The sequence below is a fragment of the Berghia stephanieae genome, chromosome 11 (genome assembly GCF_034508935.2).
Source record: "Berghia stephanieae isolate SIO BIC M18660-M18661 chromosome 11, UCSD_Bste_1.3, whole genome shotgun sequence".
Taxonomy (NCBI): domain Eukaryota; kingdom Metazoa; phylum Mollusca; class Gastropoda; order Nudibranchia; family Aeolidiidae; genus Berghia; species Berghia stephanieae.
The window spans coordinates 23,725,844-23,870,022 of NC_088370.1; the positions used below are offsets into that span (position 1 = coordinate 23,725,844).

A 144,179-nucleotide genomic window follows, 5' to 3' on the forward strand; every position below is an offset into this window, starting at 1 on the left:
CGAATGGTCTGTCTTAGTGGGTTGTCTATTAATTTAGAGGATGAATTCCTCCTGTTTTTTTAAATTTATCTTTTGCTCAAGTGACTATTTGTCTCAGAGTTTCCCCAAGTCTACATTTTAAAAGAAAAATAATAAAATGAATTCAATTCCCTAGGGGAAATTTGGGTCTATTCCAAGGGAAGACTGGAATTTCCCAGGCATCAGCCGCAGTGCAGCGCCACAAACTGAGCTAGGGCAAATTGACTTGTTTAAGGTCACTGTACATGGTAGGGAGTTGAACTTAGTAACTTTTGGGTATAAAGAAAAGACCATACTGCTGTGCCATACAGCAGCAGAAGATCAGTTTGATGAGAAAAAAAAAACCCACTTCATCATTCATTTGTGTCAAATTCCTCAGTTGTGCTTGTTTTCTTATTTAATTTTTGTTATCAATTCCTCTTCTAGCTGGAGTGGAAATGGGGGAGTTGATGATGATACGAAGAGCAGATCCCATTATTTTTATTTTTATTTTCTTTTTACATTCTAGATTGGTGCTTTATGTTGCAGATATCATGTTCTGGTTTTGTTTTTTGGGGGGTTTTTTCTTCTTCTTTATTTCCTTATTCTTTTTGTTTTTTAATATCCACAATGAGAGTAATACTCAATCTGACTAGAGTTAATTGGTTTTGAATAAAGCTGAACTCTTTAGCCAATCGTCGGCTTGCTTTTAAAAAGACAAAACATAATTGAGCAATCCCATCGTAAAATAGTTTGGCCAATATTGCATTTATTGTGAGGGTGTCTAGTTGAAAGCAGGACCGATATCATGTTATAATAAAATAATTTTTAAACAGAAAGTGGATTGCACATTCAGAAAAATTAACTGATGATAACGACTTAAAAATGTGTTGTTTTTTTTTTTGTTTTAAGAAAAGGGGTCAAAAGTGTTTTGTTAATCCATTGAAAGTTATGACAGGTCTTTTAAAGTTCTTTGCTCGATTCATTAAAAAAAATTTTTGTCAGAAGTGAAAACGAAGATTACCAAACTTTGTTTTTAATGATATTTTGAAGACTCATTCATCGAAGCATTACAGCTTTTAGAGAGTGACCATTTTACTTAAGGCGATGTTCGAAGTGTGTATGAGAATCTCAACACTATTGAAGAAAAACACACCAGAAAATGATTAAAATTTTGGATTTTTTAAATACTGTAAAAGTTTGTCAAAGTATTTTTAATTAAAACAAGAGTTGAGTTTTTTCTTAGTCAGTTTTTATATTTTAAACTCTTTAATTTTTTTAAATTTCGGGCTGGTTTTAGATATCTTACAATGTTTATTTTAGGTACTCAAAACAGCAGAGTGAAGATAGAGAAAAGAGGTGGGGGGAGGGTAATTGGGGAAAATGCTTTTAGATCTGATTGTGTATGAAGAAAAAAAAATATTACAAATACAGACCTGCTAATTTAAACGAAAAATTTGAACTTCATCTGCAGAATTAAATAAGCATCCAAATAGGAGCACCAACATTTAGGACTCTATAATGTGTCATTCAGACGTCCTTAGGGCAAATGGATCATCTATAAGGATAATAAAAAATAAAAAATAGTAGTCTTTCAGAGCCATTGGCCCATGGAGCCAGACTTTATCCTGGTGTCTATAGCATGAAATAGACACTATCAATTACTTGTTATCCCTTAACTAGGACGCTAATCTATTGCAAAATACTTTCCTCCAGATCACCAACCCAGCTACCCAATCACTGCTGGGTGGACAGGCAGGTCATTAAAAAAAATCTCGACAGCACCCAGGATCGATCTCGATCCCTTTGCTTGTGAAACAAGTGCTCTACCAACTGAGCTATTAGGACCCCCCCCCCCCTCCTACGAGGATATATATGTGGATTTGTTTTCCCTTTTCTACGGATTTTAAAAATTTAAAGGGAAACACAACAGAATTTATCTGAATGAAACTGTTTTTAATGATCTTTTTCTAATGTCTGAGAGAAATTATTTCAATAGACGACAATCCAGATCTGAGCATCATTAGAGTTACAGTCAGTCTTGTCTCTCTAATCTGGAACTCCACACAATCTGGGTGTCACCCATTATCTATAAAAGGTTGCCTGAAGATGGATTTTTAAAAAAATTATTTCGGTACTGTTTCCTTGACCCCGATGTCTCTGTAATCTGGACGAAATGCTGGGAATGGAGGTGTTCGGATTGGGGACACATGACTATACTTTCATTTGCTTAAATTTTTTTTTTTAATGAAGAAATTAAATAATCATAAGCATGTGTGTAGCGTATTTCCACAGATGCTCATGCTCATTTTTAATTAAGGGTATAGATCTGAGTGAGCTATTTACAGAGTATCACCACCATTATATATTGTATGTCATGTTTTTTTTCATATATTTTAAATATTATGTAGATACCAACACCTAACTCCCGAGTGTGACTGCCAACTAACTATCATTTTTGTAACTTCTCTGGGTAGGGGGAGGTAATTTACAATGTCTCCTCCTCCTTTTCCCCCACTCCCCCCTCTCCTTTTTCCCACCACTTACCGCTACTTGAGTATTATGTTGTGTCCTTTACATCCTGGTGACTCACCATAGAAGTGAAATATAGCCTACAGTGACTACTAATTCAGATTTGAAGCTGGCAGCTCTCTCAATTGATTCGCACAAGCGTCCAACTATGCTATGTATGTAATTTCTGAATTTGAAATGAAAGTTAAACCGTTGGGTTATGGCAATGGTTCATGTAAACCATTGGGTTATGGCAATGGCTCATGTAAACAATTGGGTTATGGCAATGGCTCAGGTTGGGTGGGGTTCCTGACCTCCCATGGTGGGCAGGGAGGCACTTGACTGTGTCTTCTATCCTCCTATATCTGTTTTCTAACTTGCTGTCTGTCTATGTCTTGGAATGAGATTACTTGGTTTTGTCCTTGCCTAGGCCAGAATCCTTGACTTGGAGGGAAACAGTCTAATGTATAGCTATAGTTCTGGGAGATATTTTTTTTCATTGTAAATCATCTCTCTATTATGTACTATTTCATTTTTTTTGTTGGAAATATTTATACATCGGCTTATTAACATTTAAGTGTATTAGTGGGGACCTGTGTTTGTGTTTTGATGAGACTTTTAGGTGATCTCTAAGTACACTGATAGTGTGCTCTTGGAATCTACATCTGTTCCTTACTTGAACCAATTCCCCTCTGTCTTTCTTTTCCTTGGGTGCTCTAACTGTAATTCCAGAATTCTTTGACTATAACATTTCTTCCTTTTTACTGGCGCTGATATGACCTAAATGTGTTGCAAGAGCCGTAAAACCCATTAAAAAAACAACAACAAAAACAGCAATGGCTCATGATTCATGCTATATTGTTAATAAACATTCAAGGTTGAAAAAATGTTATTTATTATTCTGTTGTGGAACAGTCTATATTCTTATTTAACATTGGAGCTAGAAAAATACCATTAATATTAATGCGTTGTCAAACACTAAAAATATGAATACAGACAGGCTGTCTGGATTTTATGTGATGTATTCATATTTTTACTATATTCTTTATTGGCCGAGGAAGGGTTTTGATCCCAAAACGTTCTGTGTTTTGTTTTTTTGTTTTTCTTTTTCAAAGCTGTTATATTGACCTCCCATAGCGGGCAGGGAGGTACATACTGTGTCTTCTATTCCCTTATGTCTGTTTTCCAACATGCTTTCTGTCTTTGTTTTGGAATGAGATTACTTGGTTTTTTTCCTGGCCCTGGTCGGAGTCCTGCCTGGGAGGGAAACAGTCAAATGCACAGTTATTGTCTTGGGAGATGATATTTTTTTTCCTTGTAAATCATCTCTCTGTTATGTATGATTATATGTGTTATTTTTAATGTATAATGTTAGCATTTGAGTGTGTTCCTCTTTGTTGGATTTTGTTCTTGTATCCGGATGAGACTTATAGGTGATCTCAAACTAAGTACATGGGTGGTATGCTCTTGGAATCTACATCTGATCCCTATTTGTTCCCAGTTCCCCTTTGTTTTACTTTCTCTTGGGTGCTTTGATTGTAATTCTAGAACTTTTTACTATCCCATTTTCTTCCTTTTTACTGGCGCTGATATAACCTAAATGTGTTGCAAGCGTCGTAAAACCCTTAAAAACAAACAAACAAAAGCTGTTATATTCATTTTTGTTTATTACCATTTACTTTATTATGATTATTATTATTATTATTATTATTATTATTATTATTATTATTATTATTATTATTATTATTATTATTATTATTATTATTGTTAATTATTTTTTAAAATTAAAACTATCTATTGTCATGAAACGATGGATTATTAACCTTTTTTGACCCTTTATTATTTAAAAAAATTATTTGTTTGCCTTGCAACCAAAATAGATTTTATGATCAAAGACATTTTCACATTTTCAAGATTATATCAACACAGTCTGGAGTGTTTTGACTTTTTTTGTTTTGTTTTTTTTTTCCCCATTGAAGTGCTTTCTCTACATTTTACAGACATACTTTTATCTTCACCCCAAAGTTTGTTTGTTTTTTTTAAACCTTGCCAATCCCACCCTTAATAATAATTCAGTTTTACCCAGCATAATTTTGGACAACATGGGTGATCCCTGTTGGCATCAGAAGTTTACTGGATGGATTATCTATAATTCATTCTGCTTCACAGAAGCTGATTAGGGGACAAATAAAGAAAAAAAAAGGCAGTTGGCAAATTGCTTCATGGAAAGACTATGCGATGACATCTTACTGTGACAACAATGATGATTCCTGTTGACATTAGATGTTTGTTTGATGGATTATCTCCATTCCTTCATGGAATGCTTAGGCAATGGCGCCTAATGATGATCTGTGGAAGTGGAAGGGCGTTTTGTTTTTTTTCTTCTTACCCACGTTTGGTGGTTGTAGTTCAGTAGAATTGTCACTACACAAGAGAATAAATAAATAAAATTCCCTTTATTCAACCCATAGGGAAAATTTGTCTGTAGGGTCATTTCCAAGGGAAGACTGGAATAAATCAAGCGTCAGCTGCAGTGCAGTGCCACAAATTGAGCAAGGGCGAGGTGACTTGCTCAAGGCCGCACAGAGCTGCGGCGGGTGGTCGAACTCGGTACCTTTCGGGTACAAAGCAAAAACTCTACCACTGAGACACATTGCCCCCTAAGGAGCTAATGACTTTGTTCAAATGCTTGGCAGAGTGAAGTTTGGTTTTGGTTTTTTCTGATCATTTTATCCATCAAGCAGAAAGGTCTGTCTCTATTAGATCTGACTGAAAGTACTTTGCATAGGCAATGGGAAGTAGCAATTGTCACTGCCTGCTTATAATTGCTACAAAAAAGTTGAAAGATTACCTCCCACCCCCCCCCCCCCCCCACCCATAATGGCAGTTTCTAAGTGCAAGCTATTGTTGGACATTATAAATATATGCATAAAATATTCATTGTTGTAATCGTAAGTTCATTTGGTTATCTTTACCAGTAAGTTATGATTATTATTATTATTATTATTAATATTTCAAAATTTGTGACAATACTTTTGCATTATTGACACGTGTTAAATTCCTAACTGTGAAAGTTTGTTTTTTTATTTCTCATCTCAGTCTAAAGCAACATTTTTCTGGTCATTTAAAAAAGAATGAGTATCATTTCTATCTGACTTTCATTTTCATTAACCTTTAAGACGAACACGCTGCAGTGATTGGGTAGGGTTCCTGACCTCCTATAGTGGGCAGGGAGGTACTTGTTGTGTCTTCTATCCACCTGTATCTGTTTTTCAATTTGCTTTCTGTCTTTGTCTTGGAATGAGATTACTTGGTTTTGTCCTGGCCTTGGCCGGAGACCCTGGCTGGGAGGGAAACAGCCAAATGTATAGTTAGAATTTTGGGAGATGATATTTTTTTGTCTTGTAAATCATCTCTCTGTTATGCACTGTATTATGTTTTGTTTACATATATATGATTTGAGTGTGTTTCTTTTAGTGGGAACTTGTGCTTGTGTCTGGATGAGACTTAGGTGATCTCAAAGTACTTTGATAGTGTGCTTTTCTGAATCTACATCTGATTCCTATTTGAACTAATTCCCCTTTGTTTCACCTTTTCTTCGATGCTTTAATTGTAATTCTGGAACTTTGTATTATCTCATTTTCCCTTTTTACTGGCGCTGCTATGACCTAAATGTGTTGCAAGCGCCATAAAACACTTCAATACAAATAAAACAAACAATCCCGCATTAAATGATAATCAGCGAGTCGACATTCACTGGTTCTTCAATCAAAAGTAGATTTCCCCTTTATATGAATAGAAGAGACTTTTTTATCATTCATTTTATCTATTTTGAGACTCCTTCAGTTTAGAAGTCCAGTTCTTCTTTCATAAGAGCCTCATGGCTGAGGATTTTGTGTGCTTTATAAGAGTTCACTATTATTCTTCTTCTTATTATTATTCTTATTTTTATTATTGGTATCATTATTATTATAGTACTTGCACGCCAAAGATGTGCAATGTGGCGCGCTGGTGACTGAGCGGGTGGTTGGATGGGAGCATCACCCTTGAATCATATACCTATGATGTTCGCATGGGTGTACGATCCGATAGTGATGTCGTTTCTTCTTCTCTTTACTAGCCTATCCTGCTTCTTTGGTTTGTGATTGTATTTTTGACAGGGGATATTTTTTTTTCTGTAAATCTTCTGCCTGTTTGTTCTTGGTTATTTATAATTTAGCTTATGATATCTTTAGGTTATGATTTTGATTTACATTTGTACTATTTTTGTTAGATTGCTTGTTTTTTTGTTTCAGCAGTCTCTCATATAACCTCAATTGTGTTGGAAGAGACCTAAAGGAACAAACAAAAGCTGGTGACTGAATTTTTTCTATACAAAAAGTCATAATTCTTGCAGGCTTATTGGGGGGGGGGGGTCAGAAGAAAAGAAAATCTCCACTGCATCTGGGATTGACCTTGGTTCCTTTGCATTTGAAGTGAATGGCCTACCAACTATGCGAACTATCGGTACCCCCCAGACTGGGTATAGAAGTTCATATATTTTTAATCATCATTCACCTCGATTCCCCCTTTTTATCCAAGCCTACGGCCTTTTATTTTGATGGCCTAGGAATGTCCCAAGAGTTGCCAGACTTCTCAAAAAAAAAAAACAACCAAACAAAAAAAGACCCAAAGAATGTTTCATGTGTTGCTGTGAAATTCACATAGATCAGACCTGCCTAGTACTAATGAACAATTCGTAAAAATACGAATTTTTTGCCCCAGCTACAGAACAATATTCACTTCTTTAACTCAATAAATCTTGTTGAAAAGGAAAGTTTAGTTCCTTAGAGTCAGAGCCTAATTCAGGACTTTGGAGCTTTTTTTTGTTCATGCTAAGGGCAAATTATTTATTTCTAAAGCTATTTAAAATGACTTTTTCTTTTTTCCCTTGGAAACTTCGAATTTTTTAAATTTCAACTAGGCAGCTCTGACATAGATATAATATACCAACAAAACTGAAAATTGCCATTCATGAAAATGGTGTCATTTGACGACATCCAATTCGGTCGAGAAAACAAGTTCACAAATGACGTAAAAGTTGTTTTTGCTTGCAGTCGACATCATTTATATGAAAAACAAATTTTATTTTGTTTCCAATATTCACCTCTTGTTGGGAGAGGAGACTGATAGGAGGGGGGGGGGGGGGGGGGGGGGGGGGGGGGGAGGAGGTTGGTGGACTTATTAACATAAAATTTAGAGATGTTTGCCGTTTTTCTGCTTGCACTGTATATAAATGTTTGATATAATTTAATGAAACTGTTGCTGCTTAAAGTTTGAAGGAAAAATTAATGATAAGTATGGAATTGTAAGCTTCAATTTATTAAACGAAGACAGACACTGTGGACGTTTCGGATTTCCCCTTTTTCAACAAAACAGGATGAATGAAACACTACCATTCGTCTGCAGTGTTTCATTCATCCTGTTTTGTTTATAAAGAGGAAACCCGAAACGTTCACAGTATCTGTCTTTGTCTAATAATTTGAATCTTACAAGTCCATACTTATCGATATAACTGAACTATCTTGATAATGTTTGAAGTGTTTGCTTGCCAAAATTATGTTGCACTGGTATTCGAAAAATAATTTGGTGCTTATAAGTTATATTCCCAGCTTTCAAAAGTGGCCATTAGGGAAGTGAGTGGAGCAGGCACTTATGTTGATAATAACAATAAATGAAGTGAGTAGGAAAGTCGGGGGTCGTGGATAGCTCATACGGTAGAATCACGATCTCCCCGGCCAGGCGGAGTTGTCATACCAGTAAGGGTTCGAGCCCCCATTGCGGTTGCAAAGTTTTTATTCTCTGTTGTCTTCTGGCACTTTCCTACACACTTCATTTCTTGTTATTATGGCCATTAGTGTAAACGTTGCTGCTCGAAGCTCGAAGAAATAAATAATAACGTGAAGTTGAATGTAAGCTTTAATTTAATTACAAAAACAGATCAAATGAACGTTTCGGGTTTCCCCTTTATCAACAAAACAGGATGATTGAAACACCACAGATGAATGAGATGATGAGGTAGTGGCGTAGTTAAGATGAATAAACAAAACATTGGTTGGCAGGAAATATTATCCTCCTTTGTAAGGAAGCACGAATTAAAATAGAATACTAGATATTTCTAAAAAGTGTGCAATTAATTAAGTGAAAAGAGGGGAGGCGGGGAGGAACTGTGTAAGTGTAATGCAGTTTAGAAAGTGAAATATAAAATGAAATATAAAAACGTGTAGACTATTGTTGGAAAATAAATATAATGGAATTGAAAATAAATACAAAAAATATAAAAAATAATAATCCGAATGAGATGTACAACCAAAGCAAATCAATCTATATATACATTATGACCTACTTTCTCAATCTGGTCATACATCACGGTGGACCAAATAAATGTGGAAAATTGAATGTCATGAGGTCAAAATATGGCCAGAATTATGACATTTTTTCTCTTCAGTTAAAACAAATTTTCATTCGAGTACGTTTTCCTCAAACTCATTTGAATGTTCCGAATCTTTTCCTTATCACTCTTTGTACACACAAATTCCTCAAACTGTTCTACATGTCCCAAGGAGTTTGAGGAAACCGGGCCTAATTGAGTGTAACTATTTATTTCTCCTCGTTGAAAGTTGCATATTTTAACATTTTCAACTTCCGTCCACGTGATTTTATGATTGGATTGAGATGGTAGACCACATTTTTATGACGGTGCTTTTGTATTTTGTATTGTTTACCTGCTCTCTACACGCTGATATGTATTGTTAATTGTATTATTGTGTTGTATATTATAATTATTCAAAGTTTATTTAATCTTAGGCTTTCGCCAATAATTCATACAATTTGATGACAACATACATGAAAGTGAGAAGAAAAAAAAAAGGTAAATGGAACCAAAAAACAAATTGATACCATTACTAACCACAAAAAATACAGCTGTAACTGTAATACCACCAATACTTACAATAATAATAATAATAATGATAATAATAATAGTAATAATAATAATAAAGACATTGTCGTCTAAGTGGCAAATCAAAGGCCGAGTGAAATGTTGTCTGTCGATTAGCGCATACCGTACTTTCCTTTTCTATGGGTGGGGTTCCTGGCCTCCCATAGTGGGCAGGGAGGTACATACTGTCTCTTCTATCCCCCTATATCTGTTTTCCAACACGCTTTCTGTCTTTGTCTTGGAATGAGATTACTTGGTTTTGTCCTGGCCCTGGCCGGAGTCCTGGCTGGGAGGGAAACAGTCAAATGCATAGTTATTGTTTTGGGAGATGATATTTTTTTCCTTGTAAATCATCTCTCTGTGATATGTATTGTTATATTTGTTATTTTTGTTTTATGTATAATGTAAGCATTTGAGTGTATTCCTCTTTGTTGAATTCTGTGCTTGTGCCCGGATGAGACTTATAGGTGATCTCAAACTAAGTACATTGGTGGTATGCTCTTGGAATCTACAATCTATTTGTTCCCAGTTCCCCTTTGTCTTACTTTCTCTTGGGTGCTTTAATTTTATTTCTAGAACTTTTTACTATCCCATTTTCTTCCTTTTTACTGGCGCTGATAAAACCCTTAAAAACAAACAAAAACAAACTTTCCTTTTCTAATAGTTCTACTACTATACACAAGGGCAGTAGTTGCCGAGATTGGATGTTATCTTTATTTGAAGGACGAGTACAGAATTACCATATTATCTACTTATTGTTGTTCGTAAAAAAAAAAATTGTATTCTCTGAGTCAAGTGAAAACTGTTACCATTATAATTGGACAATGGCTGGACCAAGGCATACAATAGTCAGGGATGCTCTTCTGCCAGTTTTACTACTTATCTAATCACAACTCATACAACATTATTTTATCAATGCAGTTATAAGTAGGACAAGGTACATCTCACAATACAAAATCAAGTATTTGGTGCTGGATGGGATTCCTGTGTCTCTACCCCCCTAAATCTGTTTTCCAACATGCTTTCTGTCTTTGTCTTGGAATGAGATTATTTGGGTTTTGTCCAGGCCGGATACCCTAGCTGGGAGGGAAACAGTCAAATTAAATGTATAGTTAGAGTTTTGGGAGATGATATTTTTTGTATTATAATTATACATTTTCTCTGTTATGCACTGAATTGTTTTGTCTACATTTTAGTGTATCCCTCTTAGTTGGGACCTGCGCTGAAGTCTAGATGAGACATTTAAGTTCTTTGATAGTGTGCTCTTGGAATCTACATCTGTTTCCTATTTGAACAAATTCCCCTTTGTCTTACCTTTTCTTGGGTGCTTATAATTCTAGAACTTTTGACTATCCCATTTTCTTCCCTTTTTACTGGTGCTGATATGATGTGTTGCAAGCGCTGTAAAACCTTTAAAAACAAAGCAAAACAAACCATGGGTGGTTGTGATATTGTAACATCAGAAACTAAACCCAGTCGACTTCAAATGAAGGAACTATAATAGGCCTTGAACATGGTGAATTAGGGAACTATAATAGACCTTGAGTTAAACAAGAAACAAATTTAAAAATTGGTAAACTAAAAACATTTCGAAATGTTGTCCTTTACTTTATATTGTTCCTTTTAACAAGACTCGCAGCAATCCAAATTCAAAAGTGCAATGAACTCCCTCAAATCTAGACTAGCTCCGTGTTGACTGCTCTCCCCTGAGATTGTTTTTCAATTGATCCGTACATATAAACAAAAATGACTATAACAGTCTTCAAAAAAGAACAAAATACCAAACACACGACGTTTTGGGCTCAAAATCCTTCTTCAGCCAACAACAAAAAAAAACAATGAAACATAAAGTCATTACTAAAAAAACAGATCGATTGCCCGAACCGTTGTGTTTGTTTTTTTGGGGGTTTTTTTTTAAGCTGTTCTATTCATTTTTGTTTAATTATTTAGTCAGTTCTTTATTACAATCAGATGAATTATGTAAGAAATCATGTTTTAAAATCTGGGTGGGGTTCCTACCTCCCATAGCAGGCAGGGAGGTACTTGCTGTGTCTTCTATCCCCTCTTATCTGTTTTCCAATTGCTTTCTGTCTTTGTCTTGGAGTGAGATTGCTTGGTTTTGTCCTGACCTTGGTCGGAGTCCTCCTTGGCTGAGAGGGAAACAGTCGAATGTGTAGTTATAGTTTTGGGAGATGATATTTTTTTCCTTGTAAATCATCTCTCTGTTATGTACTGTTACTCTTTTCATTTTTAACATATGATTTGTAAACATTTGAGTGTGTTCCTCTTAGTGGGGATCTGTGCTTGTGTCTGGATGAGCTGTCCCCGCGGAAAATTGCAAATGAAAACCCCAAAAATTGCACCCGAAATTCAAAAAATTGCATGCAAAAAATGCAAAAATTGCAAATTTAAGACATTGTTTTCAATAAACAGCGCACGATAATTTATTCTTGCTTTAATTCTATGACAAGCACAGTCAACCAATTTTAGTTGGCATTATACAGTATTGTGTCCATAAATTACATTAAATTACATTGAGATTGGTATACACAGAAAAGAAATAATATGCCAGGTATATACAGGGGATGCCACCAGGAGATTTTGAAAAAAAAACTAACAACACTTTTACACAAATGCATGGATTCCTAACAATTATGTGGTAGAAAAGCTCATAAATTATTTTAAAATATTATTATTATTATTATTATTATTATTATTATTATTATTATATTATTATTATTATTATTATTATTATTATTATTATTATATTTTCCAAGTATATCTATACATCATAATAATACAGTGGAACTCGGGAGTAACGAGATCGAGGGGACCGGCCATAAAAAACTTTCTATTTCCAAGTTAAATGAATCTATGTTTATGATAGTATATTAAACACCCATAATAAAAATTTAAAAAAATATATATATTATATATATATATATATATATATATATATATATATATATATATATATATATATATATATATATATATATATATATATATATATATATATATATATATATATATATATATATATATATATATATTATAATATATAGCTGTCATCTGCATTTCTTGCCAAATCGGGACCTAAAATTTGCCAAAATGACCAAAATTTGCACAAAAAATTGCAGAGGAGAACTAAGCGTTTCAGTAAAAATTAACACGCGATACAGAAAAATATATATATAAAAGACAATTTATTACATTTAAGGAGGCTACATTTTTTAATTTACACAATGTAAAGCGATTTATGCGCCCAAACTTCCAGACAATCACACACAAACGTACACTTTCAGTCAGACTCATCAAAGGCCTAGTTTTCTTTTACTACTCAAAAAAAGAGGCATCGATACTTATTGTAGTAAAGGAAAACTAGTCCTTTGATGTTGTTTTCTGTGAGTCTACGCCTTCTAGAAGACAAGACAAGATTGTAAAGAGAAAAACTTCGCTCAGCATCAGCTGACGAGCATGTTGAGAAGGCATACCGGGACGCCAATGCAGCGAGAGCTGGAACATAATCTGCCACAGACTTCCAAAATAGGGTCAGATCTATAATTCCAGTATCAGACTCTCTCACAGCACTGGGCCCCAGTTTCTCAATATACCTCGTGAACTCATGCTGAGGAATATCACAAAAATTGGGAATTGCAGTGTATGCAGATACACTGCATGGTTTGGGCCCAGGCAAAGCTGCACCATTTCTCAAGTTTCACACTTTTTTTTTTTCTCGTTATTTTGTTTTTCGCTTCTTTTTTTCCCCAAAAAATTTGCCACGCGATTTGCCAATTTTCCCTAAATTTGCCACAATTTGCCAATTTTGGGAAATTTACCAAAATTTGCGGATCGCCCTGATATTTGCGGCCGCAAAAAATGCAGATGACAGATATATATGTAATAGAAAACAATGAATTATCTACTTCCTGTGTTGTCAAGGGAAGCTACTCACGAAATCTTAGTTTTGTGTGACGGTGGCAGTAGTATTTTCCTATGTTTAGCATTATATGATTATATGTGACTCCAGAACATGGAAAATTGCGGTCACGTTGCAGTAATGGCGAAAAATCGCAGCCGCGATTTCCTGAAGGGACAGGATGAGACTTTTAGGTGATCTCAAACTAAGTACTTTGATAGTGTGCTCTTGGAATTTACATCGGTTTCCAATTTGAACCAATTCCCCTTTGTCTTACCTTTTCTTGTGTGCTTTTTAAATTGTAATTCTAGAACTTTTTACTAGGTATCCCGTTTTCTTCCTTTTTACTGGCGCTGATATGACCTTATTTGTTGTGAGCGCCGTAAAAACCCTAAAAAACAAACAAAACAACATGTTTTAAAATCAGCTTTTAAAGCTTAAAGAGATAATTTTAGCACAATTGTAATCCGATTTTGTTTCTTTGATTTTATAGAGGCGATGGAAGGATGGAGAGAGAGAGAGAGAGAGAGAGAGAGAGAGAGAGAGAGAGAGAGAGAGAGAGAGAGATACTAATAGTAATAGTAATAGCATTGATTCCTATACACAAACCCCTTACCATGATAGGCTTCAGGTGTTTTTCACGTGCAACGGAATGCTATTTTTTTGTTTCTGTTTTGTCTTTTAAGATTACTTTTTAAACAACAACTTTTGACCTTTAAATAAATCACCTTTGCCCTCTCCACTTTATCTTTATCTCACACACATGCATATAATTTATTATACACACACACACACATTATTCGCACACTCGTGCACTGGTTCGTTGTTTTTCATACTAATGATATTTATTTATTGACGTCAAAGCTCATGAAATGGAATCGGTATTGTAAAATTGTAATGTATTGTACACTGGTGATGAATAAAAGTTGAATAAAAGTGTATTTTCACATGTTACAATTGAATTAATGTGGACGGTGATTTGGATTTTGATACATCTTAATCTTAGTTTTTACTGTCTCTGCTCCAGGTCAATAAGTGATGTGTCATGACTTTGCTTGTCTGCCATGGAGTATACTTGCTATAGAATAAGACTGGGGGGGGGTTCCTGGCCTCCCATAGTGGAACTTACTGTGTCTTTTATCATAGCCATCGTTAACTTATAGCCTGACCCTGACCAAAAAAATTATGTCAAAAGACATAAAAGAACACAAAAGAAAACAAATCGTGAGTTGTATTCAATAGTTCAACCAATAGGATCCCTTATTTCCTTGAGCTCTATTAACAACAACTCACTTGGCGCGGCACAAACCTAAACATGACGATAAAAAGACAAGTCCAAGTTGGTCCGAGTGTCAGGCTATAAGTTAACGATGGCGATGCTTCTATCCCCTTATAGCTGTTTTCCAATTTGCTTTCTCTCTTCGTCTTGGAATGAGATTACTTGGTTTTGTCCCGGGCCTGGCCGGATACCCTGGCTGGGAGGTAAACAGTCAAATGCATAGTTATTGTTTTGGGAGATGATATTTTTTTTCCTTGTTAATCATCTCTCTGTTTTGTACAAAACCCAACGAAGCCTGACATTATCTGACAAAGTTATGGGAAGTGGGGAGTGAACCTGAGACTCAGGAAAGAGTACACTGGTAGGGAGTAAACCTGAGACTATGGTTATCGGCGGCTGACAATATCCGATAAAGTTATGGGAAGTAGGCAAGAGTGGGGAGTAAACCTGAGAATTAGGGAAGTGTACACCAGTGGGGAGTGAACCTGAGACTATAGTTATCGGCAGGTTTCGTAAAAAAGCAATAATTACTTTTTTACGAAACACAACGAAACCTGACAATATCCGACAAAGTTATGGGAAGTAGGCAACAGTGGGGAGTGAACCTGAGACTCAGGGAAGTGTACACTAGTCAGGAGTGAACCTGAGACTGGTTATCGGCGGGTTTCATAAAAAAGCAATAATTAGTTTTATGAAACCCGACAATATCCGGCAAAGTGTGGGAAGTAGGCAACAGTGGGGAGTGAACCTGAGACTCAGGGAAGTGTACATCTGTGGTGAGTGAAACTGAGACCATGATTATCAGCAGGTTTCGTAAAAAAGCAATTACTTTTTTACGAAACCTGTCTAAACTCGACGAAACCTGACAATATCCGACAAAGTTATGGGAAGTAGGCAACAGTAGGGAGTGAACCTGAGACTCAGGGAAGTGTACACTAGTCAGGAGTGAACCTGAGACTATGGTTATCGGCGGGTTTCATAAAAAAGCAATTACTGTTTTATGAAACCCGACAATATCCGGCAAAGTTATGGGAAGTAGGCAACAGTGGGGAGTGAACCTGAGACTCAGGGACGTGTACATCTGTGGGGAGTGAAACTGAGACTATGATTATCAGCAGGTTTCGTAAAAAAGCAATTACCTTTTTACGAAACCCGCCTAAACTCGACGAAACCTGACAATATCCGACAAAGTTATGGGAAGGAGGCAACAGTTGGGAGTGAACCTGAGACCAGGGAAGTGCACATCTGTGGGGAGTTATTTTTTTATTTGTTTTTGAGGGTTTTACGGCGCCTGCAACACATTAAGGTCATATCAGCGGCAGTAAAAAGGAAGAAAATGGGATAGTAAAAAGTTCTAGAATTACAATTTAAGCACAAAAGAAAAGGTAAGACAAAGGGGAATTGGTTCAAATAGGGAACAGATGTAGATTCCAAGAGCACACTATCAAAGTACTTAGTTTGAGATCACATAAAAGTCTCATTCAAACACAAGCACAGGTCCCAACTAAGAGGAATACACTCAAATGTTTACCAATCATATAATATAATATGTAAACTCAACATAATACAATGCATAAGGGAGAGATGATTTACAAGGAAAAAAATATCATCTCCCAAAACCATTACTATACATTCGACTGTTTCCCTTCCAGCCAAGGACTCAGAACAAGGTCAGGACAAAACCAAGCAATCTCATTCCAAGACAAAGACAGAAAGCAAGTTGGAAAACAGATATAGGGGAATAGAAGACACAGTAAGCACCTCCCTGCCCACTATGGGAAGTCAGGAACCCCACCCAGTGTGGGGAGTTAAATTGGGACTGTGGGAAATGGATATCATTGGGAGTTGAAGCCGGACTATGGGAGTTGGGTACCAGAGAAGAAAGAACCTGACACAATCAGCGGTGCACACCAGTGGGGAGTGAACTTGGAGTGAACTTTGGACTATGTAAAGAGGACATCAGTGGGAAATAACCCTGGGACAATGAGAGATGGATGCAATTGGGAGTTGAAGCCAGAATATGGGAGTTGGGTACCAGAGGAGAATGAACCTGACACTATAGGAGGTGGTCACCAATGGGGATTGAACCTCGGACTCAGGGAAGTGCACACCAGTGGGGAGTTAGCCTGGGACTGTGGGAGATGGATACCATTGGGAGTTGAAGCCGGACTATGGGAGTTGGGTACCAGAGGCAAATGAACCTGACACTATAGGAGGTGGGCACCAATGGGGAGACTATGATTTTGAACCTGGGGCTGCGAGAGGTAGATACCAGTGGACAGTGAGACCAGAAAGTACTTCTCTTTTTACAAACCTACCGAAATCATCAAAGGTTATGGGAAGTTGGCACCAATGGTCAATGAACTGGGGGTTCAGGGAAGTGCACAACAGTGAGGAGTGAACCTGGGATTATGGGAGATGGATACCAGTGGGAATTGAAGCTGGCCTATAGGGTTTGGGTACCGAGGAGTATGAACCTGAGACTACACGAGGTGGGCCCCAATGGGGATTGAACCTGGGACATATGAGAGGTGGAGAGTGAGCTCAGAAAGGTACTTATCTTTATCGAAACCTACCGAGGGGATTGAACCTGGGGCCAAAGAAAGTGCCTACCAGTGGGGAGGGAACAAGGGACTAAGGGAAGAGGATATCAGAAGGAAATGAACCTGGGACTATGGGAGATGGATACCTGTGGGAATTGAAGCCGGACTATGGGAGTTGGGTACCCCGTGGAGAAAGTACCTGAGACTATAGGCCACCAATGGGGATTGAACCTGGTATCTACCTCTTGTAGTCCCAATGATGTCTCGATTTGAGGCTAAACGGGACTTGGCGATGCTGTCTTGACTTGAGCTCTGTACAGTATCGTCAAACCGATTCAATTTTAAAATATTGAAAATGTACCAAAAAAACAAACAAACCCAAAACAAAACATAACATACAAAAAGGAAAGGAATAGAAAAATAAATTTTTCCTTTATGAATGTATTTATTTGCAAAAACAACAATTATGATATTTACACATGATGAAACGATTTCCCACTTTGGAAAATGTGTAGTCACTAGGTCAATGGTAATGCTGAGCTTGCCGCTATGGTGGTGGGTGTTGATGATGATGATGAAAACATCCTGAAAGCTAAAATGATGAAAAAAAAGGGGTGACTCTCCCATCATCTGCCGTCAAAGACAATGACTGTGTGACAGTTAAGGAATTGTTGACAAATCCTATTGAAAAGATCTAATCCAATTCAAATGGCCTGATTTACCCCTTTGTGCCCTGTTGTGAAGCAAGCAAAATTTTATACACATGCATGAAGTACCTGTACAATGGCTGTGCAGCTTGCTTTTTCTTATAAAGTTTCTATCTCTGCAGTAAAATTGTTATCTCTGCATTAATAACAATAATAATAATAATAATAGATTAATTATAACAATCTCCATTTTTTAAAAATTAATATTGAAACTGCTCTCACTTTTCAGATAAGCAAAAATGCTCCAATTATAAGGCCATGTCTATTTCAGAATGAAATTAATTTCTTTTGACTCTATGGTAATGACCAAAAACCTGTATTGATCAGTGCTGATGGTGACTAAAAGTGAACATTAGTCACAATTTTACTGCACTTAGCCCCCCCCCCCCCCCCCCCCCCCTTTTTTTTTTTAAAGAGCAATTGAGATGACAAACAATTTGATTGGGAGAAATGCAATTCTTTAAAAGGAGGGATGATTCCAAAATTCCGTATTTCCGAAGACCCGAGGAAAAAACCCATCAGCAATGCTTTATGGTAATGACCTAACATATGTATTGATAACCAACCCATTACTGTCTTTTGGAATCCAATTCCTCCCCATGGACTGACAATTCCGGCAAAACCCCATTGCTTTAGGTACTTCTTCAAAATACCTGCTTCAAAGACAAATTTAAAATCTTTGTGAGTCTGAGATAACAGGCTAGCAAATGAAACTGAACCTCAAACAATTTCCCTTTGAGTTTGTGAGGCTATGTGGTCTTGTGCTATGACACTCGCCTTTGGATCAGAAAGTCCTGAGTTCGAGTCCTACTCTGAGAGGCACATAGTTGAGTCATTGGAAAAGGCTCTTTACTCACAATCTCTCACTGTATTCAGGTGTAAAAAGAGTAACTGGCCGTTAACAGGATTGTATATATTGGAAAAAAATTATAATATAGCCAAACAGGCATCATGTCTCATCCTACATATTAAGTGTTGCTGTTGTAAAGCGCTTTGAGCATGTTTATGGATATTGTACTATATAAATGCTGTGGTAGTGTGCGTGTAAATAAAACATTCATTATCAAATGAGATAAAAAAGGATACGCCTCCTTGTCCTCTTCTTGTACATGATTCTATAGCCACACTCCCGACAACGAATCGGATCTCTGGCTTTTATCTCATTCTCAGCATGACATTCTGAAAAAAAGAAAAGTTCCATTAATTTCATTGAAATGAAAGAATCTAAAAAGTATTTTTACTTTTCCCTTAAATTTAAATACACAGACCTTCCTACCTCGTACCACAACTTTGAGGAATCAAAAAGGGAAAATGAGGGACTTGACATCAACATAAGAAATCAACTTGCAGTAATTAGGTTTTATACGAGGCATTGGATCCTTTTCCCACTGCATCGGTAAAATAAAAGGTCTTCTCACTCTTCCTCACTTATTCAAACTATATTCCAACAGCATGTATACAACAGTTGTTTGATCTACCGTGATGGCTTCATGCTCTGTTTTGTTATTTGTTTTTAAGGGTTTTACGGCGCTAGCAACACATTAAGGTCATATCAACGCTAGTAAAAAGGAAGAATTACAATTAAAGCACCCAAGAAAAAGCAAGACAAAAGAAAATTGGATCAAATAGGGAACAGATGTAGATTCCAAGAGCACACTATCAAAGTAATTAGATTGAGATCACCTAAAAGTCTCATCCAGTCACAAGCACAGATTCCCACTGAGAGGAATACACTCAAACTGTTTACAAACCATATATAATATGTAAACAAAACTTAATACATTACATAAAAGAGCAATGATTTACAAGGAAAAAAATATCATCTCCCAAAATTAACTATACATTTGACTTTGACTGTTTCCCTCTCAGCAAGGGTATCCGGTCAGGGCCACGACAAAACCAAGTAATCTCATTCCAAGATAAAGACAGAAAGCTAGTTGGAAAACAGATATAGGGGGATAGAAGACACAGTAAGTACCTCCCTGCCCACTATGGGAGGTCAGGAACCCCACTCTGGCTTCATGCTCTCATTGTAGGCACATTTAGTCTTTGCTACAAGAGCTTTAATGAATTTGTGGGTTTTTAAAAATAATCCTCCAGTGACTGGAATGCAGAAGTTTCAGTAGTGAGTGCAGAATGGCTGAAAGAGAGCAGCTGTTTTGGAGAAAGATTCCGCAAAATCTAGAATGGTAGGAAGCTCATAATATAATAAAACCCTATTATACAACCCTGTGTAGAACAACAAAGGCATATGAGGTAGTATAATAAGTTGACTTAGTGTATGCCCATAACTAAATTGGTTATAATCAAGTTCATGGCATATTGAGGTTTTACTGTACATTCCTTCCAAAACAGAATGAATTATCCTAAACCTCAAAAGTTATCAAGTGTAAGAATTTCTATCTGTAAACCCAAAGTTTCTTGACAATGCCCATCTGGAGAACTAGTAACTGGAGAAACTTTGCATCTAACTGCTTCCCTCTCAGTTAAGGATCGCTGCCAGGTACAGGAAAATCCAAGATGTCATTCCAGAACAAAGATTGAGAGCAATATAGAAAGGAAAAAATTAGATATGGGGATAGCAGGCACAGCAAAAGTAACCTCTTTGCCCATCATAGCAGAGGTGGTCAAAAGATCCCACCCAGCTGAATGGGGTTAAAAGTGATTTTTTTTTTTTAAATTAAAATAAAATTTAAAAAACAACTCTTGAGCAATACAATGCAATATCCACTAAACGTGGTCAAAGCGCATTACAATTGCTCTCTAGCCAACAGCAACACATAACATGTAGGACCTGTTAGATGATATTACAGGATTATTTTTTTTTGACAGAGACAACGCTGTTAATACCCAGGTACTCATTTTCCACCTGAATACGGCGACTGGCTGAATCAAGAGCTTTTCCACGGACTCAACTGTGCGCCGGGCAAGGCTCGAACCAAGGGCATTCCGATCCAAAAACAGGACTACAAAGCCGCATATTTTTATATATATAGTGCCCTGAGTACCTTTGAGAGGAAGTGTGCTCTTTATAAATGCTTCATTTATTATCATGATTATTATTATTAATATAAATAAATAAAATTTAAAAATTCCCTTTATTCATCCCATAGGGGAAATTTGTCTCTAGGGTCTATTCCAAGGGAAAACTGGAATAACTCAGGCATCAGCCGCAGTGCAGCGCCGCAAATTGAGCTAGGGTGAGGTGACTTGCTCAAGGCCACACAGCGCAGCGGCAGGTGATCGAACTTGGTACCTTTCGGGTATGAAGCAAAGACCATACTGCTGTGCCACGCTGCCCCCTTAACTATTATGATTATTATTATAATTATTCTATGGACAGGGATATTAGTTTTCCCCTCTTCAATCCATTACCTCCACAGATGTAGATCATCGTCTGTTGTTTGGGTGGACCTGATGCATTGTCCTTGCTGGAATCTATTGTAGGCGTCGTTGACATGCTCAACCTTGATACTAAGTAATAATTTTAAAAATGAATATATACTTAAAACACCTTAAAATAAGAACAAAACACCAAACATGTTTCTGTTTTCTGCCGCATCTTAACAGACCCAGCTATCCAATCAGTGTTGGGTGGTCAGCAGGGTCAGAAAAATATTTCGACTGCAACCGATCTATCAACCATGGTCATTTTGCGTGTGAAGCTAGTGCTCTACCAACTGAGCAATTTGGAGTAGAGATGTAGCCTTGGGCTTTTTGTTTTGATGATCATCTTATGTTTGTTTTAAGTGTGTCATTTGATATCATTTTTTTTTTTCAATCTAAATAAAATTTAATATAAAGAAAACAGGAAGAGAAACAGTGGAATACTACACCGACAAAAACACACTTTCGTTTTTTAAAAAACACAAAAACAAACAACAACAAAAACACATGATCATTGATTTAGTGCAAGGTCCACTAAACTTGCTCAATGCTTTACAAAGGGTTGCTAGCTAAAAGGAGCAATTAAAATGTATATACATGACATAACACCTGTTAAACGACATTATCATTTTTTATTTTTTTTTGCAACAGAGACAAAGCTATTAACAGCCAGATACTTATTTTACAGTTGGCATGGTGAGAGAATATGAGTAAAGAGCCTTGTCCAAGGACTCAACAATGTGCCACTGAAAGCAGGACTTCAACCTTGGACCTTCCTTCTTGTCAGACCACAAGACCACTAAAATTATCCAACCCCAACTACAATCTATTTCCATGAAATCTTTAGCTATACATTGAAATTTTTGAACTTGGTAACTTAGATCTGACTTAAACTTAGTGCAATTGTTGATGATTTTTAACAGTACACAGCCGTTTATTACACTAGAAATCTTTCACTTTAGTTTACTACCGCCTCACCCCCAATGGGAACGACCCACCGTCAATGACGGGGAGACCACCGTGTGGTTACCTCATAACAGATGTCCAGAACATGAAAACTGGCCTATATTGATCCCTGCAGGTAGAATGCACCGCTTGGATTTCATTGTCAGTCAGGCTATAGGACAGATTTCGTAAAATCGACATTTTTACACTGCAATTGCTGACCAAACACTTCTATATTTTTCTATTTTATATCGATATAACGGCCATATTTTCATCTTTAAGACGCAATTATTTCCATTAATATCAAGAAATGGTGAGTATACTTTATTCTCTCTTGAAAAATGTATATTTTTCTATTTAAAATTAACCTAAAAAAATATTTTTAATTGTTTAAAAAATTCAAATTGATGTTATCTGAGTTTTGTTACCCTAACACATGGTAGTAAATATAAGAGTAATAATCTACTATAATATAATATTTATTTCAATGATTTGTAATGACCAGTTTCTGCACAATGAATGTGTAAACACATCTTGTCTAATTCTTTGTTGGCTAACAAAATAGTCCCGTATTCAGAAAAACTCCTGAGACATAAGAACACGAGTCCAATTGTGATGATAACGTTATTGTTGTTGTTGTTTTATGGTGATGATGATGATGATGATGATGATGATGACGATGATGATGACGATGACGATGATGATGATGATGATAGCGCAGTAATAGTAGTAATCATAGTAGTAGTAGTAGTAGTAGTAGTAGTAGTAGTAGTAGTAGTGGTAGTAGTAGTAGTAGTAGTAGTAGTAGTAGTAGTAGTAGTACACACACACACACTCAGAGAGAGAGAGAGAGAGAGAGAGAGAGGGGGGGGGGGGGGGGGGGGGGGGGGGGGGGGGGGGGTGGGCGTGTGTGTGTGTGTAAAACTCGTGTACGTACATTTTAAGCATGGAACGATTTTTATTGCTTGTTCAGTCAAGTTCTCATGATTTCTCTGTGAAAATTGAACTTGAAACCTATAATTTTCACACCAATTTGCCATTCCGTCTTCAATTCACGTGTATCACGTTGATACAGTCAACGGGCGTGAGAAAAGAGGGTAGATAGATATATTATAACATCAAAAAGCGATGTGATCAAAGGTGGCGGATGATTGTGTAACATCAAAAGCCCGGTGGACTGCGCTACAAGGCCGAAGTTTCGAGGGGATATGTGATTTGAGTGGGAGGGCTTATTTGACTTTGCCGATGACCGACTGGTGGACGATTGAAATTATAATTGTCCTTTTTCAGCAGCCAATTGGAAATGTGTAATTGTAAACATCTGATTGGCGCTCCATGGATAGAAAGCAGTTTGGAGGTCATGGGATGAAATTGCTGGAGAGGTGGATTAAATTTGAAATGAATTGAAAGTAATTTGGGGCGTTGTCTAGGTGTCAAATAAGACTCTCACAGACCGGTGATAAATCCCTTTTTTTTTTGGCCGCAAATGATACAGTAAACTTCTTTCTCTATCTTATTTTTGCTAAAAATATTTCAGAGTGGGTATATAGGCGGATTCCATTTTGAATAACGGGCATTTAGAACTATATTTTAAAGGAAAATTATTACGTTATTATTATTAGCAGGCGTCTAGGCGATCACTATCGTATTATTACTGACAATCAATAATATTATTATAACTCTTATAATTACAATTATTATTATCATTATCATCATCATCATCATCATCATCATCATCATCATCAATATCAATAATAACTAATGATTTTTTTTCTTTACTCAGATGAATGGTCATACTGAAAACAAGCATTGTCTCAATGCAAATGTACTCTGCCGAATAAGCTGTGAAAGGGCTCAAATGAGATATGTGGTCAAAAAACATTTCATGCAAACTGCTCCAAAATTAGCAAGTGAAGTTCCACCAGTGAAAAAAAGAAAACAGAACGTTGGTTAATTAGAAGCTGTTTCTGTGAAATGTAACAATCAGCTGTTCCTTACAATAATCGTGAGGTTTTACGTATGTTAATAAAAAGTATTAATATATAAAATGTGTTAAGATCTAGACGTCTATACAAAGTTCAAAGGAATACTTATAACTTATCTTTACCTATGATTGTCAATTTATTTAAAGATAACAGTTCACTTTGATTATCTGATCATTAATCCTCCCCCCCCCCCCCCCCCCCTCCCATCTTTTTCAATGTATCACGATTTTTTATTGTCAAAAAATGGATATTATTTATTTTTCACTATTATCATTATTATTATTATTATTATTATTATTATTATTATTATTATTATTATTATTATTATTATTATTATTATTATTATTATTATTATTATTATTATTATTATTACAGTGGTTATCAAGAGTAAGATAAATACACTGATATTATATGATTATTACTAGTATTAGTATTACATCGATATCACGTGTTTCAACTGATTCACAATGATCATTTCTGTTATCCACGATGCTTCGGTTGATCAATAAGCAGACCATTTTCAACAAATTTCCATTTTCAATAGTATTAGCTATCTGGTAGGCGTCCTTTTTTTTTTGTCGCAGCACTGGAGAGAGAGAGAGAGAGAGAGAGAGAGAGAGAGAGAGAGAGAGAGGGAGAGAGAGAGAGTGTGTGTGTGTGTGTGTGTGTTTTGGTGTGTGTGTGTTGGTGTACATAAAACTAATTTATGCAACGTTTTACCACGAAATAATTTTCATATTACCACCTCAGTTTAATCTCTCATCAGTTCTCTCTGACAATTGAACTTTGAACCTATAACTTAAACACAGCTACGTCATTCCATCTTCACGATTCGCACCTCATCGCGATATTCTTTTATGTTGACTCGTGGTACAGTCAACGGGTTTGAGAGAAGATAGATATTGAGTGACATCATCAAAAGCGATGTGATCAAAGCTGGCGGATGGTTGTGTAACATCAAAGACCAGTGACTGGTCTACAAGGCCTATCATATTCGTGGGTATGTGTGATTTGAGTAGGAGGAGCTTTCTTGACTTTGCTGATGGCCGACTGGTGGATAATTGAAATTAGGATTGTCCTTTTTCAGCAGCCAATTGGAAATGGGCAATTGTAAAAAGCTGATTGGACGCTCATGGAAAGAAAGCAGTTTGAGGGACATGGAAGGAAATTGCCGGTGAGTGGGGAGGAGTAAATTATATTGAATGAATTGATAGTAATTTGGGGCGTTGGGAAGTTAAATAAAACTCTCGGAAACAGGTGATGAGTCAATTCTTCGGTCGCAAATGATTCAGTAAAATTCTTTATTCTTTCTTTCTTTCTTTTTTTTTTTTTATTTCCTTTCTGTCAGAGTGGACACATAAAGGCGAATTCCAATTTTTTTTAAACGGGCATTTAGAACGATATTTTAAAGAGAAATTATTGCGTTTACCAAAATTAGCAGGCGTTTAGGTGATAGCCACTATATTATTTTCATGAAAATGATCATTATCATCATCATCATCATCATCATTATTAATTATTATTATTATTATTATGATTATTATATAGTTTAGATCTATACAAACGTCAAAGGAATGCATATAACATATCTTTTCCTAAGAATTGTCAATTGCCATTACTAAAACCAGTTCGTTTTGATCATTTGATCAACAAACCCCTACAATTCGGTGATTACGCATTTTTTAAATTGCTGTCAAAAAATGATATTGCTGTACAGGTGAGCGGATATCTCAACAATGCTTCATTACAAAACGACTTTGATTATATATTTTTACTCTGTGAATATTGATGATTATTGCAGTATTTCTCATTTATTTGTATAAACTCAGATAACTATGTAATGTTTGATTATATCGTTTGAAGTAATTAAAATTTCGGACCCATTTTTATGGTTATTTCCTATAAAATCTAATCCCAAATGATCTACTAAAATTATATCAAATAAAAGTATGTACATCACTAGTTATAACTCTAAAATATCTTATTGCAACATCTAATAGCATCTTTACGCCACTTTGAACTTGAGAAAAAAATCATCAAAATAGGAAAAGTTGCTCAGTTGCCCTTTCGACACAGGCCGTGACTCGCCATCTGTTATGAACTAGCGTCCGGCAAAATTTACCTGTCGAACTAAAGTGAAAGCAGTAAACGGTTGTGAGTAATTAGTAGGTTCATTATGCCAGGACTTACATAGTTTCACATTTTTTATTATATTACTTAATCTTTTAGCGATTAAGGAATTGAACTTAATTGCAATGCCCACTAAATATTACTATTTAAGATAAGTGGTGTAATTTTGCTAATTTCAAAATAAATTTGCCGAGACAGATGTCGTTCACGACTCCAGCAGACGCCATCATTATTTACTGTGTTTCCCATCAGTTTCGATATTGCACATGACGGCAAACATTATGTTTCATCAGTTTACAGTATCTCTAGTTAGGGTTTAAATATTTTTTTTAATTTTTATTATTACTATCGAGCCTATTACTATTATGCGTTTTGTTGATGACAATGTGTCTGTTGTTGTGTAGTGATGGTGATAGTTGTAATTGTAGTGGTGGTGTTGACGATGTAGTAGTGGTAGTGATGATGACTATAAGGATAATGATGTAATGGTGGTAGCGGTTGCTGTAGTTTTGATAACGATGTAGTAGCTGTGGTAGTGGTAGTAATGACGATGATGCGATGGTTGTGGTTGTAGTGTCGGTGGTAGCGACGATGACAAGAATGACGATGATGTAAAGGTGGTGGTGGTTGCTATAGTTTTGATAACGAGAGAGAGGGAGAGAGAGAGAGAGAGAGAGAGAGAGAGAGAGAGAGAGAGAGAGAGAGAGAGAGAGATTCCTGGAACTTTATAATTATATTTAACTGTAAAAAAAATGCAATAAACGGGGATGGAACTATTCTCATTAAAGTAATCTGACAGATAAGCTGATGGATTTCAGGATGTGAACGAATGATGATCAAGTCGGAAAGGTGGGAACGTGGAAATTTTCATGGATTGAATTGGGGTATCAAAAACAAAGGGAGGCATTCCGAAAGCTCCTACATCCCCAATATTCTTTCAATTTGTATTTTCACTGTTGATCTTTTGTCAGGCGTTTATTTATTCAATTTGAACAATTCTAGAACAAACCTTGATAGATTTGTGAAAACTTAAAATTTCCTAATTTGACCATTGTTTTGATTCTCGGCCGCCATTTTGATTTGTGAAGTATTGAAAGGTAGTCCGAGGGTTGTTTTTTTCTGTTAGGGTTAGCTCGAGATCGGAGGATTTTTTTTCTATTAGGGTTAGTAGGGAGTTTAATAAAAATTCTCAATGTAACTCACACACTTGAAACCAATGTCATATGAAAGAGCTGGCAACACAGATTACAAAACAGTTTGAATTTTGTTTCTATCTTGATTAGAAATGTAATTAAGGCAGTTCAAAGTCTGAAATTTCAGGCCGATTTTTACCCCAAAATTACCATTGCAAAGTTGTGACTGAAATCGCGTGATGTTAATAAAAAATGGTTAAAACCGTCAATATGGAGTTCTTATCATATATTGTATACCAAAATGTTCGTCTTATCGAGGACAATGCATTTACATTAATAAAGAGGAAGATAAACACTTCAAATTAACACATTATTACATAATATGACGCAAATGTTACATAATTAAAAACTCGGCTAGACGTGAGAAACAATTGCTATTCACTTCTGGATTATCCAATTCTCACTGAAAATTTCAAATATACGCCTCTTTGATTTAATACTAGAGAATTAAAAAAGGTTTGAGGTATTTAAATGAAAGATATAACATGTTGGTAATGACATAATGAGTTTATTTTTACTCTGGCAATTTAATTGCATATAAATATAAAATTGGTAGATCGACAAAATTTTCAAATTATTGAAACGGATTATAATTAGAAGAAAGTTCGGCTTAATCTTAAAATTATGCTGACCACTTTGGGATAATATTGATTTAATATCATTTGAATGCAATTCTTTTAGGTTCATGCTGGTCAGCTTCGGATATGCATGAATTTTCCATCCGTCTCTTGCCTTAACAGTTGGATGTAGGTGAGCTTCTTGTCTATGAGTGTTTCTTTGTTCCGGCGCGTTACAGTTTTCAAATTCAGGTATCATTTTATTTCTCTATGGTCCAAGTTTGTGATCACTATAAGGCATTAGTTCTTGTGGTAGTTTGTTTTAGCACTTTTCGTTTTTATGTGCATATACGATTTTCTCTGCATCTTCTCAAGCACACTTTCAAGCTCATTTCTTTTGACAATTAATATAATGTTATTCCCCCCCCCCCCCCCCCCCCCCCCCTTCTCTCTCAATGTGTGGGGGTGTCAAAATTTATAACTAATAGAACTTCCTACCATAATAATTATTAAGGCTAAAGCCTTTAGAATATGGATACAAATGATAATAAACATCTAAACATATGGGAAAGAAGTTTGATGACTTGATGGCAAAATAAAATAAAATTAAAGAAATTGGTATTTTTTAAATATTGATATCATTAATATCGGATTTCACAAAGAGAAGAAATATACGAACTTTTAAAACAAAAACTATGAAATGCCCATAAATAAAGTTGGAAAGTATGTATTCAAAATAAAAACATAGTAAATAATAGTACTGAAAATGTTATGGACTAAATTTAAAATAGTACATACCTAAATTTAAAATATCGATATGAATATCGATATCGTCGGGCAGCCATGATGAGAAGAAAATTTAAACATGGCTTTTCGGCGTAGAGTTAAAAAGTGTCTACGCATAGATATAGAGCCCTGAAATTTGGCATGAATAAAGTTTAGATATTGTTCTAAAAACAAGCGTTTTTTATTTTAAAAACACATGCGGTAAATAAAAAAATAAATGCAATTGAAAATTGCCAAATTTTAACTTCATATAACTTCTGGAATTATTAATGGATTTTTACTTAATTGGCACCATTTAAAAGGAAATTGAAAGACGAAAATAATGATACCAAAATATCTGCGATATTCCTCTTTATAACGAAGTTATGCATCTTTAATTGAACCCCCCAAAACGTGAACGGAAATTTCCAGTCACAACTTTCCTATGGGCGAGTTGGGTCACAATTTGACTGCCACTGCTGCTGCTCACTAAACTGCCTAGGGTTAGTCATAAGTCTTAGCAAAGGTGCTAAGCCTACTAGGGTGTTTGTTTTTTCCTATTAGGGTTAGTTAAAGGTACTAGGTTTTATTATTTCTTGAGGTTAGTTGAGGGAATATTATTTGAGTTGTTTCCCTTTGTAGGAGCTTTCAAAACGAAACTAACATACTCTAACTCTAATTCAACTTCAATCCATTCGACAACACACTATTTTGAACATAAAATACAGTGTTGTGTTCAGTGCACAGCGACTAATTTCCAGAGACGGGAGAGCGCTTCTACTACTGCGAATAGTGATTCCGCCGTGAAATCACTATTCGCAGTACTAGAGCAGGTGTCTAGAAATAGTCTACTGCGAATATGAATAAGTATAAGTATAAGTGAAGCACTTCTTTCTTTTTATTTGTTTCTTTCAAATTCAACAAAGTTGTTAGGAAATGAGAACTGAGCGGCGCTATTGTGACACTTATACTTATATTATGGTAGAGGCTAGGGAGACCAAGATGTTGGCCCCCGGCGTAAAACTGTATTTTCGTTTATGGAACTGTGTTTAAGAGGCGAGTTTTTACTTCTGTTTATTCATTGCTTGCAAGTTTGTTTTTATTGCTGTTCTATCTTTCGTTTTTTTCTTTTTTTTTTTTTTTTTTGGGGGGGGGGGGGGGGGGGGGGGGGGGGGGAAGGGGGGTGTTGTTATTTTTTTAGGTAATAATCCTGCGCCCCCCTCCCCACCCACACGAAAAAAATGTCAGAGAAGAGATTGCAAGTTAACGGCCTGTCGCCCACACAAAATTTAACTTTTATTTTTTAACAATATTTTTAGATTTTTGCTAGGAAAACACGATTTTGGTCTTCAGACTCAAAACCATGGAACTGTTTCGATGTTGAGGGGGGCAGTTTTTGTTATTGTTTTTTTTGTTTTTGTTTGTTTGTTGTGTTTTTGTTTTGTTTTTGTTTGTTTGTTTGTTTTTTAGAGAGAGAGAGAGAGAGAGAGAGAGAGAGAGAGAGAGAGAGAGAGAGAGAGAGAGAGAGAGAGAGAGAGAGAGAGAGAGTTATCAGCCGCCCAACACAAAAAGTATGTGAATTTTAATTTTCTTTTTGTTCTTCAATTTTCTCAATGTAGTTCCAAAAATCCGGTTACTTTTCTGGTGAGGGGGCGGGGTACTTACTGTTGAGTACAATGCAGTACAATGACGAATACAAAGCTTTTGTTTGTAAAGAGTTTTATTGCGCTTGCAACACATTTAGGTCGCATCAGTGTCGGTAAAAAGTAAAAAGGAAGAAAATAGGAAGTTTTAAAAACACCATCCAAGTGCGACGGCTTTTTTTCTTTGATCTGGTATTATTGAAGCCTGCATATTTTTTTCTATTTTTTTTTTTAAATGCATATTCAGATTATAACCTTGATGAATATTTTTCATTTTAAAAATACATAAAACCACGGGACCAAATATGGTGAGAGAATCTTTTTTTAAACGGAAAAAATCGTGACGCTACGAAATGGAAATCAGAATTCGTACATGCAACAAGAACAAAACCTTGAGATAATTACCGTCAAGTTTTTTTTGTTTTTTGTTTTGTTTTTTTAATGCTCTGTTGCTTAAAGAGACTATGTCCGTTATACCAAAGTTAGATAAAAATCACGATATTACGAAAATCAGTCTTGTTATTTAATATTAGATAACAATGCATGCGGAGCCCTCTTTAGACACGGAGAGAAAATTATAAACTGGTGGTGGATGGGTGGGGGCGATCCACAAACAACCGAGATGTTGGGTGCAAGGGAGACCGTGATACAAGATCAAAAAAGAAAAAGCCGACGATAATTCCATAAATGAAAACACGGCTTTACTCGGGAGGCCAAAATCACGGTCTATCTCACCAAAATTGAATTTTAAAAAGAAGAGTACAAAAATAAATTTCGTATAGGGTGGGGTGGGGGTATGATAATAATGTTAGCTACAAGGCCTAAAAACAAACAAACCAATATATAAAAAAGAAAATAAATAAAATTTTAAACAAAAAAAAACAACCAATTCACAACATGAAGGAACAGTTCTATAAATGAATACACCATTAACCTAGCAAAAATCTAAAAATATTGTTAAAAAAAAAATAATTGAATTTTGGGTGGGCGACCGGCTGATAACTTGCAATCTCTTTTCTGACACTTTTTGGCGTGATTATAATATAAAGAGTAGCCCCCCCCCCCCCCCCCCCCTCTTAAATATTAAAAGCAAAAACAGCAACAACGAAAACAGGCAAGCAATAAATAAATAGAAGAAAAAACTCGCCTCTTCAACATAAAAAACAGTTCTATAAACGAAAATACAGTTTTACGTCGGGAGACCAAAATCTTGGTCTCCCTAGCCAAAATCGACCAATACAGTAGAACTCGGAAATAGCGAGTTCGACGGGTCCACTCCTGATTACTCGCTATTTCCGAGTTCTCGCTATTCCCGAGTTGCCAGGAAAGGTCACTCGGCCGTACAAAAATATGGAAAGACAGTGTGTGTGTGTGTGTGTGTGTGTGTTTGTTTGTGCGTGTGTGCCGCGCGTGCGTGCAAATGACTGTGTGTGGATAAAGTGGGGTGAGGGCGGGGTTGAACACGGCCTTCGTTAACTACGTAATGATGGCCACAGGTTGAAGTTGATCCACCCCTTCCATTTCCATCAAGATTTCGTGTATGTGTGTGTGTGTGTGTGTGCGAGTGTTTGTATGCACTAGGCATGTTTGATGAGGTAAGCAAACGCATCACTCAATCACTGACCCACTGAAATGATGGTTCCACGCTCCCCTCTCTCGCTGATCGTGTCGTTCGTTAACGAATGCGACTCGCTGACCGATGCTGCGAAGTGAGGCATGTTGACATGTTGGCTGCCAGTGCTTACCTCGCGCACAAACACACACACCCAACCCCCACCCAAATTTGTTTCGCCTACTATGTACTCTCGACTAGGCAACTATGTAATATTACTCGTGACGAAAAATAAGAAAAGAAAAGAAGCTAGGCTAAAAATATTTAAATTGCCCTTGTCTGTTGTTTTGCTTTACTTCGTTCGAAGTCCTAGGCAGGAAATGCTCGTTATTTCCGAGTTGACCTCTTTTTCATACTCGCTACTTGCATGCTAATTTTATTGACCCAAATAAGAGAAAAAAACGGGGATTTAGATTTTACTCGCTATTTCCGAGTTCTCGCTATTTCCGAGTACGTTACTTTCATGTTCTACTGTATGACGAGGGAGACCAAAATCTTGGTCCCCCTACTGCCCCTAGCCTAGCCAAATTGGCCGATTTTGGCTAGGGAGACCAAAATCTTGGTCTCCCGAAACACTTCCGTATATTATATATGACAGTCTACAATAAATCCAAAATATTATTTAAAAATAAATATATCCTTACCAGGGAAGAGCAGAAAATGATTGACTAAATAAAAAGAGGACAGTTCAGTAACGACAAACACGACTTGCAATACAACAATCCAATGTTGCTCAAATTTAACTCAAATTAAGAATTATCTCCCTTCCTTTCTGATCTCCGAACTCTTTGTCTCAAGCTCCGTTAACCAGTCAAACCTATTTTAGCGATGAGTTACGAAAATGAACGCTTTCTTTTCTCACACCATCTAAAAGCTTCGCGGTTTTATTATTATCGATCGTAATCTTTGAGCCTATCGAATCCTTATAAGTGAAATCTCGATGACCCTCCTATCCCTCCCCCCGCAATCATTACAACGGAAAACACAGCTGTGTATTCAGTCCACTGGTGGACGGAAAACTCAGTTCCTTTATAGAAGTGTCTGTCTACCATAGGAGTGCCTGGAATCATTCTAGTGCTGAAAATGGCGACTCCCATTACTGAGTCTTTTGGTGTTTGGTTAACTGAAAAGTTAACTTCTGTGAGTTCAGACATCGATACAGACGTATTTGTGTCATTCATCATTGGAATTTTAGATACTGGAGATGATAATGAAGAAAAGTTGGACAGTATCGGTGGACTTCTCGAAGGAGTTATGGTAAAGAATCTAGGAAGAGAGAGAGAGATGGGAGTCGGGAGAGATTGATCACCGTGCCGTAAAGTAAAGCACCTTGAGTTTGAGTTTGTTGTGGGAAATGCGCTATACTATAGTGTAATTTGTTATTATCATTATTATTATTAAGTAGAGAGAGATGAAATAAAATAAAAGTGAACGGCTCTCACACTGACTCTCATTCTCATCTGTTAATTTAAAATGTGAGTCACTGTCTCAAAGTCAAAGGCAGTTTTTTTTAGTTTTATCTTTGTTATTGTTATGACATGACGGAAGGAGATGTTAAAACTGGTGACTTAACTTGACTTATGCCGCTTGGCTCCTGGCGGAGCATAGGGCCTCAACAGCACTCTTCCATCTTCTTCTGTCTTTGGCACAGACATTTTGCCTCTCTTCAGATAAGATTGGAGATGAACGTGACAAATTTTGGTGAAGGCTTCTCCTCCAAGTTTATTTTTGACGACCCCGTTTCCTCTCACCCTGTGGGTTCCATTCGAGAGCCTGCTTTGTTATATTACAGGGCTATTTCCGCAGGGTATAGTCAACCCATCGCCACATTCTGCGTCTGATATGGACATCCATTTGCTCTTGGTTTGTTCTTGTCCAAAGGTCAACATTTGGCACTTTGTCAAACCATTTCAACCTGAGTATTTGTCGAAGACCGATTGACAAAAGTCTGTATCTTGGCTGATGTCGTCAGGTTGTTCGCCAAGTCTCTGACCCATAGAGCAGGACTGCTTTAACATTAGTGTTAAATATTTTAAGCTTAGTGTTTGTGGATATGCTGGACTCTTTCCATATTGATCTCAATGTTGCAAAGGCCTGGCACACTTTCTATTTCTAGATTCCAGTGATGATGTCTTTATCAGTTCCGACTGATTTTGTTGCCAAAATAAAAAAGTTGGCTATATAAATTCCCCGACATCTTCTATTGCTGTACCAGAGATGGTGATTTGTGATTCTTGTTTGGCAGTTAAGCACAGTATTTTTGTCTTCTCTTCACTAATCTTGAGACCAACTAGCTACTTTTGGTAACCTTGAGTTTATTATCTAAAATAGAATTTAATGAGCATTAATCATAAACATGGCTGTCTAAAAACAATAACAAAGAGCTGTCCGATGTCAACTTCATTCCGTCTATAAAAATGACCATATATGTTTCATCTATCCATTGACCTTCCCCCCCCCCCCCCCCTCCCCCAAATTTCCATTCAATCAGGAATCAGAGAAAGCATCAGAAGTCAGCAAGAGCATCTTGGAGGAGTGGATGATGGTATCTGACAAAAATAGAGAAAACGAGGCTACTAATGGTATAATAAAAGTATAAGTGGATGGGTTTAGTTCGACATTACTTTTATTTTCAGGTCTCTGGGTGGGGATCCTGACCTCCCATAGTGGGCAGGGAGGTACATGCTGTGTCTTCTATCCCCCCATACCCGTTTTCCAATTGTTTCCTGTCATTGTCTTGGAATCGGAATGAGATTACTTAGTTTTGTCCTGATCCTTGCCGGAGTTTCTTGGCTGGGAGGAAACAGTCGAATGTATAGTTATAGTTTTGGGAGAGATATTTTTTTCCTTGTAAAGTATCTCTCTGTTATGCCTTGTATTATGTTTAGTTTACATATTATAATACGCAGTGGCTATTTTTACAGTCCCGTAAAGACGGTTCTCATGGCTATTTTTACGGCGTTGATGCGATTCTGTTCAATTATCCGCATAGTTATAGATTATCATCTTTTTGCAATATTCACAAAACTTCACATATCATTTCTCCCCATATTTAGATGTACAGATCTAGAGGCGGTGAATGAAAGCAAAATTAATTTCATTTAACATATTTAGATCTAAAGCTAAAACTAAAATTAACAAACAATTAATGTAAAGTCAATTCTCTTAGCGATTTTTACGGTACTGTCATTTTTATTACATATAATTTTTTTTTTTTTTTTTTGCATAAGTTATGTTTGCAGTACAGAACAGCCCGTTTTCTATCATCAGTGGGCAGGTTAGGTTGTATGTCTTGATTTTTTTCTGTCAAACATACATAATATAGATCTATTATCAAACACTGAAAGTATATTTAGTTCCTGCTTGAGTCGACACCCTCAAGATATAATACTTTACAGGTTGGCTTTTGTTTACACTTTACCAGTAAGACCAGTCAGGAAGGACTAACGGTTTATACAATTTTAAAAGACGTAGACGTCTAACATTCAGGGTGCAGTCTTCTCACGTGAGAGTGGGTTTGAATCCAATTCCAGAAAAGAGGCCGTTCACAAACCAATTGGACACATTTTGACCATAATTTTAGAACCCCCCCCTCCCAACCATATTGTGGACAAATGACTACCCCCCCCCCCCCCCCCCCCCCCATGTGGATGTCCATGGTAAAGATGTACATTGCGAAACACCTCATGCTTAAATATTGTTCTTTTGAATAATATTTTTTTTTAAAATATAATAGCCCAGAGAACCATCTTTACAGGACTGGAAAAATAGCCCCGAGAACCATCTTTACGGGACTGTAAAAATAGCCACTGCGATTATAATATTATGGGATTGGTAAACATTTGAGTGTATTCCTCTTAGTTGGGACCTGCGCTTGTGTCTGGATGAGACTTTTAGGTGATCTCAAACTAAGTACTTTGATGGTGTGCTCTTGGAATCTACATCTGTTCCCTATTTGAACCAATTCCCCTTTGTCTTTTCTTTTGTGCTTTAATTGTAATTCTAGAACTTTTTACTATCCCATTTTCTTCCTTTTTACTGGCGCTGATATGACCTTAATGTGTTGCAAGCGCCGTAAAACCCTTAAAAACAAAAACATATTTTCAGGTCTGATAACCAAAGTTATTATGGGCTCCTTATTGGAAAGGAAGTTGTTCAAATTACCTAGATATGGCCTATGGAGCCAGAGTTTATCCCAGTTTCTATAGCCTGAAACGGAAGATAGCTCAAGCTGCAACCTAAGGACACTAGTCTATCAAAAAGTACTTTCCACCAGATCTAACAGATCCAACTATCCAATCACTATTGAATTGACAGAGTAGTCTGAAAACAAAATACTGACTTCACCTGGGATCGATCTCGGTCCATTTGTGTATGAAGGAAATGCTCTTGTGCAAATGGCTTTCAAAGAGATTTCAAACCAAACATCTCGTTCTGAAGCAAAAATGTTGATAAAACTCCCAAACTTCCAAGAAAATAAGAAAAAAGTCAAAGGTTTATATCGTGCTTAAAATGTTGTCCACCACAGCTATGTCAAAGCAAGGCCACAATTGTATTCAGTTATCAGACCTGCTTATGTATATACCTATGCTTTGTCCATTTTGTACTACTTTTATAATTATTTTTTTTCCTTCTTTCTCTCTTTAGTTTTGCTGTTTAAGAGATACGTAACAATTACCAGTAATTTTTATCTCCTCTTAACCGACTGGGTGGGGTTCCTGACCCCCCATAGTGGGCAGGAAGGCTACTGTGTCTTCTATTTCTATCCCCCTATATCTGTTTTTCCAACTTGTTTTTGTCATTGTCTTGTAATGAGATTACTTGGTTTCGTCCTTTCCCTGGGCGGAGTCCTTGGCTTGGAGGGAAACACTCAAAAATATATATACTTTTGGGATATTATTTTATTTTTTTCCTTGTAAATCATCTGTCTGTTATGTATTGTTATATTTATTTGTTGTTTTGAACATATATAAGTATTTGAATATGTTCCTCTTAGTGGGATCTTGTGTTTGTAGCTAGATGAGACTTTTAGGTGATCTCAAACTTTGGGCAATGATAGTTTGCTCTTGGGATCTGAATCTATTCCCTATTTTTACTATTCCCCTTTGTCTTCCTTTTCTAGTGTGCTTTTAATTTTAAATCTGACATTTTTTTACTATCCCATTTTCTTTCTTTTTACGGGTGCTGAAATGACCTAAATGTATTGCAAATGCCGTAAAATCCTTAAAAACCAACAAAACAACAATCTCAATTGACCCCTATCTTAACGTTTTATGTTATGCCTTTTATTATTAAGATATTGGAGACAAATTGTCCAAAATTATGGAGGAACACACCATAGCAACTGTCAAAGAAAGACAGTTGACAGCAGAGGAAAAGTCCAGAAAGGAAGCCATATTGAAGCAATATGCAGAAGTGTCCGATGAAGAAGAGTATCCTTTTTGAAAATGAAATTCCCTTTATTCATTCGCAAGGCAAAAATTGTCTTTAGGGTCTGGTTAGGGTTAGGGTTTTCTTCTTCTTCTCGTGGAAACCTCCAATATTGCCAAGGCTCACTCCACAGTTTGTAGGGTATTACATTGTAAATTTGTTAAAACACTGCACATAATACTAATTTTAAAAAATACATAGATTAGGGTCTATTCTAAGAGAATGTAGAGTGAGCTAGGCCAGGGTGACTTGCTCAAGGCCACACATAACTCAATAGCTTTCGGAGACCACGTCACTGAACCACACTGCCTTTTTGAAGGGATCCTTTCCCAACAGCAACACTTATTATTATTATGTAGTAGTGGTAAGCCTCGTAGTCGAACGACGCTTGCTGAGAATTGTGTGATTCAGTCATGGTCAATAAGTATAACTGCTTTCTCCATCCACGTTGTTAATTGTTTAGACTGGTCACAGTCCTTGGCCTGAGTTTTGAGGCTGTCAAGATCTTGTTTTGACTTTAGTACGGAGGGCACTGCAGTATTTCTTAGTTCTTCGGGGATTAATTCGGCCTCATCTGAATCCAGAAATTTCTGATGTGTAGAGAGATCCTGGTTCATGGTACCTAGTTACTATTGATGGTGGTGGTCTCCCGACATATATGTTGCCATGAAGGAAATATTCTGTCATTGCAGTTTGGGCTGGGATGTTATCTTCTCGACGTAAGATGTGACCAAATAGCCTCCATCATGTAGGACAAATTAATTGCATTTCTCTAAGAATTTAACAACAATAGTCAGATAGAATAGAAGCTTCAATTTAATAATCAAACATGCTGTGAACGTTTCAGATTTCCCCTTTGGATGAATGAAAAAACACTAGAATTAGAGATGAGAGAATGGCATTGTTAAGGCATCTCTCATTCCTGTTTAGTGTTTCATTCATTGTGCTTTGTTGAATAATGGGAAATATATAGCGCAATATCCACTAAATTTGCTCACAGTGCTTTACAAAGGGTCCCTGACCAAGAGCAACATGTAGAACCATACATTCATCACCTGTTAGGCGATATTACAATTTTATTTTTTTTTCAACTGTTAACAGCCAGGTACTAATTTTATACCTGGGTACATTACTGTGAGAGAATGTGAGTAAAGAGACTTTTCCAAGGACTCGACTATGCGAGCAAGGTTCAAACCCAAGACCTTCCAATCCGAAAGTGAGTGTCAGAAACAAGACCACATAGCTGGTTATTTATATGTCAGATTTTCTAAACTATGTGACTGTTTGATTCAGATGGTTTGCTCATCAGTAAAATGTCTCATCTTATAAAAGCTATCAAGCTATGTTTAGGATGGTCAATGACTGGATGGATGACATTGATAGCGAAACTCTGGCCCTGGCATTGTGTCTATGAGTAAGACATTTTCCACACATTAACCATCTCAACTCAAATGTGAGTATCTGGCTACAAACAGTGGCAATTACTACAGGGCAATGGTACAAACCAAAAGATGCTTTTAAGTTCTCTGCATGAAGTGGAGATTTGGTTCCACAAAGGTGAGTAATCAAACATTGAACAATGCGAGTTGTAGAAACCTGCCATATAAATATGCATGTTTATTCATTCATTTATTAGATTTTCTTCAAGGAGAGTTGTTTGTATGTTTATTGTTTTTTTTGCTTTTTGTTTTTTTAATTTTTTGACTATTTTTGTTCTTAGTTTTCTGTTTGGATACCAAATAAAAAATAATTTAAAAAAAAGAAAAGAAAAAAATAAATTCTTAACCACTTGTAGAACAGATGATGAGTTTGGTGATGCTGATACAGACCAGGCTGATAAGCAAGACTCTACTGATGGTAAGAGATCAATTTATTTATGGAAACATCCCCAAGGCACATCAATATTCGTTATAATTTATAATGTTGGGATTTCCAACTAGATGTTTCATCTGTAAATATAATACATAAATAACCCTGCACATTATTTTATGTCAGGAAGCCATTCTGTATAAACAGTGGCAATGTGGTTGAGGCATTACACTGACTCTAGGAAGACCTGAGTTTGAGCCCACTACTATCTTTTAAAAAAAAAAATAAAAAAAGAGGAACTTTTTTAAAAATGATTTCCCCTGAATATTTAATGTTTGTATTTGTATTTCTCAGCACTTGAGACAAAAAATGTAAATATACAAACAGTGGAGAAGAACATTGTATTATGAATGTTTTCAATTTTATTACTTTTTTTTTTCGGTTTAGTGATTTTTTGTTTCCACTGTATACTTAACTTTTATCTCTCTCTATTTCTCAGGCCTTTTGACAAAAAATGTAAATAAACAAGCAGTGGAGAAGAATATGAGAGAAGCAAGGGAGAAGTCAAAACAGGAACATGGGATGAAGAAGGAGAAAAACAAACAGGACAGGCAAGCGCAGAAACAGAAAGCTGAAGAGAGAAAGCAGTCGGAGAAGAAAAGGACCCAGAAGGGAGAGCGGCGAAGATAACATTCATATCATTGTTGTTATTTTGAAGTTCTTTGATGATTATCTAGTGTGATGTTTTGAAGTACAATCACATAAAATGCTTTCATTATTTTTCTTTTTTTTTTTTCTTCAGTGGAAGTTGATGAGGGAGAAACTTTTTTTCCATTAAGGGTTCTAGTCAGTCATAGTCCGATGAGTTGGAAAGCAGACTCTCATGAGCCTCTTTGGCCATGTAGCAATAAAATTTAGAATTTTTAAAAACGTGTAAAATCCCTCGGGGGGGGGGGGGGGGGGGTGCACATGTTTTTGTTTTGAAATGCTGTTTGTCTATTTTCTGCCCGATCAGTATTTGCAATGGCTCCTGAATTACCGTGAGAATTTAGAAGGGGGTTTCTTGTATAATAATAACCACAGTATAGGAAATTGATATTTGGCCATGAATTGAGTGTGGTCAGAATGAGTGAAATCTCTTTGTTGGGACTTTATTAAAGCTGGCAATGTAATGAGTCGGCGTTAATAGCAATCCAGTATGACTTATTTTGTCCAGGTAGGTAATTTTTTTTTTTACATCCCTTCAGAAGAGTTCTGATGCATTCCTTAAAATGTCATTTAATTTTTGTTTCACTAGTTGTAAGCTACATATTTGAAGTAAAAAACACTTGAATATGAACAAGGTCACAGAATTGTTAAAATTAATGCAACATGGAAAGTTTCTAATTCTAAATAGTATCAAGACACATGAGGTGATGTTTTGGACACAACCCTTCATCAGCACAGTTAGCAAACAGTATGATATAGAGATGATAAAAAGATAAAAGATATGATTCAAAGAAAAGAATGGTTTAAACTATGAATGGTTGCAAGAATAGTTTATAGACTGAGAATTCTAATCTTGTTTATCCAGATAGTGAGTTAACACTATCAAGCGATCCAGTGGACATCTTAGAATCACCAGTAAACAAATTTAAAGTTTCAAAACACTCCGGGAATTGTTCTATAAGTATAAGACAAACAAGACAAGTATTTTCCTCTTAAAGTCACTAAATAAATGACAACAACAAAAATGCAGTTCTCCATGAATGATAGAAATGTGACTTAGCAAATTTTGAATGTCACTTCCGCAATTATTACTACGTACATAAAATATGGACTCTCCTGATTACCTCATACCTGTCAGTTGAATGTGTGGTCATGTTATCGATAAACTTATTCAATGTCAAATAATGTGTTTAGCTACTTTATCTCATGTATACATTGATGTGTAAACGTGTAAACGCGTTGTGAAATTTTGTGGAATTGTTGAATATTTAATCATGTGACTACCACATCATGTGACTAGCCAGCAATTGTACATGACCTTCATTATTAGACATCACACCATGAGCTTAACCAAAGAAAAGTTAACTCATCTCACCCTTCCTTAACTATAATATGATTAAAATCAATCTACCTCTAGACTTACAGACCTGTAAACTGTCCAACAATTGTTAGACTTTAATAACGACAATATTGCCACTATCTTTTAAGTCTTTTTGTCATTATTTAGCACTTTATGTAAGCATATTGGCTCAAAACAGGTAATGTACGTTCTGTGAAAAAATTTCAAACAGTTTTGATGGATGTCGTTTACATTATGCCTGTTACATGGTGGTGCAAGCAGATTTGAGAAACAAATGGAGATTCTTGTACTGTGTATTCTGTGAACATTTGAGATTTTTGACCAATCAAAAACACAGGGTTGTTTCGTTGTTTTTTTTTTTTGTGACATGCCCTAAAACCACCTCAGGCAAACATAGCTGATTGTTTGCAAACAAAAGAATGCATGAAATTGACAAAACTTAATAATTTTTATTTTTTAGACCACCAGTTAGGTGATTCTCTCAATCTCACTACCAATGTTGAAGGTTACACATCACATCGTCGTTTTTTGATGATAAGATTGATCAGTCAAGACTCCGAATCTAGCTAAGGGGTGTGGTTATGTTCCTTTCCTCCAAGAATTTATTTGTGACGTTTCAAATATTTATGTGTATGTGCAGGCAATGATATTCTTACCAGATGAAGATGGTTTTGTCAATCTTCATCTGTTTTTATTATTAGTAATAAATCATTTTACACATATTGAACATTGATAAATACTTGTTTCAACTTTTTCATCTTAATTTTTTCTTGGGGGGGGGGGGGGGGGGGGGGGGGCGTCATTGCATTATCATCATGAAGAGGCCCAATACGAACATTTGTTTTTATCGGGGGTTTTTCTGTTTTTTCTTTATCATTTTGTTGTATGATTCATGATTAATTAAGTTATCTTTTCTTTTGGTCATGTGAGTGCTTTGCTGTGCATTTGTCGAAAATATTGGAGGAAATGGATGACTATAGTGTATGTGTGTTTGTCGTACACAACCACTTCTAAAACAATCAGCTTAAATGATATCACTAAGTTAGAGTTAGATTGTAATTGTCTGAGTACATGAATTCTATCGTTCTAATATGTTATGGTGTGTTTAGCAAATAATGAGTTCTCAATTCCTCTGAAGAACAGTAAACAAAGATGTGCATGGGTCAGTTAAGTTAAAATTGAATCAGGAAATTGCTTCAAATTCAAATGGCTGCCCTGATTGCTCAGTTGGCAGCGCACTCTCGCTTCACACTGAGATCGGTCCCCAGCGAAATTGAGATATTTTTTTTCTGATCCTCCAGTCCACACATCAATGATTGGGTAGCTGGTCTTTTAGATCTCGTGGAAAGTACTTTCAATAGATAAGCATCCTATCCAAAAGGTGGCAATTGGTATTGCTTCAGTAGTCATAGAAATGAGGATAAACACTGGCTCCTTGGGCCTAATGGCTCTGAAGGACTAATTTTGATTGCTTCCAATGTAGATACATATCTCTTTGATATTACCCATGTAAATAAATTGTGGATGTGGAATAAACAGTGTTCAGAAATGTAATGGTTTGTGTGGGTTTCTTCATTTTTATTTTTTTATCATAGTTACTTATAATAATATTTGGAATTACTGATAGCTCAGTTGGTAGAGCACTCGTTTCACAAGAGATTGAAGTCGAGGTTTTTTCTGAAACCCCCCATCCCTGTCCATCCAGCAGTAATTGGTTAGCTGAGTCTATTAGAGTAGGTGGAAAGTACTTTGTGACAAACTAGCGTCATCAAAAAGATAGCAAGCAATTGCTGTCAGTCTCTCGCTATAGAAATTGGGATAATCAGATAAACTCCAGCTAGGGCTATGTACAAATATTGTTCAAATTGCAGCAATCAACAGAACCAATTTATATTTTTCTACCTCTTGTTTTAATGTTATTGTTATGGCATTTATTTATTTTTGTTTTAGATATGGTGCTCGTGTTTAAGGTTAACAATACTCCAGTCTGTTCAAGAAGCCTCTTTATTCATCATAACCTCACATTTCTGGTGTAAAATGAGTATCTGGCTGGTTACAGCATTCTCTGTGGGGGTAACAATTGTACAGAGCTCTCTGGATTCAAGCATGTTGTTGTGAGAAGCCTAAAAGTAAAAATGTGCTAGAATCAGAGCATGGCAAATTCGATGCATATGGTTTAGTAATTTATTTAAATAAAATTTTGTCACCCCACATGCCGTATTACACAGCGTGCTGGAATCCAGCAAGTACTGCAATAGTGCCTTACACTGTAAGTTACAGGTTACATGTGTTTTCTTATGTTTTTAATGTGCTTGTGACACATTTAGGTAATTTCCGCACCAGTAAATAGGAGGAAAATGAGATTTTTTAAAGATCTACAATTTTAAAAAGCACACAATAAAAGTAACAAAGGGGAAGGGTACATAGATTCCAAGAGTATACTCTAATTGTGCATTGTTGAAATCACGTAAGTCTCATTCATCAGACACAAGCACAGGATCTCACTAAGAAGAACACACTCAAAATACATTATACATTCAAAACACCAAATATAACAAAGCATAAAAGAGATGATATAATCATCTCACTACTTTTGACTGTTTCTGTTACCCTCAGCCAAGGATTTCGAAAAGGGAAAGGACAAAACCAAGCAATCTCATTCCAAGACAGACAAAAAGCAAGTTGGAAAACATGTGGGGAAAGAAGACAAAAAGTGACCTGCCCACTATGGGAGGTCAGGAACCCCACCCAGCTTTTTCTTAAATACTTAGTGCTGCTGTCAGCTTTGGACCCGTTGTAAAGCACCCATTGCACTGTGTAAAATTTCATGTCTTTGGTACTTTTTTTTTTTACATGTCTCACTGAGCCGCTAGTGCAGGACACAGAAGGTGAGGGGTGACACTCCGTATAAGAGTTTGACAAGATGAGGGTCATTTTAATCGATCGATATTTGAAAAACAAGTTTTCGGACCAAATTTTTTTTTTAATGTTTGTTTTGAAAGTACGACAAAGATATAGAAAGAAGGGTGAGGACCGATGTAGAACACACCTCCCTAGGAAATCTCACACATCATCATCCTAAAGAGAATTCAATTCACCTTTTATGGGATTTGCAGCAAAGTTTCACTTGAAAGCACACAAGAAAAAGTAAGACAAAGGGGAATTGGTTCAAATGGGAACAAATGAAGATTCCAAGAGTATACCATCAATGTACTTAGTTTGAGATCACGTACAAGTCTCATCCAGACACAAACACAGGATCCCATAATCGTGAGACGGGGTATAAAAAAGGAAAAGCCAAAACAAGTGTAGAATATCATAAACATTTAATAAATTGTAATCAAAATAATCACAAAATTACAAACTAATTCAAATTCATTGTGAAATTAGCTATGTGTAAAAATATACAGTAAATTGTATTTCAATCAGGAGTTCCATTAACCCAATTGTACAAGCATGGGACCAGCCAATTTCAATTCCAGGTTGACTTGGGTTTTTTAATGACCCCTCTGGACACCCAGGAGTGATTTGATGGCTTAGGTCTTTCAGATCTGGTCACAACTACTTATCATCCTATCCAAAAGGCAGCAAGAATTTTTGCTACCATTAACAACTACAGTTCACTCCACTTGTAGCGGAGTCTGTTGTAGCGATCTTCAGAGTAACGATCTTTTTCTGTAGAACAGGCACCCATGTAACACAAACTCAATATAATACAAGTGGTTGTAATGACTTCGCTACATCCGTCCTGACTGTTATATAGTGATGCATATTCTTATCCCCGACCATAATACTTTATAGTAAAAATATAACGGTTGTAAACGATGTCACGAGCGGCAAAGCGAAACACACTCTCCTCACTGCTTCTCTCACTTCGCCAAGCGCCTGTGTCAATACAACACATACAATACACTTTGTGTATGTAACGTACCACTGAATATGTGCTGCTTGTCTTGCGTGCTGCGTCAGAGTAGAGCGAAACGAACTCTCACTCTACTCTTTCACTAGATATATACCTCTCTCACTTCGCCAAGTGCCTTTGTGTGCTGTCTCGCGTGTATTATAGTCTAGTATTAAGTGTGTTGCCTCAAACAGACTACAACTACAACTCGACTGTCACTGGACTTAAATGTCACTATAGAGCAGCACTCCTGAAGCGCCTGATTAACCACATTGATGCTGGGAATCCATTTGAGACATTCAAGCCATCTCTTTTGGATGCTGTGCAGTTGATGAAGCAAAGTTGGGACAAAGTGGAACCAGCAACCATCTACAACTGCTTCATGAAAGCTGGTTTTGTTGATTCAAACGCTCCCTCCAACCGACAACACAGACGAAGTTGACACCAGCAATTCAACAAATGTCAGACACAGTGGAAAAAAGCTTGCATACATTGAGTACATTGCTCTCACCGACAGTTGGTCACGAGGTCATACTACCAGGCGAGCAGGGGTCAACGAGCTACTGCCAGTACCGTCAAAATTCCATCAATATGATCAAATGTAATAATTTGTAACACATTTGCGTTATAATCTTTAACTATTGTTATGTATTATATTATTTCTCTGACGCTTCATCTTTATTCTCATATGATTTCTGTTTCTATGGGATAGATGTACATCAAGTTACAATGAAAACAAAAGACCTCATATTTCAAATACTCATAAGTACTCAAAGACTAAATTGAATCAAGAAATAACACATTTATACAAACACCACCCCCTCTAAATCCATACATAATACAGGGATAATACCGAACTTTTCACCCTACAAAAATCTTCAGTGCGATTTTTCTGAAACTCATGCAATGTGGTTTTGATTAACAACTTGTTAATTCCAATTCCCCACCAACCAGTAGAATAACAAGTCTCTGACCACTGTTATCACACTAAAATCTGAGAAAGTCAAGTAATCATCACGATACTTCACACTGTTGGTAACAACACAAATAATACGATGCCGGCAATGTTATAGCCACAGATCTGTCATACTCTTTTAAAAAAGGCCATTTTAACAAATTTGGCCAGAAAACTTGTCCTTCAAATATTGATCAACTAAAATAACCCTCACCTTGTCAAAAACTCTCAAACCTGAGACTTCCTTGCGGTTTTAAGTTTGAGAGTTTTAGTTAAGATGAAGTCTCAGGTTTTAAAGTTTTTGACAAGATGTGGATCATATTATTCGATTGATATTTATTGAAGAACGAGTTTTCTGGCCAAAATTTAACTATTTTTCACAGAGTACAGAAGAGTTGAAGAAATGCAAACATTAAGAACACCGTGGGATTGAGATCCATTCATTTAGTAATATGTGTATTCAACACAACAAATGACCAGTACAATGTAGTAATGATAATATAATAGTATAGTGCAGTCGAATGCTAGTACAGGGACTATAATAATATTATAGTATTATAATATTATGTGTGGCCAACTTTCATGCCAGCCCAGTTTATATGGACATTTTTCACTCTCTGATTTTAGCCAGTTTTTGTCTTAATGTGATGATAGTTTTAATGTGGTGGATAGTGACAATTTGGTTGACGGTAGATGATGCTGGCGGTGGTGATAGCAACAACGTATGTGATGCTGGTGGTTTAGGGACGGTAGCAGTACTGGTGCTGCTGAAAATTATGGTGATGCTGTCGTCAGGGCTAATACTTGTGACCATTATCATCCATTAGAGATGTTAATGCTTGTGATGTATTCGGAAAAAAACCCTACACGTTTCATTTTTAAAAATTTGGCCATAAAACTCATCCGTTCGACCCTGTTCAATCCAACTCCAGATTCGAGAGTTTTTGATGTGATGAGAACACGTTTTCTGGCCAAAATTTAAAAAATGTGTGGGTTTTTTTAAAAGTACGACTGTGTGATCGTGTTGTTGACGCATGGTGTAGTGTATGGATAGTAGTAGTGATAGAGGCACGGGGATTGGGGGTGGTGATGGTGACGATACTAGTTGTACTGGGGACACGGGGGATGGTGGTGGTGGTCATGATAAAGATGACAGTATATTAGAACTAATGTATGTCCTTCAACCTTCATTTGATAATGACTGATGTCAATGACTTTCTACTATATTAGAACAACTATATTCATGGCATCACCATTTAAAACCTATAATAATCGAAATCTTCAAACTTACTCATAATAAAGTTTATTATTTTTATGTAATCATACCACAATTTTTAAGCAAATAATCTTTGACAAACATTTCGCAGTAATTAAATTAAAAATTACATATGCCAATCACTGGTGCTCAGTCGAGCCACTCTACGAAACGAAACTAAACTATGTGTTATAATAATCGCATGACTTAGCAATTTTAACAGTTAATGGAGTTGTGGTTGGAATTTACAATTCTTTTTATTCTATATCTGTGGGTATATTAGATGACGTGTAACAATGGAGAGAAAATGAGGAAAAAGAACAATCATAAGTCACTGATTACGTTTGTTCGCCGGCAGTGACTTTAACCTCGCTGACCCCTGCTCTGGCACTGTGCGGCGTGATGGAGCGGCGTGATGGATCGCGCAGGTAGTATGAAAACTAAAAGGAACGATATGTAGTAAAACAAACAGCCCTGCAGAGGTAGCCTGTCAAGATAAGGGCAGTAACTCATATTAACTCTACAACGAAGTTGAATAGTTGGAATTATTTCCTTTGAATTTTCTTTCAACGGCTGTTGCGAACTTCGGATGTAGCGATCTTTTTTTCTGGTCCCCCGACGACATCGCTACAAGCATAGCAGGCTGTACAAAGACCAGAAAAAGCAACCATAATTGATTGGCTCGGAGGACTTAATTTTAACATCATATTATTTGAATTGAAGAAGAGAAATGAGACGGGATCCGGTTATCTGATTATTTTTCCTTCATCCAGTTCAGGTTCGCAGTGAGAAAAAAATATTGAAATTAAATCACAACAGACAATGTATTAAAAAATTAAAAGACTGAAAAAAAACAAAAAACACCCTAATATCAGCTCCATCCTTATGGAATATCTCATTTTTCTTTTTTAAAACAGAAATTCAATGATTCTGCAACATGAATATTTTACGTTTAAAGTCCCCTGACTGATAAGTTGCTTTTTTGTTTTTTTTATCACAATGGAAGATTTTATATTTTTGAAAATAATATGAGGACCTGAGAGATGGACAAAAATGTAGCACACGTCACAACTATTTTGGTTAATTATTCACGTCAACTGAAAACAGAAGCCACATTTCACAACATTATTCAAATGTTTTCAATTCTTTTCATCATTAATTTTAGTGAAATAAAGATGTGTCGACTGAATAGAAAGTTGTGGAACTGCAATTTCGATCATAGCAAGCCAACTTATTGATGGTTATTTGATGGAAATAAATTTACTTTATCATGATTGTGGTTTCATAAACCTAGAAACCCCTAAAGCCGGGCAGACGTGGTATTGTATCACTTTTGAATCAGTATTAATTTCAGTTCATCAAGCCCATCATCACATGTAACTCAGACCATGAGAAGGACATTATCTGCCAACATGACCTGGTTCTCGTCCATCATTTTACCGATGGCTGCCATTATCTCATCCTCCGAGAATGGATCCTCTGAATGGGCCTGGGCAAAGTGTGATCTAAGAGTGTCCATGGGCACTGACTGGGCACGTTCTTTCTTGTATAACTGGTAAAGGGATGTTCTGAAGACCTTTAGCCTGGGTAAAAGAAATAGAAAACAGTTGTAATTGTAATGTACAATTTGGAAAGAGATAGGTTTTATGTTGTTTTCTCTTTTTTCCTTTTTTTTCCGGTTGGGGGGAGGGAGGGGGGGGCGGGATTTTTAACTAAATTATTCACAAAGTCTATGGTTTAATGTTTTAAGATATTCAAATTTGTGACATTAGCTCATTTCTGCCTTTTTGACATAGGATATTAATCTTCTCAGTCACCGATACATAACAACCGGCTTTTGTGTCCAAGTGTAATTATTTTTCCCTGTGAAAACAAAGGGCTTCAAAATAGAACAAAGACAAAATGTATATGGAAAAGGCAACTGATTTAGGACAACAAATTGGAAATGGATAAATCGATAGAGACCAACACAGTAATGTAAATAGAACTAAAAACATTTTACTTGATTACTGTACTTACCTTTCATCAGAAATCTCTTCGGCAGGCTTGGGTGTGGAAGGTGCTGAACCTGTGGACTTTCTCCTTTCTTCAGCAAGGGATGACTGGTCTGAATTGGATGATATTGGTTTAAAAACAAATTGGTTAACAGTTTAAAAAAACAAAAAAAAAAACAAAACAAAAAAAACAAGCTACAAACTGATACACCACTTCTTCCCAAATTAATATACATGCTAGCTGAGATATACAAGAACAGATAAACAACTTTAGCCCTATCATTATTAATGAGAAACTGAGGCACAGATACCAGAACCCAACTAGTAGCAAACACAATAATGAAACTATTACAAAATTAGACCTGAACAAAATCATCAAGAACTTCGAAATTTTATTATATATTTTTTTCTTCTAATATTTGAAATGAATTTGTTGACAAGTTTTTATTCTAATGATACATATTTTTTAAAAATAACTAATACACATACAAAAAGGCCCCTTTATATTTGTAAATTCACAATGTTTTCATTTTTCCAACAACTTCTAACTAACTTGAGCTTTCATATAGCGCAATATCCACATAGTGATCAAAGCGCTTTATCCTTGACCAACAGCAACATGTAGAACGAGACATGCCACCTGTTAGGTGATATTATAATTTTTTTAGACAGAGACAACACAGTTAATGACCAGGTACTTGAATGTCTTTGTTTGTTTTTAAGGGTTTACAGCGCTTGCAATACATTAAGATCATATCAGCGCCAGTAAAAAGGAAGAAAATGGGATAGTAAAAAGTTCGAGAATTACAAGAAAGGACCCAAGAAAAGTTAAGACAAAGGGGAATTTGTTCAAATAGAAAACAGATGTAGAATCCAAGAGCACACTATCAAAGTACTTAGTTTGAGATCACCTAAAAGTCTCATCCAGACACAAGCACAGGTCCCAACTAAGAGGGATACACTCAAATGTTTACAAATCATATATAATATGTATATAAAACAATACAGTGCATAACAGAGATGATTTACAAGACAACAAATATCATCTCTCAAAACTTTAACTATATATTTGACTGTTTCTCTCCCAGCTAGGGCCTGGACAAAACCAAGTAATCTCATTCCAAGACAAAGACAGAAAGCATGTTGGAAAACATATAGGGGGATAGAAGACACAGTAAGTACCTCGCTGTCCACTATGGGAGGACCCTGTAGTCATTTTACACCCGAGTACGATGAGAGAATGTTAGTAAAGAGCCTTTTCCAAGGCCTAAACTATGCACTGAGCGAGACTTTGGATCCGAAAGCAAGTGTCATACCACAAGGCCACATAGCCGCACTTATATAACGTCAACTCAATACTGACCTGCAGGTCTTTCTTCTTCAAAATCGTATGGGTCGTAACCCTCCTCTCCTTCCTGTGGCCTTGGTCTTCTGGATCTTGGGGCTCTCCTGTTTAGAAAATAAAGTATTGTTAGAATATAAAGTGGTACAACAAAACATTTCCCATTATACATCAAGACACTACAGCGTATGCACCACATAGGTAAAAGTCGCTTACAGAGGGTCAATGTTGGGAATCAATATTTTAGACCTTTAGTTGTTACTAATTCTGGCCCTACTGGCAGTCAAGAGACAAAAATGGGCAGCTGATTGGATTGCATTCTTGAGTAAGACATTTTATACACAATACATTTGTAAAGCAATGTGTGACTGAATAAAGGGCTGTAGGCAGTGATGGATTTATACTTAATAGCATGTGGGGAAATGAAGTAATGGAAGCCCACTGAGCCAGGTGAAAGGAGGTTCTCCCAACTTTAATTGACCAAATAAAATTTAACTACATAATAAGAGAAGAAGCACCCAAATGTGTGAGTACTTAGGATTTTCTGCGAGTCTTCAAAATATGAAAATATAAATGCAGGCAGTTTCAATCGATGGCAAACTGGCATTCATTGAAGTAAAAGCAAATCATTTTCTAATACCATAATAAGGGAATATTTCTTGAATCATATGTTACATTGAATGACATAATCAGTCGGATGGTGAAAAGGTTTGAACAGAGATATCACCGTTTAGTTAGAAGGTCAATTTTTATCCAACATGTTCTTGTCATAAATAATTAAATCAACCCTTTTTTTACATCTTCGGGAAATTTCAAAGCTTAATTTCACTTCTAAATATTTTTTAGAGCTCGACAAGTTGAAAAAGTATGAAATTTGAGAAAAGTTGATGGATACCTTTCCCATACATCTTACCATAACTTCATGAACAATCACCGGATTTACTTCAAATAAAGGTTAAAATGCTCTAGGGAGCAAATTCTTTCAAAAAATGCAAAAAAATGCAAATCCTAAATTTTCACCTTCCAACTGATTATGCCATGCACTGACACAAATATGCCCATGTGTGGGAATGCCATTGATATCATAAACAATATTTTGAAGAGTACGATCCAAGACAACTAAACAAAAGCAACAATTTTAAATGACATTTTATTACCATTTATTGCACTGATTAAGAAAACTGATCAATCTTTGCTTGAATGTAAGAGTCAAGAATCATAAAGAGAATATATTTCTGCATTAATTAATAAAAAAAATAAAGATCTCTGTTAGAAGGGCATTTGGTAAAGTTCTTTTAAGGGTTTTACAGCGCTTGCGACACAATTAGGTCATATGAGATGCAATTTTCAGAAGAAAGCGTTATACTAAATGTAGAAAACGGTAGGGGCTGCCTGAAGCCGGTGATCGTAAAATACTAACGAAAGAGTGAAAATGGAAAAGCTTCGTTTGGGAACAAAACAGACAATGGACGTTTCGGGTACAAACCCTTCGTCAGCACAACAATACACAAGCGTGGAAATTATTATTATTATTATCATTAGTATTATTATTATTACTATTATTACTATTATTACTATAATTATTATTATTATTATTATTATTATTATTATTATTATTATTATTATATCAGCACCAGTAAAAAGGAATAAACTGGGATAGTCTAAAGTTCTAGAATTACATTCAAAGCATCCAAGAAAAAGTAAGACAAAGGGAAATTGGTTCAAAAGGGAACTATCAGTGTACTTAGTTTGAGATCACCTAAATGCCCCATCCTGATACAAGCACAGGCAGCCATTAAGAAGAACACACTCAAATGTTTACAAATTATATAAATGTAAAATAAAAAATATCATCTCCCAAAACTCTATACATTTGAATTTGACTGTTTCCGTCCCAGCTAGAGTAAGGACAAAACCAAGTTTGTTTTGTTTTTATTTTTAAGAGTTTTATGGCGCTTGCAACACATTAAGGTCACATCAGAGCCAGTAAAAAGGAAGCAAATGGGATAGTAAAAAGTTCCAGAATTACATTTAAAGCACCCAAGAAAAGAAAAGACAAAGGGGAATTGGTTCAAATAAGAAACAGGTGTAGATTCCAAGAGCACTCTATCAATGTACTTAGTTTGAGATCACTAAAAGTCTCATCTAGACACAAGCACAGGTCCCCACTAAGAGGAATATACTCAAATCTTTACAAATCATATATAATATAAAGAAAACATAATACAGTGCACAACAGAGAGACGATTTACAAGGAAAAAAATATCATCTCCCAAAACTAACTATAAATTTGACTGTTTCCCTCTCAGCCAGACATCCGACCAGGAGCCGGCCAAAACCAAGTAATCTCATTCCAAGGCAAAGAGAGAAAGCAAGTTGGAAAACATATATAGGGGGATAGAAGACAGTACCGCCCTGCCCACTATGGGAGGTAGGGAACCCCAGCCGACAAAACCAAGTAATCTCATTCCAAGACAAAGACAGAAAGCACGTAAGAAAACAGATATAGGGGGATAGAAGACGCAGTAAGTGCCTTTCTACCCACTATGAGAGGTCAGAAAACCCCACTCAGGCATTTAGCATAAGTAAAGCATAATATAAGTGGGCTATGCAATGAAAAGTTTTGAAGAAGGAAATGGAAAAAGTTACAAAAAGTGCTCACTGTTTTTTGCGTGGCGGTGACTGTGTTTGTTCTTCCTCTTCCTCATCCTCCTGACTTTCACCATCACTGGTATCTCTCTTTCTTGATTTCCGCTCCTTCTGAAGAACCTGATAGACAGCGATTGGGTTTTGTCAAAATGATGAAAAAATAGGGAATCAAATCTATTTATACTGAAATTAGAGTGTCTGGATCGTTAAAATCCATACACTAGAACCCCAATAGGTAGTCAGTCATCCATTTGAGTCAAAAGGTTTCTGTGGCATTTGGACAATAATACTTGCTACCTTTCGGATAGAAAACCAGTCTATCAAAAAGTACTATCTGATAGAATTGAAACTATGGATAGTAAATAAATTAGAGCTGCCAATCTCAATGCGGGATCTGTTTGTTACAAAGAATAAATGTGTACAAGTCAAGAATTGAAACCTGCAGAGAGATTTCTCACTCAGATAATTTTGGAAGTGTCCAAGTGTCTGTATAGGAGCAAGTCATATCAAAAGTATAATTCTTAGCATTTCAAGATTTGTACCAAACAAATTCCTATTGCTAATTAACAAACATTGTGATGAAAATCATGAGGACTATTAAAAAGTATAAGAGGAATAAAATAAAAGGGCTAAATGTTGACAAATTTAGATAAAAAGCATATAATCGTACAGAGGTAAGAAAAAACATACAAATATACTTATCTGACCTACAATTGGCAGCTCTAATGAATTATGAGAGTTAATCAATTCTCACCTTTTTAAAGTAAGCAAACTGGACCAGCTCAACAGCTGCTTCAGCATCAGATAAGTCAACTGTTTTGCTGAGTCGTGCTTTAGCGTGTGCAGTTGAAAGACGGATCATTGTCTCTAGAGCTCTGGCAGTCACTGGCTGAGTCTATAAAAAGTAAAAACCATGAAAATGAAGGTTTTAAGAAAATCAACACAAAACAACTATGTTCTTTTATGAAAATCTTAAGAAGAAAACCATCTTGGTTTAGAAGTTTAATGAGACTTGAAAGACTTTTTGGACATTTCAGTCTTTATGTTTTTAAAAAATTGTTTTTAAGGGTTTACGGCGCTTGCAACACATTTAGGTCCCAGTATTTGTAATTGGAAAGTAAAAACATTCTAGATGTACAATTAAAAGGACTTAAGGAAAAAGTAAGACAAAGGGGAATGGTTCAAATAGATTCCAAGAGCACATCAGTTTGAGATCACCTAAATGTCTCACCCAGACACCAGCACAAGATTCCACTGAGAGGAAAACAAATGTTTACAATAAAAACAACAACAGTACATAACAGAGAGATGATTTACAATTTTAAAAATATCATCTCAAAAATCAACTATACATTCGACTGTTTCAGTCCCAGCCAAGGACCCTGGCCAGAGTCAGGACAAAACTAAGTAATCTAATTCCAAGACAAAGACAGAAAACAATTGGAAAACAGATACAGGGGGATAGAAGAGACAGCAAGTACCTTCCTGCCTGCTATGGGAGGTCGAGAACCCCACCCAGTTAATGGGACTTGAAAGACGTTTTGGACATTTCGATGCTTAAGAAAAGGATGGTTAGATTGTTTTTGTGGCTCAGTGGCAAAGAGTCTTTGCTTCATATCCAAAAAGTATCAAGTTCACCTAGCCACTGTGCTGTGTGGTCATCAGAAAGTCACTTTGCCCTGACTGACTTTGCTGCCCACAACTGGAATAGGTGTTTTTAAAAAAACCTCCCCTTGGGGATAAATAAAGGAAATTCTATTTCACTTTTTGTTTTTAAGGGTTTTGAGGGGACTGGTTCAAACAAGGTACAGGAGAAGATTCCAAGAGTAAACTATCAATGCACTTAGTTTGAAATCATGAAAAAGTCTCGTCCAGAGAGATCTACCTAAATAAGAAACCATGAGACAAGAGCTATTTAAGATCTGATGTAGTCATAAAGTAAAAACCCATATCCATACTGTAATGTAATTGGTTACTTTTGTATTGTTATATCTAGCAACTGAGCCAACCGTCAAGTTTTTAAAAATAAAAATGGCTGACTTCTAAAATCAAGTCTAAGTCTTCTGTCTTCATCTATTACTAAAAACACAAAACATTACGCATACTCTAGCAATATGGTCCTGTGTTAAGTTGTCCTGGTTCCTGAGCTTGGCATATTCCTCAGCGATGTAGTCAGATGCAGGCCTCGTCAGGGTAGGTTTCATTCCTTTGGCAATGTGAATGTATTTTTTCATAAACCGCATACTCACTATCTTCTCCCTGCCAAAGAAAATAAACACTTATCAGAAATAATAAACACTTATTAGAAATGAACAGTGTCTCATTCTAGAAACAATGATATTTGAAACAAACATGATAAGTTGTCAAAGCCATATCTTTCAATTTTTTATGTGATACGATATGATTTTTGATATATTCCTTTAGAAGCTATCTGTAAATTCATATATCTACATGTAGCTTCAACAAAGGCTTCCCCATTCGGAAAAATAATAAAGAAAAAGTTTTTTTTTGTTTATAAAACTAAAAGTTAACGGAAAATTATAATTCTATTGATATTGCACATTCAATTACTGTAACAAAATTACACTCTTGTCCGCAAAACTAACATGAACAATTTGTGATGGACCTCAATCATTGTTCAGAAATTTTTCATTGACGCTTACATTCATTAAACAAGTTAATAAATAACATAAACAATTTTCTTTTAGAGAACAAAACAAACAATAAAACAGCCATTCCCCCCTCCCAAAAATTAAAAAAATAAATCACATCAAATCAAGAATGAAGACTGATTCAAGTACCCACCCTCTCTTTCCAGGCCCATGTAGAACAGTATCACGTTTCTCAAACACGGGTGTGTCTTGTTGTTCCTCTGTTTCAGTCTCTGGGTCTTGTGTTGCTAACATGAAAGTATTGCTTCCCATAGGCAAAACTGAAATAAATAATAATGACATTTATTTAATGGCCATGACATATTTGGGGTTTTGTTTTGCACTTGCAACATTTTCAATTCAGATAAATTCAGAGTGAGTGAAGAAAAGACAAAATCCTAAAACTAAAGGACTAAAACGGGACATCGTAACATCACGACCCAAAACAGCAGTATGTTTGGATTATTGTAAAATTTAGCTTAAGAGCTTTCTTCTGTCCCTTGTTCTAATTTGCTAGTCAAAAAAGCATAATCTTGGGACACGCAAGGGTCATTTTAAAAATATTTTTTTTCTCAGATTGCCAAATCGAGACCATCCTGATGTTATCAGAACAGTTAAAGGTGAGTTTTTATATAGCGCAAAATCCACTAAATGTGTTCAAAGCGCTTTACAAGGGGTCCCTGGACAACAGCAACAATTAATATCTAGGACTGGACATGACGCCTATTAGGCAATATTACAATTTTTTTCCGACAGAGACAACGCTTAATGGCCAGGCACTCATTTTACACCTGAGTATGGTGAGAGAATGTGAGTAAAGAGCCTTTTCCAAGGACTCGACTATGCGCTGAGCGAGGCTCGAACCCAGGACCTTCCAATCCGAAGGCGAGAGTTTTTGTTTTTTGTTTTTAAGGGTTTTACGGCGCTTGCAACACATTAAGGTCATATCATCAGCATCAGTAAAAAGGAAGAAAATGGGAAAGTAAAAAGTTCTAGAATTACAAATAAAGCATCCAAGAAAAAGCCAGACAAAGGGGAATTGGTTCGGATAGGGAACAGACGTAGATTCCAAGAGCACACTATCAGTGTACTTAGTTTGAGATCACCTAAATTCTCAGACACAAGCATAGGTCCCACACATATCATATATAATACATAAACAAAACAATAGTGCATAACACAGGCCTGTAAATGGTTGGTGAAAAAATTGTTGGAACTTTTTGAACACCCGAAAATAGACACAACAGGACAAAAATATGGACACAACACAGATATGACACGTCAATTGACTAGTCAAATCATGTCACTTTCCCCTACTTATTTATAACGAGGTCCTTATTTTATGGTAACAAACAAAACAAAAATCCCAATTATTTGAGGTCCCAGGTCTGAGTTAGTTGTAAAATGAAAGGAAGAGAACAATTCCTACCCTTTTGAAGGATGTGTATCTAGACGTCTAGTGCTCGACACGGGAAGCTGCGTATCTTCGCTCCTGTTTGTGTTAAACGTTTACGCTGATTCTTTCGTTTATTTGGATAATGAAGAAGAAGAAGAAAAGAAAAAAAGAAGGAAGAAAGAAGAAGAAGAAGAAGAAGAAGAAGAAGAGGAGAAGAAGAAGAAGAAGAAGAAGAAGAAGAAGAAGAAGAAAGAAGAAGAAGAAGAAGAAGAAGAAGAAGAAGAAGAAGAAGAAGAAGAAGAAGAAGAAGAAGAAGAAGAAGAAGAAGAAGAAGAAGAAGAAGAAGAAGAAAGAAGAAGAAGAAGAAGAAGAAGAAGAAGAAGAAAGAAGAAGAAGAAAGAAGAAGAAGAAGAAGAAGAAGAAGAAGAAGAAGAAGAAGAAGAAGAAAGAAGAAAGAAGAGAAGAAGAAGAAGAAGAAGAAGAAGAAGAAGGAAGAAGAAGAGAAGAAGAAGAAGAAGAAGAAAAAGAAGAAGAAGAAAGAAGAAGAAGAAGAAGAAGAAGAAGAAGAAGAAGAAGGAAGAAGAAGAAGAAGAAAGAAGAAGGAGGAGGAGGTGGTGCGGTGGTGTGAGAGCGGAGAAGAATATATATTTCGAAGAAAAATAATTATTTCGCATTATATTTTTTTCCGTCTTACATCGGGACGGAACCAAAGAAATATAGAGACTGAGAAATAAGAACCGGAGATATGCATGTGTGTCGGTAGCAAAATAGAGAGAAACCTTCCGGTCCGATTCGACACACTTCAGTGTGTGCGTTATTTACTGACTAGGTGTGTGTGTGTGTGTGTGTGAAGACGACTCGCGCGAACTTCGCGACCTCTCTCTCGCTGGCTGTGGCACAGTAGCCATGCATAATACATAAACATCTAGCGGAGCGTGTAGGTGGCATGATAATATTATAGCTGACTGATAGACGGCATGTTTTGTCTTTGGTGCGACAAATAAAAAGTTTTTTTGTTGTTTTTTTTTAAGTCGGCATTTGAAACGGAATAAAATCTAATTTTTTCGAGGAACGAAATAAAAGTTATTTTCTTTTTTATTGGTTCTGTTCTTTGGCGCTACGAATTTTATTTTTACTATTATCTTTTATTTATTTATTTTTTAGCACTTATAGAGCAAAATCGTACTGTCGGAAATCCGACAATAGACGGAAGATTTACAGGCCTGATAACAGAGAGATGATTTACAAGGAAAAAATTATCATCTCCCAAAACTAACTATCATTTGACTATTTCCCTCCCAGCCAAGGTATCCGGCAAGGGCCAGACAAAACCAAGTAATCTCATTCCAAGACAAAGACAGACAGCATGTTGGAAACAGACATAGGGGGATAGAAGACACAGTATGTCCCTCCCTGCCCACTATGGGAGGTCAGGAACCCCACCCAAGAAGGCGAGTGCCATTCCACAAGACAACATAGCCGCACAATTAGCCCACATACCACAGATAGCAGCTATGCTGTTGTATACATTTATTTTTTAAAAGATTTTCAAAAATTGTTTTTAAAAACCCACATTTTGCAACAAGGTTTTAAATTTTATAAAAAAATCAAACCTGTGATTTATTGAAGTGTGAGGAAAGGATCTGGCAAACGATTAGTGAAGTGGAAGCATGGAAGTTGCAGCGGAAATGCAAATGGTGGAGGTTCAGTAATGATACAAAGTGGTTAGATCAAGCGTGCAGCGGAAGCACAGGCATTAGAGTGTTGTTGTCAGAGATTGTGAGTGAAAAATGTTTTTGTTTTTGTTTTTAAGGGTTTTACGGCGCTTGCAACACATTTAGGTTATATCAGCGCCAGTAAAAAGGAAGAAAATGGGATAGTTAAAAGTTCTAGAATTACAATTAAAGCACCCAAGAGAAAGTAAGACATAGGGGAACTGGGAACAAAAAGGGAACAGATGTAGAATCCAAGAGCATACCACCAATGCACCTAGTTTGAGATCACCTATAGTCTCATCCAGGCACAAGCACAAAATCCAACAAAGAAGAATACACCCAAATGCTTACATTATACATTAAAAATAACAAATATAATTAGAAAATTAAACGAGACTTACCTGTAAGTTGAAGTTTGATTGGGATTTTATAGACCCAAGAATATTCTTAGGCCTTGACCGAGAAAGCGTCCCTGCACATGCGCAATCACTATTTAAAGCTAATAGGCTACAGTAGCTGTTACCATCAATTATCTAATTTAAAAGACCTCAAATTGATTTGCAATTTTGCAAAACGATGTATACATTCATGGGGTGGGATAAAATTGGGAAGGGCGGTCAAGGCCTAAGAATATTCTTGGGTCTATAAAATCCCAATCAAACTTCAACTTACAGGTAAGTCTCGTTTAATTTTCTAATTTTATAGACCCAATGAATATTCATATAGCCTTGCCCGAGACTTTAAAGCCGTAACAGCTATTGTAGCGATCCAATATATAAACGGACATACACAATTATAAGCATATTCTTTCATTATGCTATATTAAAACGTTAAAACCTATGATAAAAGGAACGATGTCCTAAGCCATGAGGTTCCATATCTACTTTCATTCAGTATGTAAAAAGTTTTTCAAAACTATTGCAGCCTGTGTCCTAAGCCAGACACTGCATAGATAGTTATGATATACATTCATAGCTCTGTGACTAAATTCAGACACAGGTTAATCATGTTAATCTATTTGCAGCCTGTGTCCTAAGCCAGACACTGCACAGATTGTCAATGAGGTGATTCCACCAGACACTGAGTAACAAGGTGCCATATTATGATTTCAGTAAAAATTACTGTAATTGGTCGTTGGTGTTTTCATTATCAGCCTGTTGTTAAATCCAGACACTGATAATTATGTTCATAATAAGGATAAATTACTCACATCAACGTGCTTTCCGTAACACTGCTTTCCCAAATGCAGTCCCATCATCTTTTACAATTGGTTTATTGTAGAATTTAGCAAACGTCTTCTGACCAGACCATGCTGCTGCCTTAAGTATGACAGACATTTCTACATCTTTAGTAATAGCTGACGTGCTCGCAGCCCTGGTGCTGTGTGCTTTGAATATTTTTGTATTTATTCCCGACTTCATAAGAGTCAATTTAATCCATCGACCGATTGTTTCCTTAGTTACCGGTTTATGTGGACATGCATAACTCAAAAACAGTTGAGATGAATTTCTAAACGGTTTAGTTCGTTTTATATATTCTCGCAAATATGTTACAACACATAATCGTTTATTAGATGGGTATCCCGGTAATACTATGGAATTTTCATTATTTTTCGGGGTATTATGTTTCAAAAATTTAGAAACATGAAAGATGGCCCGAGTTTGTGTAATATGACACTCTTCTAAATTTAACGAGTGAATGGTTTGGCATCTTTGTCCAGTGACTAAGGCACATAATGTGACTAATTTGAAAGTGAGCATTTGTAAAGTTAATTCCTTACAAGGTGAGCATTTTTCAAAAAATTTAACAATATTGAAACGTCCCAAATTTTGGTGTATCTTGGTTTGCTTGGGTGAGCCAAGAAAATACTTCTCATCAAACGTTTTATTTTGTTATCATCTCCGATGGAAGGTTGGTCGAAAATGCAAGATAATGCAGAACGAGCAGTATTAACTGCACTATAACAAAGTCCTTTTTTAGAAAGGTGTAATAAAAACTCTAGACAGTGTGAAACACTATATTCCTCGACATCCCACTGTTTATCAGAACAAAATTCAATCCATTTCTTAAGGTAAACATTGTATTGTTTAACAGTATTTGGTCTCCAGCCTTTCATTAAAGTCTTGACAACTCGTCGGGACAACCCTTGTCTTTTGAAATTGTTCCTGATAAGACACATGCCATCAGTTGGAGTTTTGGGTATAATGGATGTACTGCTGAGTGGTTTGATGGTAAAATTAACACATTTTTGGCTTTCTTCAGAAAAAGAGGAGGAAGTTACCATGAGAAATCATTTTCCCACTATAAACTCCCTCTTTAATCCACCATTGTATTTCTTGCACACATTCTTCATTAAGAGTGGTATAGTTATTAAAATTATAATTTGTCTCTAATGATTTGATTTTAAGCATTTCCAGTTCTCTATAATATAGTGGGCCATATTCAACCGCTGGGAAACTAGCCACAAAGACTCCAATTAATCTTGCTAATTCCCTTACTGTAAGGGAGGTATGACTCATCACATTCTTTGACATCTGGATTATATGATTTCTTTTATCCTCACCTAAACTTATTTTCATCAGTGTCGAATCTAGAATGAAACCTAAATGTAATAGCTTTTGCGTAGGTTCATATATAGATTTATCAGAGAGTTCAAAACCTAACGACGTCAGAAGTTGCTTCGTAATTATAACGTTTTCCTGACATGCTTTATGATTAGAGCCTTGTAGATAGAAATCATCAATGTACACACTAGACAAAAAACCTCTTTGTCTCAAAAAACCTAACACTGGTTTTAAAATTTTTGTTAAACAGTCTTGGGCTATCTCGAAACCCCTGAGGCAAAACCATATATTTATAAACTTGACCCTCAAACATAAATTTTAAGTATTTTGTAAAATCGGGGTGCATTGGAATGCTATGAAAAGCATTGGATATATCAATACATGCCATGTAGCAATTTTGTTGCATGAGATTAAGGCACGTAGTTAGTCCCTCCATCTTGAAGTGAGTAAATTTAACAAAATTTTTATTCAAGCATTTGAGATTAAGAATGGGTCTGTATTCGTTGTTATTCGATCTTTTCTCTCTTAAGAAAATATTATTCATGTAATCTCCCTCTTCAACAGTGCTTTCCTCAATTACTTCTTGTTTCAATAATTCTCCAATTATAGCCCTTAATGCTATGGTTTCCTGTGCATTAAATTTCAATTGATGGGGAATTTTATTTTGAATTGGTGGAGAAATGAATTGGATTTTACAGCCTTTGACACATTGTAAAATTATTTTGTCTTCTGTGATTTTTTCCCAATTATGAATAAAATGCCTTGTTCGACCACCTAAAGCTAAATCGTTTCCTTACTTACATTTAATATGGTTTGTTGCGACGACCCTGTTGTCGAGTTTTGTTGCTGAAGTTCTGGTATTTGTTGTTGTTGTTGTTGTTGTTTTTGTAATGTTTTCCCCTGTTGTTGTACACAGGGTTTTTCCCGTCTAAAAAAGATAACCTTTTCTTTAAAAAGAACGGCTTGTTTTGATGTCTTTGGTATGGTTTGACATGATTGACTCTTTGAGAAACCTTCAGGGTTTCCGAGACATCTTTGACTTTTTCTGTCAATTGTTTTCCAAAAAGAGAGTCCTCGCACGGATACTGCTCAGAACACAATGACGAGAATTCCAATTTTACTTCAGATTTAAAATTCTGTCGTCTATGTAAATCCAGGCTGTGTGACCCGTCTGCTAACAACGCACGGAATCTGCACAGGAATTAGTGATGGAGTCTATATCCTGTTGACAAACTGACTCTATATTTATTTTGGCCAGTTTTTCGAAACACATCGTCATGGCGCATAAACTTTTCATGAGTGTTGTTTGTATTTTTTGAATACTCGAGTCAGTTTGTCTCGTCTCTTTTTGAACCATCTTAAAAATTTCTGGATTACAAGTAAGAGTCTCCATTTTGCCACAATTTGTCGGTTTTATATATTTTTGAAATAGTTGGTCCCTATCCGATATTTGCATTCCGTTGCACAGGATATTATTAATTCCCTTTGCTAGGTCCTCGTTAATTAGAGGCCCTTCAATTTCCTTTGTACCTGATACGTCTTTAAAATAGGAGATCGATGAAGACGTTTGTGTTTCTGACACTTCGTCTTCTTGTCCATCATTAACATTGTTAATTATTTGGTAATCATTCAGCGTGTCACATTCTGTCATCTCCTTATCGTATGCATTTTTTAACTCAGTGACAACCGGAATGATCGCCATGAGTTTATTCAGTTGTTGTTTAATTTCTGAAAGTTCGCCGTCGCCACCATTATCTGATTTTTTACTTCTCTTTACTTTGGAAGGCTCGCCCTTCTTCCTACCTTCAGTCTTACTAGACACATCACTCCTATTTTCACCGTCATCACTGTTATTTTTGGTTTCATTGTTATTGTTACACTCCGTCCTGTTAAGGAATTGGGTCAGTGGGGCGTCCGACGCCATTGTCTTAATTAATAAGTGCAAGCGCGAAATCACGCACGATAAAATGAAATCGATGACAACCCACTTAATATCTTAATAATTGAAGGACAAAATCATAATCCACGAATCATCACATGATAATTTAAGCACAAAATAATATATTTTCAATAACTATTGCATCAATATAAGTAGGTAATTAATTTTAAATCCAAGAGAATTAAAAACACGATGATTGCTTTGCAAGGTTCACTTTTTAAGTGATTGCGCATGTGCAGGGACGCTTTCTCGGGCAAGGCCATATGAATATTCATTGGGTCTATAAAATAACACATAACAGAGAGATGATTTACAAGGAAAAAAATATCATCTCCCAAAACAACTATGCATTTGACTGTTTCCCTCCCAGCTAGGACTCGGCCAGGGCAAGGACAAAACCAAGTAATCTCATGCCAAGACAAAGACAGAAAGCATGTTGGAAAACAGATATAAGGGGATAGAAGACACAGTATGTATCCCCCTGCCACTATGCAGAGACGCCAACTTTAAATTTGGCTCACAGGAGTTTCAGACACCACTCGTAGGAATTTCAATGCCGAAAGAGGAATTTCCGCAAACAAGAAAAAGGAATTGGAATGGTATTTGGCATTGTGTTTACATATTGTATAGTTCTAAATAGATAACTGATTAGGATTATATTATGATACATAACACATTGCCAAATACAATCCCAAAGTTTCCTTATTTTTGATGTGGTGGTGAATGAGTAAGCGTTTAAACTAATGGTAGAGATGTATATGAGTAGTGATGAGTGGTGTTGGGTATGTAATAGTGGTAGTTATGATGAAATTGATGTAGTGATGATGTGGTGGTTGTATAGTGGTTTTAGTAGTTGGTGTGATGATAATGGTGGTGGTGTGGTTGTAGTAGGTGGTAGTGACGATGTGGTGTATGGTGGTTGTAGTACAAATGGTAGTGATGATAATGTGATAGTGGTGGTTGTAGTAGTAGTGGTAGTTATGATGATGATGTTGTAGTGGTGGTTGTAGTAGTAGTGGTAGTGGTGATGATGTGGTGGTGGTGATGGTTGTAGTAGTAGTGGTCGTGACGATGTGGTGCTGGTGGTTGTAGTAGTGGTAGTGATGATGATGATGTTGTAGTGGTGGTTGTAGTAGTAGTAGTGGTAGTGATGATGATGTGGTGGTGGTGGTGGTGGTTATAGTTGTAGTAGTGGTAGTGATGATGGTGGTGGTTGTAGTAGTAGTGGTAGTGATGATGTGGTGGTGGTGGTGGTGGTTATAGTTGTAGTAGTGGTAGTGATGATGGTGGTGGTTGTAGTAGTAGTGGTAGTGATGATGTGGTGGTGGTGGTGGTGGTGGTGGTTATAGTAGTAGTAGTGGTAGTGATGATGGTGGTGGTTGTAGTAGTAGTGGTAGTGATGATGTGGTGGTGGTGGTTGTAGTAGTAGTGGTAGTGATGATGATGTGGTAGTGGTGGTTGTAGTAGTAGTGGTAGTTGCAGTGATGATAATGTGGTGGTGGTGGTTGTAGTAGTAGTGGTAGTGATGATGCGGTAGTGGTGGTTGTAGTAGTAGTGGTAGTGATGATGTGGTGGTGGTGATTGTAGTAGTAGTGGTAGTGATGATGTGGTGGTGGTGGTTGTAGTAGTTGTGGTAATGACGATGTAGTAGTGGTTGTAGTAGTAGTGGTCGTGATGATGATGTGGTAGTGGTGGTTGTAGTAGTAACTGTAAAGATGATGTGATGATGGTGGTTGTAGTAGTTGTGGTATTGATGATGATGTGGTAGTGGTGGTTGTAGTAGTTGTGGTAGTTGCAGTGGTGATGATGATGTGGTGGTGGTGGTTGCAGTAGTAGTGGTAGTGATGACGATGTGGTGGTGGTGGTTATAGTAGTAGTGGTAGTGATGATGATGTGGTGGTTGTAATAGTGATGGTAGTTGTGGTAGTGATGATGATGTGGTGGTGGTGATTGTAGTAGTAGTTGTGGTACTGATGATGGTTGTAATACTAGTGGCAGTGATGATGATGTGGTGGTTGGAAGGGGGGGGGGGGGGGGGGGGGGGGGGGCGGTAACCCTGGAACAAATTGACCTCACCGGAATTTGACCTAAGTTGCCCGGAGCCCGGAATTTTTGGCTCCAGACCGGAGTTTTTTCCGGTGAAACCGGAGTTTTGGCATCACTGCACTATGGGAGGTCAGGATCCCCACCCAGTGAGTGGAAAAGTTTTTGTGACGAGACTAGTAGAGGAAAGAGAGGACTTGTGTTGTTTCATGACAGTGATTAGATATAAAGATAAATAAAGTAGTAATTAAACACCTAGAAAGTTCCTTGGTTCATTGGAAGTAATCGCAGAGTGAACAACCGGCGAGTGGTTGCAGTAAGAATCTTAACTCTTAACTACAACTACAAAACCACTGATAAGGAAAATAAAATAAACTAAGATAAAAGCTTCATTTACCAAGACAAATCTATAATCCCGGGCCCTAATTACAAAACAAGTGTACAATATACCTTCACCATCCTGCTCTCCTACAGCTCTGTATCGATGCATTCTCAACACATGGTCTGAAATACGACGATCAGACTCTGGATCCATCTGTGAACAAATACATGTTATGTAATAGTCATCTAACAATAATCTAATCTAGTTGTTTTATCCAAGAATAGATCAAAACTTTTACATCTCTGTTTTATGTTTTTAAGGGTTTTACGGCACTTGCAACACATTAAGGTCATATCAGAACCAGTAAAAAGGAAGAAAATGGGATAGTAAAAAGTTCTAGATTTACAATTAAAAAGCACCCAAGAATAAGGCATACAAAGGGGAATTGATTGAAATAGGGAACAGATGTAGATTCCAAGAGCATACTATCAGTGTACTTAGTTTGAGATCACCTAAAAGTCTCATCCAGACAAAAGCACAGGTCCCTACTAAGAGGAATACAGAATACACTCAAATGTTAACAAATCATATATAATACATAAACAAAACATAATACCGTGCATAACAGAGAGATGATTTACAACGAAAAAAAATATCATCTCCCAAAACTAACTATACATTTGACTGTTCCCTCCCAGCCAAGGCCAGGACAAAACCAAGTAATCTCATTCCAAGACAAAGACAGGAAGCATGTTGGAAAACAGTTATAGTGGGATAGAAGACACAGTATGTACCTCCCTGCCCACTATGGGAGGTCAGGAACCCCACCCAGTTTTTCATCTGTCAGACAGACATGAATTCAGGCAATTTGCTTGATGTAAGACAGAATTGCCGCAGACAAAAATATGGTAAAGACGTTAAATATTTTCTATGACAATGAGTTAAATGTGTCAACCCAGTAGTCTTTCAGAGCAAGAAGGACTATGGAGCAAGAGTTTGTTTTATTCTTAAGGGTTTTACAGTGCTTGCAACACATTTTGGTCATGTCAGCTTGAGTAAAAAAGAAGAAAATGGGATAGTCAAAAAAGTTATAGATTTACAGCTGAAAGCACACCATAAAAAGTAAGACAAAGGGGATCAGATGTAGATTCCAAGAGCATACTATCAGTGTACTTAGTTTGAGGTCACCTAAAAGTCTCATCCAGAAACAAACACAGACCCCCACTAAGAGGAATACACTCAAATGTTTACAAACTAATAAATATTTATAACCCAAAAAATGTGACAGAACAAAACAAAGATGATTTATAAGGAAAAAAATATCATCTCCAAAAACGATAACCATAAATTTGACTGTTTCCCTCCCAGACAATAACATCAGCAGGGTTAGGACAAAACTAAGCATTCCCATTCCAAGATAAAAAACAGAAAGCAACTGTAAAAGATATAAGGGGATAGAAGATGCAGTGCGACCTCCTGCCCACCATGGAAGGGGAGCCAGAGTTTATCCAGGTTTTTACAATGTGAAACAGACAATAGAAATTAGTAGCTACCCTCTGGATAGGACGCCAGTTCATCACACAGTAATTTCTGTTAGATTTACCAGTCCCAGCAACCCAATCAATGTGAACAAGAGGGATAGAAAAAAAAAATCTCAAATGTAACCAGGATCAATCTCTGTCCCTTTGTCTGTGAAGCAAGTATTCCTATCTCTTGGGACCCCAATGACATAAATGTGGCATATGTATCTAGAGAAATACAGTAATAAAATATATACATGAATGCAGACTTGTCAACCAACCTCAACCATTTGAAATGATTTATCATATTTTTTCCAATATCCACAGTCATTTTCTCGTGTTTCCCCCCAAAAAATTCATATTTTCAACATGTTTCAAAATCCAAAATATCAAAATTTAACATTCACCGAATTGATGGATACTTTAAAGTAAGTAGAGGGTAGTTTGTTTTTAAGGGTTTTACAGCACTTGCAACACATTTAGGTCATATCAGCGCCAGTAAAAAGGAAGGAAATTGGATAGTAAAGATATTCTTGATGTACAATTAAAAGGGCTTGAAGAAAAAGTAAGACAAAGGGGAATGGTTCAAATAGGGAACAGATTTAGATTCCAAGAGCACACTATCAGTGTACCTAAGTTTGAGATCACCTAAAAGTCTCAACCAGACACCAGCACAAGATCCAACTAAAAGGAATACACTCAAATGTTCACAAATCATGTTAAAAATAAAAAAAATAACTACATAACAGAGAGATGATTTACAAGGAAAAAAATATCATCTCCCAAAACTATAACTATACATTCGACTGTTTCCCTCCCAGCCAAGGACTCTGGCCAGGACCAGGACAAAACTAAGTAATCTCATTGCAAGACAAAGACAGAAAGCAATTGGAAAAAAAGATATAGGGGGATAGAAGACACAGCAAGTACCTCCCTGCCCTCTATGGGAGGTTGGGAACCCCATCCAGAAGTAGAAAAATCATGCTATTCCTGTGACAATCATTTGCCTGGCTACTGAGATTCCCATCAAGGACACGATTTTATCCACTTTTGTCATTTCTCCCCCTTTTTATTATAAACTCTGACTTTCTGCATGTAGCATATTATAGTCAACATAACAGTATCATATTTTGGACCCCAAAGCGTGTTAAAATATGAGAAATCATACTTGTTGGCAAGTTTGTGAATGTTACACCAAGAACACTTGACATGACTTCTGTCAGTCATGATATCATACAAATGTGCTGATTTTCCTGTAGATGGTAAGGAAAGGGTTAAGGTAACAACTAGCAAGAAATGATTAGACCCATAAAACATTTTATTCCAGTGAAATCAGCTGGCACAGAACATTTTCGCTAAGCAAGCACTACATACCTTGTCTAAGACTATAAATAGAAGATCAAATCTTGATAGAAGTGAGTCTTGAAGACCAATGTTCTCCATGGGAGTTTTAAACTGGTCATACTGAAAAGTAAAATAAATCAATAACTATCGAATCATAATACACACAACCAAAAAATCTGAAAGCAACAAACCAATAGAAAAAAACAACAAAAAAGAGCCATTGTGCCCATGGAGCCAGAGTTTATACCAGTTTCTATAGTGTGAAATAGACAATAGCAATTGTTTGCTATCTTTTAGATAGGATGCTAGTCTATCGCAAAGTTTTTTCCACCAAATCTAACTTCATGCTGGGTAGACGGAGGAGGGGGTTCAGAAAATTTTTTGACTGCACCCAGGATCGATCTAGGTCGCTTTGCGTGTGAAGTGAGTACTCTATCAACTGAGCTATCGGGACCCCCAATAACAAGTCAATAGAATTGTGAAGCAATTAAAAAGTTTAAAGCCATAAATCAAAATAAAACTTTAAAATAAAACACAGGCTAACCATGAACAATGCAGATGCATCAGTATCATATACAACTAATTTCCCTAATTGCCAGATTCTCACACCTTTGATTATCTTAAATGACATCAAGTACATAGCTGAATAGAAAGTGGTTGCCAGATACAAAAAACAGCAACAGTATGTATAACTTATTTCTGAAGTAAAATATGGCATGGGACCCTTTAGGGTCATTTCATCGCCTGAGATAAAAAGAAAGAGAATGTATAAATAAAGAGTAGATCTCAGCAAAAGATCTACCCCTTGTGCCAAGCCAAAGGCCACTGAAAGTCTCATAAGCAATGGTAGATCCTCACCACAAGGGAGACAGACAATCCATAAAATTACCAAAACTATTATATTATCTTGAGGAAACCCGCTCCTATCAATCAGTCCTTGACTTTGAGGTGATTTGATTTTGTCAATGCCATGGCACTTGGGATCTTTTGGAGGGACACAATGGGACAAGTGCATGTTTCCTGTGAATAAGAGATAATTCATCTTTTTTTTTTTTTTTGGACTGACTTACTCGACCATAAACAGGATTGGCAGCAGCCAGCACACTGCACCTGGCATTCAATTTAGCATGAATACCAGCCTTGGCAATGGTGACACGACCTTGTTCCATGACCTCATGGATGGCTGTCCTGTCAATGTCAGACATCTTGTCAAACTCATCAATACACACAATCCCCCTATCTGCCAACACCATGGCACCAGCGTCAAGCCTCTTCTCACCTTGTGGGGGGGGTGGGGGGGGGGGGAAACAAAAACAAACCCCATTAAAAAAAAAAAAAAAACAGATCAAAACCAACAAAACAAAAAATCAAAACAAGCACATTTGAACAAATAAGAGATTAAACGACCATAAAATTATTAAATAATACATAACACAAAATGAGATTATTATTGACTAATTCTGAATAAATTAATAACAAAATGAAACTCTATTGAGCAGAAATCCACTTTCTCTTTAATAGAAAGCTAGTAAAAAATAATCATGAATTTTTAAAAATAAAAAAAAAAAGGATTCAATGAATGAGACAAACAAAGGTAAATTCAATTTATTAGTAGACAAATTTTAACATAAAAAACAAACAAATGAAAGAAAAAATCTATACACACCAGTTTCCTGATCAGTGGTCACAGCAGCTGTCAAACCAACACCTGAAGAACCCCGACCTGTTGTTGGAATTGCACGAGGGGCTGTGTGGAGGACATATCTAGCATTTGGAGCAAATTGTAAAAAAATGAATTGGTTGGGGAGAATGGGGGTTTTAGTAAGAAAACAAAAAAATTTAATTATAAATAAGCATGCCCTTATTATGTCTAACATACTTATTGACGTCTTGTTCCGTTTCATTTATCACAAAATGGAAAACTTTCATACATGTTAAGAAGGCATTTAATAGTTCAATCATACAATTATTATTTTTAACTTTCAGTAATGCCAGGTCAAATAAGTATTCAAATAAATGGCAAATTGACAATGAATATAAAAATAAAACATTTGCTAATCTAAGATCTAAGCATAGGAATAAAAACAAACAAGAAAAGTGAATGTGACAGCTTTCATTTATCCATTTAATCAAAAACTGTTTTGATTACCTTAACATCTGAGACTTAGCTACAGATGGATCTCCAATCAGCAGAACGTTGATGTCTCTGAAATAAAAGAAATTGGAATGATCTCTCCATAAATAACATTGGCAATACAATTTTTTAATAATTTTTAAAAAATTCATTAAGAAGCTCAATTTAGCAATTTACTCATTTCTAAAATATGCCTCTACTCTTTTCCTTCATGTCCACTAATGAACTTGTGCCTGCACCCATTACCTATTTATTGATATTGGAAGAGTGTAAAACTTACCCTCTGAGGCGAGTTCCATTAGGAAGGACTTTCTCATTCCCACCAAGCAGCATACACAAAACAGCTTTCTTGATGTATTCATGACCGTGGATCGATGGAGCAAGGGAACGGGATAACACTTCAAATGCATCCTATTCATTGGCAAAGAAAGAATTGGTTATTATATTTACAAAAACCGTTTCCTAATCTCATTATAAATATATCTCCCCGCTTTAATCTAGTTTTAATTATAAGACTGGGATCACCCGGTATTAACTTTCTACATGGTGTAATGTGATTTAATTTAGTACTTCAAGAGTCATTAATTCAATCCAACAAATCTCTCTCGACAATATTTATTTCATTGTAGGTTTGTTATCACAGCTCATGATTATACCCATAATTTACTCTCATAAATGGTTATAATAAAAAGGATTAGAACTTATAAGTCAATTATCAGTCGCATCACAATGGAGTTGAAAATAGCTATCTACATATTTTTCATTATTTTATGCTGTAACGTTATTGAACATTTCCATGCATATAACAAAAAAAAATAAAAAATAATATTCCAAATCCATTCATTCATATTCAGATTTCGCAAAAAAAGATTGAAAATTGCTTTAAACATCCACATATTTTTGTGCTACACACCCATCATAATTCAAGAGTGGAAAAGTTATCTAGGTAAAGACCCTTCTTTTATGCACATTCGAATCTCCAACAAAAGTACCATCTGATGGAGTTTGTTGTAATGTATTTATATTCCTATTAACGTGTTCAATTGTACTCAGGCATTATTCACCTGCGTAGACTGGTGCGCATTGATCTTTTCCGTTTTTTATGACTTCTACGAATGAACCCAAACATGACCGTTTGTCTATGGTTACTTTAAATTTCAACAAGTCTTCTTCATGTAACATTACCATATCAACAAATATTACATTTGTTTTTACAGGTTTTACGACAGGTTATTTCAGCGCTAGTAAAAAGGAAGAAAACGGGATGGTAAAAAAATTCTAGATTACAATTCAAAGCACATTAGAAAAGTAAGACAAAAGGGGATGGTACAAACATTGTTTTGTTTTTTGTTGTTTTTTTTTTTGTTGTTTTTTTAAGGGTTTTACGGCGCTTGCAACACATTTAGGTTATATTAGCGCCAGTAAAAAGGAAGAAAATGGGGTAGTAAAAAGTTCTAGAATTACAATTAAAGCACCAAAGATAAAGCAAGACAAAGGGGAACGTGGAACAAATAGGGATCAGATGTAGATTCCAAGAGCATACCACCAATGTACTTACTTTGAGATCACCTATAAGTCTCATCCGGACACAAGCACAAAATCCAACACTCAAATGCTTACATTATACACTAAAAATAACAAATATAATAATACATAACAGAGAAATGATTTACAAGGAAAAAAATATCTCCCAAAACAACTATGCATTTGACTGTTTCCCTCCCTCCACCAGGATAAAACCAAGTAACCTCATTCCAAGACAAAGACAGAAAGCATGTTGGAAAACAGATATAAGGGGATAAAGGACACAGTATGGACCTCCCTGCCCGCTATGGGAGGTCAGGATCCCCACCCAGATGGTACAAACAGGGAACAGATGTAGATTCCAAGAGCATACCACCAATGTACTTAGTTTGAGATCACCTAAAAGTCTCCTCCAGACACAAGCACAGGATCCCACTAAAAAAGGAACACATTCAAATGCTTACATTATACATTCAAAACAACAAATATAACAATATATAACAGCGAGATGATTTACAAGGAAACAAATACCATCTCCCAAAACTATTAATAGCTGCCTACTTTTCAAAGAGCTAAAACGGGACACTCTAACAGACAATACTGTCATGACCCAAAACAGCAGTATATTTGGTCTATTATATAATTTAGATTTAAGGTTCTTCTGTTCCTGTTTTAAATTTGCTAGTCATAAAGTATAGGCCTGTGACATGCAAAGGTCATTTCCATACACATAAAAAACCCAACATTTTTTTTCTATAAATTTTCTCTCAGATTGCCAAAATGGGACAGTCCCGATTTTATCAGGACAGTTGGCTGCTATGTTAATTTACATTTGACTGTTTCTCTCCCAGCCAGAGAAAGGATAAAACCAAGTTCTCATTCTAAGACAAAGACAGAAAGCAAGTTGAAAAACAAATATAGGGGTAATTAAGAACAGTAAGTACCTCCCCGTCCACTATGGGAGGTCATGAACCCCATCCGTCTGATGGAATTTAAAAAATTTTAAAAACCCCTCAAAAATTAATATGAACTTACAATATACCTACCTGTTTCTTATCCTTTCCAAACTTTTTAATCTTTGCCACATCCTCAGCTGAAAACAATGGCGCTGCTTCTTTGCTTAGCAGCGAAACACTATTGGCAATCATAACTGTCCTGTGAAAGTAAACCAGTATTAGGAACTCAGATATATTGATGTCATAGACAAGGTATTGAAAAAGCCTGATCAAAAACAGGTAATAAGGAAAAACTAATAATCTCAGAACAAAGGGTGAAAATTTCTTCATAAAATAGAAACACTTCATATTTTCTGCAAACAATGACATGCAGACCTGCCAACCCCAACAAAAGAAAAGTTGTAATTTTGAATGAAAAAAAGGTGCTATTTTTTAAAAGGAAAAGCTGTAATTGTGCAATACAAAGGCATTATTCATAAACATATATTATCGCCACAACCATCTGCATTCGTTATTGGAAAACACCTCTCAACAATTAACTTGGTAACGGCTACTTCTGCCCAAATAAAGCTTCTGGTTTAGGCTTCAGAAAACAAGATAAACTGGGTGTGGATGAAAATGCAGCTTTGTTCCGATTTCAGTGACACAAGATTCCGGACAAAGAAAAAGAATGCTTAAATCACCAACACGACCTTGATGACAACAAAATGGCGTAATGTAGAATAATAAAAAAAACATGCATAATTTGATTTTAAAAGCGTAATAATACGCCTTTTTGGGGTATAGTTGGCAGCTCTGTAGATGAACCAGCAAATCAATCGTTGTACTTTTAATGGGACACTTCAAGGTCCCAGGTTTGATAAGTACAAAAGAGAGAAATCATTTACAAGAAGAAAAAAAATATCATCTCCCAAAACTATAACCATACATTAAAGATGAGTCATCTACATCGATTGATATATGAAGGCCGAGCATGGGTCAAAGTTAGAAAAAATGAAAAGCTGCCAGGACTGAGCCAGCAAAATAAAAAACCTGCCAGACAAAACCAGTCCATCGGTTAAAATCAAACCAAATGCAAAAATAACATATAATACCATAGTTATGTAATATGTAATTTATTATTACTAGGACCATCAATATCACTACAACTTGGCTACAAAAAAAAGGCCAGAAATTACTTAGTCTATTCTTCACAAAGCAAACTACTGTATCTTTGTTTTAAAAGTAAATTTTAAATTTCTTTGAATAATAGGCTTTCAAAGTCGATCCTTATTATAATCTTTCCTTAACCAGATGAATTCTTTAAAAAATAACATGAAATTAGATGAGAGAAGAGAGGAGAGAGAGAGAGAGAAAAAGAGAGAGAGAGAGAGAGAGAAGAGAGGAGAGAGAGAGAGAGAGGAGAGAGAGAGAGAGAGAGGAGAGAGAGAGAGAGGAGAAGAGAGAGAGAGAGAGAGCGAGAGAAGAGAGGAGAGAGAGAGAGAGAGAGAGAGAGAGAGAGAGAGAGAGAGAGAGAGAGAGAGAGAGAGAGAGAGAGAGAGAGAGAGAGAGAGAGAGAGAGAGAGAGAGAGAGAGAGAGAGAGGGAGAGAGAGAAAGAGGAGAGAGGGGGGGGAGAGAGAGAGAGGAATAGAGAAACAGAGGAGAGAGGTTAGTGTGTGTGTAGAAAGAGTAATATATATATTATATATATATATATAATATTTTTATCATATTTATTACCATATCCCCTTCCCTTTCTATTAATTACTCATCCAAGACCTCTGGTGTCTCGTGTTACTTTCAACATTTGGCGGTAGCCTGTCTGTGTCAATGTCATACAAATGGGAGTATCACCAAAATTCATCAACTTGAGCACGGGTGACAAAATTTATAGTTTTGCAACATGGGAGCTTATCACGGGAAAATGTTTGACACTGCAAAATCAGACGGACAATTTACTAATCTTGCCAGCAGAACTTTACATTGGCAGCAAGGTCACTTGAAATTTTTTGATAGGCCAGCCAGCAGACTTTGACCAGGACAAGATTACGCACTTAAATGGTTAAGCAATTCACCACCATGTCAGTGATGACTGTAAAAACTGTGAAAAAGAGTTACTGAATGCAAAATTTAACCTCATAAAATAAAAACAATAGAAAAGATAAAATTTTCAATAATTATACCTGAATGTACCAGTGGTAAACCCATTTTTCTTTCCAGGCAAGCATCTGTACATTCCAACAACTTGCACCCGGTCACCAGGCTGTTGATTAGTCATGGATAGGATAATAATATCGTTTGCAATGTAAAACATCAAAGATAAAAAAACATCGTCTAAGGGTAGGGAGATTTGTTTTGTTTTTAAGGGTTTTCCAGCGCTTGCAACACTTTTAGGTCATATCTGCGCCATGAAAAAGGAAGAAAATTGGATAGTAAAAACATTCTAGATGTAGGATTTAAAGGACTTGAGGAAAAAGTAAGTCATGTGGGAAGTCCTTCAAATAGAGAACAGATGTAGATTCCAAGAGCACACTATCAGTGTAACTTAGTTTGAGAATACACTCAAATGTGTACAAATCATGTGTTTAAAAAAAAAACAAGTACAAAAGAGAGAAATCATTTACAAGGAAAAAAAATATCATCGCCCAAAACTATAACTATACATTCAACTGTTTCCCTCCAAGCCAAGGACTCCGGCCAAGGACAGGGCAAAACCAAGTAATCTCATTCCAAGACAAAGACAGAAAGCAATTGAAAGGCAGATAGAGGGGGATGGAAAACACAGTAAGTACCTCCCTGCCCAAAATGGGAGCTCAGGAACTCCATCCAGAAATATATATATATATATATATATATATATATATATATATATATATATATATATATATATATATATATATATATATATATATATATATATATATATATACAGTGCACTCTGGATACGTCGACGTTGCCTAAGTCGATTTTTACCCAAGTCGATTTTTTTTCTTGGTCCCTCCCCCTTCTTCCTATATAACATTAGTAAAAAAAAAAAACTCCACATAAGTCGATGTTCTTATCACTCATGACTACAATAAATCACAAATAAACAAGTATTTCCATTGTTTAAAAAAGCTACCAGTAAGAATTTTCAGTGGTTAAGAATATCCACGAACGATTGGCGCACATCGATGTGATGTAGGTGCTTTATCTGACGTCCATGTTCAATGTACATGAGCAGTATTGAATAACTTTAATTTCTCCATCTCAAATTTTACATTGTCGCAACTTCAAGTTCAAGATTTTTGTGGGTTCTAATCCCAGGCCATCCTATGTAATGGCCCTCTTAATTAGTATCAATTTTATCAAGAATTCAAGTCAAGTCTACAACTACAATGGCAAACCTATCGCGGAAAAGGAAGATTCGATGCATTTGGAATGTCTGGCATGCGACAGAAAATCATCGCATAGGAAATTGGCATACCAGCTATTTCTGTCTCAACAATTTACAAGAAGCTTGACCTTGACATAGAGGCTCCTACCCTTCCGCTTTTCGCAGAATAATTTAACTTAATTGGTATACATTCCACATTCAAGGCAAAAATTCCGCTTTTTACCTTTCCAATCCAGGGGAAAAAAAATATCTCTTGTGAAAAAAAAGTGAGCTATGGCTTATTTCGTCAGCATCTCCTATGGTCAATCAACACACATTTTGTGTGTCTGATTAGTCTCTTCAAAGTGTGCTGCTGATGTTGGATAATATTATATGTTTGGGAGGGGGGTTGACTGAAGTATTATTATTATTATGGTGACTTCAATCTGCGAGGTCAATGACCTTGGTAATATTATATTATGTTGGCTTCAATCGGTAATAATACTATTGAGTACGGTCAGCTTCTTTCCCAATTTAATTTTAGCCCTGTGTACGTGTGCCTGTGTGTGTGTGTGTGTACCGGCACGCCACGCGCGTTTGTTTGATCAGGTGTGTGTGTGGGGAGGGGGGGGGGGGGGGGGGGGGGGTCCTGACATGGTTAAATCCATCCATTCAATGCTTTGCTCTCAGACGGCCAGGACCTGTGTGTTCTCTATTATTATTTGACCCCATTCTTAGTCTTAACACAATCTGTACATTTTTACACTTTTTACATTTTATCATTTGAGTACTTTTGGATTGTCTATTACATTTTCTGTTGCAAAACATGTCATAGTTAATAACAGTAAGTTGACTCCGCTTTTTTTATCTCAAATTCCGATTTTTATGTATTCTGATTCCTCTTTGGGGCTATTGGGGGTAGGAGCCTCTGATGACCACTACAGAGACCGCGCGACATGAAGGGCCATACTTATTCTAGATTAGTTTGCTTTGTTCACATGTGTTTTTGCTCATTTGGTTACACTCCGGTTAAGTTGATTTTCGGATAAGTCTATTTTTTTCTCGGTTCCCCTGGGCATCATCTTATCCAGAGTCCACTGTATATATATATATATATATATATATTAAATATATATATATAAAAATATATATTAATATATATATCTATATATATATACAGCAATTTCGCGGGGAAAGAACTATTTTCATTCGATATTGCCAGAATTATTTTCTTGATTAGCTTGATTACGATTAGATGCACATTTTAATCTATGTGCTTGTCGTCGCTGCCATGCTTTATTCGGCATGATTTTAGTTTATCAGTCAGTAGATATCAATATCAATAAGTCACAAGTCTTTACCACGCTTTACTCGGGAGTGCTTAGCACTACCTTCAATACTTCACAAATTAAAATGACGGCCGAGAATCAAAACAATGGTCAAATTAGGAATTTTTAAACTTTCACAAATCTATCAAGGTTTGTTCTAGAGTTTTAAAAATGCTTTTATATGACAACAAATTGAATAAATAAACGCCTGACAAAAGATCAACGGTGAAAATACAAATTGAATGAATCCTGGAGATGTAGGAGCTTTCGGAATGTCTCCCCTTTACTTATGTGAGGTCAAATGAAAATCTGAAGCGGATGCGAAAAATATCAAGTCCCCGAATCTGTCTATATTTGGTTTGTTCGGGCGAGAAGCTAGACAGAACCAATTGACAGTTTGCCGAAACCTTTAACTAAATATTTCCCAGGGCAATAATTATCACATCGATGGCATAAAAACAACAGTAATATCAGCAGTAATATTAGTTGATGTTAATCGGTGAAACTTGTTTAAAATTTCTCTAAATCCGAATACCGTCATGTGATCAAGTGAATTATATCACTATGAATGCCACGATTTGCTGAAAAATGCCAATCTGACAGTTCGTAGCAAACACACCCCCCCCCCCCCCCTGCACACACACACACACACACACACATAAACATACAAGCAATGAGAACACACTACTACATAACAACACTGATCACCGGTAAATCAACACAACGGAAGTAAGGACTCTACTGGACAGATAGAGTTGAGGGTGTGGCCATGAGATGTTAAGTGTCTTCGGTAAATTTTTTATGATATCTGTTTGACCTAACGAACTTTCAAACTGACTTTAAATTATAAAAGGAAATCAAGTTATCTGTTTATATATCTGTAAAAAATACATTTCTATTTTTCAAATCTTTCAGTAGAGGTGCGCGCCATATGAATTTTTTTTTGGACTCAAATAAGCACAATGTTCTCCACAATGCTATATTTTTTAAAGAAAGGATATATATATATAGCAGCACATCACTACCATACAAATGCGCATCAAACTATATATTGTGTTTCCTGCTAATGACAGAATTTATTACTATTCATATCTAGACCATTGTACAATGAGGAAAAGTACAAAATATTTTCCATTGCAAAAATGTTACTCCAAACAAAAACTTTATTTTCCTCTGATAAGTGAAAAACCAACCTTGCAAGCATCAACTAAATCGTTGTCAGCGATGATGTCAACAGATCTAGGCAACTGTCCTGGTGGTGCCTTTTCTGGCATTTCCTGCGAAAGCACAAAATACAAAATTATTCGAGTACATTTTTGAGTAAAATTGAGCCAACTATATGGTGTATGGGCCCATTAAGCTGCTTTTAAGTATCCTTGAAGAAAAATTTCATATTTTTCTGAAAATCATAATCCCACACCCTATCCAAAGTGAGCAATCAGCGCAGAAATCACTTCATAAATGCATGGGATAAGAAATATGGGGATGTTTTGACCTCATAAGGTCAAATGAGATACCACTAAACAGACTTGCCAAATTGAAAACTTTAAATTTTGTAATTTCTATGTTAATTTTTAGTAATTTGACAAGGAAATTAGTAATTTCTGAAATCGTATAAGATCAACCACAATTTGACATTGATAATCACTTCAATATTACATTGTCATGCTCATGCGTTGCAGAATTGCTTTATTATTGTTATTATTACACTCTGTATTATCATCATCATCATGATTATTATTGTAGTTATTAATTATTAATATTATTATCATCATCACCATCATATTATAGTAGTAGTAGTAGTAGTAGTAGTAGTAGTAGTAGTAGTAGTAGTAGTAGTAGTAGTAGTAGTAGTAGTAGTTCTTCAGATCATTATTATTATGATTATTATTATTATAATCATTATAATTATCATTAAGTATTACTGAGAATTAAAACATAGCTGCCAACTTTTCAAAAATAAAATAAGGAATGCCCATTTGGCCCGGAATGAGGGAGATTGGCTTAAAAGTAGGAAATTGCATATATATTTTCTTTCATGCAACATAGTGGTCTTTAAGTAGAACACTATAATAGTAGTTATAGTAAAATGAACCTCTACATATTGGAGAATTCCTACCTCTTTACTTTGACAAGATAAACACACCTAAAAATGGAGTATACTAATTCTCTTGAACCTAAACCGTTACAAAAGCTTGCTTGAAAAAAAATAAATAATAATAATCAGATCAAGATGTTAGCTTTAAAGAGATTGAACTTATATTTCATAAATTAATAAAGGGAAATAATCATTGCAATGTTTAATCTATATAAATAATTGATTCTCTTATTGAACGCCTTCCAATCAAAGAAGTTGATTTAATTCTATTCTTAATTAAAATAATATTTGTAACAAATAGGGAATGTATCAATAAGGTCTGAGAACACTAAAAGTATATTCGAGGCTAATATGCATAATTTATGCAAATCTCCAATACATTATGTAAGGTTTTTAGTTAAAAACAGGCGTCATATATACAACTGGAATTTTTTTAATTGTTGAAAACCATAAATTTATGACAGAGAGGCATAATTTAAATTAAAGAGCTACACAGGAATGGAGAATATGCTGTGCTGATTTAAACCATCTTTGACTGGACACCAATAATAATAATAACAATAACAGTAGTAGAAATATAATAGTAATTCATTAGGCTTACATGCCTTGTTTACCACAAATTAGTCAAAAATTACAATATACGGATTTTGACGGACTTGCGGACTCAGGAAGTCAAATACGGAACAAATCCGTTTTTAACGGAACGGTTGGCAGCTATGTTAAAATTTGTATTTTTCCATACAATTGCATATTTTCGTAATTGGCCATGAAATTTGTCTAAAATTTGTAAAGTTACGAAAAATTTGTAAGATTCGACAGGCATGACTAAGGTTCAAACTAAAAGATTTTAATACTAAAAGAAACAAGAAAATACAGCAGATTACCTGAATGCTAAATGTCTGATGGTCTTTGTAAACAGATAGACCAAACTCAGTCTCAAGCAGGTTGCCATCCTCATCCTATTGATGGAAAAAAGAAAAGAATACATAATGCATCATACTTTAAGAATCAAGCACAACCATCTATGAACAAGTATGAGTTATCCAAAATGACCAAACATCGAAATAACTGAAAAAATACATGTATGAACATTTTGTACAGCTTAATGATCCCAACACATTTAGGTCATATTAACGCCAGTAAAAAGGAAGAAAATGGGAAGGTCAAAAAAAAATTCTAGATTTACAATGAAAATCAATCAGACAAAGGGGACTGGCACAAACAGGGAACAGAAGTAGATTCCAACAGCACGCTACAATTGTACTTATTAGTTTGAGATCACCTACAAGTCTCATCGAGAGACAAGTGCAGGATCCTTCAAAATGACTAAAATCAAATGTTTACCTTCGTGGGGTAAACACCGCTTGAGGGAACAGCTTCCAAGGATGTCATATCTGTGTAACGTCTCTCCAATGTTTTCTTTGTAGCAGGACAGTAATGGACACTTCTTACAATCTTTGGTCTTATCAAAGAGCCTGTTATTCAACATATGTAAATTACTTTCAAGAATAAATTTTAAAAAGGACCATAACACACACACACAAAAAAAAAAAACAAAAAAAAAAGAAAAAATTTCAGAAAATGTTTTTAAAAGACTGAACAAAGAAGAAGAAAACATGCAATGTAAACTATAAATTTCCAAAACTAAAGGTTCTTAATTTTACTGCCAATAAATGTTTTATCAATCACCATTTTAATACTTGTTACAGTTATGGATTACAATCGGAAGATCTAAATATTTTTTTAAAAATAGAATCACAGGAGACTAATTTAGACAAATGGCAGACCTGCCAACCTTCCCAGGATGAAAAGTTTATTCCATGACCCTAAAAAGTGTATTTTTTAGCAAAAAAGTGTATTTTGTTTGTTTGTTTGTTGCTTTAGGTCTCTTCCAACACAATTGAGGTTATATGAGAGAGTGCTGAAACAAAGAAACAAGCAATCTAACAAAAATAGTACAAATGTAAATCAAGATCATAACCTAAAGATATCATAAGCTAAATTATAAATAACCAAGAACAAACAGGCAGAAGATTTACAGAAAAAAAAAATATCCCCTGTCAAAAATACAATCACAAACCAAAGAAGCAGGATAGGCTAGTAAAGAGAAGAAGAAACGACATCACTATCGGATCGTACACCCATGCGAACATCATAGGTATATGATTCAAGGGTGATGCTCCCATCCAACCACCCGCAAGTGTATTTTGTCCGCACATGTGGGAAAAAAAGTGCGCCCTATACAAAAATTTATATAAAAGCTGACATCAATCCTAAATCAAAATAAACTCTGATCTTCATCATTCAAGCAATATCTAGTGATTACAAAATTATCGATTTATCGAGAAACTAAAAGTTAATGGTCATCTTAATTTAGCATAAGGCTCAGAAATTGCAATATCAAAGGAAATTGCTTTCGAAACACTCAAATGACTAAAAGACCCTTAACATGTTAGTAGTATTGATGCTTGTGTCAACGGAAGAAGTGTTGGTTGTTGTAGAGATGGTGCTCTGGTGGTGGTGGTGGTGATGATGATGAAGCTGTGGTGGCGGTGGTGGGAGAAGTGATGTGGTGGTGGTTGTGGCAGTGACAATACTGCGATGGCAGTTGTAGAAGTGGTGATGTCATGATGTTGATGGTAAGAGATGCTGATGTACAAAATGAAGTTGTGATGGTGATATCTGCTAGCCCAGTACATCAGTTATGAGAAAGTTTTGAGATAAAATATCTGGGAGAGTGGTCTTCAATTCAATAGATGACAATTTGCAACAGTAGCAAGATATTTTCCATATATGTTATCTAATGATCCATATCTCTCTCTCTCTCTCTCTCTCTCTCTCTCTCTCTCTCTCTCTCTCTCTCTCTCTCTCTCTCTCTCTCTCTCTCTCTCTCTCTCTCTCTCTCTCTCTCTCTTCTCTCTCTCTCTCTTTTTTTTTTGAGCATTCACTACTACTACTCCTCCTACTACTACTATTACTTCTATATACTACTAATACTATTCCGTTGGTCAAATGATGGGAAATTTGTAAGTATGTAATTTGCAGAGACGAGTTAAATACTTCTAAAATGGTTCTAAAAAATTCATTTTGAACCAAATACGGTTCCTAAAGCTGCCCACTTTGTAATTCAAGACTCGTACAAAATAATAAAGAAAAAAAAAAAATCATTATAAATTTTATAAATCAAAATCGAGTAATTTAGTTATTATAAAGGGAAATAACCCATTTATGTTTAAGTTAATTGGCAATACAGTTTTTAATTGAAGGCTTCATAGTCAAAGATGCTGGTTCAATTAAATTTTCACTTAGAATTTTCTATTTAATAAGTGGTAAAAGCGTAAATGTGGTCTGAGACTATTTAAAGTATAAAATAAGCTTATATGCATAATTCTATGCAAATCCTCAAAAATGTATGAGAAAAATATTGGTGAAAACCGGCATCATATACGCAACTGAAATGATAACTATAGTATTAAATGTGATGCATCATTCATTCAGAAACACAGTCAACAGTTGGTGTACGACACGCGTGTATCAATGCATCAAATGTATAATCAATATCATTCACGTCACATATCTTTTAAAAAATTGTATTAAATCCACGAAAATCGTATCCGCGTATACGATTAATCGTATCCGCGTATACGATTAATCGTATCCGCGTATACGATTAATCGTACTGGTTGGTAGGTCTAAAATGGTGATCTTAATTTTTATGATAAAAATTCACTTTTAGAAAACATTTCTTACAGTTTGTGACTATTCCCTCAACACACACCATAGAACCAAGAAATTTGCTTGTTAAAGACCGAGGGGTATTGTGCTTGTCACCAAAGCTGTATGGAAAGAAAAAAAAAAATAGATAATCCATTAAACAAACATCGGATTTTGACAGCAATCATCCCAGTTGTCTCAAATGAGCAAAATGAGGGTTAATTATCCCGCTGAATGTAAAAAAAAAATGCTTAAAGCTGGACTCGAACCTGGGACCTTCCAGGCCACAACGTAATTCTTTAACCACTTGACCACCAATCATTGAATGCATTACTAAATCCCTTTGGAAGAAAATTTTAAAAAGGAATAAAGAGTAAAATAAAAAGAAAATAGAAAAACCTTCCATACCGAAAAGCCCTGACAAGTAATGCATACAAATTACTTTCTTTAGAAGTTAAATCAAAATTATTCTGGATTTGTGTGCCTGAGGATCACCAAATATGACTTTGTGAACTGTAACATTTTCTTGAATTAACTCTTATGATGGTTTGAATGACATTTGCTTAATTTTAATGAAGCTGTACAGCCGAATGTTCAAAGTATTCAAAACCTTTCAGTTGGACAAGAGTATTGGAAAATGAAAAGGAAAGACAAGAGGGAGCATGCAGACGTGGAAAAGGAAAGGAATGAAACTGGATGGCACTCTTGGCAGAGGACCTGGACTGTAGTGCGACTATGTGGTATGACACTCACTTTCGGATCAAAAAGTCCTGAGATCGAGCCTTACTCGGCATATAGTTGAGTCCTTGGAAAAGGCTCTTTACTCACTATAAAATGAGTACCTGGCAGTTAATACTGTGTTTCCGTCCGGAAAATATTGTAGTATCGCATGTTACGTGTTGATGTGGTCAGGGAACCTTTGTAAAGCCTTAAGCGCGTTGAGCACATTTAGTGGATATAAAAGTATTTTTAGCCAAGGAAGAAATGGAAGGAAAATGTCCATCCATTATGCACCTACGGGCTCTGAGAGATATAAGGTTAAGGAGCTTGAAGAAGAGATTGCTGCCTGAGTGAATGTTTACCCAAAGACACTCAACATTACTACTAAAACATCAAATAAGAACGGATGCATCAAACATCACATTCCTATTCCAAAGAATACATACATACCTGCCTTCAAAACCAATAAAAAATTCCTCATTCTGTTTCCCATATATCGGATCGGCTGCAGACACCAGATCTTTCAAAGCTCTCTGAAAACAGATGAGCTCCTCAAATCCTTCATTCAAAAGTCTGAAACAAACAGAAATCGGCAAAATAGTTTAAAATAACATAGGATTATGACAGTTTAACAAATAGAACATTAAGAGATTTAAGTTGCAAAAATCTGGCAAGATGTGCCTTTCACTCATCTGCTGTTTGTATCTAAATTCATGTATTAACGTTTCTACTGTTTTTGTTGTTGGCTGAAGAAGGGTTTTGAGCCCGAAATGTTCTAGTTTAGCGTTTATTAGGTCTTTTTTCCAGAGTTGCTTTACTCATTGTTTAATATTGCTTTTCGGTGTGTAGAGAGGCAGATTCTTATACAAGACTTACGCTTGGCACCTGGCTGCGTTCTTTTGTCGGAGATCATTGATGTTTACAATGAGCCGAATTTCATTGCCGCTCACCATATCTCTAACTTTCTGGAGGTAGATTCCTTGATCATCCTGCAGTTGGAAAAAAAAAAATCGAAAGGATGCAATAAATGAGAAAAATACGTACATAAAGTAAAAAATACAATTTTACATAAAAGTAACAGACTCGTCCATTGAATTTCTATTATTTACTTAGGCTTATATAAGCCTAAGTAAGTATAATAGAAAAAGATGGGTTTGTTACTTTTATGTAAAATTGTATTTATTACTTCTTCGTCTTGTGGAAACCTCCAATATTGTCGAGGATCACTCCACAGTTTGTAGGGTTTTACATTTCAAACTTGCTAAAACTCTGCACATAATACTAATTTAAAATTTAAAAAAAACAAAAAAAAAAAACACATAGATTAAAAAGTCACGTTGTGAACTCTAGCAATCGCGTGAAGGCAAGTTGGCAACCGTTTTCAGCCACTTCAGCTGGGAGGCTATTCCATAGTCGAGCAGTGGAAGGGAAAAACGAATACATGTGGGCGTCTGTTTTTGATGTTGGGATGGTTACTCTTGCTGTGTGTCCCCTCGTATTTCTTGTGCCGATATCTTTGATGTCATTTGGAAGTTTAAGGCACGAATTTTTGTAGTGGATCTTGTGGAACAATTTAAGTTTATCTGTCTTTCTTCTCTTTTCCAGAGGTTCAAGGCCAATCCGTTGTTATATTTCAGACGCACTTGAGAAAGGATCGAATGTGTTTGTGATGCAAGGTGTCAGTGTTTTTCTTTGTATATGGGTCCCAAATTGAGCTGCCATACTCCAAAATTGGTCTAACAATAGTTTTAAAAGCAAGGGTTTGATTTGTGATTGGGCATCTTTTTAGTTGGTATTCAAATGTAATAGGTGCTTTCTTATTTGTGATGGTTAGAACATTGCACTTTGATACATTAAATTCCATTTGATTTATTGTTTCCCATTCTTGTAATTTAGCTAGATCGTCATTTAGTGTTTTGCAGTCGTCTGTTGTTCTTATCTGATTATATAATGCTGTGTCGTCAGCAAAGAGGCGCACTTTTGACCTTATACCTCGTGGAAGATCATTTATGTACACTAAAAATAGGACGGGCCCAAGGACTGAGCCCTGAGGTACCCCCGATGTCACCATCCCGATAGTGGAAGTCTCGCCGTCGACAAGAACTTGTTGGGTGCGATTGTCCAGAAAAGTTGCAATCCATTGTAAGGTTTTGTTCCTGATACCAACGTCATACAATTTCTGGATTAACAGATGGTGAGGAACCTTGTCGAAGGCCTTGGCAAAGTCCAGTAGTACTAGATCAATTTGACCACCTTTATCAATCGCAGCCGACAGATCATGTGTTAATGATAGAAGTTGAGTTTGACATGAGTGGTGCTTCCTAAATCCGTGCTATTCATCACAAAAAATACTGTTAGTTTCGAGATATTCAGTTATTGAGGATCTCACTATATGCTCCAACAGTTTGCAGCAAATGCAAGTTAATGAAATTGGACGGTAGTTTTGAGCCCTGCTTCTATCATGCTACTTTCATGTAAAGTGAAAATTTACTTAGACTATAATATATTGAGCTGATAACCACTTTCCAGTGTTAGAATGAGTAAGAGCCAAGAGGTAAAGGGAACGTGTACATATATGCAGGTCTGACATCCAAACCCAATTATTTAAATAATGGGCCTAGTTTATTAACTGTTGTAATGGACAATATTTTGCCTCATTTTTAAAGTTACAGATTTCCATTACAACAATGAGCCCATGCCCATAGTCATAGCCATAATGAATTGGAGTTATCAGACCTGCAATGCAAATAAAATTTTAATATTAATAAGTGGACTTTGGGCAAAGGCAATGAAGTAAATTGTGATATGATTATGAGCCAACGCCAACAGAGTAGTTATAACGTAGCAGTTAGCAGTTACAAGTACAAGGTGTAGTTATAGTAGTAGTACAACTACAACTTGTAGTACTACAACAATAACAACAATATGAATATGTACCATCGTTGCTCTTACCAACAAAGTCAAAGTACTTTGTTACAAAGTTTAGGAGTAGGAGTAGGAGGGTTCAGAACATTATATTATTCGCTGAGAAAATTTAATAAAAATGATGATGCAGTCAGTTGAGGAATTATAATAATAATGTTCCTATGGTTAGACTAGTTAGAGAGTCGAGTAGCATGTCCTAAAAATTGTGATTGTGTGCGCTCCGCTCCCTGACTCCCTGCTCTCAAACTCATGACTTAGGCAGGATGAAATTCAATTATAATACAAATTTGGTGCCACCTCCTGACACGTCTGCGTCTTTGTCAATATCGGCATATCGTTTAGCCCCTCAGTAGGATAATTAGTTACACGTCGAGAATAAAAAGTGACAGTCAACATTACTTACATCGTCATCAAGAAAATCCAAATATTCTCTTTGAATTGATCGTAATCTCTGGTCGATTTCTGTGGCCATGGTGTTCAGTTGGTTGGTCAGCTAGGCTTGGACTTGGTTACAGACAACTTTTGTCAGTTCGTGCTTATAGTAAACGAGGTGTTGATCTCACTGGAAAATTTCACTATTTTACACTAATAAACCAAACAACGGATGAAGAAGAAAAAACAAACTCAAAAAATAAGAATAAGATTTCTTTTCTCTCTCTCTCTCTATGGACGCGCCAAATCAGTCACGTGACAAACCGCGGGAAGAAACGGAGAAAATACTATTCTACCGGAAAAAATCGCAAAAAGACAAAATCTCTACATCCTACGGTTATTTGTGTTGAAAAGGGTAGACAAGGGATATGACTCTCTCTCTCTCTCTCTCTCTCTCTCTCTCTCTCTCTCTCTCTCTCTAAATGCGAATAGATAGTATGCAGATGACGTCACTCAGGCCTTTGTTATTGTTTTTGCCATCCGCGTTTGTGAGTTGTTCTCACTAAACTGTATTAACCAGACTATAAAAGTTCATGGTTACACAGAGTTTGTGTGTTGGTCCGTTATACTTCCGGGTGGCAATGTTGTGAACTCCTTGGCCAAGCGCATTCTATCTATACGGGAAATCATTATTCGCAGTACTACTGCGAATTACGAAAACGAGCGCTATAACTATTCGCAGTACTACTGCGAATAACGAAAACAAAATACTGCTAATAGAGGTGGCCTTTCATTTAAGAAAAAATTGCATGATTGAGAATAGATAATGTATAATTTTAACATTACATGTGATAGTGGGATATGGGACGAAAGAAAATGTAAATGAGGTTGTGCTCGTTTTGTTCTGTAAAATATTTTCATAATTTTGTAAAACGTTTATATTAGAAACTGTGTTTTCCGTCCATCAGTAGACTGAATACACAGTTTATAAGGTAGCCTTTGAGCTGGAATGCGCGAACTCTCCTTTCTGTGTCAGCATTCATGGTCCCGCAACCATAGAGGAGTACAGACAGTACCAGAGATCTCAATAGTTTAATTTAAGCTTTGTCTTGAAGTTTATGTTGCTTTTCCAGATTCTATTTAGTCTTACAATTGCTGCAGTAGCCATGCCCAGTCTAGCTTTTATTTCCGACATGCTTGTTCCGTCATCAGCGAGGAGCACTCCACGGTATTTGAAAGACGTTACCTCTTGAAAACTCTCACCATTCACGACAATTTGTGCTCTAGTATTTTCTTGACTGTTCACTAGGATTCGGGATTTGAAAATGTTGATCTCCATGCCATATCTTGATGCCGCTTGGTGTAAATGGTCAGTAAGTTATTGCAACTCTTGTTGACTGTGGGCAATAAGGTCAATATCATCTCTGCAAACCGCAGGTTGCATAATTGTCTGCCACCTGAGACTGTAGGTTGGTGATACTGTAATGCTTCTTGCATTACCTGTTCAAGATTTATATTGAAGAAGGTTGTGGACAGTATTCAGCCCTGTCTGACACCAAAAGGTGTCCCAGTTGGGATACAGCACTAGAAGCTTGTTCATACAAAGCTTCCATTGTTTGGATGAGTCCTTCATCAAAGTCGAAGTTTCTTAGAATGTTCCAAAGGAAGGCCGTCGTGCCACACTCGGTCAAATGCCTTTTTGAAATCAATGAAATTATTATATAAAACTGTTGGGTGTTGGAGACTTTTTTCAGTGAGGGTGCGGCTATTGAACACCTGCTGGACTGTGCTCCCGCCTGCTCTGAACCCAGCCTGTTCCTCTGCAAGTATCTCTTCTGATTTGGTTTTGATGCGGTTTAGGATGATGCGTAACATTACTTTACTGGGGTGGCTAATGAGATTGATTGTTCTATAATTATTGCATTTTCTCAAATTTCCCTTTTTTGGTAGTGGTATTACAGGCGGTTGTGTCAACGTCCACCCTGGATATTGCCGATGGAACCCGCGGTCGTTGTTGTCCCGGGCCTCGACCGATCCGGTGTCATCATTATGTTCTGGTTGCTTCCCATGAGTCCTTTGTGTGACCCGAGCAGGGTGGCTGATGGGTACTCGGCCTTACCAAAGGGCCTCCCATGATTCTGTCCGGGGCTGTTTATTGAATATTCACAGCTACCCTATTACAGGGCGTTCCCCTATCCGCGATTGGGGACTCGCTGGGTTGGAGTGTTGTCTTCTCCTGGTGCCTAGCAATCCTCGACTGCCAAGGTTCTCCAGTCGTTACAGTTACGCTGTACTAAAACAGCCGACCACCTCGCCTTCTCGCACTCGGTCAAACAGTTTAGCCCTTATTATAATCTCTTCCGGTGTACCGGATACACAGCCGGTGTAGCACGCCAGAATGACTCTTCGCCAAAGAGAGTTAGATTGGCGGCCGCCAGAAACACTCTAGAGTTTACTGGCGTGAGTCCCGCCCACGCCAATTCTACTCTCTCCACGCCAAAAGCACTCTACGACGGGAAATAACTCGCACCTGAAAAATTAAAGTAACCGAGAGTAATCCCCCATCAACGTCCACTCACAGCCGTTAAACTAATTAAAAGAGCATAGTTCTAGATGAATAATAATATATACGTGCAGGCTGTATACGTGAAAGGGTAAATAAATCAATGTACGTAGAAGGGGTGCACATCATAAGGCATAAAATATGAAAACCTTTACATGACAAGGTTGGAGATATATATATATATAATATATATATATATATAATATATATATATTATATATATATATATATATATAAGAGAGAGAGAGAGAGAGAGAGAGAGAGAGAGAGAGAGAGAGAGAGAGACGTAGAAGACGGGAGAGATAAAGAAAAGAAGAATAATGTATGTAAATCGAGAACAATACACCATGGCATGTGAAATAATCTACACGGGAAGGGGAGTGAGATAAAGAGGTGGAGAGGAAACAGAGAGAGAGAGAGAGGGAGAGAGAGAGAGAGAGAGGGAGAGAGAGAGAGAGAGAGAGAGAGAGAGAGAGAGAGGACGGAAAATAGATAAATAGAAAGAGGGAGAGATGAATACATAGAGGAAGGAGAGAGAGAGAGAGAGAGAGAGAGAGAGAGAGAGAGAGAGAGAGAGAGAGAGAGAGAGAGAGAGAGATGAAAAGAGAGTGAAATGTAAATTTGATTCACAATGCACACAGACGTCTTTCCAATTTAATACAACAAATTAAGATTGATTTCAAATGTATCCAGTTACTAAGTTACTCACTCGAACTACTCACTCCTCTTCCAATACAATTTTAAACGGTCCCAATTTCATTCACACATCATTCCTCTTTTCCACCAACCACCCCTCTCCCTCTCTCTCTCTCTCTCTCTCTCTCTCTCTCTCTCTATATATATATATATATATATATATATATATATATATATATATATATATATATATAATATCTTAATCTCTTCAACACACTCACACACACAGACCCCCCCCCCCCCATCTCTCTATCTATCTATCTATCTATCTATCTATCTATCTATCTATCTATCTATCTATCTCCTCTCTAACTCTCTATCTTCCTCTCTTAATCTCTTCGACACACACAAACACATAATATACTCTTTCTCCTCCCTCCCCCCCCCCCCCCCCCCCTCTCTCTCTCTCTCTCTCTCTCTCTCTCTCTCTCTCTCTCTCTCTCTCTCTCTCTCTCTCTCTCTCTCTCCCTCTCTCTCCCCCTCTCTTTCTTTTTTAGCTTTGTATTATATCATATCGCTTTCCCACATGGTTGAATGACTGATTGATTTGATAGATTAAACGAGTCTAGATTTTGGTTATTGTTAATGACATTAATAAGTAAAAGAACAACCGTGTAAGTAAAATTAAAACGAAAGGAAGTTACACCATGAAACTTGGAACTAACTTATAAGTAAAAAGGTAGATTGAGTGGATTGGCAGTGAAAGATGAAGAAGGGGAGGGGAGGGAGGAGGAGGGGGGGGGGGGGGTTTGAGGAAAACATAGAAAGACTTCTTCTTCTTCTAGGTTCCATGCCTGGTCCAGGCTTCGGATACTGCATGAATTATTTCTCTCCATTCCTCCCTGTCTCTTGCTTTTTCAAACAGCTCTTGGATTGTTAGGTTGGTGAAGCCCTTCAGTTGGTCTATGAGTGTTTTTCTTTGTCTCCCCCGGGCGCGTTTACCAGGTATTTTTCCACAACTTGCCAGGTATTCATTCTTATCTTTCCTTACCATGTGTCCGAAAAAGGATAGTTGTCGATCCGCTATTAAGGGCATTAGTTTCCTTTGTTGGTATGTTTGTTTTAGCACTTCTTCGTTCGTTTTGTGTGCAGTGTACGATATTCTCTGCATCCTTCTCAAACACCACATTTCAAAAGCTTCAATGTTCTTTTGTGTTTCTGCATTTGTAGTCCAGCTTTCGCATCCGTATAACAAGATTGGCCACTTCAAGACTCTGAATCTAATCCCGAACGACATCTGTTTGTTTTTCAAAATGTTCCCCAGGTCCACGAAGGCCTGTTTGGCTTGAGTTATTCTTGCTCGTATGTCTCGGTTACATCTGCCATCTGTTGTCACTATTGAACCTAAGTATTTAAAACTTTCTACGTTGGTAAGTTGCTCGTCGTGAATCGTTATATTGCAAGTGTTGTTGTTTTCGGGGTTTTTCTGTATTACCATGCATTCCGTTTTGGTGATATTCACTTCCATTCCCTTGGCTTCACTATCTAATACCACTTTGTCAACAATCTTTTGAAGTTGGATTTCTGATGTTGCAATGAGTACCGTATCGTCTGCGTATCTTATATTATTTATGTTGTGACCTCCTACTTTTATTCCCTCCATATTAGTTATGCCCCTCATGATTGTTTCTTGGTATAGATTAAACAGATCTGGTGAGGCAACACACCCTTGACGGACTCCTTTCTTAATAGGAATGGAATTTCCTGTAGAGTTTCCGATTTTGATAGATGCCTGCTGGGTGTAGTATAATGTTTGCATGAGTCTGAGGTCTTTCTCATCAGCGCCAATGGAGTGCAGTTGTTTTAGTATTTCTTCGTGGCGTACTCTATCAAAAGCTTTTTTGTAGTCGACAAAACAGAGGTATAGTGGGGTCTGAACCTGTATAGCTCTTTCACTTAAAACACGGAGGAGGTATATTGCGTTCCTTGTCCCTCTGTCAGGTTGGAATCCATATTGTTCTTCTGCGATTTCTGGGTTAATCTTATTCCTTAGCCTGTTGATAATTATACGCAACAGTATTTTGTTGATGTGACTTATTAAACTTATAGTTCTAAAATTTTCGCATCTGACTGCACCTGCTTTCTTTGGTATTGCTATGAAAATAGAGTTACAGAGATCTTCTGGAATTTTCCCAGTGTTGTATATATTGTTGAATAATATGTGAAGTTCATCAATTGCTAGATCTCCTAGGCTTTTTAATACCTCTACAGATATTTCATCAGGGCCTGTTGCTTTGCCATCCCTCATTCGTTCCATGGCATGTTCAATTTCACTTTTGGTGATGTTTGGTCCGCTTAATGGTTCTTTGAATTTCAGTGGTGGTTCATTTCTATTTGGATCATTGTACAGTTCGCCTATGTATTCTACCCATCGGCTTTCTATACGTTGTTCTTCAAATAGCAGTTCCCCTTGTTTGTTTTGGATACAACTTCCTGCTGCTTTGCTTTTCCTTTTCCCTGATAGTTCTTTTATTCTTTGGTGAGCTTGTTGGGGGTTGGTTTGTATTCTCTTTCGATTTCGCAGCATTTCCAGTCTAGATAGTTCTCGTGTGCCTCGATGCATTTGGATTTAATGTGGTTGTTCAATGTTTGGTATTCTGCAGACCCTCTGTTGCATTTTCGTCTTTCTTCAAATAGGTTTAGAATTTCATTTGTCATCCATTCCTTTTTGCTGTTTATTTGAGCTATTGGTAAATGCTTTTCTGCAGTTGCTTTGACACACTTTTGGAATATATCAAATTGTTTTTCACATTTTTCGTTATCAGGTTCACTTTGGCTTTGTATCATGAGTGCATTTTCAAATTCTTCAAATAGAAAGACTAAGAGGTAAATAAAAATAGGAAATAGGAGATAGTGCGGGCAGGGCGGGGGCCAGGAAAGGAGGGCTGTAGGTTGTACTTTTGCTGTGTTTTCTCCAAAAGGTTGATAGACTGGGACGGAATCAAACTATAATCTATCATTCTATGGGTGGTCATTGTATGTGAAACAGTGACTTCTTATACTATCTGTAGACAATGGTGTGAAACCGTTACCATTCTGTACAGACAAATCAGAGATTTTAGGGGCTGCTTGGCTCAGTGATCTTTGCTTCGTACCCGAAAGGTATCGAGTTCAATCACCCGCCGCTTCGCTGTGTGGCCTTGAGCAAGTCACCTCGCCCTAGCTCAATTTGCGACGCTGTACTGCGGCTGACGTCTTCCCTTGGAATAGACCCTAGAGACAAATTCCCCCTATGGGATTTATAAAGGGAATTTTAAATTGTTTTTAATTATTTATTGTTCAATGCCTGGCAAGGCAATCCAAATTGTTCTGTAAGTCATCTTTCTTTTGCTCACTCAAAATCCTCAATTTATTGGGACAGCTGTTGTTGCAGTGCTTGCGATCTAAATTCTAATTTATTTAATCATTTCCCAACTCTCAGAAACTATAAATATTAATATTAGGCCTTGGCCGCATCATGTCAATTAACATTTATATCCTCAAGTATAGATCATCTTCATAATTAATATGCACAATCACTTCACCAACTACCAACTACGATGTCAAGCAATGGCGCTTTTAAAATTTACAAACTTCTGACTTGTTTTATTAAAACAAAATAATATTGAACATGTCTATCTTAGAACTAATGGTTCCCAAGTAGTAGTAGTAGTAGTAGTCGTAGTAGTAGTAGTAGTAGTAGTAGTAGTAGTAGTAGTAGTAGTAGTAGTAGTAGTAGTAGTAGTAGTAGTAGTAGTAGTAGTGCCGTTGTTTTTAAGAGCACAGTAATATGCAATGTTAACCAAATAGCACATACTGTGTTCTTTAATAAAACGACAGTAGTAGTAGTAGTAGTAGTAGTAGTAGTAGTAGTAGTAGTAGTAGTAGTAGTAGTAGTAGTAGTAGTAGTAGTAGTAGTAGTAGTAGTAGTAGTAGTAGTAGTAGTAGTAGTAGTAGTAGTAGTAGTAGTAGTAGTAGTACAACTACTATTGGTAGGGGTCATATTCGGCTGCACGATCGAGTTGTTCTTGAAGGCCAAGATTAGCTGACCGTGACCGAGTACACACACGCACACATCCGCACAAACATAATACACAGTCACTCGCATCGCTCCCTAAGAACAATAACTCTAAGAGATTTTTTTTCTGTAAGCAGTTATCCGCCCTTGGGCTAGAGTCATTTTCGCGTGGATAGAGTCGAGACAAACTCCTAGAGTGTTTTAAGCGGCCGCGAGACAAACTCTAGAGTGTTTTTAGCGGCCGCGAGACAGACTCTAGAGTAGGGGAGGGCATCCGGGTCACCAAAAGGTCATCGACGCTTTAGGTTTTGAGAAGTCAGGTCATCGACGACTGAGAACTTCCCGACCTCCACTTAGTTCTCGATGCTTTTCTCGTCTCGAGAATCTTGGTCGTCGATGCTTCTCGTATTGAGTCCCGAGTCTCGAGACTATACTGCGTGAGCGTCGCACGCGTTACTAACAATGTGTACTATCTGCATTGTTCACCCCTCTCTCGTCGGCGATGATTCCAGCGAAGCTCGAGACTTTTTTGCGTCTCGATGCTTTTTTGAGTCTCGAGACTCAAAAAAGTCTCGAGCATCGCTCTAGTCATCGGTGCTTTCATTCAATACCTAGTCATTGGTATTGGGTATTGACGTTATATCATATTTTAAACAGCTAACAAAACACAAACGTCGTAAATAGATCAAAATGGTTATAGGTATCAATGTTTTATTATTATACAAAGTGAATTTATTTAATGTATTTTAAGTTTTAATACAAAAAAGCCATCCAAGCTCAGTTGAAGTGCTACTTCTCGGGAATTCCCGACTTTTCCTTGGTCATCGAGTTCGGGAAGTTTTGAGTGTTGGTGGCCGATGACTTGAGGTATCATCGAGACTTCCGCTCGACACTACTCTAGAGTTAGCCTCGCGGCCGCAAGACTAACTCTAGTGTGTGCCTCGCGTACGCCAATTTAACTCATATTTTTTGGTAGAGTCATTCTCGCGTGGTACACCGGAAAATACAGCTGTGTATTCAGTGCACTGGTGGACGGAAAACACAGTTCCTTCAATCTTTCATCAATTGAAATCGAAAGTAAACAGAAACTATGAATATTGATCATTGATAGAGATTTTCCCATTGAAGAGAGACCAAATTATGAGTATAACCAAAGAGATTTAAGGTATCATTTCTCTTTTAAAAAAACAACCCTACAATACATTACCCGCGTACCGATTTCCTATTACGCTGTGATACTGTGATTATTCAGTAGACGTGACCGAGGTAATTTGGTTAAAAAAAAATCAAATTGGATTGAGCTCAATGACTCAATGAAACCTTCTACTAGACTAGAGTCTAATATTATTATAAAGTGCTTTTCAATACGATTCTAATGATACCAACATTGTGAAAATCAGACAAGCAGAAGAAAAGTTATGTAGCTAGATTCATTTATTTATCTACGTCCATGTCAAATTTCATCAAGATTAAAGGCAGCGCAGTATGTTTAATTTTGGCCACAAGTGACCAACCCTCTTTTCTCCATGCTAAAGTCCCGTTTCAATTAGTCAGTTTATTGAGAGGTTGTTCAGTGGGGGAATTCTCAGTCACAGATTTTGAGCTTTTTGCAATAGTAAATTTTGAGTAGTAAAATGATCATAACTTGGAACCGTTTATCCTATACGGTCTAGATCTAAAAAAGTAAGGTATCATCATATTAAATGGTTTTTAAAGGCCTATCTATCTGTCTATGTAAAAATTAATTATTAATTTTTATTTTTGAAAAAATATCAAATAAGCCTACTTTGTGACATGAAACTGTTGCATATACCTGTAGTAACCACCACTTGGATTTCAAAACTGGCCTAAGATGGCCGCTAAGATTTGAATTTGAGTGAGGATTTTTCTGGAACGAATTCATGGATGCATTATATACAGTTTTGCCCTGAATTTAATTTTACTAAAAAGTTAAGATGTTAAATCACGTGCCGTCACTGAAATTTTGATTTACAATTAAAAAAATTATCCAATCTAAATTATACCCTATTTTATCTACAATCAAAAGATATACTAAATTGGCATTGGTTTAAAAATAAACAACATCAAACGATAGCGTAATTAGTCCTGAAGAAAATAAGACATAAATCATTAAAATTGAAATCCATCCATAAACAAAAAATATATGGAATTTTTTCTGAGACCCATCACTCAAAAGTCCAAAAATCAGGTCACTGCCACTAGGCCATTTATCATCTCACTGCCTCCTGTCAATAATTACCACCAATGCAGAGCGGCACATCTAGAAGAAACAAGATTTTATTTTGAATTTTATAATAATAGTAATTATTTTAATATTATCATTCTCTCATGCAGGTTGTCTTCAGAATATTTTCACCTTTAACGCACTGCTATAAACGTAACAAATAACAGACTTACAATGTCAGAAAAGACGGGCAAGGAAGATGATGCCCTTCTGTTGGAATATCTCATCGGGGAGAAACGGCCAAAAAAGAATATCGAAATAACTTCTGACGATGAAGATATGCTTCTTCTGTCTTCTTCTTCTTCTACCTCGTATTCTTCTTTTCCTTCTTCTTCTTCTCCTGTGGAAAGTAAAATGAAGAAAATTGACTCTTCTCCAAGTGCTGGATCTAGTGGTAAAAGTAAAACAAAATCATCTCCGAAAGTTGTTGAGCTGAACTCTAGCACGAGTAATATCATCATAGAGGATAGCAGCGACTCTGCTGAGGAAGGTTTGGAAGACAGTAATAGTAACAGTGTGGAAGTTATAGACAGTGAGGATGAATTGGAAGAGGAGCTGGATGATGAAAGTGACAGTGAAGAATCTCTGGCTGCATATCTTGATGGCAAAGTGGAAATATTTATGGCTCAGGGTTCTTTCTTTATTTGGAATGTTGAAGGTAAGCCATGCGACTGTTTTTGTCTGTTTTCATTTCGTGCGGCTATGTGGTCTTGTGGTATGAAACTCGTTTTGTGATCGGAAGGTCCTCGGTTTGAGCCTTGCTCAGCACATAGTTGACAAGGCTCTTTACTTACACTCTCTCACTGTACTCAGGTGTAAAATAAGTAAGAGCATTGTCTTTGTCGGAAAAAAACATTTTATAATGCCTAACAGGTGTCATGTCTCGTAGTAGTAGTTTTTGTTGTTGTTATTGGTAAAAACAGTAGTAATGGAAGAAGAAGAAATAGTATTCATTGTTGTAGATGTTCTTGTGGTGTTGGTGGTTGTGATTGTCGAAGTAGTTGTAGTAGTAGTAATTTTTCAACCTTTTTATGTTTCTTTTGAAAATCTCTGTATAATGGAACAATGTACAGGACAAAATATACAGTCTGTTAGGCATTTGGGGCAGTCCGTTCGGCATGTGGTTTTCATCAAAAGATAATGCTGTTTTACACCTGGATGGCTCAGTCTGCTTATATAGGCAACATCATCATCATATCTTGTCGCGCCAGTGAGTCAGCCAGTCCCGGGCAGTCTGGTTGCATTCCCTCAGGTCAGCATTGGTGCAGTGAGGTCCCAGCGAGCATTCGGACAGGATGTGGTCCATTGTCTGTCTGGGGTGACCGCATGGGCAATCAGTGCCCGGTGAGATTTTCCATTTAAAGAGGTTGGTGGCGGTGTTTCCCACCTTTGCTCTAGCTCTGTTCAACGCCACCCAGTTTTTTCCCTTGAGGTCTGTGCCTGTTGGGAGCTTTTCTGTCGGGGGCTGGAGGGCATCGTTTGCTGTCTTGTCCCATTCTACCCATTTGTCCAGGCGGTAGAATGCTGAGTGGTCTGGGTGAAGGCTCTCTACTGTGAGGAAGCTTTTCCTTGATTTGAGCCTGCTTTTGGGGCAATTGTGGTCATGAAGGGGGTGTCTCTGGTCCATTTCCTGTTTGTATTTTTGTATTTGGGCATGAGTTTCCCTCCGGATGTGTGGTGGGGCTATTCCTGCTGCACGGTCGACCAGTGGTAATGGTGTTGCTCTCAGCTGGCCCGTTACGATCCGGCAGGCGTTGTTGAGCTCGGGGTCTAGCTTGGAGGCATGGCATGATCGGGCCCATACAGCTGAGCAGTACTCCGCAGTTGAGTAGCTGAGGGCCAATGCTGTGGTCCTTAGAGTTTTAGGGTCAGTTCCCCAGTTCATGTTTGCCAGCTTTCCAAGGAGGGCATTACGCGTGGACACTTTTGCCTTGGTCTTCCTCACGTGTTCTCTGAAGGACAGAGTCCGATCAAGCGATAGGCAACATCATTCGACGGAAACCGCACTTGTTAGGTTTGTTAATGATCTCTTCTCTGTTATAGACAATGGTTCATTTTCTTTGCTGAATTTGCTTGACCTATCGTCTGCTTTTGATACTATTGATCACAATCTTCTTCTCAAACATCTTGAAATTACTTATGGCGTGTCTGGTGCAGCGCTTGATTGGTTTAGGTCATATTTGTTTAATCATAAACAGATTATTACGGTGGATGAATATAGATCTGAGGAAATCTTTCTTGATTGTGGGGTTCCCCAGGGTTGAGTACTTGGACCCGTTCTTTTTGTTCTGTACATTGGCCCTCTGTCTAAAATCATCAGAAGTTTCGGTCAGTCTTACCATCAATATGCTGATGATATGCAATTGTACTGCGTTTCCAATACGAGAAATTTACAAGAAGTATCAGCCAATAGTAAAAATTGTATCCAAAGTGTTAAGAAATGGATGAATGAGAACAGACTGAAACTGAATGATGATAAGACGGAGGTGCTGTATGTGGGGAACAGGGAGTGGAAATGTGAAACAGATTTGAAGTTGGGGGATGCCTCCATTCAAATTGTTGACAAAGTGAATAACCTTGGCACATTTTTAGACTCTGGACTGTCGATGGAGCATCAGGTTAATAATTTGGTTAGATCTCTCTTTTTCCAACTAAAAAAGATTGCTTCCATTAGACGGTTCATATCTGAGGATGTGACCAAGCACCTGGTTGTGTCCCTCGTACTATCGAAATTGGATTATTGTAATGCTCTGTTGTTTGGCGTTTCGCAATACAATCTGAGACGTCTTCAGATTGTCCAAAACACGCTGCCAGACTAGTATTCATGAAGCGTAGGTGCGACTCTGCCGGACCTCTACTTCATGACCTGCATTGGCTGCCTGCTGAGAAAAGGATTAAATTAAAAGCTTGTGTTTTAGTATATCATTGTCTTGAAGGTACTGCCCCTTCCTACCTTTCGGAACTAATTGAAAGATATTCAAAACCTTGCCCATTACGTTCGGCCAGTGATTCTACAAAACTAATTGTCCCTCGAATTTGGAAAAATGCTGGAATGAGATCCTTTTCTCATTTCTGACCCTTTATTTGGAACGCCTTACCGCAGAGCATTATTGAAAAATAATCTTTGTCTATTTTTAAACGCTCGCTTAAAACATATCTGTTTCGATTTTAGTAGATGGCATGAGAAGCAAGATAGGTTTGGTTTGTGTTGTGTGTTGTGTTGTGTGTGTGTGTGTGTGTGCTTGTGTGTGTAAATGATTATGTTTCAGCCAAAGTAATTTGTAATTTAAGCGCTTAGAGTCTGGTGTCTTGGAGTTATTGCGCTATATAAGTTTTCAGCATTATTATTATTATTATTATTATTATTATTATTATTATTATTATTATTATTATTATTATTATTATTATTATTATTATTATTATTATTATTATTATTATTACTATGGCTCCCAGATTTGATGTTCATTCCAGATGGGTTGAGGGGAAAGTTGCAGTTAAGCTGTCTAATTTCGGGTTTGCTTCCTTGAACCAAATTTAGGTCTTGTGTAAGTCTAATAATATTATATGATATATATCATTTCACAATAATGACATACCACGTATGCGTTTAAGAGATATAATTGTCTATAAATAAATTAATTGAAAGGGGTGTTTACCATACAATAAGTTTAATCTGTTTAAATTTGAATGTTAAAAAAATGGTTTATACTTGACATTAGCCTAGATTATGATTTCCTATTTCAAATTCCTATTTTCAAATTTATAATTCCACTCTTGTTAGATTTATATGGTATTTTTTTTTTAGGTTTTGAGATTTTTTATATAGCGCAATATCCACTAAATGTGCTCAAAGTGCTTTACAAGGGGTCCCTGGCCAACAGCAACATTTAACATTTAGGACAAGACATGACGCCTGTAAGGCGATATTATAATTTTTTTTGGACAGGAACAACGCTTTTAACGGCCAGATACTCATTTTACACCTGAGTACGGTGAGAGAATGTGAGTAAAGAGTCTTTTCCAAGGACTTAACTATGCGCCGAGCGAGGTTCGAACCCAGGACCTTCCGATCTGAAAGCGAGTGTCATACTACTAGACCACATAGCCGCAATATGGTAATGGTAGGCCTGTAAATCTCAAATTTTAAACTTTTCTTTATTTTCCTTTTATGGTTATTTTCATATTTTCAATTTCCATCCATTTTAGATATTCATATGTTGAGAGAGGAATGTAGAATCGTTGGAAAGCTGGTAGGATGTCTACCTCGAGCGCCTCGTCAGAACAACCAGCTGGGTTTACCATTACAGCTTATGCCAGAGGAAGCCAAGCTGTTGGAAGAGATTGGTGAGAGCGTTTTCGGATGTATAAATTCTCATCACGATAAATGTTAACTCACTCAACCCTAACACCGACAATATCTGTGGTTTACCCAGGTTGCTTTTACCTCATGCCTATTTATTGCATTTTTCTGAGACAAATTATAGGCGTAGTCTAGTGTTGGGTTATTTGATCGCTTTTACCCGATCGACGTTCAAGCGCCAAGCCACGATTCAGCGTCCGATCTCAATGCCGGAAGAGCGAGTTAGTAAAACGATCGAGTTAGTAAAACGATCGGGCGGGTTGTGAGCTTGAGACGAGCTTGAGACGATCTTGACATGTGAGACGAGCTTGAGACGATCAGGATCCGAGCGAGCGGAGGGGTAACGAGTGTTTTGAATCATTTGAAACGATCACAGTTTGCCATCGGATACTAATCGCCAACGTTTGCACACGGTAGTCTGTGGTTCTTCCACAGCCCTCACTCCTTGTCAGATGTTAGTGTGTCTGGGTGGCAGGGAAATTCGTATAGGTGTATCACGTGTGTGACAAGACTTCATTAAACCTACTAAAGTTTGACTATCACACACACACACACACACACACACACACACACACACACACACACACACACTAAGTTTATTTCTATGACACACACGCATCCATCTATCAATGAACACTCCTACAGTAGTGCGGCTATATGGTCTAGTCATGACGTAACTATAGTACTCTAGTCGGCCATGGGTCTAGTGCATTATAATGGTCTAGTGGTATGACACCCGCTTTCGGATCGGAAAGTCCTGGGTTTGAGCCTCGTGCTCGGTGCATAGTTGAGTCCTTGGACAAGACTCTTTAGTCACATTCTCTCACCATACTCAGGTGTAAAATGAGTACCTGGCCGTTAACAGCGTTGTCTTTGTCTGAAAAATTGTAATATTGCCTAACAGGCGGCATGTCCCGTCCTACATATTAAATGTTGCTGTTGACCAGGGACCCCTTGTAAAGCGCATTTAGTGGATATTGTAAAGCTCAATTTTTTAAAGTAAAACATTAGCTTTGAATATGGAATGTTTCAATTTTAGATGCCTGTGTATTCTTTGTTAGTTCCCATCATCATCATCATCATCATCATCATCATCATCAGGGGCAGCGGTACGGTCTTTGGTTGGCACCCGAAAGGTACCGAGTTCGATCACCCGCCACTGAGTGGTCTTGAGCAAGTCACCTTGCCCTAACTAAATTTGCGGCGCTGCACTGCGGCTGTCGCTTGGGTTATTCCAGTCTTCCCTTAGAATAGACCCGAAAGACGAATCTCCCCTCTGGGATGAATAAAGGGAATTATGTTTAATTTATTTATCATCACCATCATATCAGCGGGATCATCATCATCACCACCACCACCACCACCACCACCCTAATAATAATGGATAAAATAAATATCAACACATTTCAATGTAATAATCTATCTAAAATCAGTCAGTGCTAAAAGACCCCTTTGATTTCTTTGTCTAATTCGTTCCATACTTTTGGAGTCCCGACAAAGAAAGATTTTCAGCTAACTATAGTTTATATATGGGAACATTAATCAGTCGTTTATATTGGAATCGGAGTTGTCTAGCAGGTGTATTAGTTTAAAGCGGATTTCCAAGGATTTACCATGCTCAATGAACTTCACGATATTTAATTTAATTTATTCCTCCGGCACGCCATATCGACCATACATCCATTTCGTACAGTAGGTACAGATCGCTGTTTGGAGTCTTTTTGTATTAAAGCTCTTTACAATACCCGTCATTGCTTATAAGATAGGAATACATTCACACTTGAGTCAAGTGCCTTACACACGGACTTAACGTCTGGATCACAATTTTCAACAATCACTGTCACTCATCCGGCCATTGACAAGGCTTGATTTTGTGACAAGAGACACCGTACCACTGAGCGACCGAACAAATAATCACCATCTGCGCCATCGTCATCATCATCATCATCATCATCATCATCATCATCATCATCATTATCATCATCTTCATCACAGCCTTAACAGCCAGCAATACCACAATCATCATCTTCAGGTCCGGTCTATCCGTGTGGGGGGAGGGGGTGGAACCTGCTAAAATATTATCATTTTAAAAACAGAAACAGATAATCATCATCATCATCATCATCACCATTCATTGTCGACGGCATCGTTATCATCGTGTCCGGGGCAATCCGTGTGTGTCTGGGGTGGAACCTGCTAAATATTATTATTATCTACCTACCTAATAAAAACACACCATTCTTGTTCATTTATTTTTCAAATAATGAAAGGCACGAGCTTTCCCCCCCCCCCCCCCGGCACACACAAGAGGCGATGACGACCAGTGACAAATGGGAGGTGGGGGCGGCCGACAACTTTTGGCGCAACATAAATATGAAATGTTAAGGTGACAGCGGGATGGTGGTGGTGGGGGGGGGGGGGGGGGGGTGTGGGGGGGGGGGGGGTCTCAACCTTTCACCATCAACAACTGTTTGATGGCGTGTGTATGTGTGTGTGTGTGTGTGTATGTGTGTGTGTGTGTGTGTGTGTGTGTGTGATGCGACAAACGATCATAATCAAGGCTGCCAGACAGCCAGATTTCTTCTTGCCCAAGTAGTCAAATAGACCCCAAATAGCCAAACACCACAAGCATTCTGACTCCCTTGAAAAACTCATTGGTTTTGATTAACAAAACAATCGACTGCAGTTGGATAAACTTATCTTTTCATTTTTTTAAAAATAAAAGATTTTTAAAAAAAATGAATAATAATAGAAAAGCGTTTCTTAGTAACCAATTTTGAACTTGGCCATCTGGCAGCCCCCATCATAACCAGCTGCAGTCAAGCCAGCAACAGACATAAGAGATGGAGGGGTCTGTGAAGTTTACTGTGGCAAACGAGATGCTCATGTTTTTTTTTTCAAACGAATCACTGCTCGATGACGTCACTGACTCGAAACCCGCCTGAAACCTGCTCGATTTTAGAGGACTCGATCGAAAACCCGCTCGATTTGATCGTTTCAAGCTCGACCCAAGGCTAGCGTAGTCTCAAAGATAATGTTATTAGTTTTTACATGTTAATGATATTTTAAACTATGCTCATGCTAATTTTTTATACAGTATTTCTAATTTTGAAAAGTAGCAAAAATCTCTAGGATTGAGTTAAATAACTTGATATGTCTATTGGGAGTGAGAGTGAGAGGAACAACAATAGGAAATGAAATGGAAGCTTCGATTTATTAAACAAATATGGATGTTTCAGGTTTCCCCTTTATCAACAAAACATGATGAATGAAACACTAAGGACGAGGACGAATGAGAGATGTGAGAATGGCTTTGTTAACTACTAATTCTGTTATGATTCACCTTAACTACACCATTCTTTCATCTCTCATTCGTCCTTTGTGTTTTATTCATTGTGATTTGTTGATAAAGGGGAAACCTGAGACATCCATTTTATGTTATAGTCCTTCAGTGCTATTCAACCCATAGAGCCGGAGTTTATCCCGGTTTCTATAGCATGAAACGGACAATAGCAATTGCTTGCCATCCTTTGGCTTTGGATAGGACGCTAGTCTATCGCAAAATACTTTCCGCCAAAGCTAACAGACTCAGCTATCCATTCTTTTCCTGGGTGGACAGAAAAAATTTGGACTGCACCCTGGGATCGATCTCGGTCCCTTTGCATGTGAAGAGAGTGCTCTATCAACTGAGCTATCGGACCCCCCCCCCCCCCAATATTATGTTATCATTCAATAAATTGAAGCTTCCCTTTCATTTCCTATTGTTATTTATTTCTTCAAGTTTCAAGCAGCAACATTTTCATTATTGAGCGTGAGATAAAGCAACATTGACATTAAAAAATAAAAAAATAAATAATAAAATTCCCTTTATTGATCCCTTAAAGAATTTTGTCTTTGTGCCTATTTCAAAATTAAATGTTATTACATGATGGAAAAATTTATCATCCTGTGATAACATTCCTTGTGTGGTACAGTGCAACCTCTTAGTAGTAACTTCCCCTGAATAGCAACATGAAGCCTTGGTCCCAATTTTTTTTCTTCTATATATTGTAAGTAACAAAAACCTCAATATAGCGACATACATTTGAATCGGCAATTGGAAGCAGAAGTTGTGACATTACACCTTCCCCTCTTCCTGTTCAAACCTTCTTGGAAGTGTGTATCTTGTCCTCTGCACAATTGATCAACAATGAATAGTTTCGTATTAAATCATGAGTGGGCCTAATTATTTTAGTAGCTGTATAGGCAGATGCTTGATGCTTTTGATTACAGTTTGTAAAAGAGTGAGGATGGATTATCTTTATCGCTGACCAGCATTTATTTAGGCTAAAAAAACAAACTTGAGCACCAAATGTGCTCAAAGCGCTTTACAAAGGGTCCCTGACCAATAGCAACACATACCATATAAAATTAGACATGACGCCTGTTACAGGTGATAATACAATTTTCTTCCCAACAGAGACAAAACTGTTAACAGCCAGGTACTCAGTTTACACCTGAGTACAGTGAGAGAATGTGAGTGAAAAACCTTTTTCAAGGACTCAACTATGCACCGAGCGAGGCTCGAACCCAGGACCTTCCGATCCAAAAGCGAGTGCCATACCACAAGACCATATAGCCGCATAAGCTAAGAATAGGATGCCATCATTCTGAAACTAGAAGATCAGTTGCACAATATATGTATCAGTCCTCTGGAGGAACGGTTTCACAATAGGATTCAATCGTCTGATGTCACGTCCGCCCAGCAACGAGCAGCTTGGTTCTAAACAAAGAAAATCAATACTTTTTATTCTTCATGCTGGCTAAAACGTTTTCAAATGTCATGTGATCAGATTTATAATGTTTTTCTTCTCTGGATACTCGTCGGAGAAGTATTTCATAAGGGCGTCCACCATTGTTCCGATAGTTTAGAACCAGTTACTAAGTTACTAGGTATCATTGCAAGGGAAGTGACATCACGACTGTTGAAGCGTATTCCCACGAGATTGGAGCCAAGTACTTTGACATCACACTATTGTTCCCTATTGAAATCCACACTTGATACAAAAATTAGTGGGTTTTTTTGTGTTTGTTTTTTTTTTCAACCAATGCAATGTCCTTACTTGGTCCTTATAGCTAATAACAATATTAATACAGCTGTACTCACACAGGTCCCAAGCCTGGATAAAGTACAGAGAGAAAATGTGCGACTATGTGGTATAGTGGTACGACACTCGCTTTTGGATCGGAAGGACCTGGGTTCAAGCCTCGTTCTGCGCATAGTTGAGTCCTTGGAAAAGTCTCTTTACTCACATTATCTCACTGTACTTGGGTGTAAAATGAGTACCTGGCCGTTAACAGCATTGTCTCTGTTGGGAAAAAAAAATTGTATTATTGCCTAACAGGTTCTACATGTTACATTTGCTGTTGGTCAGCAACCCTTTGTAAAAGCACTTTGAGCATGTTTAGTGGATATTGCGCTATATTTTTAAAAATCTCAAGCTCAAAATGGCATTCCAGCAGTAATTACAATCAAATTAATGAAAATACAATGCACCAAAAGAGTTAAAGCATAATTTGTAAACCCTTTGACATCCATCACGGGTCATAAACATTCCTATGTGGTTGTGATGTATCGAATTATAATCATTGGTCTGCGTGTTGCGTTCTATAAACAAGTGTAAAGTAGTGCGGGGCGGTCCTTGGCAAGCTTAAGGACCACGGTCCTACGGTCCCTGGGAAATGAAAACCGCAAGGACCGGTCCTTTTCGACATTGAACATTCCTGAGAGATTGTCGGAAGTTCGAACCGTTTTAACCTTTGAGACCGTGGGATCGTTCATTCTTGAACCGTTAAAGACCGCTACACGATGAAAACCGTGGTCTACAGGAGTAAAACACACGGAGTAGTCACACTCATTTCAAATTGTAACCTAATTAGAGAAGAGGGGTGATGCCTTCTTTATTTGCTCACCGTACTTCATTGTTACTTCGATAATTTAATAAAATTTGAAATTTATCCCCATTAACGGAGATAATGGCATCGCCCAAGGCGTTGATCGAGTTGTTCGTGGCGTTGATACACACACGCAACTCCTACCCCCCCCCCCCCTCCCCACATACACACACACATTAGAGGGCAGCGAGCATTGAAGAGTAAGAGAGAGACGTGAAGTTATAATAAGAGGGGGTGGATGCGGTAATAAGTTAATAAGTAATAAGTGGTGTCCATGGTGACTTTTCGCCAGATCTAACAAACCCAGCTACCCATTCACTGCTGAGTAGACAGGGACTCAGAAAAAACTCGACTGCACCGGGATCGATCTCTGGCCCTTTGCGTACAAAGAGAGTGCTCTATCAACTGAGCTATCGGGGTCCCCAAATATTCTATTGGACTTTTTTAAAATACAGACGTTATAACTGGGTTTTTTGGAAGAAAGAAACTAATGAAACTCATATTATTTGATTAGTTAAAACACCAAACGAAATTTTAATATTATTGTATTATTTTAAATGACAACAATGCGATAGAAAGGAGTGGTGACAAGAGATGGACAAAAGAAAACAAAAAATCGGACTTGCTACTTGCTAGGTTCGACACACACACACACACACACACACACACACACAAACACAAACATCTTTAGTAGTCACATGCATTTCAAACAATAACCCATTAGAGAAGAGGGGTCATGCCTTCATCATAGATCATTGTCATTGCGATCATTATGGTGTAGTAAATTTTGAAATTTACCCCGTATAATGGAATCGTCCAAGGCGTGTGCCTCCTGTTCCCCTTATCTCACACACTAAAGGGCGGTTTGCGGAGTGGAGGGAGGTGGTCGTCTGCCTCTATGGTCGTCTGTGTCGTTTAGTGTATGGCAAAGGGGGGTGGGTGTGATTAATTAAGTGGGATGGGTGGTGATTGGTGGAAGATAGGCAACCGAGCCAACGAATCGCTGGGGAGGTAGTATGGCGTGAGACCGTTGAAAGGTGATAAGAAGTGAGGACCGCCGCCGGTCTTCCGCTATCGAACCGATCCGGTTCACAGCTAAAAGACCGTGGGCATTAGTGTAAAGCTCTTGTGTATCAGTTTTAGAAAAAAATAGACAAGATTTTTTTGTTTTTGCATGTTACAGGTTTGTTTTTTTTGTTTTTTGTTTGTTTTTTTTTCACTCAAAATTGATAATTTATATTGTAAAGTTCCCAGAGCTTGTGTTTTACACGAGAATAAGTGCTGTATAAATGTGTTTATTATTATTATTATTATTATTATTTTATTATTATTTATTATTATTATTATTATTATTATTATTATTATTATTATTATTTATTATTATTATTATTTGTTTAATTTGTATAATTTACTTGCTTGTTCCTACAGAGGCTGCATGCATAGTGGAGGAGATAGCTAGTCACCCCGATGACATCACAGCATTGAGGAAAACTGCATTTAAATCTTTGAGGGAGGAGAATTATAATATACAGGTAAAAAAAAAACAACTGGATTTATATAGCGCAATATCCACTAAATATGCTCAAAATGCTGTACAAGGGTTTCCAAGCCAACAGCAACATTTAACATGGAGGACGAGACATGATGCCGTTTAGGAGATATTACAATTTTTTCCCTGACATATATTTTTTCCCGCTGTTAATAGTTAGGTACTCATTTTACACCTAAGTGCATGAGAGAATGTGAGTAAAGAGCATTTTCCAAGGACTCAATTATGCGTGGCTCAGAGCGGGGCTTGAATGCTGTACCTACCAATCCGAATACGAATGTCATACCAGTTGACCACATAGTGGCACGGTAGACATTGCTTAGAGGGAGTAGATAGTTAATGAATTATGGGAAACAGAATTATGTGGGGGTTTTTTTTAGTTATGTTGTTACAAATAAGGGTCAATATCTCACTTGGTAGGGTTTTAAACTCGTTTCACACATTTCAAACTCAAAGGGATCGATCCTGGGTGAAGTAGGGGATTTTTTAATGACTTTTCTAGTAGCAATCTGTTAGATTTGGTGGAAAGTACTTTGCAATAGACAAGTGTCCTATCCAATGGGTGGCCAGCAATTGCTATTGTCCATTTTACACTATAGAAAGGAGGATAACCACTGGCTCTTTGGGTCAAATGGCTCTGAAGGACTACTTAAAAAGATACTAATTCATTGCTTCAATTTGACCCTTAACTCTCTCGAGTTCACCATTATTAAAAATGGAACAAATTTGTTCGATTTTCCATTTATCTGAACTTGAGAGAAGTACAGTGTTACCAACTCTGGCCCATGTACATCTAAGAATTTTAAGTGCTTGTAAATTGTGGACCACTTAAATAAAAATGTTGATTGTTCTCGTGCGGTATTATCATTTTAGCACTTGATTTTCTTTATTTATTCCTTCTTCTTCTTCTTTCAGCTTATCCTGCAGTTTGCAGGGTTGCCATAATGAATGACTGGGTGGGGATCCTGACCTCTCATAGCGGGTAGGGAGGTACATACTGTGTCTTCTATCCCCTTATATCTGTTTTCCAACATGCTTTGTGTCTTTGTCTTGGAATGAGGTTACTTGGTTTTGTCCTGGCCCTGGTTGGAGTCCTGGCTGGGAGGGAAACAGTCAAATGCATAGTTATTGTTTTGGGAGATGATATTTTTTTCCTTGTAAATCATCTCTTTGTTATGTATTATTATATTTGTTATTTTTAATGTATAGTGTAAGCATTTAAGTGTATTCCTCTTTGTTGGATTTTGTGCTTGTGTCCGGGTGAGACTTATAGGCGATCTCAAACTAAGTTCATTGGTGGTATGCTCTTGGAATCTACATCTGATCCCTCTTTGTTCCTAGTTCCCCTTTGTCTTACTTTTTCTTTGGTGCTTTAATTGTAATTCTAGAACTTTTTACTATCCCATTTTCTTCCTTTTTACTGGCGCTGATATAACCTAAATGTGTTGCAAGCGCTGTAAAACCCTTAAAAAGAAAAAAACAAAACCATAATGAATGCCACATTTCCATGCATCTAGGTTCAGCGCATCATCTTCCTCCAGGCCGAGTTCTTTCATATCATCCTTTACCTTATCCCACCATCTAGTCTTTGGGCGTCCCTTTTTCCTCTTTCCAGCTATTTGTAAGTCCAATACTTTCCTTCCTACGTACTCCCTCCCTCTCTCATCTCTTTACATGTCCGAATCATTTCAATCTATCTTCTCTCATCTTTATTGATACATTCTTCACTTCAGTCAACCTACAAATTCGTTCATTTCTCACTTTATCTTTTCTTGTCCAGCCAAGTAACCCATCTCAACATCCTCATTTCTGCCATCTCAACCTCTTTATCTTGTTTCTTTGTTGTAGATGCTGTCTCTAGTCCATATAACATTGCTGGTCTTACAACTGTTGTATATATTTTCCCCTTCAGCTTTGCGGATATTCATTTGTCACACGTAACTCCAGTTACCTTCCTCCAATTATTCCAGCCTGCCTGTATCCTCTTCTTAACCTCCATCTCATTGCCCCCATCTCTTTGAACAGTTGTTCCTAAGTATTTGAATTGGTTTGTCTCTGGCACATCCTCTTCTCTTATCTTTATTGGTGATTCTGCTCTCTGTTGTCCGATGCAGTAATACTCTGTCTTCGATTTGCTTACCCTTAATCCCCTCCTTTCCAACACCCGTCTCCAACCCTCCAGTTCCTTTTCCGCCTCAGCGTTTGTATCATTCAAAAGTACAACATCATCCACATACATCATGTTCCATGGTGCCTCTCGCTGAATGGGGTCTGTTAGGACATCCATTACTATTGCAAACAGCTGTGGGCTGAGAGCAGATCCCTGGTGTAATCCAACTCTTACCTTAAATGGATCAGTTGGGCCAACAGATTTCCTCAACACTGTTTGTTTCCTTTGTACATGTCTTGGATGATTTTTATTTATTTCTCTGTTACCCCCTTTGCTCTTAGACAGTACCACATTTCTTCTCTTGGTACCCTATCAAATGCTTTCTCCAGGTCAATGAATGCGCAATGTAACTCTCTTTACCTTTATATGTCTCGGCGGTCACTTTTAGGGCAAATATAGCATCCGTTGTACTTTTACCAGTTACAAATCCAAACTGTTCTTTACTTATGTTTACATCTTTTCTAATCCTCTTATCAATTACTCTGTCCCATATCTTCATTGTATGGGTCATTAACTTGATGCCCCTATAGTTGCCACTTTCTCTTTCTGTAAGATGTCATTGAATAACCATACCACGAAATTTAACCATTCATCTCCAAGTGATTTCCAGACTTCTGCTGGTATCTCGTCTGGTCCAACTGCTTTCCCCTTTTTCATCTTGCGCACTGCATCCCACACCTCGTTCTTGCTTATCTCATCTACTATCTTCTCTTTAGGTTGTATAACTGCACTTGTCATTCTCTTCATTCATGAGGTGTTCATAGTATGTTTTCCATCATGCTCGGATCTCTTCATCTTTGTCCAATATTCTTCCATTCTCATCTTCGGTCATCTTAATATGTTGTATATCTCTCCTATTCTTGTCCCTCTGTTTTGCTATTCTGAAGATATTTTTCTGGCCTTCTTTACTTTCTAATTGCTCACATGGGTGCCAGTTTTCCGGTTCATGCCAGAATTCCGGTTTCGCGATATCTTGAAGTCAAATACCTCCGGTTTCAGTGTTTTGAGTAAAATAACCTAATAGCATCAGTAAAAATTAGAAAACGTGATTCAACTGCATTGTGAGTATTTCATTATGTATTATAAGTTGGTTTTAAAATCAAATTAATTTCCTCATTGTGTCAATATGTTTGCTGTGTAATCATTTAATAATGGTATAAAAACGGTGATGAAATAAGAGTAAAGTTTAGGCCGCATTTTCAGTAGGAACATTTTCAGGTTTGGCAAAGTGTTGAGATTTTAGTTTCAGGTTTCAGCACTTCTTCCTGCTGGCACCCATGATTGCTCATACTCATACATATCTTTGAATGTCTCGGACTTTGCTTTTGCAACGGCTCTTTTTGCTTCTTTCTTTGCCTGCTTATATTTATCTAATTTCATAGATCTCTGTTTGTCTCCATGTTCTTCCTTGCTTCCCTCTTTTTCTTTATTGCATCTTGGACCTCTTCATTCCACCACCATGTTTCTTTTCCAGCTTTTTCTTTTCCCGAGCTAACTCCTAGCACTTCTTTGGCCACTTCATGTATTTTATCAGCAGTTCTTTTCCATTCCTTTGGGAAATCGATCAATCTTTATTTATTCCTAGTTTTATTAAATAGCGTTGGAGCACTATATATATATATTGATTAAGTCTCAATACTTTTATTTTCATTCACAGAAAAAATTGTACAAAGAAAGTAGAAAGGAAGAAGTTCGGCAGCATAAAAGTGTGATTATCGAAGGGAAGAAAGCAAAGAAGAGGAAAATTCAGGAATTAGAAAACAAGACAAAATCTGAATCATCAAAAGTATCAAAATCAGAAAAAGACCATTCCTCCATGTCTAAATCAGAACAAGATAATTCCTCCATGTCAAAATCAGAAGATGATTCCTCTATGTCAAAAGCAGAGAAAGATGATTGCTCTTTGTCAAAATCAGATAAAGACAATTCCTTCATGTCAAAATCAGATGATCAAGATTGTAGAAATTCAGAATCAGACTCTAAAATGTGTGACACGTTGCCTGAGGTCAGCAGCAACGAAGATTCAATTAAAACTGGTGCTGGGAATAATTCCATTAAAAATGCTGGAGGAATAGATAATGATAAATATAATGATAGAAAATTGGACTCTACAGACAATGAAATGATGACCCCCAAGTCAAAGTCGGATGGAGTTATGAGTGGTGAAGATAAAGAGATTGATGATGGTGGCGGTGATGGAGATGAACAGGATAACGGTTCAAAGGATGATTGTATCATCGTCAAGGCTGATGACAGCGTAGGTAAAGACGATGTTGAGGATGATGACGAAGATTTTAATGTGGATGAGATGGTCACAGAGGAAACTCATGTGAAACACAGTCTTATTCAATTGTTCACAGGTAATGATTGAAGTTAGTGACCTCTCTCTCTCTCTCTCTCTCTCTCTCTCTCTCTCTCTCTCTCTCTCTCTCTCTCTCTCTCTCCCTCCTCCTCCTCCCTCCTCCCCCCCCCCCCCCCCCCCCCCCCCCCCAATACTAGGAAATGAGAAACCTCGTCACAACTCACTGATGAATAATATCAAAGTGAGAAAATTGAAACGATTTTGAAACTTTAAAGAGACATGTCAGCAGCAGAGAAATACTTTTAGAGGCAAACTTAAATGGAAAATAAAGATGGGAGAACAAAACGACTGATAGGTTTGGGATGACTAGTAGTCCTTACAAGCCATTAAGCCCATGGGGTGAGAGTTTATCCCTGTTTCAATAGTTTGAAACAGACAATAGCAATTGATTGCTACCTTTTGGGTAGGATTGCAATTGAAGTGAGTGCTCTATCAGCTGAGCTAATGGGACCCCCTTGGAAATTTAAGGCTAGATGAGTTTCAATGGACAGATGAAAAGTCTGGAAAGTTGTGTTGGAGGCTACAGTTGAAAAGGCTTGTTTTACTTGATGTGGAACTTTGAAGGCAATGAATGGGCAAGTCTTTGTGTTGTAGTATGCATCATAAATCCTCCCCCACCTCCCTCCCCCCAACTAATATTTCCGTCCCCTCTCGCACAAACTAAAGGTAATACGAGAGAAGAAGAATGTGTGTATGTAATGTATGAGAGAAAAGATAAACACACAGAGAGAGAGAGAGAGAGAGAGAGAGAGAGAGAGAGAGAGAGAGAGAGAGAGAGAGAGAGAGAGAGAGAGAGAGAGAGAGAGAGAGAGAGAGAGAGAGAAAAACTAGAGGTGCCTAAATGAGTCAATATAATGGAGAGAAAGATAAAGGGAGTAAATGTGACTCATAAATAAGGGGACAATACAAAACAAACGATGTTTCGGCCTATGGCCTTTTTCAAGTAAACACGACATATATATATTATATATATATATATATATATATATATATATATATATATATATATATATATATATATATTAAAGGAGAGAGAGAGAGAGAGAGAGAGAGAGAGAGAGAGAGAGAGAGGGAGAGAGAGAGAGAGAGAGGAGAGAGAGAGGAGAGAGAGAGAGAGAGAGAGAGAGGGGGGGGGGGGGGGTATGAGAGATCTTTTTATGTGCTAAAATTAATTTAAGCTTTTTGTTAGCTCACTTCTAGGTCATTATTTTTACCTTTTTAAATTATTATCAGCTTATTTGGTTTTAAAAATATTCATTAATCTATCGCAATACCCAATATAAATTTCTAGAAGTGGATAAGTGAAGTGGAGTAGTGGATGGCGTTGACTGTATAGCATACCTCTCGTGGCCAGGCAGAGTTGTCGTACCAGTAAGGTCATGGGTTCGAGCCCCCATCATCATGAAGTTTTTTTTTTTCTTCTCGATCGTCTTCTGGCACTTTCTACTGTTATGAATAAAGTTCCATCTGATTTTATCTTATTATCTTATCTCATCCTCCATTCCCCAGAAAACCCATGGAAGGAAAGTGTTAGGAGACCAAAACACTGGGTCTATCCTCTGTCGCAAAAAGAGTTACTGCGTTATGAGGTGTTTCGTGATCTTTGGAAGAAAGGTTACTTCTTGACCTCAGGTTCAAAGTTTGGTGGCGACTACTTAGTTTATCCAGGTTTGTTTGAAAAGATTTTGGATGGTTGAAACAAACTTGCCTACTACTACGAAGAATTAGTAGAATTATGAAATGTGCGGCCATGTGGTCTAGTGGTATGACACTCGCTTTTGGATCAGAAGGTCCTGGGTTCGAGCCTTGCTCGGTGCATAGTTGAGTCCTTGGAAAAGGCTCTTTACTCATATTTTCTCACCGTACTCAGGTGTAATTACCTGGCTGTTAACAGTGTTGTCTCTGTCCAAAAAAAATGTACTATCGTCGAACAGGCATCATGTCACGTGCTACATAAGTGTTGCTGTTGGCCAGGGACCCTTTGTAAAGCGCTTTGAGCATGTTTAGTGGGTTCCTGGACAACAGCAACACTTAACATGTAGGATGAGACATGACACCTATTACAATTTTTTTAAACAGAGACAGCGCTGTTGACAGCCAGGTACTCATTTTACACCTAAGTATGGTGAGAGAATGTGAGTAAAGAGCCTTTTCCAAGGACTCAACTATGCGCAGAGCGAGGCTCAAACCTTCCGATCCGAAAGTGAGTGTCATACCACAAGACCACATAGCGACCGAATTGACAACCGAATGCATTTATGGGCTTAATCTACAATTGTCGTAATGGAGACGTTTTGTAAAGGAGAAAGTATTGTGTTGATGTGAGAAAATTGGGATCTCTTCAACAGAGCTGCCAACTGTCCTGATAAAAATCAGGACTGTCCCGATTAGACAGTCTGAGAAAAACTTAAAGAAAAAATGAAATTTGACTGTTTATATGTAGGAAATGACCCTTGCATGTCCCAGGGTTATGATTTTTAAAAATAGAAAACAAGACCAAGGAACATAAAAAGCTCTACCAATTCTGGGTCATGACTGTATTTCGTGTTAGGGTGTTGCGTTTTAGCTTTTTGAAATGTTGGCCACTACGCTCTGATGAGACCGTTACAATTCAGGTTACTAGCCTTGTGAATATATACATGATAGACTGATGTCCTACTCAAATAGTAGCAGGAAATTGTTTCTGACTTTTTAAGCCACAGAAATGGGGATAGGTTGAATGAGTCCTATGGCTTTCCATTAGAAGTGGAGATAGATGTGTGGCCCCATAAGGACAAGTGTACCGAGTATGTGTCAATCAGTGTTTACGTATTGATATTGTTTACTTTTCCTCAAAAATTGTTTATTTATTCACATATTCTTTCATTCTCTTCAATTTTTTTTTTTTTTCATTTTCTTGAAAAATTGTATATTTTTTATTGTTTCATTTTCTTCTGCTGAAATGAATCCAATGTTGACATTCCAGGAGACCCTGCCCGATTCCATTCCCATTTCATCGCAATCTGCATCGACAAGACTGTGGATTTGTCATCCCTGGACATCGTCTCCCTAGGACGTCTTGGATCCAACGTCAGGAAAACTGTCCTGCTCTGCGCTTATAATAAATCCCGACAAATAGTCTACACATCTCTGCAATGGACGGGGATTAGATAGCCAAAAATATCATTACAATTTTGTATTACACATCTTCATGGGTCTCAAATTTCCGCTATTTAGCGGATTTCCACTATTTCAATTCCTCTGATATTTTCTTCAGCTTGGGGTCCAGGCCCTCAGTAGACTATATACATTTTCACAAATCATTGTAAACCGTCTGGTTGCAAAGGACTTATTCATGTTTATTAGTGCTTTAATAATTTTTCCCTTTTTTTCCTTCTTCCTTCGCCCATCTCCAGCCTCGAAAATCACCATCTCATTTGTTGTAAATCTTTTGCAAGCAGATTGATAAGTTCTACCTCGAGTACCAGTGTAAGCATTTATTATGCTCTTATGTGCAGCTATGTGGTCTAGTGGTATGACACTCACTTTCAGACCGGAAGGTCCTGGGTTCGAGCCTCACTCGGCTCGGCGCATAGTGGAGCCTTTGGAAAAGGCTCTTTACTCACATTCTCTCACCGTACTCGGGTGTAAAATGAGTACCTGACTGTCAACAGGGTTATCTCTGTTCGAAAAAAATTGTAATATTGCCTAACAGGCGTCATGTCCTGTCCTACATGTTAAGTGTTGCTGTGGGCCAGGGACCCCTTGTAAAGCGCTTGGATTACATTTAGTGGATATTGCGCTATATAAATGATCTAGTTAATATTAAACAGGGATCATGATAGCTCAGTCGATAAAGCACTCACCTTACACACAAAGGGACTGAGATCGATCCCGGTGTAGTCGAGATTTTTTTCTGACCCCTGTACATCCAGCAGTGGTTGGGTAGCTGGGTCTGTTAGATCTGGTGGAAAGAACTTTGCGATAGACTAACATCCTATCCAAAGGGTAACAAGCAATTGCTATTGTCTGTTTCATGTTATAGAAACTGGGATAAACGCCAGCTCCATGGGCTATGATGGAATTTTTAATGGATGTTTAAGTGTTGCTGTTGGTTTGGGACCCCTTGTAAAACACTTTGAGCACGTTTAGTGGATATTGCACTATATAAAAGCTCAAACTGAAGTATCTGATTCTGATTGTTAATTGTTTTTGTATCCATTCCCTTTCATGATCCTTTGAGCAGACGAGTTATCACATCCTTAGTAAGTGTGAGAAAGAGAAATGGACAGAAGACGAGGGATAGAGAAAAAGACAAATGTTTGAGCACATTTAATGGATATTGCACCATATAAATGCTAGTTTTTACTATTTCCTGACATGTGGTTTCTGTGCCATTGATGAAATTTTCCTGTGCAGCTATGTGGTCTAGTGGTATGACACTTGGCTTCTGATTGGAAGGTCCTGGGTTCCAGTCTCGCTCTGAGCCTCACCCTACTCATGTGCAAAATGAGAAACCTAGTCATTAACAGCGCTGTCTCTGTCCGACAAAAACTGTAAAATCGCCTGATGGGCATCATGTCTTGTCCTACATGTTATGTGTTGCTGTTGTAAAGCAATTTGAGCACGTTTAGTGGGTATTGAGCTGTATAAAAGATAATGTTTTAAAATATGAGGGTGGACATGTCTGTACAATTCTGTAACTCAATGTAAAGTATTCATCTCTAAAGTGGACAAGGATTAGATAGCAAAAATATCATTATACTTTTATTGTTATAACTCCAACAGCATCGTATATTGTAACATGTAAAAATTGCAGAGGTTCATGATTGGATGGTATAATTCTGAAAAATGATCGTAAAATGTACTTGACTTACTTGACTTAGATGCCTCGCGTCTCGACCGATAGATCGGGTCGCCTTGGCTGTTTCCAGTATTTCCTGTGTGAGGTGTCTCCAATATTGCCGGTCCTCTGCTAGGGTTCTCAGATTTTCAAGGTCCCCTGCCGTTATGAGACTAATGCTTTGTCCAAGTGTTGTGAGGTTTTTGTTTAGGATCACAGGGAGTGTTGTGATCGGTCTTCCTCTGAAAAGGTTCCCGTGTTTTTGGAAGTATCCCGACATGGCTTGGTTAGCTGGTATGTTTTTGTCCCTGCGTAGTATGTGACCGAAAAGTTGCCATCGTTGTTGTAAAATGTCAAGGGAGATTGGTCTTTCTTTTGTGATCTTATAGAGTGATTCATTTGAGATCTTTTTTGGGTATTTGATGTCCAGTACCCTTCTTAGCTGTGTGCGATGGAAGGCATCCAGATGTTCTTCTTCGGATTTTGTCAACACCCAAGTGCCACAGTTATACAGAAGTACCGGTTTTACAAGAGCACGGTACAGTTTCAGTTTGGTTTTTCTCTTTATTTTGTCACCTCTAATCCATACATTGGTGAGTTTACTGAGTGCAGCATTTGATAGCTGTTTTCTTCTTTGTACATCCTCGGTGTCTCCAATTAGTGACCTGACTTTCTTTGTTCTTTTCCATTCCTCTTTGTTCCTCGATATTGTTGTAAATTCGGTTTTATTGGCATTGACTTGGAGGTTATATTTCATGATGGTATTTTGTATGATGTCTATATTTGCTGGTGTTGATCCAATGAAATCGACATCATCTGCATAGGCGATTTCTCTAGGGATTGCATTCTCAATATGAGTCGTTGGTTTTGGAATGTACAGTATAAATAAATGTTTTGGAATGTACAGTATAAATAAAAGTGGAAATTCAAAATCTACTCTTGAAAAAGACTTTATTATTTCATCGAAAATTACAGAATGCTCTCTGCATGCGCTATGTGGTCTAGTGGTATTACACTCGCTTCAGATTGGAAGGTCCTGAGTTCGAGCCTCACTCAGCGCATAAAGTCCTTGGAAAAAGGCTCTTTACTCACATTTTCTGACTGTACTCAGGTGTAAAATGAGTACCTGGCCATTAACAGCGTTGTCTCTATCAAAAAAATGTAATACCGCCTTACAGGCGTCATGTCTCGTTCTACATGTTGCTGTTGGTCAGGGACTCTTTGTTAAGCACTTTGAGCACGTTTAGGGGATATTGTGCTATATAATTGCTCTAGTTTTTTTGTTTTTTTTTTCCGGGGGGGGGGGGGGGGGGGGGGGGGGGGGGGGAAAGGAGGGTTCTTGCCCTGCCATAGGCATAGAGGTCACTTTCTGTCTTCTATACCCCTATATGTTTTTCAGTTGCTTTCTGTCATTTTCCTTTTCCTGGCCGAAGTCCTTACTGAGAGGGAAACAGTCAAATGTGTAGTAAATCATCTCTCTGTTATGTATTGTTATATTTGTTGTTTTAAATGTATACTGTAAGCATTTGAGTGTATTCCTCTTTGTCGGATCCTGTGCTTGTGTCTGGATGATGGATGAGACCTTTAGTTGATCTCAGACAAAGTACATTGATGGTATGTTTTTGGAATCTACATCTGTTCCCTATTTGTACAATTCCCCATTGTCTTACTTTCTTGTTTGCTTTTAACTCACTCAATCCTAGGGATTTTTGCAACTTTTCAAAGTGGGAAAAAATATATTAAAAATGAGCATGTACATAGATAGTTTTATTCAACTACCTTTAACATGCGAAAACTAAAAACATTACCTTTGATACTACGCCTATAATTTGTCTCAGAAATGTAATAAATAGGCATGGGTTAAAAGTAACCCCGTAAACTACGGACAGAGTCGGTGTTAGGGTTGAGTGAGTTAATTGTAATTTATAATTTTTTTCATATTCCCATTTTACTCACTGAAATGACCTATATGTATTGTAAGCACCATAAAACCCTTAATTCAACCAGCCTTGATCACGGGTTTATCCGTGATTTTCGTTACTACACACTAGCCCACTACACGGATATATCAAACAGTTTGAGCTGCTTGGTTGTTCTGGTATGACATTTTTTTTTTCATCGCTTGCGGCCGCAAAAAAAAAAAAACTGCAGAAAATCCCTGATTTGCATTGCGGCCGCAAAAATCTGCAGCTTTTTGCATTTTTTTTTTTTTTGGTGCAAATTGTCGAGATTTTGAAAGTGTGTGCACCATTTAAAAAATGGATAGAATCGTCTTGCATTTTCCAGGCTTGAACGTAGAAGATACATCGCAGTCTGCTTAAGATAAACTCCTGGCGGACCAGAAAGAAAGTTTGATCTAATTATAGGTTTATTTTATCCAAAAGCTTAAGGGGAACAACTTTTCAACGTATGTTTAATGTATTTGTTGTCCCCCCTTTAATGAATACATATCTCCAGAAATACGCCAAGTTTCCTGTTAAGCTTGGCTAAACTAAAATTGACTTTTTAAATACTTTTATTTGTCTTAAGAGTTATTATTATTATTATTATTATTATTATTATTATTATTATTATTATTATTATTATTATTATTATTATTATTATTATTATTATTATTATTTTTATTATTTTTATTATTATTATTATTATTTTTATTATTATTATTATTATTACTATTATTATTATTATTATTATTATTATTATTATTATTATTATTATTATTAGTATAGTAGTATATAATAATAATAATAATATAATAATAATAATAATAATAATAATAATACACATTTATATAGCGCTCATTCTCGTGTAAAACACAAGCTCTGGGCACTTTACAATATAAATATCAATTTTAAGTGAAAAAAATAATAACAACAATAATAATTCATAGCCAAATCAAGGATTCATATAGAGTCAAGAAAAACAAATACAGTAAAAATGTGTCTTTAGATTCTTTTTAAAAGTAGGTAAAGACTTGCACTCCCTCAGACCACGTGGTAGTTCATTCCAAATCTTGGGGCCGAAACAAGCAAACGATCTATCACCAAATTTTGTTCTTGATCTTTTTTCCGAAATTTTCGTTTGGTCATTACATGATCTTAAAGTGTAATTTTCAAATTTACACATGACCACGTGATCTGTGAGATATGCCGGTGCTATACCAGCCAAACACTTATAAACAAGACACGCTGCTTTGTAATATGTGCGCTTTTCAATGGGCAACCAGTGGAGAGAGGCCAACAAAGGGGTTGCATGATAAAAATTTTTTTTTTTTTTTTTTTTTTTTTTTTTTGCCAAAAACTAATCTTGCTGCACTGTTTTGCAGTAGTTGTAATTGTTTAATAGAAGCCTGAGGAAAGTTGACAAGCAGCGAGTTACAATAATCTAGTTTCGAAAAAATGAGGGAAACAACCAATGTTTTACATGTTCCAATTGCAATATACTGACGGATCGAACTGATTTTCTTCAATTGAAAGTATAAAGATTTACAGAGAGCAGAAATGTGAGCTGACATTCTCATTTCTGAATCAAAATAGACACCCAAATTTTTCAGTCTTTGAAACTTTGATCTTTTCACCCCCAATCAACACCTCAAGACCATCATTCACCTTCAACTGCCCTCTATTTCCCACAATCATCACTTCTGTTTTTGACTCATTCATTTTCAACTTGTTTGCATCCATCCACTCTTTCACATCCGTCACACATTCTTCCACACGTTTCACAATATTTTCGAGATTTTTAGTTTTATCAGTAGCATAAAGTTGCGTATCATCTGCATAGAGATGATAGCGCAGCCCATGACCAGTGATGACATTAGATAATGGAGAAGTATACAAAACAAAAAGAATTGGACCCAAAACAGAGCCTTGAGGAACACCAAAAGACAATGTATGTTGACGAGAAAGTTTATCTAAAATCATAACCTGTTGCTTTCTGCAATCTAAATAAGATTCAAACCACTGCAAGACAGTCCCAGACAAGCCCAAGGTTATATTAAGTCGTTTAATGAGAATACCGTGATCAATAGTATCAAACGCCACCGAAAGGTCTAACAATGTCAGAAGAGAAACAGAACCTTTATCTAAAACATCAAGCAAATCACTCGCAACACAGCACAGAGCAGTTTCTGTGGCTGGTAAGAACGATAAGCTGACTGAAATTTTTCCCATAGATTGTTTTCATGGAGATGTTGTGAAAGACGTCTGAGTACAACTTTTTCAATGATTTTAGAAAGAAATGGCAGATTTGAGACGGGACGGTAGTTACTAAGGTCATTTACATCGAGATTTTGCTTTTTTATGAGAGGCTTTACAATTGCATGTTTATAGATATCTGGGACTTGTCCTGAGATAAGTGACTGATTTATAATATAAGTTATACAAGGTGTTATGGTGTATTGTTATTATTGAGTTATTGCCCTTTGCAATAACTAATAATTTACTTCCATGAATAATACACTTAATTACATTTAGTTATTTCTAAATAATGTCACAATTGAATATATTAATAGAATACATTACATTCGTATCATTAGTTAAATACACTTGTGCATTGACGTTATATTACATAACGTATATTTCTGTTTATGTATATTTCTATACTGCATGTTTAATGTTACTATGTCTGTGATATATTATGATTTAAAGGACTTGAATAAAACAATTACTTGATGATTGGCAACAAAGGAGCGTCTTCCCTGTCAGTTATTTTATGTACTGCGGTTGGTACATAACAGTGGCGACGAGGATTCCAGCTGTGGGTCACATGAAATCACAGTCCTTTTAAGGACTGCCAACCCACGAAAGGGACTGCCTGCCCTGCCTCCGGACGAAGAAGGACGAGCCCTGCCCTGCCCTGCCCTACCTCCGGACGAAGAAGGACGAGCCTTGCCCTGGTCTGCCTCCGGACGAAGAAGGACGAGCCTTGCCCTGGTCTGCCTCCGGACGAAGAAGGACGAGCCTTGCCCTGCCCTACCTCCGGACGAAGAAGGACGAGCCTTGCCCTGGTCTGCCTCCGGACGAAGGAAGAACGTGTGAAGGGGACTGTCCGCCCACCTTGACCAGCCTGCCGTGTCGTTCCAGACGAGCGAGGGGGACCTGCCTGCCTTGCCGTGCCAGACGAGCGAGGGGGACCTGCCTGCCCTGCCCTGCCAGACGAGCGAGGGGGACCTGCCTGCCCTGCCGTTCCAGACGAGCGAGGGGGACCTGCCTGCCTTGCCGTGCCAGACGAGCGAGGGGGACCTGCCTGCCTTGCAGTACAGACGAGCGAGGGGACCTGCCTGCCTTGCCGTGCCAGACGAGCGAGGGGGACCTGCCTGCCTTGCCGTGCCAGACGAGCGAGGGAGAGGACGTGACTGCTCTGCCGTGTCAGACGTACGAGGAGAAGCTGCCGTGACCTACTTATCTTGCTGTATCGGACAGCAAGGACAACTTACCAGCGGAGTCGGACGTGTATGTACAGCGACGTTTCGACTTGCCGAGAGGGAAGACCGTCCATTGGCTGCTTTGGAAGAATCATCAGGACGTGACTGTCAGTCGTGACAGACGCGGAAGAATCATCAGGACGTGACTGTCAGTCGTGACAGACGTGGAAGAATCATCAGGACGTGACTGTCAGTCGTGACAGACGTGGAAGAATCATCAGGACGTGACTGTCAGTCGTGACAGACGTGGAAGAATCATCAGGACGTGACTGTCAGTCGTGACAGACGTGGAAGAATCATCAGGACGTGATTGCCTGTCGTGACAGACGTGGAAGAATCATCAGGTCGTGATTGCCTGTCGTGACAGACGTGCGGAGGAGTACCTGCCGTACGGACGGGTGACGTACTTCTTGCTGTATCGGACAGCACGGAAAACCAACCAGCGGAGTCGGACGTATCGGCCTACTGACCGTCCATTGGCTGTTTTTTGGACGTTTTCATCAGGACAAGCCTGCCTTGCCGTGTCGGACGTGCGAGGAGGAACTGTCGGGTCAAACGTTGACCTACTTGTCTTGCTGTGTCGGACAGCAAGGATTACCAGCGGAGTCGAACGTATTTGCAGCGACGTATCGGCCTGCTGATCGTTCATTGGCTGCTTCGGACGTATCGTCATGTCTCACGAGCAGCATGGACCAACTGATTGGGCTATTGCGTGATCAGATGGCCCAACTACAACAGCAGATGGAGATGCAGCGTCAACAGATGGAAACGTTAATGGCCTTGGTGATGGATCGACCCAAGTCGTCAGTGACCAACACCAGGTTCTGCGAGTTTGATTCAAACGCAGAGCTGTGGACGGACTATTGGTCACGTTTCCAGACGTTCGTAAAGGCCAACTCCATTCCATCGGACATGATTGCGGAGATTTTTCTCACCAACCAATCGTGTGCCATCTACAAGCTGCTGGCAAACCTGGCTTCACAGAGCGTTCCTCCCAAGGACGTCAACGAATTATCGATGGATGAGATCGAGCAGCACATGGTTGACCATTTCAACCCCAAAAGATTCGTTGTTCGGGAGCGTTACAAATTCTGGACACGAACAGAAAGGAAGCCAGGAGAGACTGTCCACGAGTTAGCTGCGAGAATTCGGCAAGAGGCAGCTACATGTGATTTTGCCTCGATCAAGGATCCGTTGGACGAGGCAATGAGGACTCGATTCGTTTGCTCGATCAACAGCGAGGCTATCGTCAAAGCCTTGTTTAAAGTAAAGGACGACGAGCTGACGTTCAATCGAGCCATTCAGATCGCCGCAGAAGTGGAGGAGGCTCGAAAAGTTGTCAGAGAGACGGTCGGCACATCAAATGCCGATGTGTTCCAGCCCAATCGTAATCCAGCTCGTAAACTACCTACGGCGAATAACAAACCGTCTCCAAAGATCAACCGCCAATCAAAATCAACGGAGAACAGGAACCAGAAAACCCAATGCTACCGGTGCCTCGGGAACCACTCGAGTGATGCCTGTCGATTCAAGGAAGCCCTTTGCCACCACGCGGCATTAAGGGCCACATAAAGTCTGCCTGTCGGAAGAGAAGTCAACATCAACGAGTAAAGACGGTGACAAAGGTCAAATGGAATGCGGCCCGACCTTTGTGGAAGACCTGCTACAGTGCAACCTCGATATAACGACATCGTCGGGACCGGGAAAACGTGTCGTTATAGAGGGATGTCGTTACAGAGAGGTTTCCTATGTGTGTATATCAGGAGGCGTTTTGGGTCTTGTGTAGTGAATGTATACACCCATTTTCCCTCTGTAGTTTTTTTTTTTTTTTAGACCCAGGCCATCCTATCTAATGACCCTCTTAATTAGTAACAATTTTATTTGTTAGGTTAATTATTATGTTTAGTAGTAGTAGCAGTAGAAAGGCATTGGCATTAACTGCTTCTGTATCGTTCGTTATGATAATTTTTTTTTTTTAAAAGGATGAAATAAGATTGAAATATTAATGTTGCCTAACGCTTTCATGGAGGGTGGGGGGTTAATTGGGCAGTTGGTCAGTTAGAGGATATATTGGGTTGGTGGGTTGTAATAAATTTTGTTACTTTTTTATATGATTTAAATTAACAATTAAATAGCTGATCATGGTTGGATGTGGAGAGTAGATAAAATGTGTCGTTGTGATTGGTGGATGACAGAGATCCTGTACCAATCGGTTTATTGATGATTCAGGGCTGTTTGTAATGTTGTTTAGATAAAATGTCTGGGACTGGTAGAGGTTTAGTAGGGGGGGGGGGGGTGTTGGATTCTGAGGGTTTTGATTGGTGGTAGTTGGAAGGCTGCAGCCTATCAGCTGATCGGAATATTCGAACTTCTGTACTATGGGGTTATTGTGGAAATGAGGTTAAGTTTAGGTTTTAGGTTGGATGGGGGTGGGGGGGGGGGGGGGTTTCCCTCTGTAGTTTATCCGGGCTTGGGACCGGCAATGAATGGAGAGTGGACAAAGGATTTATAAACAGTCCAGTGTTGACCTGTCACAGGCATTCATTGGGTGAAAGGCGAGCCTTCTGATTGGTGAAAGGCGAGCCTTCTGATTGGCTGCGGTGTTGTACAAATGTGACTATTGATTGGCTGAAAAAGAAGCGTTTTCATTGGCTACAATAAGAACTAGCTCTGGGCTTATTACGAGTAGACAACATACATAGAATGGAAGATACCACTTGTAATAGTTACGAACAATTTCATGGTAGACAAAAACCTTCAAGGTTTGTCGGACCAGAAATGTCGTTATACAGGGGTTTTGCTGAAATATACGTCGCTATAGAGGGGTTTTTATTACTAATGATATATAGTAAAATAAAATGGGACCTGAGTACCATGTCGTTATACAGGGAATGTCGCTATAACGGATGTCGTTACATCGGGGTTGCACTGTACTTGAACGATGTGTCAGTCGTTTTCGAGGTTGACACTGGTTCCAGGGACAGCATCATTTCGGAAAAGACCTGGAAGAAGTTGCGACGGCCTGCACTGTCACCACCTACGTGCAAATACCGTTGTGCTTCCAACGCAGATCTTCCAGTGATTGGCGTTGCCAGCCTGTCGACCTCAACATTTCCGGAACCCGAGGGCGTGATTAGTCAAAAATTTGTCGTGACAACTTTGGATCTGAATCTCCTTGGACGTACAACGATTAAAGATCTTGGACTGTCGGTGGATGCCCTCATTCATTCCAACGGCAGAGAGATCATAAACACAGTGACGAGCGACAATAAACCTGATTGGTCACTTCAGTCGGCATTGAAACAGCTTTGCTCTGAGTTCCCAGACCTCTACAAACAGGAGTTGGTCACCTTTAAAGACTTTGAACTGGAAGTGAAGTTCAAACCAGACGCTACTCCAGTTTTTCACCGTCCTCGGGCAGTACCCATTGCAATCCAGGAAGACTTGGACCAAGCGCTACAAGCTGGCATCTCGAAAGGCGTTTGGCAGTTGACCAAGTTCAACGATTATGGTACTCCTGTCGTACCAATAAAGAAGAAGACTGCTCCTGGACAAAACAGACCTAGCATCAGGGTCTGTGGAGATTACTCCGTGACCGTGAATCCTCAGTTGGAACCGCATCGCCATCCCATGCCTACACCTGGGGATCTGATGAGAAAGCTTGGACGTGGCTATGGATTTACAAAAATCGACCTCGCAGATGCCTACAACCAGATCTGTCTTGGACCAGAGTCGCAGAAGAGACTTGCCCTCAGCACAAACAAAGGCGTTTTACTGCAGAAGCGTCTACCGTTTGGAATTAAGTCGGCTCCTGGTTACTTCCAAGAGATTGTTGACAGATTAATCCAAGATCTGCCGGGCGTTGCTGCTTACTTGGACGACATACTCGTCAGTGGAGACAACGCTGAACAGCATCTACGTAACCTTAGAGGCCTATTTCAACGTCTGCAAGACTCGGGCCTTCGATGCAAACTCGAGAAATGTGCCTTTGCCCAACCACGGGTGGAATACCTTGGACACTACTTGTCTAGAGATGGCGTCTCGAAAGGTTCAAAAGCAGATGCCATTCAAAACATGCCAGCTCTAAAGAATGTTTCCAACCTCAGATCTTTCCTTGGGCAAGTGCAATTTTACAGCAAGTTCTTGCCCAATATCCCTACAACACTAGAGCCGCTATATCGTCTGACGAAGAAAGACGTGAGATGGAAATGGGGACCGGAAGAACAGTTTGCCTTCCGGAAGATCAAGGAAATGCTTCAATCTGATACCGTACTTGCACATTTCGACCCATCGTTGGAAGTTGGAATCTCGTGTGACGCATCAGAAGTTGGCACTGGAGCTGTCCTGTTTCACCGTTACTCCGATGGCAGTGAACAACCTATCGCCAACGCATCGAAGACGATGACCGCCTGTCAGCGGAAATACAGCCAAATACAGAGAGAAGCATTGGCCATCATCTTTGCCTTGAGCAAATTTCACCAATTCTTATACGGCCGAAGATTCATTTTGGTGACAGACCACAAGCCGCTGATCTCTCTGTTTGGACCATCAAAGCCGATTCCAGCACTGGTAGCAAACAGACTGGCAAGATGGGCACTTACCTTGAGCCAGTACGATTACAAAATCGAGTACCGGAAGACGTCGGACCACGGAAATGCCGACGCCTTGAGTCGTTTGCCATCAGGACCTGACCAAATATTCGACAAACGAGAGACCGGAGATGATTCGTCAACAATCTGCGCCATTCAGATGGTATCTCCCTCTCACCCTTATGAGCTGACTAAAGAATCCCAGGACGATCCAGTGCTATCGTCTGTCTTCAAATACTTGGAAGAAGGATGTCCAAAGAAAATGACACCCAACAAACAAGAGTCCTGGTCAGTTGGGTCGTTCAACAAAATCAAAGACTTCCTAACTTCATCGAATGGTTGCTTGTTCTATGGTGATCGTGTGGTGGTTCCGAAGAAGCTTCAAGAACGCATTCTTCAAATACTACATCTGGGCCATTTTGGAATGCAACGAATGAAACAGCTAGCCAGAACAGCTGTATACTGGCCTGGAATCGACACAGCGATTGTCAACACCACCAGAGGATGCATGTCGTGTGCTGAGAACCAAAACATGCCTCCAAAACAGCCGGTACATCCATGGATTATGCCTGACAAACCATGGGAACGTGTCCATATCGACCATGCCGTGAATTTCAAAGGACACAACTGGCTCGTGATGGTGGATGCATACTCCAAATATCCGTGTGTCCACCAGATGACATCCATCACCACGAAGGCGACAGTTCAAAAGCTGGACGAGGATTTTGCGCATTTTGGCTACCCGCATACCATCGTCACTGATAATGCGCAGTGCTTCTCGTCAGCTGAGTTTGCCAGTTTCTGTGAGAGCCGGGGTATTCAACACCTACAAGGAGCCCCGTATCATCCAGAGACCAACGGTGCAGCTGAGAGACTGGTACAGTCATTTAAAAAGTCGCTAAGGAAGTCCAGCCTCAGTACCAGTGAGGCCTTACACGAGTTCTTGATCCAGTACCGGAGAACTCCCCTGTGCAGTGGCTATAGCCCAAGCGAACTTCTGATTGGTCGACAGATACGGGCGAAGATAGATGTGCTCCTGCCTCAAAGCCGTGTAAATCTTCGCTCGTCTAGGAAAACTAAGTTCACAGTGAACAGCCAGTGCTATGCCCTGTCTTTTCAGAGGGGGCGTAGGGACAAGTGGGTGCCAGCGATTGTAGCATCAGTGATTGGAAACTGAATGTTCGATGTGAAAATCGTGCCGGATGGTCCTACTTTGAGAAGACACGTCGACCAACTGCGCACACGCCACAGTAGTTAACATAGTGGTTATATTATAATTGTGACAACGAGACTCACGTTCTTGTAACAGATTATTCCAGTGCATGGACTGTCAAATGGACTTGATATAGTGTATGTGATCGCCGGACATTTGAAATAGTATTGTTCGTACGGACTTTTAAATGTTAATCGCAACGGCGATCTTCTGGATGTGTAACATAGAATTTCAAATTAACTTTGAAATAGTGTTTTAAGCGGACTGTTACATCATGTGTGTCTATGTTAATATTTTGATGGTTAAACCTTCAGTATCCTTCAGGCTAGAAGGGAGGTGTTATGGTGTATTGTTATTATTGAGTTATTGCCCTTTGCAATAACTAATAATTTACTTCCATGAATAATACACTTAATTACATTTAGTTATTTCTAAATAATGTCACAATTGAATATATTAATAGAATACATTACATTCGTATCATTAATTAACTACATTTGTGCATTGACGTTATATTACATAACGTATATTTCTGTTTATGTAGGTATATTTCTATACTGCATGTTTAATGTTACTAAGTCTGTGATATATTATGATTTAAAGGACTTGAATAAACAATTACTTGATGTTTGGCAACCAAGGAGCGTCTTCCCTTCTTGCCAAACATCAAGTAATATATCACAGACTTAGTAACATTAAACATGCAGTATAGAAATATACCTACATAAACAGAAATATACGTTATGTAATATAACGTCAATGCACAAATGTAGTTAATTAATGATACGAATGTAATGTATTCTATTAATATATTCAATTGTGACATTATTTAGAAATAACTAAATGTAATTAAGTGTATTATTCATGGAAGTAAATTATTAGTTATTGCAAAGGGCAATAACTCAATAATAACAATACACCATAACACCTCCCTTCTAGCCTGAAGGATACTGAAGGTTTAACCATCAAAATATTAACATAGACACACATGATGTAACAGTCCGCTTAAAACACTATTTCAAAGTTAATTTGAAATTCTATGTTACACATCCAGAAGATCGCCGTTGCGATTAACATTTAAAAGTCCGTACGAACAATACTATTTCAAATGTCCGGCGATCACATACACTATATCAAGTCCATTTGACAGTCCATGCACTGGAATAATCTGTTACAAGAACGTGAGTCTCGTTGTCACAATTATAATATAACCACTATGTTAACTACTGTGGCGTGTGCGCAGTTGGTCGACGTGTCTTCTCAAAGTAGGACCATCCGGCACGATTTTCACATCGAACATTCAGTTTCCAATCACTGATGCTACAATCGCTGGCACCCACTTGTCCCTACGCCCCCTCTGAAAAGACAGGGCATAGCACTGGCTGTTCACTGTGAACTTAGTTTTCCTAGACGAGCGAAGATTTACACGGCTTTGAGGCAGGAGCACATCTATCTTCGCCCGTATCTGTCGACCAATCAGAAGTTCGCTTGGGCTATAGCCACTGCACAGGGGAGTTCTCCGGTACTGGATCAAGAACTCGTGTAAGGCCTCACTGGTACTGAGGCTGGACTTCCTTAGCGACTTTTTAAATGACTGTACCAGTCTCTCAGCTGCACCGTTGGTCTCTGGATGATACGGGGCTCCTTGTAGGTGTTGAATACCCCGGCTCTCACAGAAACTGGCAAACTCAGCTGACGAGAAGCACTGCGCATTATCAGTGACGATGGTATGCGGGTAGCCAAAATGCGCAAAATCCTCGTCCAGCTTTTGAACTGTCGCCTTCGTGGTGATGGATGTCATCTGGTGGACACACGGATATTTGGAGTATGCATCCACCATCACGAGCCAGTTGTGTCCTTTGAAATTCACGGCATGGTCGATATGGACACGTTCCCATGGTTTGTCAGGCATAATCCATGGATGTACCGGCTGTTTTGGAGGCATGTTTTGGTTCTCAGCACACGACATGCATCCTCTGGTGGTGTTGACAATCGCTGTGTCGATTCCAGGCCAGTATACAGCTGTTCTGGCTAGCTGTTTATCCAGGCACAGTTGATAGGTAAAAAAGCCAAATTATGTTCTAGTTACATTTGAAACAAACAAAGTATATCACTGATCTCGTCTCATTGAGATATAAAGAATGCTATAAAAATCAAGAAAATCGACCGATAAATAAAAAAGTTGCTAAAAAAAGTTAAAATAAACAAAAGCAATTTTTAAAATCAAATTTATTCGTAAAACAGTTGGTTTTCAACCGATTTTTCTGAAATAAAGACCAATGTTCTTCTTTTTTTCAAGCTAATTTCAACAATGTGACTTTCAAATTCCTCAGAATTATATTTTTTACTTTTAGATTTTAGCTTTTAGGCCTACTCAAAAAGGTGTTATATTCCTTGCGTAACAATAGCGTAATACATCGACGGTGAGAAGCGTCTTTGTTTCGGCCAGCCGGATAGATAGCCTGTGATTGGTCGAAGACTTTGAGACGCTTGATTCACAATTCTACACGGATGGACGGTGGCGGTAGATCAAAGAGGTGTACCAAATTTATTTACCAACTACTTTTCTTAGTGCTAAAATTACAAAGTAATAATTTCGCATCGGAAAAAATAAATCTGAAGTTCCTATCTCTTTATTACAATAACATTGATACCACGAATAAATACCACAAATTAAGGGAGATATAAATTATTCATAATATTTTTAAAAGTTATTAATATAAACCTGATCATTGGAGCCAAGTCTAAAATGTACAAGTAAAAGTGTAGTTTAATATGTCTAATTAGGTTTATCATCTTAAACCTGGCCTTTTTTTCTATTTTCCGTCCACAAATCAAGGTTAATCGAGCTCAGTCAAAGTCATTCATAAAATCGCACAGCGTCCCTGGTTGCATAAAAAAGAAAATGGCGGCGCTGACCTCTCACTAGCCACTTTTGATGACGTTTTCCTACCTGTTGTCGTATCTAGTCCTGTGTTATCTATGGTGTAAACCGCTTCTCTAGAACTTTTACAATGGGAATGCTGTTGTCACTTATGGTATCATATCTTAGTGAAAACTGATTCCTTAGAACTTTTAGAATGGGAATGCAGTTGTCTTTAATGGTATCATATCTTAGTGTAAACTGATTCCCTAGAACTTTTACAATGGGGACTACAGTTGCCATTAATGGTATCATATCTTAGTGTAAATTGATTCCTTAAAACTTTTACAATGGGGATGCATTATCATTAATGGTATCAATCATATCTTAGTGTAAACTGATTCCCTAGAACTTTTACAATGGGGATGCAGTTGTGATTGATCGTATACTAAGGCTACAACTGCACCCCATGACAAGACTGTAACGAGAAAATCCTGTCCTAGACTTCTTTAACTAAAAGCCCGATATTAACAAAGAAAATTCGTCAAAAACATGGGGAAAAGTTAATTGTGAGTTGTAATCAGTAATTCCATTAAAGGAATGATTTATTTCCTTGAATAATGAAAATGTTGCTGCTTGAAGCTCGAAGGAAATAAATAGCGATGCGTATTGAATTATAAGCTTCAAATTATTAGACGAAGACAGATACTGTGGACGTTTCTGGATTTCCCTTTATCAACAAAACAGGATGAATGAAACAATACAGACGAATGAGATATTGTGATAGTGGCGTTGTTAAGGTGAATAAACAAAAACATTGATGGGGCAGGATATAGTAGCCTAGTCATCCATCTCGCAGTATAAAAACAATAACAATGATCAGAGAAAGAGGTCGATTTCATTCACGTTTGTCCGAGCAATTGTGAAGATGTGTCACAAATTCTATTTTTTGATTGGTCAAAAATCTACTGGTTAATTCTGCCCAATGTTGTTTTTGTTCTTTTGTCGCCTCTGATACTGGGATAACCCGTGCCTCAGTGAATTATGCCAATCTTTAAAACGTTGATCACCTGCCGGTGGGATAAAATTACAGCTAATAAAAATTTCCCTGTTTGACGAAATAAATAACAGTATGAATGAAAGCTTTAATCTAAAAAACGAAAACAAATGGTGTGACATATCTCATTCGTCTTTAGTGTTTCATTCATAGTATTATGTTGATAAAGGGGAAACTAGAAACGTCCAAGTTATGATGACCGAGTTTGAGTAGTGAATTCATAAATGAATCTGATAGTTTAGTTGGACATATTCTTCTTCTTCTTCTTCTTCTTCTTCTTCTTCTTCTTCTTCTTCTTCTTCTTCTTCTTCTTCTTCTTCTTCTTCTTCGTCGTCGTAGTCGTCGTCGTCGTCGTCTTTTTCTTCTTCTTCTTCTTCTTCTTCTTCTTCTTCTTCTTCTTCTTCTTCTTCTTCTTCTTCTTCTTCTTCTTCTTCTTCTTCTTCTTCTTCTTCTTCTTCTTCTTCGTAATAATAATAATAATAATAATAATAATAATAATAATAATAATAATAATAATAAATATATATATATATAATATATAATATAATATTATTATATATTATTAATATTATTATTATATTATTATTATTATTATTATTATTATTATTATTATTATTATTATTATTATTATTATTATTTATTATTATTATTATTATTATTATTTATTATTATTATTATTATTATTATTATTATTATTATTATTATTATTATTATTATTATTATTTTATTATTATTATATTATTATTATTATTATTATTATTATTATTATTATTATTATTATTATTATTTTCTTGTATTTTTCTTTCTCGCTTTGTCTGGTACCTTTCATAAACACTTGTTCATATTTTTTTACACCGGTGCTTGTTTCTTAATTTCTTAATTTGATTTGTTTGTTTAGGTTATTTAAAACATTTAATTGAATCTATTTTTAACCAGTTAATTGTCCCTCTCTGGAATCACACGTATCTAAATTTTGTCCACAAAAAACAACGTCCTTCAAATATCGATTGAATTAAATGATCCTCATCTTGGCAAAATATCTCAAACCTGGGACTTCGCAAAGTATTCCATCTAGTCCCACCAGTTATGAAAGTTTTTGCCAAGAGGAGGGTCATAGGTATCGATCGATATTTAAAGATCGGAGTTTTCTGGCCAAATTTTTAAATACACGATTTTCCAGAGTGCGGCAGTTGACTGGTTAAAATTCTTTGCTTTTTGAAGGAGAATGAATATACGATTCTTACACTCTTGCTTTTTGAAATAGGATTCAATAGTCTGATGTCACGTCGCCTAGCAACGAACAGCTTGGTTCTAAACAAAGAAAATGGGTACTTCTTATTCTTCATGCTGGCTAGAACTTTTTCACATGTCATGTGATCAGAATGTATAAAATTCAAAACATGATCAGATTTATAATGTTTTTCTCCTCTTGATACACTTTTATTCTCGTCGGAGAAGTATTTTATAAGGGCGTCCACCATTGTTCAGATAGTTTAGAGCCAGTTACTAAGCGCCATGTCTCGTTTTACATTATGTTTTTGCTGTTGGCCAGGGACCCCTTGTAAAACGCATTGTGCACATTTAGTGGACATTTTTGTTTTGTTTCTTGATGCTTGAAATTCAACTTTAAACTTTTGTTATAAAACTTGCTTGTTTGTTTTTGTTCCTCTTAAGGATTTTACGGCGCTTGTGACTCATTTAGGTCATTTCAGCGCCAATAAAAAGACAGAAAATTGCGCAGTTGAAAAACGTCTAGATTTAACAAAGCACAGGAGATAAAGATAAAGAGAATTGGTTCAAACAGGGAACAGATGAAGATTCCAAGAAATACTATCAGTGTACTTAGTACGAGATCACCTACAAGTCTCACACAGACACAAACACAGGATCCCACCTAGAGCAAATTCTCACATGTTTACAAATCATAACTTACCAAACAAGAAATAAAACAGTACAAAACAGAGAGATGATTTACAATGGAAAAAAAAAACATCTACCATAACTAGGTACATTTGACATTTCCCTGCCAGCTAAGGATCCTTGCCAAAAACCAGAACAAAACCAAGAAATCTCATTCCAAGACAGACAGAGAGCAAGTGGGAAAACAGATATTGGAGGATAGAAGACACAGTGAGCGCTCCTATGCCCACGATTGGAGGACAAAAGACCCCACCCAGTTTTCTAGGCTTGTATAAAAAAAAACAAAAAAACTAGAGGTCTCGATTACTCAGTTGGCTGAGCACTCGCTACAAACTCAAAGATATCGAGATCTCAATATGATCTCGGGTGCAGTCGAGATTATCTTCTGGACCTCGATATCCACCTAGCAGTGATTGGGTAGCTTGGTCTTTTTGATCTTGCTGGAAGTTCTTTGCGATTGACTAGGGTTGCTGTTGTCCGTTTCACGCTATAGAAACTCTGAAGCACTACTTATTTAAACATACATTTTCTAAAATCTTATCATTATGACTACAATCTCAATTTGAGTTATTTGGTTGATTTCGACATTCTTGAGCATTAAATTGACCATTAATATAGTGCAATATCCTATAAACGTGCTCCACGCGCTTTACAAAAGATCCCCAACCAACAGCAATACTTATCATGTAGGACGAGACTTGTCGTCTGTTAGTCGATATTACTCGAACCGATACCGCAAAATCGCATACTTAATACCTGATTGATGTGTCATAAAGTGTCATATTTCTCAGACTTCAGAACAAAAGCATGGGTTTATCGTGACCTTTGAACTTTAATTGGCAGTGTAAATATAATAAAAATACAAAAATAAACATCAGTTACTCGTATAAAAATTGCTTTCTTCTGCTCCTCCTCCTCCTCCTCCTCCTCCTCCTCCTCCTCCTCCTCCTCCTCCTCCTCCTCCTCCTCCTCCTCCTCCCTCTCTTCTTCTTCTTCTTCTTCTTCTTCTTCTTCTTCTTCTTCTTCTTCTTCTTCTTCTTCTTCTTCTTCTTCTTTTTCTTCTTCTTCTTCTTCTTCTTCTTCTTCTTCTTCTTCTTCTTCTCGATTCATTTTAAGTCTGTACCTTCAATTTCAAAGATTGCACAAAGCGCATTATTTTTAATTGTGTGCTGCTAAATTTTGAAATGTATCATAGAGGAGACATGGAGTAAAGATAAGAGATGGCTATATATAAAATTAAACATGTATAAAGCGCATTTCATCAGCCTCATCCTCTATTTGTAGTGATTTAGTGACCAATGTATGTAAACCACTAATTACCTGATGTTAATAATCCTCTAAAGACAAACACACACGCCAATAATTGTTTTCAACCTCCTTGACCGGGTTTTCTCAATAGATCCAAGGTCAACTGGAATCTGTAGTTTACATATTTTGTATTTGTTTTTATTGACACTATGAATCCTTGATTTGGCTATGAAGTTATTTTTTGAATTTTTTTTTTCACTCAAAATTGATAGTTTATATTGTAAAGTGCCCAGAGCTTGTGTTTTACACGAGAGTGAGCGCTGTTTAAATGTGTATTATTATTATTATTACATTTCATATTGCGATTGCTTGACCAGTTGAACAACTCAGTCTAAACGGTTTGTCATATACACAAGGCATTATTTCCGAATTTCTTTTCCAATTGAGAGAGAGAGAGAGAGAGAGAGAGAGAGAGAGAGAGAGAGAGAAAGAGAGAGAGAAAGGGAGAATGAGAATTAGACACACACACACACACACACACACACACACACACACAGGGAGAGAGAGAAAGAGAGAAAGAGAAATAGACACACACACATACATACACACTCACACAAAGAAAGAGAGAGAGAGAGAGAGAGAGAGAGAGAGAGAGAGAGAGAGAGAGAGAGAGAGAGAGAGAGAGAGAGAGAGAGGGAGAGAGAGAGAGAGAAAGAGAAAGAGAGAGAGAGAGAGAGAGAGAGAGAGAGAGAGAGAGAGAGAGAGAGAGAGAGAGAGAGAGAGAGAGAGAGAGAATATTAAAAAATATTTATGTTTTGCAGTCGACCTACTGTACATGCTACTACTGTAAACTTCAACTCTACATGTTTTTCTACCGTTGTCCTGTTATCCCACTGCATCGTTTTCTTCAATCGTCCATCATCTATTAAACATCGTCTTCATCTTTATCAACAACAACGTTCTCGTTTTTCACTTCATCTGTGTGTATGGCAGCGTTCGCCCTGGTGCGATTCGTCATATTGTAATACCCAATTTAGTCGAATTTCTGGTGTGTTAATGTTAAGTTCTCGAAAATGTGAGGACAATCCAGTATAAGAAATAACATGGGCTATAACCCGAAACTTCCAAGAAAATATAGAAAAATATTTTAAATATGCAGTTAAAACTGCCTAGATGAAAATTGAGAGGGTTCCAACCTTCACTTTCAACATTTGGAGAGAAACTGACCAAGAATGTTGAATCAGTTTACCAATACTCATTTAAAGTCGCGAAAATGTTATCAATAATAATGACGATCGTGGAAATAATTATAAATAACAACAAGTTACAACAATAAAGTAGCGGGTGACGACAACTGACAAAGAGTGACAACTTAGCAACGAGCAATACAAAACAAGCAATAAAAACAATTCTGGTCTAACCAGAACACCAAGTTTGTATTTTTAGATATATGCATTCCAATTTAATTACATAAATCAACAGACAAAATACCGTTTTGAGGTCGTAGCACTACACACACATACACACACACACACACACACACACACACACACACATATATAGTATATATATCCTTTCTTTAAAAAATATAGCATTGTGGAGAACATTGTGCTTATTTGAGCCAAAAAAAAAAAAAAAATGATACGGCGCACAACTCTACTGAAAGATTTGAAAATTAGAAATGTATTTTTTACAGATAGATACACAGATAACTTGATTTCCTTTTATAATTTAAAGTCAGTTTGAAAGTTCGTTGAGTCACACAGATATCATAAAATACTTACCGTCTTATCGTCTAATTCTGTCAGGCACAAGCACTATTTTTTAAATAAGAATAACGCTGTTTTACTCCATATGTGAGAAAATGTGTGAAGTTGGGGATGGCTCTATTTGTGATAAGAAAAATGAGTTCAAAATGCACTTTCTCTTAAAACACAAAGTTGATGTGATGCTCTCAATGGTTTCTATGTTACATGTTTGTGTTGAGAGAAGCTTAAATTAAGCTTAAATTAAGCTTAAATGATGACCTACTAACTTCGTGGCGTTTGTGTGTGTTGAACCCGTGACCTCAAGGAGTCAGGAAGAGAAGGCTCTATCTAAAAAAGACTAGCGTTAGAAGCGATCTTTTCAGGGATCGTGAACAGCTCATACGGTAGAATCACGATCTCCCCGACCAGGCGGAGTTGTCGTACCAGTAAGGTCGCGGGTTTGAGCGTAGCCATCGTTATGTAATAGCCTGACACTGCTTCCGTCCTTACAAAGGAGCATACTATATCCTGCCCCATCAATGTTTTTGTTTTTTCGCCTTAACAACGCCACTATCACAATATCTAATTCGTCTGTCGTGTTTCACTCATCCTGTTTTGTTGATAGGGGGAAATCCGAAATGTCCACAGTATCTGTCTTCGTCTAATAAACTGGAGCTTACAATTCAATATTTATCGTTATTTTTTTATTTACTCGAGCACTTTTAACAATTCACTTTTTACTTTCCATTGTTGGTTGACGTCTTCTTTTGTGACTTAATAGATACTTAAATAACCACGCCCCTCGGACAGTCGTCATAATGTAAACAATGGCAGTGATTAGTAAACATAGCAAACTGGACAGGTTCACTATCGATGGTATGTGTCTTATTAAAACACCCACTGTTCTACCGCTTGATCAATAGAACCAACAAAGAAATCTATCTATGTGTAAACTTAAACGTTTGTAATATTATTTTCGAGAAAATCGTGTGATAACTAGTAATCCATTTGGCGGTATAAAAACAATAACAATGATCCGAGAAAGGTCGAATTCATTCACTTTATTGTTTATAACCCACACAAACCTAAAAAATGACGTTAAAATGCCAGTCCTAGAGGGTTCTAGTGTCAGGCTATAGATAGTATGCGCTTGGCTAAGAAGCTCACACCATTGCCATCCGGAAGTAGAACGGACCAACACACAATGAACGTTTATAGTCTGGTTAATACAGTTTAGTGAGCATTACTCATAAACGCGGATGGCAAAAAACAATAACAAAGGCTTGAGTGACGTCATCTTCGTTCTATCTATATATGTTAACGATGGCTACGCTAGAACCGTAGCCATCGTTATATTAAAGCCTGAGACTGAAATCCAAAAGTACTGGCAGTTTGACGTCATTATTTGGTTTTTGCACCGCCTAGTGAGTTGTCGTTAGTAGAGCTCATAGAAACAAGTTATTTCATTGGTTGAACTATTGAATACAACTCACGATTTGTTTTCTTTTGTGGAAAAAGACTGGCATTTTGACGTCATTTTTTGGTCAGTGTCAGGCCATAACTTTACGAAGGCCACGGTTTGAGCCCCCATCGCCGCCGCGAAATTTTTATTCTCTATTGTCTTCTGGCACTTCCCTACTCACATCATTTCTTAAAGTTGAAGTGAGTAGTCATGGCTCAAACTATCGGAATTAATATAGTCGAAGACCTCACTTTCTTCTACCCCTCCCATAAATAATAGCTCGTATTGTTTACAAGGTTACAATAATATTAATTTGTGACGCCAGATAATCACTAAAATTAGATTTTAAAAAAGGATCATTTAAGTATTTCTGTAAATGAGTTAACGTCTTTTAATCAGAGATAACGAAACTGAAATCGATTGAGGCGTAGAATAAACGATTTCTTACACTCTTGCATTTTGGAATTGGAACTAGCTTGTACGTCGGATGGGAATACGTCCAGAATTCCAAAATTCAAGGGTGTAAGAATCGTGTATGTTTCCACAGAGATAATTTTGACAATAATTCTAAGATTCTTTGTCTGTAGACAATCCCATCCATTCACGAAAGACTCTTTTATATTTAGAGCTCATTTTATAGTATATGAATATATTAATGCTGCTGTTCAAAGTTTCCATAAAGAACGTCAACGAGTACATTACCATAGCAACGTTGTGGTGTTTCCCTAAAATCCGTATGTCCGTAGTAATAGTATACATTAGCAAGAAGGAGAGATCTGGGATATAACAGATCAAAAATACGACTGATATAAAGATAATCATGGTAATCAGTTTCTTCTCCTTTTGCATTTTAGAACTTGACATAACATTCTGTTTGGAGGTTGAATCAGATTTCGTTTTAGAGTTTTCTTCCGTCGATTTTGAACCTGTCTGCCCCGTTGCCATGGAGCTTCGCCATGTTTTTGAAAGTTGGACACGTGACGCGGTGATGAGGGTACATATTAAAACAATGGCTACTGATCCAACGTTGAAAGCGATAGAGTTAATGTACCACATGACGTCAACGACGTATAACCAATCGGATGCCAGCACCAGAATGACACGTGATCTATTAACGGTATGGTCATGTGTGTACTTTAATTGTTGTTTGATAAAAGCTGGAGAATAACTGCTAAATGTTAATATGAATATCATCACAATTATGATAATAGAACGCTTTGGTGTGAGTATGGATTTTACCTTGAAAGGAAAGACAACACACATGCATCTTTCAAACGCGACGTAAGCAGTTATCGTTCTTGTGATCTGAGCGAACATTAGATGGGGCCAGCCAGCTGCAAGGTGCCAAAACGAATAAGGATCCCAGTTAAGATTTGGGGGCTTTAAAAACGTCAGACACAGGAAAAAGCTTATTCCCAGCATCGTGAAAGCCACGCAAAAATCAGAGACGGCTAAACCCAGAAGATTTACCGTTCCACACTCCTTGTAGGCTCCTTGTTTGACAAAGACAATGATGTTGATAATATTGGTAATAATTCCAAGGATACTGGCTAACCCACCCAGGACGATGGTGAAGACGGTTTGGAGAATGATGGCTTCTTTCTCAGTAAGCATGACATCATCTTCTGTGACTGTCTTGTTGTCCATCGTCATACTAAGCTGCTAGAAGCTGTGACTGTAAAAAGATAGTAAACAAAAATGAATACTACAGCTTGAAAAATAACAAAATACCAAACATGGAGACAGTCTCGTTGTTCATCTTGATACTAACATGCTAGAAGCTGATACTGGAAAAGAGCAAAAATAAACATTAATGAATACTACAATTTAAAAAATGAACAAAATACCAATCATGGAACTTTTGGTGAGACAGTCTTGTTGTCCATCGTGATACTAAGCTGCTAGAAAATGTGACTGTAAAAAAAGATTAAACAAAAATAAATAGCACAGCTTCAAAAATAACAAAATAACAAACATTGAACGTTTCGAGCTCAAACCCCTTCTTCAGCCAACAGCAAATAAAGTAAAACCCATATAAAACACAAATAAATTACCAGATCGACGGCAGAGAAATATTCCGCACGATATGAAGTGAATAGAAAAGTGCCAGAAGACAATAGAGAATAAAAAATTTTTCGCGCGGTGGGGGGTTTGAACCTGCGACCTTATTGGTTACGACAACTCCGCCTGGCAGGTGAGAGCGTGGCTCTACCGTGTGAGCTATCCACGAACACAAAAATATTCGTTTCAAAACTCAAAGTCATTACTAGATCCCTCTCTACCCACTTCTTGAGACCGCCGATTCGTTCGTACACCACAATCGCGAATAATTTTGACCAGCAGTTAAGCTTAATAGCCAATATTCTCAACACAAACATATAACATAGAAACGATTGAGACATTGAGTATGCTCCGGTGTATGGGGTGAATTTTAATTCAGAAAAGTGAGTGGAGCAGGCACTTATGTTGGTAACAACAAGATATGAAGTGAATAGAAAAGTGCCAGAAGACAATAGAGAATAAAAAATTTTCGCGGCGGTGGTGGGGTTTGAACCTGCGACCTAATTGGTACGACAACTCCGCCTGGCAGGTGAGAGCGTGGCTCTACCGTGTGAGCTATCCACGAACACAAAAATATTCGTTTCAAACTCAAGTCATTACTAGATCCCTCTCTCACCCACTTTGAGACCGCCGATTCGTTCGTACACCACCATCGCGAATAATTTTGACCAGCAGTTAAGCTTAATAGCCAATATTCTCAACACAAACATATAACATAGAAACGATTGAGACATTGAGTATGCTCCGGTGTATGGGTGTGAATTTTTAATTCAGAAAAGTGAGTGGAGCAGGCACTTATGTTGTAACAACAAGATATGAAGTGAATAGAAAAGTGCCAGAAGACAATAGAGAATAAAAATTTTTTTGCGGCGGTGGTGGGTTGAACCTGCGACCTTATTGGTACGACAACTCCGCCTGGCAGGTGAGAGCGTGGCTCTACGTGTGAGCTATCCACGAACACAAAAATATTCGTTTCAAACTCAAAGTCATTACTAGATCCCTCTCTCACCCACTCTGAGACCGCCGATTCGTTCGTACACCACCATCGCGAATAATTTGACCAGCAGTTAAGCTTAATAGCCAATATTCTCAACACAAACATATAACATAGAAACGATTGAGACATTGAGTATGCTCCGGTGTATGGGGTGAATTTTTAATTCAGAAAAGTGAGTGGAGCAGGCACTTATGTTGGTAACAACAAGATATGAAGTGAATAGAAAAGTGCCAGAAGACAATAGAGAATAAAAAATTTTTTTTCGCGGCGGTGGTGGGGTTTTTTTATTCTCTATTGTCTTCTGGCACTTTTCTATTCACTTCATATCTTGTTGTTACCAACATAAGTGCCTGCTCCACTCACTTTTCTGAATTAAAAATTCACCCCATACACCGGAGCATACTCAATGTCTCAATCGTTTCTATGTTATATGTTTGTGTTGAGAATATTGGCTATTAAGCTTAACTGCTGGTCAAAATTATTCGCGATGGTGGTGTACGAACGAATCGGCGGTCTCAAGAAGTGGGTGAGAGAGGGATCTAGTAATGACTTTGAGTTTGAAACGAATATTTTTGTGTTCGTGGATAGCTCACACGGTAGAGCCACGCTCTCACCTGCCAGGCGGAGTTGTCGTACCAATAAGGTCGCAGGTTCAAACCCCACCACCGCCGCGAAAAATTTTTTATTCTCTATTGTCTTCTGGCACTTTTCTATTCACTTCATATCTTGTTGTTACCAACATA

At 37.4% G+C, this 144,179-nt stretch overlaps 5 protein-coding genes across 8 annotated transcripts in view; 2 read left to right on the plus strand and 3 right to left on the minus strand.

Moving 5' to 3' along the window:
• Positions 1-17,653: 17,653 nt before the first annotated feature.
• On the minus strand, positions 17,654-32,954 carry LOC144957143 (DNA-directed RNA polymerases I, II, and III subunit RPABC4-like). The gene is made up of 4 exons (XM_078888161.1): positions 32,797-32,954; positions 21,311-21,409; positions 19,022-19,114; positions 17,654-17,877 (listed from the first exon to the last, which is right to left on the minus strand). Exons 2-4 carry the CDS (start codon positions 21,393-21,395, stop codon positions 17,855-17,857), a joined length of 201 nt encoding a protein of 66 aa, XP_078744287.1. The 5' UTR covers positions 21,396-21,409; positions 32,797-32,954; the 3' UTR covers positions 17,654-17,854.
• A 266-nt stretch (positions 32,955-33,220) lies between these two features.
• On the plus strand, positions 33,221-43,013 carry LOC144957142 (coiled-coil domain-containing protein 43-like). The gene is made up of 5 exons (XM_078888160.1): positions 33,221-33,409; positions 34,644-34,734; positions 37,449-37,584; positions 39,378-39,439; positions 39,891-43,013. The coding sequence occupies exons 1-5, from the start codon at positions 33,236-33,238 to the stop codon at positions 40,079-40,081; spliced, it is 654 nt and encodes a 217-aa protein (XP_078744286.1). The 5' UTR covers positions 33,221-33,235; the 3' UTR covers positions 40,082-43,013.
• A 1,755-nt stretch (positions 43,014-44,768) lies between these two features.
• Positions 44,769-88,506, minus strand: LOC144956551 (zygotic DNA replication licensing factor mcm3-like). Its single transcript, XM_078887122.1, has 22 exons — positions 88,187-88,506; positions 85,735-85,847; positions 85,309-85,431; positions 84,175-84,260; positions 81,769-81,899; positions 81,309-81,383; positions 79,520-79,603; positions 75,827-75,906; positions 73,754-73,862; positions 71,464-71,594; positions 71,199-71,255; positions 70,716-70,813; positions 70,120-70,328; positions 69,080-69,169; positions 66,314-66,398; positions 56,361-56,487; positions 55,661-55,814; positions 54,310-54,450; positions 53,569-53,675; positions 50,928-51,013; positions 49,590-49,677; positions 44,769-49,153 (listed from the first exon to the last, which is right to left on the minus strand). Exons 1-22 carry the CDS (start codon positions 88,253-88,255, stop codon positions 48,952-48,954), a joined length of 2,445 nt encoding a protein of 814 aa, XP_078743248.1. The 5' UTR covers positions 88,256-88,506; the 3' UTR covers positions 44,769-48,951.
• Positions 88,507-96,295: 7,789 nt separating this feature from the next.
• On the plus strand, positions 96,296-119,785 carry LOC144956552 (tRNA-splicing endonuclease subunit Sen34-like). 4 transcript variants are annotated; one of them, XM_078887124.1, is made up of 7 exons: positions 96,302-96,677; positions 97,767-98,314; positions 101,863-102,000; positions 109,379-109,482; positions 113,327-114,029; positions 115,541-115,699; positions 116,997-119,785. In XM_078887124.1, the coding sequence occupies exons 2-7, from the start codon at positions 97,831-97,833 to the stop codon at positions 117,182-117,184; spliced, it is 1,776 nt and encodes a 591-aa protein (XP_078743250.1). In that variant the 5' UTR covers positions 96,302-96,677; positions 97,767-97,830; the 3' UTR covers positions 117,185-119,785. The 4 variants fall into 4 exon arrangements, with proteins under 4 accessions (XP_078743253.1, XP_078743250.1, XP_078743251.1 ...); XM_078887125.1 differs by having other exon boundaries at positions 96,302-96,576; XM_078887126.1 differs by having other exon boundaries at positions 96,302-96,488.
• An 18,816-nt stretch (positions 119,786-138,601) lies between these two features.
• Positions 138,602-144,179, minus strand: part of LOC144956823 (uncharacterized) — an 8,106-nt gene continuing 2,528 nt past the window's right edge. Inside the window, exon 2 of the mRNA XM_078887569.1 lies at positions 138,602-142,053. Within this exon, the coding sequence (XP_078743695.1) occupies positions 140,946-142,031 (1,086 nt within the window). The 5' untranslated portion in view covers positions 142,032-142,053 and the 3' untranslated portion in view covers positions 138,602-140,945. The remainder of the gene's footprint in view (positions 142,054-144,179) is intronic.

Excerpts from the sequence above, each read along its gene's own strand:
- LOC144957143 (XM_078888161.1), bottom strand. The coding sequence starts at position 21,395 with ATGTCAACGACGCCTACAATAGATTCCAGCAAGGACAATGCATCAGGT. Across the intron at positions 19,115-21,310 it reads GATGATCTACATCTGTGGAG|AATGTCATGCTGAGAATGAG; the intron begins GTAATGGATTGA and ends TCTTTTTTTCAG. Across the intron at positions 17,878-19,021 it reads CAAGAAGAGGACAAGGAGGC|TCATTGTCTTTGACGGCAGA; the intron begins GTATCCTTTTTT and ends ACTGTCACACAG.
- LOC144957142 (XM_078888160.1), top strand. The coding sequence starts at position 33,236 with ATGGCGACTCCCATTACTGAGTCTTTTGGTGTTTGGTTAACTGAAAAG. Across the intron at positions 34,735-37,448 it reads AGAAAACGAGGCTACTAATG|ATATTGGAGACAAATTGTCC; the intron begins GTATAATAAAAG and ends TTTATTATTAAG. Across the intron at positions 37,585-39,377 it reads GAAGTGTCCGATGAAGAAGA|AACAGATGATGAGTTTGGTG; the intron begins GTATCCTTTTTG and ends AACCACTTGTAG.
- LOC144956551 (XM_078887122.1), bottom strand. The coding sequence starts at position 88,255 with ATGGCCACAGAAATCGACCAGAGATTACGATCAATTCAAAGAGAATAT. Across the intron at positions 84,261-85,308 it reads TTTATTGGTTTTGAAGGCAG|CTTTGGTGACAAGCACAATA; the intron begins GTATGTATGTAT and ends CTTTCCATACAG. Across the intron at positions 49,678-50,927 it reads TGAAGAAGAAAGACCTGCAG|ACCAGTCATCCCTTGCTGAA; the intron begins GTCAGTATTGAG and ends CATCCAATTCAG.
- LOC144956552 (XM_078887124.1), top strand. The coding sequence starts at position 97,831 with ATGTCAGAAAAGACGGGCAAGGAAGATGATGCCCTTCTGTTGGAATAT. Across the intron at positions 109,483-113,326 it reads AGGAGAATTATAATATACAG|AAAAAATTGTACAAAGAAAG; the intron begins GTAAAAAAAAAA and ends TTTCATTCACAG. Across the intron at positions 115,700-116,996 it reads CGACTACTTAGTTTATCCAG|GAGACCCTGCCCGATTCCAT; the intron begins GTTTGTTTGAAA and ends TTGACATTCCAG.